The sequence below is a fragment of the Aulonocara stuartgranti genome (genome assembly GCF_965226115.1).
Source record: "Aulonocara stuartgranti genome assembly, chromosome: 11".
In the NCBI taxonomy this organism is placed as follows: Eukaryota; Metazoa; Chordata; class Actinopteri; order Cichliformes; family Cichlidae; genus Aulonocara; species Aulonocara stuartgranti.
The window spans coordinates 20,920,595-21,042,490 of record NC_138947.1 but is presented as its reverse complement, the minus strand read 5'-3'; the positions used below and the strand labels follow the sequence as shown (position 1 = coordinate 21,042,490).

Sequence of the window (121,896 nt, the reverse complement as noted above, 5' to 3'; positions counted from 1 at the left end):
TTTTATATTTGGGGTAAAATATCAAGTCTTTTCAAGTAAACCGGTTCAAGTCCAATTCAAGTCCCAAGTCATTGGTGTAAAAGTCCAAGTCAAGTCACAAGTCTTAGAACATTTTTTCAAGTCAAGTCTAAAGTCATAAAATTAATGACTCGAGTCTGACTCGAGTCCAAGTCATGTGACTCGAGTCCACACCTCTAATATAATATAATATAGCAACTATTGGACTTCAACTACCAGCATGCATCGCTATTGTTCTTCCGTCATCACTGCGCGCAGGATGTTCCGCTCTCCAGTACAGTGAACGATCCTTGTGATGATTTCAAGGGAAAATCTTTGTTCATTTTGATATAAAAACCCATCATGTCGGATTCATTACCGCCGCTAACTCTCCAGGACCGCATGGAGCGTCTTCAGGAGCTGACGGAATTTACTGAAAAGTGCAAAAAACAGATAAACGACATATTTGAAACACTGGGATGGTCGCTAGACTACAAGAACTCCAATCAGGTAGCTAGCGTTTGTTTGGCTAATGTTAGCATTTATTGTTCAGTCAAAACAGCAGAAAACCTTCTCGGAATGTTTTGTTTTCCGTAGCAGCAATAGAGCAGCATCAGATTTAAGCGTTTAACTAAGTTTGAGTCCAGAGAGATTTGCTTAAGTGACTATAATGGAGTTTTTCTCTGCTGCCTAAGCTAAGCTAAGTTTGGGGCGTTTTCGGTGAGTTTCTAATATTTTTTTTTCTGAAGTCACTCAAGCTTGGTGGTAGATTTGCTGGTTGCTCTCGCCCAATTGGCACTTTTATTTGCTGTAATGTGGTTCTATTTTGGCTTTTTTAGTGGTCTACGTCTGATGTAATAAAAAAAAACCTATAATTAATATGTCATGTGTCTTCTAATAGTGTTTTTATGCTTGCATCTTATAATATTTACCGGATTTTTTTAAGGCCGCTTTTCTTTTCCTGAGTTTTTTGTTATTTATTTCTTTAATGTGCTCTTCTCAAAAGTTTCAACGAGGATGCTTTTGAAGCTACACTTTGGTTTAAATGTCTTTGTTTACATGAAATAGTACAAGTTTTCTTTCTTTTGATTACCACATATACATTTGTATCTTCTTGGCGATCATTTTCTGGTACTGAAGATTCAAAATAGTGACATTTCAAGTCATAATTCCCGCTCTGAGCAGCATTTGTCAATGACTGAAAGGAAAAACTCCCTTTAAACTTTACATTAGGAACAGCATTCAATAGAACTTGGCAAGGAAAGAAGGACATACAAAAACAACGGCAAAACGCAAAGGGAGAGAGCAGACAAAAGTTAATGACATCTAAATCCAATTTTTACAAAGACATTTAATTCTCAGCTTGAATTAGACCTATTTTAACGAGTTTTGCTATGGGGTTAATTTGTGGTGCTAGTTGTTACATCATAGGAAAATATGCTTATTATTAGCTTTCATACATATTTACACAATTCAGATTGTATTGAATTCTGGCCATGAGGTTGTTTAGTCCTTATAAAACAGTTTTAATAAACACTGCAGAATAAAACCTTTCAGAAGGTAATTGTGTTACAGCAATGGTATATTAATAATGCTTCTGTGTAATTCATACCTGATGTTAATTTAAATTCATTATTTGCTAATGTAATATGCTTGCATTCTCAGGAACCAATGGAGCAGTGTCCCTATGACCCTCACCACAGGGTCCCGGTCAGGACCATGGAGAAGCACAAAGCCTCCTGCAAGCTAAAAAAGATGGGCTACTCTGCCGAGGAGCAGGTAACACAGTTAGTTACAGATTAATGTGTTGGTGCTGGAATCTGCTGCTGTAACCTGGCAATTGGACCAGAGACAGCAGGGCAAAAGCAGTAAAGTAGACTACAAAAGCTTCTTGTTATTGTGCAACAGACTACTGAAAACCTCCTAACCTCCAGTGTTAATGTAAAGTTGTGTTTAATAATTGAAAGAGCTGTAAAGCTTATCACTACTTTGCAGGCGGAGATGTACGACCCCTCCGTGAGCTATGAGAACACCAGCGTCAGAAGCTTTACAATGGGTAAGTCATCACAGAGGACTTTCTCTGGAAATTATCACCTTTCTTTAGTATAACCAAAGTTCACCCTAGTGAGATTAGATCTTTTTAGAAGACCACCTGTTTTCTTTTGAAGTTTTGCAACTTGTGTTGCTAAAAGAAGGAAGAGATAATTCATTTTTGAAAAAAATGAAATAAAACAATCTCAACAAGAAACACTCAATTTAGTTTTCTTCGTTCTTTTTAAATGTACTTTAAAAAGTTTGTAGTGCAGTAAAAAAGATGTATATTGTTATGTGCCCTGTTGAAAGCCATTTTTATCTAGTTAATTATATAAATCATTTTGAATATTACTGGTTTTTTTTATTTCTTGGAAAAAGAACATATGTCTCCTTCATTTCATTGTTTACTAAATGTTCTTTGAACGTTAAGTAATAATGCTTTTGTCTTGGCGCGTAGTGGAACTCATTTGTAGTAGAAAGGAAGGTAAGGATGGAATTTTTCGGTCAGGAATGTTTTAGTAATGTTTTTTCTGTTCTCATTCATCATGCAGACAAAACCACCCAGCATCAGGTGATCCTACAGGCGAGATCTGCTGCACCAATGATGAGGATGGAAGGAGTCTTCTGGCAAGGTAGCGGCTCATTTTATTCTGTGCGTTATTTTTCTAAGTACAACACACCAACGTACATTTACTAGAAGCAAAGGTACAAAGTTAACTCTGTCATCGCCAACTCATCATTGGCGATGACTCAACCCCGCCACCAGACCTACATTCAGAATCCAGACCTGTTGTTAGATGTTGGAAAAAGAAAAAAGTTAGTTTTTTTCCCCCCTTTGACATGGTCAGATAGAATGGTTAGGATTAGGGTCATGCCTCTCCAGTGATAAACATGCTTTACAGGGTTATTCTTGAATATTCAGATGTTTAATTTTATACACCAAGAAAAATGCCATTAGTTTTAAAGTCCTCACTAAACTCATTGTAAATTCATTGTTCACTTTTTTGGCTCTCACCCTCACCAAATAGTAACTAGTAATTAGTACTAGTAATTAGTAAAAGAGGAGCTTTTACAATATCAATTTAGGATCAGCACGTCTTTTCTAGTTTTGCTCCTAACATCCATGTGTTGTTTGTTCTGTTTGCAGCGATTGGGGTGAGTATTAGAGGAGATGGGCTCTAGAGAGGTCTGCCACTGGTTTCATGCCTCATATCCTTTACTGTCATATCCTTTCAAACCACAGGGGTTTGGGTGCGGGAAGCTTATCAGTCACATCTGCATCCTTGAACATACAAATACTTTTCCCTTTATGTGATGGGGAAAGTCCATACATGTAGACTCATCAGTCATATTTAGACTGAATGTTTAAAATACTTATGTAGTTTCTGCTTTCTGTCAAATCTTCATCTAAAAGTATTCCAGTAGAAGGCCACAGTTCCTTACTGATGCTAAGTTATCAGTCATTGATGTTAGGTAATAACTAGGGACTAAACTTTAAAGTAACTTCTGTCTTTGTTCCTCACCCTAACATTAGAGCTAACAGGTGAATTTCCTCTTATTAGTGCAGCTAGCAAAACAACCAATTACTGTTTATTCCTTGATTTTAACATAAAACTCATTGTTACAGCCGGGGGCAGCACAAACGTGACCCCCTTAAACCGATTTTTAGTTAAGTCCCCATGTTTTCCCCTCAGTTATTGGTCCTGTTACTAGTTAGCTAACATAAACTAATGTAAGTCTATTGACTGCAGCCAACCGACCCAATGATGTCATGCTCTGTGCTGGCACAAGATGGCGCTAAACATAAAAAAAACCCCAAAAAACTTTAAGCACTTATTTCCTGTCAGTGTTAAATCTATGTCACTTTTTGAGAACAGGGTCCATGGTGTAAATTCGCCTTTTATGATTTTCTACTTTAACACTTAAAACCAAATTACTTTTATGTAGAATCCAATTTTGGCTGAATACAGAGCTACTTTGAGAAGTGATCTTAGGAATAATTAACCATTTGACTTGCATTATGTGGACGTGCTTTTGGTTTTTTTAACCTCATTAATGTCTTAAGAGCAAACAGGTTATTGGCGACTCATCTGGGGTTAGAGTTGGGTTTCCTGCAGAGAAAATTAGAAATTTAGAGAAACCAGAAAGATTGAATTTTTTGTTTTTCAGGATTCCAAACAAGCAAAACTTTAACTTATCCCAAACCTCTGACTCTGAGTGATCAGGTGGTTGTTTTGAGGTTGAAGTCCAGGATTTGAAATTAGATAAATTAACTAAAATCTTGTCAGTTTAGTTTGTGTTTTCTCACTTAGCTTGTAAAACTTGTCTGATCCTTTATCAGGTCAGTACTCCGGTGAGCCGGTCGACGTGCCTCAGAACCACAAGCGAGCCGTGTGTGATCTCACTGTTGCCGACCGATTGGCTCTGTACAATCATGTGGTCGGCGTCATCAATGAACAGAAGGAAGCATCGTCCTCCAACGACGATCTCTACGTAGATTTGGTGTCCAAACTCCAAAAAGGTGAGATTTAACTAAGTTTAACTCTACACTTAGAGTTGCTGTAATTTTAGTGAAGGAAAACTTTTTTTGGCTTTCTCTGGTGCAGTCCACATAAAAATTGTGTGTGTTTTTGTTCAGGTGAAGAACAAAATGAACCAAAGACTAAACTGGAGCTGATGGCAGAAATGAGGGACTACAAGAGGCGGCGTCAGTCCTACAGAGCCAAAAATGTTCACATCACCAAGAAATCCTACACTGAGGTAGATGAGTTGATAAAGAACAATAAGTGTTGTCCTGATTCTAATCATTTACTTCATTTATATATAATCCATGATGAAGGTGAAATAACTTTTTCTTTAAATTATGAAGGGTGTTGTGAATCACAAGAACCGCTTTTCCCATCTTTAGTTGGAAATGTCAAAAGTAACAGTACTTTAAAATGGTGAAAACGAAAGACAGCACAGTATAAATGACCAGTGGATTTGGTGAGCCTGATTTGGAAATCCAGTTACTGGAGCTATTATTGTGCTCTTGAGTTTCAACATATAGTGTTCATGAAGCTGGACACGCTTTTTTTAAATTTATATCATTTGACTTCCACAAAGCAGCAAAAGAACGGACTGTCTGATAAATTGTTGAGTAGTTCTTTTCCTCAGAAAACTCTCAGCCTCTGCTCCACTATCAGTTTTTCTGCTACATCACCCTACCCAACTCCAATTTGGACAGTTTCTCAAAAGGCCCAGAGACAAAACAGGCTTTATCTTGATGGACAAGAGGGCGAAGAATTCAGTTTCGATTCTACTGAGCAAGATGCTGGTCATCTGACTGTTGACTGACTGCCCAGATCTCAACAATACGTGTGTCTGTTTCACACAGGCAGAGAATTTTCGGTGGGAGCAGTATAGTTTTGAAAGACATGTTAGCTTATTCTGTTGAGCAGGGTAAACATTTATGGGAAGCAAGGCAAAGTTTGTTTTATAAGTAGTTTTCTTGTCTTCCTTCTCTCACCATAACCGGTCGCGGCAGATGAGATCTTGTTTAATGTGGCATTAATAGACATGTTTATTGAAACTCGGGATTTTAACTGCTTTCAGTGTGTTTTTCAATATAATATCTGCACTGATTTTCCAGAGTCTTGGCTCTAATATATTCCCTTCACACTGTAGCAATAACAAGACTGGAAGAAATAAAACGAAACATTTTTGAACATTAAAAACTAAACTGAAATAAGAGAGTCAACTGGAAACTACAGATTTTTATTTTTTTTTTAAAGTCAAAATGAAATAAAAAAAGAAACTAATTAGAAAATGCTAAACTATGATAACTCTGACTGGAATACTAAATAAACTCTGCCTGGGAATCTCCGAACTGAAAATCTGATGCTAAGCTCAGCGTGTCGGTCCTCCTGTTTGAACCAAGGTTAGGAAACAGTAATGTGGTCTCTATGATCGCCCTGCAGGTGATCAGAGAGGTGATCAACGTCCATTCTGAGGAACTTGCCAGACAGTGGAAAGAGGAGGAAGATGAAGAGGAGTCGATGAGAGTGGAACAGTCTTCCCACGGGTACACGAAGCACTCCTCATGATCACTTTTATGCTTCATTGACGATTAAGATATTGCATCAGAGGAGTTTATAGGTTAAAGACAATTTTTTAAAATTGTTTTGTTTTTCAGGCGGCAGGTGGATGAAAGACGCTCACCATCCTCAGAGTCTCACCACTCCCACAGTAAACGTCACCGCAGCCGGGAGCGAAGCCACGAAAGGGAGAGCAAGAAGAAGAAGAGTAGGAGGGACAGGTGAGAAAGGACTTATCTAAGGGTTGTGGATGTGTATGGGAAGTTCTATCTTCTGTTCTAGCTCTTGTATACCACACACCAATTACAGAAACAACCACATAACATAATTTGCATCATCTTCACAGCTTAACCCTTTAAAGACGGTCGGAGCGGACACGCTCCATTTTGCGTAACTATTTTTAAATCCCGGTAGCACTGCAACCACGTAAGCTAGCGCAATAATTTTTTTTGCATATGAAACCGGAGGAGTTGTACTCACATCTTATGCCATCAGCTTGTCCTCGGTCACAGTTTCCTTCCACATAAAGCTTTGCAAAAACTGCATAAAAAGCACTTGCAGCAACAAAAACATAATATTCCAGAAACACGCTTTGCCGATCCGATCAGCTGTTTGTAACACTTCCTATGTCCATCAGCGTGAACTGTCACATGACCGCATGACCTGCCCGAAACCGGAAGTGACGTCATTTTGCAGAAATGTAGTTTTTACCATTGTGGCCTTATGAGCCTATACTTGTGTTTTTAAAAGTTATGTTTGACTTTATGACTTTCTGTGACGTTTCTGGGATGCTGAGGACTCATATTGCACTGCTGGAAATATTTTATTTTGATGCATATGCTGCTTTTTTGCAAATTTGCACTATAATATATTTTTTCGTTTTTCCTGCAGTATATGAAAATTGGTGTATCTCAAAAATAAAACTATGAAGACACTTAAAATAAATTTCCTTTGGTGGGAAACTAGTTTGTGCAACTTTTTTGTATTTACAGTTTTGAGGGATAAGCCTCTTAAATTTCTCTAACTAGAAATATATGTTAAAAAAATCAAAAACAATTTTCAATCTTTTTGTAGTTTATTGCACTTTTTTGCAATTTATGTAATTACTATGCACTTAATGCATACATATTATTAAAATTTGGGCTATAATGGTTGTATTGATGTATAGCAACTTGAAATGCTCCAAAAAATGGCTCCACAGCATGTAAAAATATACTATAAGCTCTGGCGGACTTGGTTCTATGGTAGGTCTTAAAGGGTTAATGATTGAAAATATCTTGTTTTGTAACACCAAAATGTATTATGCATACTGCAGAGTTAACTTGGACTTTTTGGATCTTCACAGGGATTCCCATTCCCCAGATGACCACCACCACCACCACGATAAAAAGAAGAAAAAGAAGAAGAAGAAAGATGAGAAAGACAGGGAGAAGGAGAAGTGAGAGTGCTGAATCTGCAGTGACTGAAGTCGACTCTGAAGTCGCAGTGTTCACAAGGCGAGACTAAAAATAGGTTTACACACTGACGCATTTTGTAAAGATTTAAACGCAATAAAGTCTTTAAACCGAACATTCACTGGTTGAGTTTTATTTTGCTTCACTGACACCATTTTCAATCAGCACTTTGGCGTTTTACAACACAGCCACATCTTACCTCCCTCTGCATGATTGGCTGGGTTTTTTTTTTTCTTTTTTAATGATAACTTGGAATCTCAGACAGGAGTGTCTTAACTGTCCTACTTTCACCATAAGTTCAAAGGTTATTTTTTGGCCTTTAGTCTTTGCTGTAAGTTTGGGTGTGTTTACCTGGAAAGTCATTAAGAAAATGGAGTAAAGGGGGTTTGTGCGGTCTGTTTATAAAAAAACAAAAAACACTGCAAGCAAATGTAGGGTGATCATTTTACAGATATTTAAATTAATAGTCTGATAAAGAGTTCAGACTTTCAGGAAGAACATAAAAACTAAATCTGACTGCTCACTGAAGAATAGTTGCAAAACTATGCACCTGTGATTCTTGTTCCTAGGTTGAAGAATATAAAAATGACCAATTTATACAACAAATTATTATTATTATCATTAATTGTCTCTATAGTCACACAATCTATTTGTGTTGGCATAAATGACATCATTGTTTGAAATTGCAACACAGCAAAACATTCGGTCTTTTGATTTAAGAAACCTTGTTCTGAGGGTAAAATGTGTTCCTCACTAAACTAATTTGAAAAAGTTTTACTGAAGCTTGAAAAATCGTTAAATGACACAGTTTATTTTGAATGCATTTTTTATTTAGCTCATGAGAGGAAATACAAGACATGATTATGGGTGCAAATTGTGGTCTAGATGATTACAATCCTCAAAACAGTTTTTTTTAATCAGATGTTAAAACTGTTTTGCAACTCCAGACAGCAGCACATGGAAATGTGATATAGACATTAATGAGAAGACACAAAACCCCAAAATCTATTCATCTACCTTCTGTCCTGGTTTTTCTCTGCTCATGCTGGATTCTGGATCTGGTATTTCTCACCCTTTTGAGAAGCACAGATAGAGGACGAGAAGAACAAAAAAAGTCTAACAGGATCCCGTCCGTGCCTGGGAACCTGACGGATCCTGGAGAGACGAGAGTACAGGGGGAACCGTTGGGGTGATAATAGTGTAAGGGAAACTCCTCAGGGAACGTAAAATCTGGCTGTTTTTGTTCTCATCCATATCCCCAAAGAATCCTTTAGCAGGTCTGGTCTAGAGGGAATCACTGTGCAGCACCATGGGGGCCTCCTGTGATAAGGTAAAATGAGATTATCATCATATGTGGATTTGGCCCTGCACATTTTGAGGGAACTGTTAAATGTTGTTTATGGTAAAATAATCAGGGGAAGGTTTTAGTTTGTCCTTAGTCCACTGGACAGTCTATAAAGTGCCTCTCAGGCTGTTAGCAAGACCTTAAAATGTTGATATAGGCCTTAAAAATTTCAATATAATTAATTTAACTTCCATATTAAAAATGCAGATCTTCTCTTTTTGTTTGTGTTAGCGTCTAAATCTGCAAAATCTGCAGACAGAATTTATCTAAAAAACTTTTTTGTTGTTGTTTACTGAAGTATAACTTGTGGTAATTTATTTTCATTTTTAAAGTCATTTTGGTGCAATACATCATAAACTAATTCTGTATTCAGCTGTTCAGTAAGTCATCTGTGTGGGAGTCATTTTGCTGAGCAGAAATTTCTGATGAATGTTTGTGGGTAAGTTTTAGGTTCTGGGGAAGCTTTTTAATTCACAGAGCAGGCTTTGTTTAGATTCTTTGCTGACTTTGGATTTTTCTCTAGAATTCACAACAAAGCCAAAGGGAAATTTGTACATGGTGTAATGTTTGGCCATGTGACCAAATAGATTTTGCACACATTGGGAATGTTGGAGCAGCCTTTGTTTCTTTATAGCAATCGACAAATATGAACAAAAAAGTTAAATATGAAATGTGAGAGTATTCACTACCTCACAGCCCCAGAGGTCCAACAGGGCAGAGTTAATTGGGTTTGAATTTGCTTGTATGGTCTGTTACAGCTGTTCTCTTGGGTTGTTTAAATTCATGCACAAACTAGCCTCTAATAAAGGTTAACAAGGCAACATTTGTCTAGCAGAAATGTGGCAAATGTTCTTGTTAAATTATTGGATAATGAGCTCTTTTTGCTACTTTATTCGGATCAATATTATATGAATAAATTGTTACTTGAATAAAGAAACAATATAAGAGTGAGGGATTCTTTAACACCAGAGAAGCTGAGCTCATTTGACCTTTTCAAGGTTTGAATCTTCCCAAAATTCTTTTTCAAACAGGTTTGATCTGAGGTTTCAGAAATGATTACAACAATGTGGTTGTGGTCATTTTTATCTTCCTTTTATCCAGTTCAGTGACCTTGTGTTAAAATCTAATACACAGCCTTCCAGGTACAGGGCAGGTTTTCCTGTGCTGGTCTGCAGCCTCACAGTGAGGCTTCAGGAATGTCAGATGAGTCTGAGAAGTGCTCAGCAGTCTTCCTCCTGACAAAGAAACCTCAGTCTGTTTAATTCTCAGGCAAACAGCAGCAACTCAAAACTCAGCAACCTCATTGCAAATAAAGAGTCCTTTACAGTGATTCTCCTTTGTTGGTGTAGCCCACCCAAACACTTCTCTGATCATATTTGATGCATCAAGTTCTGCTCTGAGGTCAGGAGGTTCATCAGTGAAAGCGGTTGCTTCACTTCTGATGTTTTTGATACTTGTCATTGGTTGTCCAACAAGTGGCAGTGTAAGATCTATGGCTGTGAGTTAGAACTTAAAGTAAACTTTTAAATAAAATAAAAAAAGACTTTAAATACAAGAAGGAGTATTTTAAAATCACTTGTGCAAAGATTTTCTTATGCCAGTGTAGCTCTGCTAAAACTGGTTAACATGGTTATTAGTTTTAGTTAATAACCTTTCAACATAAATTTGAATAAGCTGAAGCCAATGATGGTCCTTTTAGGAAGTCCTTCAAAAAGAGCATTTCAGGAATGCAGCCTAGAGGTGAATGAATGAAAAACCACTGTGAGTCAGGAAAGGCTTCACAGATAACCTGCCTATTACTCATTCAATCAGACTGACCGTGTGGGTTAAATCAATATTTGCACATAGCGTTTACAGTGCTGGAAAAAATAACATGGAAATAAACAAAGGCCTTTAGAATTAAGGAGTTTTGTTTTTCTATTAAAAATTTGTTTGGCTAATACAAAAACTGCCATAGGGTTGTATTCTGTCAGTATCCTACCAGTAGTTTACTATGCTAGCTCCAGAGGGCAGTATAACACCTGTCACTGGTCTAAGCAGAGCCATAAAACCTGACAGTAATCAGTCACCTGAGCTGAGGCAACAAGACTGAAGACTGGAATTAGAGCTGAATTATGCTGAATTTCTGTTGATCAATATACTTAACACTCCCTTTAGGCTGTTTATGCAGCTCATGATTACTCTAAACTTTTTCTTTTTCTGAAATAAAATAAAGTTGGTTGGATCCTATATAAAAGTTTACAATGTAAAAACACTTTACATGATGCACTGAGTAAATGGAAGAAAGAATCTGACTTATCAAGTCCCCTGGAACTAAAAAGCCCCTATAAAGCAGTCAAAATACTCCCAGTGTAAAAAAATGAGGTCAAACAAGTCTTTGCTAAGTCAAAGTGGTGCAAAACGACATCAGCATGATTGCAATCTTTTTTCTTTTCTTTTTTTTTTTTTTACCTTGTTTGTTTACAGTTTCCCTTCACAGAGAAAGAAGCACTGCTGCAGTCCCTGTAGAATAATTTGTTTGTTTTTAGCCTGTGAAATATGATGGATCACGAGATGGATGAGCTACCTCACTGACAGCTAATTGATACCCTTTTTGTGCATAACGTTAAAAAAAAAAATACCAACAAGGGACTCAAATCTAAAAACATGAGGTTCAGCATGGGCACTCTTCAAAGTAGAATAGTTTGCAACAGTCTTTGTGTAGTTAGGGCTTGTCTACGATTTAAAACGGGGACCTATCCCTCAAAGGATAGACCAAAGAGCACCTGCAATGACAGAAATGCAGAAGTCAAGCAGACGAGTGATTCTTGCAGTTGTCAGTGGGGGGGATCTGGCGCTTTCTCTGTGAATTTCACATTCCCGTGGCAGAAGGCCAGGTGCTTGCTCAGATGTTATTTACACATCTGTTGCTGCCACTGACGTCACACGCGCTTACGTCATTGTCAGCAGACACTCTCACACACAAAATCACGGTTTAGTAACGCAGTAATGCAGCGTGCTTACGGGAAAGTAAGAGTAATCTAATTACTTTTTGTAGTAATCAGATTACAATAACACGTTACTGCCCATCTCTGGTGGTCATTAAATGCACTTAACTGTTTGTGAATACAGGAGCCCCACCCACCTGCCATTCAAATTCTTAGTGTGCAAGAAGCAGCCAATCAAAAGTTAGTTGGTTTCATTATTTAATTAAACCTAATTTAATTTAATTAATAGAGTCAAATGAAGGGATTTATTTAAATACAGCTAACAGCACTTGTAGTAGGAACAGTGGGTCAGAAAATAAACTCATCCAGCAGTGACATCTTAGTTTACAGTTTAATATTCATTCAGGTTGTGTGAAATGGTGAATTGTGTTGCATGAGTCTATCTGCTGTATTTGATGTGTACCCTGCAGGCGTCGCTCCTCTCGGGGCTGCTCGTGTTCATGCTGTTTGCCGTCTCTTCTCACTGCCAGGAGGAATTTTCTGGATACCACTCAGGTCAGGGCTTCCTCATGCTGACACTGATTTAACTTTAACCTCAGGTGAAACAATAGCTGTTTAGCCTTGTTTTACTAAAGAACAACAGGTGACAGATAACGCAATTATAGAATCCAGCTGAGGAATATTGTAAACTGGTTTCTTCTAGGTAACTAATCGACAGTTAATTATGATAAACACTGCTTAATTATTTTTAAGTAGTAAAAAGTACCTTCACAACTCATTAGTAACTTTCTTGTTTAATATCGTAGTCAAGTAAAGGCTTATGTGGAGAAAAAAAGTAACAACTTTAAATGAATTGCATTGTTAGGCGAGCACAAAATTTATCACATATTCATTACAAACTCATATTTATTCAATTATTACCACAAATTATTGTTTGTTTCTTTGTTTTTTCAACAAAAAAACCCTTCCGATCTTAGCTTCACTTTATTTGTTAACTTTAATGCACTGACTTAAATCACAGTTCTGCAAGAGAGGAGAGATGTTTTTGGAAGTTGTTGATCTGTATGTACAGTATGATGCAATTTTTATTCTCCCACATTTGCTGTAAGTTAAGGGCTCATCAGGGAATTGAACCCGGGATCGTGCACACTCAAAACAGGAATCATACCCCTAAAACGAGTCACATTTTCCCATGTGTCTCATACTGAGTTCTTACCTCATGTATTTTGCATGTCTATTCAGGTGAGGAACACACCTATGAAGAGTCTTCTGCAGTTGACCACTATGACAACTTAGCTGCTCCTCAGCCAGGTGAGATCAGTAACACACTTAGTGTAAACTGTACCAGAGGACACTCTCTGACTGTTTGAAGTCCTCGGGGCTCCAGACCAGGACTGCTGACTGTAACAATGCACCACAAAGTCCAAACAAAACTAAATGTCTTAATATTTCCTTAGAATACCCACCAGAGCCGACTCATAGCTATGATGTGGACCAGATATTCGAGGAGGAGGATTATGACACTTATGGCCCAATCCCCACCCAAATCACCATGATCACTGAGGACACCTTTCCCTACATCACCACCACTGAGTCCCACTATGCCAAAGAGGACACTGAGATCGTGCAGGTGGGACAGCTGTGTGCTTGGAGTGTCAGGGATAGCTCAACAACAATATTAAACTGCAGCAGGAAGAAATGTAGAGAGAGCTTTAAAAAAACAACAATGCTCTTTGTTGCTCTCTTTGTTCCAAGCCCCTCAACAATTTCATATCTGCTAAACATAAATAGGAACTGAGTTTTAGTTTCATATAGCATTCATAAAAACCTGACCTCTCTCTTGCATAAAAATCTTCCTATTAAAGGGCATTCAGCCCATTGTTAAGGGTCATTCAGTCCCTGTACAGCCAAGTGAAAGCTTGGTCTGCATTGTTGGCAATAAGTCGGATTTATTCCTTATGGGTTTTGGACTTTGGCAAGTAGCAGAAGGTTTGTACTTTGGTGGTTTCAGGATCTTATCTATGCTTTTTTGCAGATGATGTGGTTCTGTTGGCTCCCTCAGGTGGGAGCCTCCAGCTTTAAGTGAGGTGATTGGCAGATGAATGTCCGCATTTCCAGGTCTGAGGTCATGGTTCTCAGCTAGAAAAGGGTGGAGTGTCCACTTCAGGTCACAGGCGGGTGGCTGCCCCCTGGAGGCACTTAAATATTATTACCAGCAGTCTTCTGTAATGGGCTAGATTTTCTACAATTTTTGTTTAGTGATGCTGAAAGCAAACTGCCTGCCAGAACTATCGGTCAGTAATTGCTCCAAAGTAAGGGCCAGGATTTGAACCTACAAGAATCATAACCCTATATCATCAAGCCTCTTCTGCAACTTGTGGTTCTTCATGATGAAAATGACATACTTGTTCCAAAGCATAGCTAATCTGAAGCACTGCACAAGGCCAATAAGCGATTAAAAAAAAAGAAAAGATTTTTACGAATAATATAAAATTATGATTATTGAATATTCCTCACCAATAATGAGATTTAAAATTAATTTAATGTGTCCATTTTAGTTTAAGTCAAGCAAATCTTACTATGAGGTTGATTTGGTAACTGTTCTCTTATCACACTGCAAAATTGTAGCAGCTTGATTTAAATTTCTTTAAAACAAGGAAAATGGAATCAGGAATGTCTACAAAACCATGTCTATGCAGGTGCAGGGCATTGGGTGTAGTGAAGCTAAATTTGAAGGACACCATAGGTGTGATAATATTTGTTAATGTTGTGTTTTAGGTGCCATATGAGCCTGACACTGGCTCCTCAGAAGAGTCAGGGGGCGATGCAGAGCTTGGGCAGGTGGGGCCAACAGAGTGTGACTGTGAGCCCGGAGAGCCTGGATTTGCTGGCTTCACAGGACCGAAGGTACAGCCACATTGCATCACATCACTGGCTAAATGCAGTCAATGGCCCCTTTGTTTCATTCTTACACTGCATGGCCTGATCCAAAACTAGGGTCAAATGTAGGTTTGTTCATGTTGTAGTTTTTGTTTTCCACAGTCTGATTCCTTTTCTCTTTCTCTCAGGGATCCAGAGGCCTGCAGGGTAAAACTGGTAAACCAGGGTCTCAAGGGAGAGAGGTAAAAGTCTTAAACATGAATAATGGATGTTTGTTTATGACAAGAATGCCTGATTAAAGTGATACTAAAGCAGCAGCTGCATATTCAAGTAGTTTAATTACTGGTTATTTATCCGTTTTGTGTTTTAGGGCTATAAAGGGACCAAAGGTGTTCAGGGAAGGAGAGGAGATACTGGACCAGTGGTGAGTAAATCATGCTACAGCAGTCACAGTTGATACTACCATGCAAAATAGCTTGTATTTACATTTGTAGCTCCCATAACACTGTGAAAGTAATGACAGCATTGGTGTTGTAACATAGAGTGAAAGTAAAAACTAAAGAAAAAATAAAATGAAACTGAAAATACTGAGTTTTAACGACCATAAAAGCCAGTCAGCTAAACAGAAAGTAAAAGAGGTATAAGCAGTGAAGGAAAGTTTGTTAAAAACCTGAAGCCAAACTGAAAGTGAAAGCTCTTCATTTGAAACTTAATTAAATTTAAAGTAATTTGGGTAATTTAAGTAATTAAAGACTAAAGCAGAAAAAAAATCTTGTCTATGACAGGAAAAGGGAAAAAAGGGTTTTCTGCTGTTTTAGTGTTATTTTACACAACACCTCGAGGTGCCCCAACTAAAGCAGGATTAAGATATAATCAGTCATTCCAATAATTTCATTATTTTTATTTTTTAAATTGATTTCACCATATATCAAAAATTCACTGTTTATAACTTTCAGCTGTTGCAATTTTTAAGACTATGAAACTGCTTTGTTGTGTAAGGAGAGTGAGTGTTGAGTATAAGCTTTGGAAATGTTTTTGCCCTTGTCTGTTGTAACCTTTGACCTCATTTTGCAGGGTGACCATGGTCCTGAGGGAGATGAAGGAGCTTCTGGTTTTTCTGGAGCCACAGTGAGTTAACCAGTCCATCCTGAAGTGAAAGTTAACTGGCTACGTTTACATTTTATTGTGACTATTAAAAGATATAAGTGCAGAGAGTGAGCTGTTAAGTTTCATTTAAAACCTTTTAAAGTAATAACTGAAATTTTTTTTTCACCAAAGAGTTAAGCTCCGTAAAGCTGCAGCTCCATCTGTGAGGATTTTTAAAACTTTCCTAAGCTTATTCATTGAATCTGTCAGGGAGAAACTGGACTTCCAGGAGAGCCAGGTGAGCCTGGAGATGTGGGTCTAAAGGTAAACACACACAAACACACACACACACACGCACACTCTATCCCTCCCACCCCTCTCGCCTCAGTCATGTGGTTGGAGGGATGTTGATAGATGCATCACTGTTGAGTTAATGCACTGATTACAGTATACATTTAGTATTTCCACAATGTCATACCTGACATAATGTTTTCACAGTGTCAGGTATTTATTTACAAGTTACAGCATCTCTTCCCTTTGGAGCATTATTTTTTTCTGTGCATTATTTACAATATTTTTGTTTGTTTAAATGTCTTCTATGCTCCTGTCAATAAATAAGCAAAATATTTGCATAATGATAGACAGACAATACCTAAGCAGACTGCAATACCTGCAACAGCTACATTTAGAGAACTATATGAAGTGTAATTATCAATTGCATCAACCCCATCAGTAAGTTTAAAATTCACTGAAGTGACATGTAATATAATAATAATTTAAAGAAAGCTCATTTGACCTGAAATTATGTGATTTTATGCTGAAAGAATTACAGTTCAGGGCTTCATAATATTAGTTTGTGGTAGACGTCATAATTATTAGATCTATCTATTGCTGTTTATATGATTTATTATAAATATATAATTAATTTAAAAACATTATGGTTTTAAATTACAGATTTACATTGAACCATTGTATTTTTATACTGTTTTGCATTTGTTTAGCCCAGCAGTTATTATGTGTTATTAGCAGCTCAAGTAGCCAATAATTGCAGTGCCTCTTCTTGTTGACAGGGTGACATGGGATTGGAGGGACCCCGTGGAGGAGTCGGACCTCCTGGTGAGACTGTAAGGAACACAGCTACCTCTCAGCCTCTCTGTGGTGGAAAATTTAACATCTAAGCTAAACTTCAATAAGCTGAATAAGAACAGGTTTTTAGTGAAACATTTGCTTCAGCTCAACTAAATCAGACTAATTCTGATAAAAGTGAAAGTAAGGAAGTCGTGACTCCACGATGAGTCACACTATTTTTAAACTGGCAGATGTTATTTAGTCTACACTGAATCAATGGGTTTCCGTGTTGGAAAAAAAAAACAGTGCAAAAGTTACACAGAAAAGCTTTAATAATTGGATTTCAACTGTTGTAGATGCTATGTAAGCATAGCAAGCAAATTATGCAGGCACATTTTTAAAAAAAAGATTAAATTAGATTAATTTAAGGTATTTCACTGACATGCACTGACACATTCAGGAAATGAAACTGAAACCACCTCCCACTGCAGACTGAGACAACAGAGGTTGTGTCATTATCCTGGAAATCACCCAGAGTATCAACAAACAAATGACACATTTAAATAGCAGATTGGGGTTTTGGGGATTTTTCTGGCAGTTCCTGATAATAAACTTTATGACCCCCTAACTGCAGTTACACACACACACACACACACACACACACACACACACACACACACACACACACACACACACATTTATTCATGCACAAAAACAACCCATTCAATCCACACATGCTAAGAAAACAAACCATAGATGTTCAAAGTTATCTGTAATAATGAGAAATGGCACAGGAAAATAATATTGAACACGCTGACTGAAATGTATGTAATACTTCGTAAAGAAGCCTTTGTCGGTGACAAGATGTCTCCTGTGTGGAGAAACTAGTCGCAAGCATTACTCAGGTGTGATTTTGGCCCTCTCCATTACATAGTTTTCAAATTCAGATGTTCTGTGAGTTCCTTCTATGAACTCTGAGCTTTAGTTCTTTACATAGATTTTCCATTGGGTTCAGGTCAGGTCTGAGCCATTCTAGCAGCTTTATTTTCTCTCTCTGACACCAACTGAGTTTCCTTGCCTGTGTGTTTGGGATCACTGTCTTGCTGAAACGTTCCACCCTTGTTCCATCCTGGTATATGGTTGCAGATTTGAAACCATGAAATTCCCACCTCCAAACTTTAATGTTGCTCTGGTGTTTTAGGGTGATATGCAGTGCCTTTTGACTTCCAAACATTATGTGTATTATGAGATCCGTACTGGTAATAAAATAAAATATTAAAATATTATTACTACCATAGTTAAATAATATAGTTCCCTGCTCATGTATGAAAGGAGTTATTAGCACTTTATCACAGCCCATCTCACATGATGGCCAAGATGATTACTTCATCTGTTATGATGCTTGTCGCTACCCGATCTGTACCACGCACGCGAGAATCTTTCGTCACTTCCTCTCTTTGCCAACATTGTGACAGTTAATGTATTTCAATGACATGGTTAGCGCCAAGTAAGCTCCTAGTATTTCTGGACATATTTCCTTTTCGACTGCCCGGGACATTTAAACAATGGATACCTCCGTATACAAGCCTATTGTGTCTAAAAATAAACATTTGTAATGAGTCACGTGAAGATTCATCAGCCAAATTAAGTGTTTACTGACAATTGACAGTGATAGCGGACATCATCGTCACAATTCCAATCAATCCTCTCCACATAGACAAACATAAACACACTCGACTATTACTAAATCAAATTTAACACGCATACACAACGAAACAGAAGAAGAAGAGAACATCTGCACGTAGGCGGTAAGATCGGGTAGACCGGATCTGTACGGTCTGACTTTTGAACATGTGAGTAAGGATTGGGGAGGCCTGATCCGTAACTTTTTTTTTTTGGTCTACATTGTATTGAAATGTTTCATTATTGCAAACATTTTAACAGATACTTATTATTGTTAACATCTTAACAGATACGCTGACCCGTAACTATAATAAAATGCTTCGAGTGGAAGTAGATGCCTTTCGCACATGCGTGGTACGGATCGGGTTTCCGGTACGGATCGGGTAGTGACATGGTAAATCACTGAAGAGTTTTTGCCTGCAAAAGAATCCTGCTCTTGTGAACACAACAATTTCTTTCAAACCTCTAGAGTCGTTCTTCATATTAGGCACAAAGTTTCACTTTGACTCAGGAAAGAACATAAATTTTGATGTTCAAATTAGGACAAAAAATAAATGAATAAATGACACAATTAACTAAAATTATAAAGTGATGATGCAATTTTTAACGAATGGATGAGACAGCATTTTCCAGTTAATGTTTCAGTGCCACAATTCACCATAAATCACCACATTTTACTTTTGGCTAGACCCTGGATTGGGGAGATTAATATTATAGACATGGATGTAACCCTAGAACTTGATGAGCTGATGGAGCCACACAACTGGAAAAGGTGGTAATTGAGTTTTTTGGTTATTTCAGGGTCGTCGTGGTGATGCTGGGCCTGCTGGAGGAAGAGGGACTAAAGGTATCAAGGTAAAAGAAAAAAAAAGAGTGATAAATAACTATGTCCTCATGATGATTACACGACTGGAATACAACAACGCAGCTGTGTTTTATGTTCAGTAACATTTTGATGAGGCAAATGCTGAAATTATTTTATTAATCATTTATTAGTATCAGTATTTATAAACTCAAATATTAGTGGTTCTTTTCAATTTTTATCTTTATTTATTTATTTGGCCAAGTCAATAGGCCCATAAAGACATGGAAATAAACTGATTTTTATTGTTTTGTTTTTTTCTTAATAAATTATTGAATAAAATACTGGTTTAACAAGTAATAACAGTAACAATCAGTACTTGTTACTAAAGTGTATACAGTGTGTATATGATTTTTTTTTATTTTAAGTTTCTGTATTTTATGAATTTATTTACACTGAATAATATAATAAAGTTTTTAACCATGTGTTTTGAATGCTCTGGTGGTTTATTAGTTTTTGGCACTTTGGATGGATGTGTTTCTTCTTTTTAGGGCACTCCTGGTGACAAAGGCAGACAAGGTCCTCAGGGAAGAGACGGACCAAAGGTATATAAGTATCACGTACTTAAATTCTTCAAAAAAGAAAATGTTTGGTGATTTCCCCTGGCACACAACTGAAGGTGGTTTAAAATGTCTATGATCAAAAACTGACAGTTTCTTTGCTTAAAAAAAAAATAAAATTCTTTTTATTCTTCTGCATTATGTCTAGCTGTTTATTGCACAGTTTTTTGCTAACCAGCAGTGCCGGTTAAAGTCACAGCTGTCTTGGTGTCGATCTAAACATGTTTGTTCTTCGTCAACAGGGTCAAACAGGAGCACCTGGGTTTCCAGGTGATGTTGGCGAGAGAGGCTACACTGTAAGACACATCATTACTGGTCATGGAAACTACCTAAACATCTTAACATTTACTCTATGTGTCATCATTTGATTTGAATTTTAATCTCATTTGACTTCCATAACCTTTCCTTTCTTGGCAATTTTTTTTAAAATCAAAAAACCGATTCAAAACATTGTATCAAAGGTTTTTAAGACATCTGATGATGCAGTTTCTCTGGTGTATTAATATATATCTGGGACTCTATTCAATTATGCATTAGTTATGTTATGCAATAGACAAAATATCTTCAAATATCTCGGCATGCTTGTTTTAATCAGCATAAAAGTGTATTAATAACTTCTCTGTCTGTGCAGTCCCAAGTTTGCTCAATCTGAGACGCACAGTAGTTAGTTTTACCTCTATTAGCAAATGAGCAGGAGGAAATTTCATTAGCTGTGAGCTGTGAATTTGATTAAATCTACACGAAAGGCAGAACGTACAACTTTTTTTTTCCTATGTCCTCCAAACACGCTTTTCAAACTGTCCCATTACACAGAACAGAGTCACAGATATAATTCCATAAACCTTTCCTGGGTTGAGGAGATTCACGTTTCTCTTTTCTTCGGGTTTCCATTACAACAAATACTGACGCATACTATAGCGGTACACATGTGACTCTGTCAAGGGTTGCCTTGTGGTTTAATCTTCCTTTATTTAATTGTGTTCCATCTACGTAGCAACAGATGATATCACTCAGACTCCTCCTTTTAAAGTGACACAAGCTCCTAAGCTTCAGGCTCTAGTACAAAGCGGCTTATTTAGTGTTTTCATTTCTAAAATTTCCCGAATTCACTGTTTTATATAATTTTCTTCTTCACGTCATATTTGAACTCATTTCTCTTTTTTCTCCTTTGATTTAAAAAAATCTGAGAACAATATTTCTTGTTCATCCTCCTCAGGGTTATCCTGGACAGCAAGGCCCAATCGGAAAGAGCGGTCCGAAGGTACACAAATAAACTGAGGCACTTTTATTCTGCTCAAATTTTTTTTTTCATGCCCAAGTGTCTGTATTTAAGTTCACCCAGTCATCCTTTCAGTTTCCAGATTATGGCCTTCATGATTCAGCCTGGGAAGAAAACTTTTGCATTTTATGAGTCTGAGAGTCACTCTGGCTCCTGGCCACATTTCACAGGAATCTCACATAAATATTATTACTGCCCAGAGGGTACATTTTTTTTTCCAGTTTGGATATCTCATTTCTGCCCTTTTGCGAAACCCACATCACAAACTAATGAATCAGCCATAAAAATAGCAAAACTGTCTAAAGCCAAGGCACACTGTTAAGAGCTGGTAAAACTCCCTACAAATAAGCTAAAATAAAGGGAATGATGTAAATATGGGCAATTAAAGAATTCAGTATTAATGTAACACACAAACATATGCAGTGTTAGTTGACTCTAAGTACACACTTTATTAAGCTGAATAAATGACAAAAACACTTTTGTATAACAGTATACATCACTGGCTCTCAAACTTTTTCTAACCTATTTCAGCCTAGAAGCCAAAATAAGTTATAGCAACACACAATAAAAAAACAAAAAGAATAAAAATGGTTGAAGTTGAATTTTACTTAAATGTGCCAGCACAAGCACATGTATGTTTCCTTGCCTTCCCCCCCAAATATTGTATTGTAATTTATTCATTTGTTTAACTTTATATTTTTCACCTGTTTGCTGGCACCTCACCAGTGGTCCTACTGAGACTTCAGAGTAGTAGTCAGAAAAACTTCATGTTGACTGAAGGCTTTCAAAAGCCTCCTTCAGGAAAACCTTTTAAATAAATGATTAACAAGAAACAGAAACATTTTTATCGTATTAAAAATAAAATTAAAATAAAATTAACCACAACAAGAATAAAACAAGATGATTTGTAGGAGATCTTAATAATCTTTTTGCTCAGTTTTATCAGAAAATCAAAAAAAAAACCAAGATTTCTATCTTAATGCATGCTCAATCATCCAGGTAAGTAAATCTCCAAAAAGTTGATTCTGTTCATCTGGACGTAACGTTTTCAGTGGGAGAAACGTTTCGTCATTCATGCAGGTAAACAGCATATTTGCATAATGACTGAAACCAGCCCACTGAAGGAACAATGGGCTGGGAGGTCAGTTCCTTAATCATAATTATGCAAATTCTCATGACCATTGATCAACAACCACTGATCAAAGCCCATTGATCAATGGCCATGAGTACCATTCACAGAGAGTTGGGGAATGGCTGCAATCACAGCATTGTACGATGGCGAAAGATGTACCCTTAGGCCCCCTCCTCGATTCAGAGATGGTCTTTCCCTTTTCACGTAAATGGCCTCCTTGACTCAAACCAGCATTCCTCCCTGTCCAGGATGTGCACATCCTCATCATTGAAAGAGTGTCCACTGGCCTGTAGGTGTAAATGACAAAAGTCCAGCTGGGATAACCACATTTACTCAGGGCCTTCTTGATGTGATGATGTGATGTTCTTCTGCTTCCCTGGCTGCTGTGTCTGTGGGGATGGTGTTCGCTCTGTGTTGTAGCGTCCTGATGACACCCAGTTTATACTCCAGTGGATGATGAGAGTCGAACCTTAAATACTGATCCGTATGCGTAGGTTTATGGTACACATCAGCTTTTAGCTGTCCCCCATTACAGATGGAAATCTCACAGTCTAACAAGGCTAACCTGCCACTTTTCATATCCAGATGAACAGAATCAACTTTTGGAGATTTCTATCAATGGAAATCACTGACTGAAAAATGTGTATGTATATTAAAAATTCTATCATATTGAGAAAAGTGTGGAAATATATAAGAAAATTTGGGAAAATACATAATAAAAGAAGAGGATGCACAGTTTCCAGTAACAAAATTCCAAATATTTAATGTGTGTCAGCTATTAACTAAGTGGATCATGTGACAAGTTGGGTTATTAGGCAACACGGAGCCAGAAAATGTGCTATATAAAGCAATTACACTAATTAACTAAAGATGACACACACACACACGAGATGAAAGGATGAAGATACCTAAAAATCTGTTTAACGAGTAGAAATCAGGAGTGTGCTTAGCTTATCTTAGCATACAGACTGGAAATGGAGGGAAAAGAACTTGTGTGGTTTAGACAGCAAAACCACCTACTTACTAAATAAGAAACTCTTTGGCAACCCTTAGTTTTCACAATATTTTTTTATTGCAACAAACTAAACTTATGACAGACGATCATGTTTGTCAATCAGTCACAAGCGGAAAAAGATAATTTCTTCCTGTGCTTCATATGACCTTTGTAATCTAAATGTGACACTGAAAAATGGGAAATATATTTGATCTGATATAACTGATGATAAGCAGATTCAATAAATCAACGTAGATTCTCATTGGTGGCAGGCAAAATCCCCATAAGCTGTTTTTCTCTCAGTAGGAAAGAAAGTAATTTTCTTGTGAGTCATTTCTAGCTCTTATAACTTTAGGTCTCCCTGAAACTTTAAGTTCAGAGAGGAAAAAAAATACCATATATTACACTTATTGCTATAGGGTTTTAAAAAAGTATATGTTTACCTTTACCTTTTCTGTCTATATGTAAGTGAGCTATAGAAGCCAAAAAGAAAGTAGAAAAATGAAAAGTTTCAGTGATGTAATCAAAGTAAAGTAGAAACTAGAAGCACTGGATTAAATCACTGTATTAGCTGTTTTGGCAGAGAATCAAAAACACAGAGTAGTTTCTGAACTTTCCCAAAGAGTTCTCTCTTACTTTGATCTCAGCCATCTGACTTTTTGTTGAATATTTTTACACTTACAGAGATGTTTACTGAAAAGTTTCTGTACAAAATTCTCACTAAAATACTGAGTCAAACTGAGAAATGCATGAACACTGGTGTCTAATAAGAGTGCCAGTATAACAAAACTGAGGCTAAGGTTCTTTGAAGAGCTGTAGTTGAAGGGTAGTAAGTAAAAGTGAAAGTAAAGAGTAAAAGTGAGTACAGGAGTTATCTTAATTTGACTTGGTTCCCAGAAAATCTATTTAACCTGTTTAACCAGTTCACAAACATTTAACAGTGTGCTGCTGCCAAAGTTATTTATAATGTGTAATGTAATGAACAACCCAAGTTTTTGTTTAACTAGTTTCACACACAGCAGCACGTCAGTGTGATTCACTGACAGGAACAAACAACTCAAAACTTCATTAATCAGTTTTCTCTTAGGATTTCCTGAAGCTGAAGCGGTTCTGATCATTATATGATTATCAGTTGATTCACTGAGTCGTTAAAAAGTAGTTTAGCTAGTTACATTTTCTGGAGCCCGTTATTCTTACCACTCCTTTTTATTTTACTTTTTTCCTGAGTCATTTTACCTAATTTCTTTCTGATTGCATCTTGATCCTTGAATCCTAATCCTATCCTAAGATAAAGTGTAGAAGTAGATCAAAGATACATCTTTTACTCTTTGGGAACATTTTTGTAGCGTTTTGACTCACACATAGTTTCCTTGAAGTCTGTGTGTGAACAGAATGGGAATAAAACTGTGTTCAGACTGTTCAGATTCAATTAAGTTTGTTGCTCACAAAGTTTTTAAAAGCACATTATGTAATATTATTGCTGTTCATACACTTTGTGCTTTCAGTGATTTTTTTTTATTGTGTGATACAGGGAGTGCAGAATTATTAGGAAAGTTGTATTTTTGAGGAATAATTTTATTATTGAACAACAACCATGTTCTCAATGAACCCAAAAAACTCATTAATATCAAAGCTGAATGTTTTTGGAAGTAGTTTTTAGTTTGTTTTTTGTTTTAGCTATTTTAGGGGGATATCTGTGTGTGCAGGTGACTATTACTGTGCATAATTATTAGGCAACTTAACAAAAAACAAATATATACCCATTTCAATCATTTATTTTTACCAGTGAGACCAATATAACATCTCCACATTCACAAATATACATTTCTGACATTCAAAAACAAAACAAAAATAAATCAGCGACCAATATAGCCACCTTTCTTTGCAAGGACACTCAAAAGCCTGCCATCCATGGATTCTGTCAGTGTTTTGATCTGTTCACCATCAACATTGCGTGCAGCAGCAACCACAGCCTCCCAGACACTGTTCAGAGAGGTGTACTGTTTTCCCTCCTTGTAAATCTCACATTTGATGATGGACCACAGGTTCTCAATGGGGTTCAGATCAGGTGAACAAGGAGGCCATGTCATTAGTTTTTCTTCTTTTATACCCTTTCTTGCCAGCCACGCTGTGGAGTACTTGGACGCGTGTGATGGAGCATTGTCCTGCATGAAAATCATGTTTTTCTTGAAGGATGCAGACTTCTTCCTGTACCACTGCTTGAAGAAGGTGTCTTCCAGAAACTGGCAGTAGGACTGGGAGTTGAGCTTGACTCCATCCTCAACCCGAAAAGGCCCCACAAGTTCATCTTTGATGATACCAGCCCAAACCAGTACTCCACCTCCACCTTGCTGGCGTCTGAGTCGGACTGGAGCTCTCTGCCCTTTACCAATCCAGCCACGGGCCCATCCATCTGGCCCATCAAGACTCACTCTCATTTCATCAGTCCATAAAACCTTAGAAAAATCAGTCTTGAGATATTTCTTGGCCCAGTCTTGACGTTTCAGCTTGTGTGTCTTGTTCAGTGGTGGTCGTCTTTCAGCCTTTCTTACCTTGGCCATGTCTCTGAGTATTGCACACCTTGTGCTTTTGGGCACTCCAGTGATGTTGCAGCTCTGAAATATGGCCAAACTGGTGGCAAGTGGCATCTTGGCAGCTGCACGCTTGACTTTTCTCAGTTCATGGGCAGTTATTTTGCGCCTTGGTTTTTCCACACGCTTCTTGCGACCCTGTTGACTATTTTGAATGAAACGCTTGATTGTTCGATGATCACGCTTCAGAAGCTTTGCAATTTTGTGACTGCTGCATCCCTCTGCAAGATATCTCACTATTTTTGACTTTTCTGAGCCTGTCAAGTCCTTCTTTTGACCCATTTTGCCAAAGGAAAGGAAGTTGCCTAATAATTATGCACACCTGATAGAGGGTGTTGATGTCATTAGACCACACCCCTTCTCATTACAGAGTTGCACATCACCTAATATGCTTAATTGGTAGTAGGCTTTCGAGCCTATACAGCTTGGAGTAAGACAACATGCATGAAGAGGATGATGTGGACAAAATACTCATTTGCCTAATAATTCTGCACTCCCTGTATGTGCATCTTCACCAGTAGTGTTTCTTTGTTTTTCTTCTATGTTTCTTCTTATGTATAGTATAGTAGAAAAAGTGCTATATAAGAACCAGTCCATTTCACATTTATCATCCTTTCAATATGCCTTTTGAGTTTTGTAGTTTTAGCAGTCATTAAAACTTTTCATTTTGGATGACGTTTTGCAATATATTAAAAAAATTTATAGACAATCTTTGCTTTTTGTCTGATTATATCCTTCTCTCCTTCGGTCTCTTTCAGGGGACTAAAGGTTACAGTGGCTTGCCAGGACGAGGTGGTGACCCTGGAGAAGATGTGAGTAGATTAGAAGTAAAAGAAAAACTGTGCACTTGTTTCTATGTCTACAACCATTGACTCCTACCTTTTGTTTCCACAGGGTCCTATAGGAGTCCCAGGGTTTATGGGAGAACCGGGGCCATTTGGTGCCAAGGTAACCACAGGCAGAACAAGGCTTTGTTGTAAACATCCAGTTCATGTTTCTAAGAAATTGCATGAACCTCAGTAGTCATTTCATTGGAGAACACAGAGCTACGACTTCAGAACATGTAATTCCTACATGAATAAAAACATTGCGCTCTATCTGCTCAAGTACCAAATAAGCAGAAATAATTTGGTTCAAATTGCAAACTTCTCATTTTGTCTGTGCCCCACTGTTTGGAGTAGACATCATAGTTATAAGTTAGTTTTTACTTCCTGGTATTTTCTGAGTCAGTGTCTCTTTGTTTTATACTAATTGCATAAATAGCAGAATTTTTTGTGAGTCATAAAACGAGTCTGGACTATTCAGTGTTGTCTAACTTACAAAACATGTTGCAGGGTCTCTGATTATTCCTCAAAATGACTCATGACATGACTCATTTTCCTGATGAAGTACTACGCAATTTCGTGAAAAACTAAACACATGTCAACAGATTTTAGAACTACCTTTAGCAGAAATAACCAGAATTAATGGTTTTCTGTATGACTAGAAGTCTCTCATATCGTTGTGTTCATGTACAGCATTCTTAAGGTCCACATCATTTCAGTCAGTTTCAAGTCCGGACTTTGACTGCACCATTGCAACACCTCAATTCTTTTCTTTTTCGTTCATTGTGTTGTAGAGTTACTGCTGTGCTAGGCAGCATTATCCTGTTTCATGATTGACATTTGACCAAGCTTTAGCTGCCAGACAGATGGTCTCACATGGTTGGGATTGAGGGTCGCGAATGCCAATAGGTTCAATCCGGTCTTTAAGTGATGATGTGATGAACCCTCCTTTCGGGCCCAAACTACCCTGCGTTTATTAAGGCTGTTGTGTTTTTAACATGTTTTAATGCTTTGTATCTTATCCTATCTTATCCTATTCTTATCAACAAGCCCTAAAAACTGTCAGTGATCACTGTTGGCCTCTCTCGGTTTTTATTACCGCTATTTATTTTAAAGCTCAGTTTTTAAAACCTTACGTTGTAACTACAGCCCAGCTAATAGAGCAATAAATTAATGATTAACCTCGCATTGTGGATGGATTATCTCAGTTTTTCTCTTGACTGAAGTTTGGTCCGTTTACATCATCCTGCCATGCAATTGCATTTGTCCCTAACAATCAGGATCCCTCACTATTGAGTGGAAAAAAGTTAGCGTTCATCCTCCAGCTTCACTGTGTTTATATTATGCTAACATAGCTGTGTCGCTAGTGTCGTAGCACATCATTATATACCAGCTAGCCCAACTTCAGCAACCCTACAAACATCACTGCTGTTTAGTATTTTGTCTTCATTTATGTTGGACGTGATAGCAGAGGTGTACGTCTTAATTTTTTTTCAGAAATCTCTAAGTCAGAACATGGTATATTATATTTAGACGGAAACTAGCAAGCTAACTTCTAACGCTGTTGAATTTAATAAATTCTGTTTTCATGGATGCCTGGATGTTAAACTTAATTGTTACACCTGGTAAAGCAGCCACACGGATCATATTATTACAGATGAAAGAATTTAGACAGTTTTTCAACTCTCAGTGATGCCGCAGTGATCGTTTGACTTAGGGACCTGCGGCAGAGTTTGGGCACAGACACGGCTAATGACGTCAGACTTAAAGACCGGATAAACTGGTCCACAGGGCAAGTACCGTTGTGGGGATGGACTCTCTTGAGGTGGTTTCAGAGAGGCGGCTGTACAAGACAAGGACAATGCTGGACAGTACCGCCCATACACTCCATGAAATCTTGGCCAGTAACAAGAGAGACACGGAGATTACCCCAATGCACTACTGAACGACGCAGGAAATCATTCCTGCCTGTGCATCTCTGTACAACTCATCCATGTAAAGCACAAGTACACACTGCAATAATTGTACACCCATTGTACATTCTCTACAAAAAACAAAACAAAGTACAGTGTGATAAGATGGGCACCTAAATGTCAACCATATATGTTTAATTTGTGTAATATACTGGAATATTTATAATTAGGGCTATTTATATCTATTAGAGTCATTTTGTTGTATTTTACGACTTTCATATATGGTATTATTTATTTAGTTTATTTTATAAGAACAATAACTAATGTATTCTGGTTCTGACTCTAGAATACTTTGGCATACACAGGAAATCATGTTCAATTCAATAATTTTGAAGTGCCCAGGCTCGAAAACAAGCTCAAATCATCACCCCTTTTTTTTTTTTTCTTATTGGACTGTCGTCAACTTTGACAGTTTGCTGAGGACTTTAGGATCTCAGATGTAGCTCTTGGGTTTTTTGCAGTTTCTTTGAGCACTGCATGGTATTGTGTTAATGCACACCTAAATGCTCCAGAAAAAATTTATGCTTTTTATAAATGTTCACACTTGCTGATGATCAGCTAATCAAGTGGATTTGATTTGGATTTCCGTAGTTAATTCCTATGGAAGCAGTAAATGTGTACCTTTTTTCAAAGGACTGTAAAATTCCAGTGAAAACCTTCTTTTTTTTCCTTTTTTTTTTTTACTGTAGTTCTGCAATACTGTGGCCTTAACAGCAACACACAGCTGTAGCATATACCCTGGACCACCAATGTTTCTTTCACCATATGACTCCTTTTGTAAAAGTCATTGGAAAAATAGATCCTAAAGCCACCTACTGTACCAGGAATTAGCCCCAAAGGTGGTTTCTATACACTGAATGGTGCTTAAATGTCAGGACAGGTTGTTGTTAACATGATACTGAAATGTGAACTGTGGAAGTTACAGTCATAAAACTTTATAGGTTATTGTCATCCAGACACAAACTGGGCTCTAGTGTCTATTTTGTGTTTTCTTCCTTTAACCTGTTATTACCTGCTCTTCCTTGGCAGGGGAGTAAAGGCGATGGTGGCATCAGAGGACCTCGAGGCAGAGTGGGCGCTGGGGTGAGTGAGTGGCGTCACAGTTATAATACAATGTGGGAAAGACAAATTGCAAAATTTAGATACCCATAACCACTTAAATGTCTTGAAACACCAATCATGAAAAACACATAAATTTTCAATTGATCACACTTAGGAAAGCCCAGTCAATTAACTCAAAAACTCACTTTCAGTTTTTCCTTTTTTCTCCCACAGTCCATTTCCGTGTTTGGTTCTTTTCCTTATTTACAAACATACAACAGCTCTTGTGACAATTCCCACAATAAATCACGCCCATTCCAGTTCTTCTTTTGTTCCCTTAAACTGGAGGATTTTCCCATGAGCAAAAGAGTTACTTTTGCACATGTGCACATGTGTTTTACTTACAGGCCAGTCCAGTCTTTCTAGTCCAGTGATCTCAGGTCCCTGCCTGTCACAAGTGGTTCTCAGACTTTTTCTGGAATGCCCCGCTGCAGGAGCTGAAATATAGTTTATTCCCAATGCCCCACAATTTTTTATCAATCATTAAATGTAAGAAAGGATCCAAAATGTACGCTATATGGACAAAAAAGACCACCTCTGAATTCAGGTATTTTTAGCCCCATTTCCACAAGGTGCACAAAATGTAGCACCAAGCCATGCAGTAATGGTTAAAAAAGAAGCCATTTTGCGAAAATCTTACCTTCTTGATATTCAGTGATAAATTTTAAGTGTTGTTATTGCTTAAGAACGGCAGCAATTCAGACATGGAGTGGAAGATCACTGTTCAAATTACAGAGCAGGGTTTCTGAATACTGAGGTGCATTGTGCGATAAATTAAAGTAAGAGTTCCAAACCCCCTCTGGCTTAAACAGTAGCACAAAAACTGAGCTTCATGATACGGACTTCGATGGCCAAGCAGTTCCTGTACATCTATTATGCAGCTGCCCCAGTGCTTTTGTCCATGTAATGTTAGTGAAATACAACAGGTAAGAATTATAAGAACATTGGCAACATTGTCTTAAGAACAACTTATTATTTTTAGAATGTCATGTTGCCAGTGCCAAAGTTTTCATTTGGGAAGGTGGGTGACAATCACTTAACAGAGGTGATGACTTACGACACCAGCTGTCATTCACCTACAGTCCAGTCTCGAGATCCCTCCCCAGGTGTTTCAACCGCAACTCGCACCTTGTCTGGGTGACCTCAAGAGCTCAAACTATGAGCTCTTGAGCTCGATGATGGAGTTGGGCAACATCTTACAAAGATTTCACACTTTCACACAACTCAGTGACCGAATGACCCAATGCTTTTTTCACTCCTTGACTCATGTGACATCTCAGATGATTATTAATGTGTCAACAACCCTGAAGACCACTTCCAGTTCCCACTGGAGGTTAATACTGCATACTGTGTTAATTCTAACCCGCTCCTGAATAACTTGGAAGTCGGGTTAGAATTGTGGAACAAAGTTCCCAATTGAAAAGATGGAGCATACCAACATGGCAGCACTGAATGTAAACAATAGTAAAACTGCAAACTTTTATTCTGTACTCCAACTCTTGTGTATTTTTCACTCATTAAATAAGTCCTATGCAGAGCAGTGATCAGGTTCTATCCACAAATGTGTTTTTTTAAGCATAAAGAATAAATATTATGCTTTATTTCTAGTGATACCTGAATGGCTCTAGCTTGCTGACAGTCAAAAGAAATTCTGTTTTTCTTGGAGCGCTCTAACTCTGGAGTGATGCCACTCCCGACTTCCAAGATATCTGGAATCTGGAATGCAGCATAAATCCCTGGAACTTTAAAACAGCCTCTTGGATGAGAGGAGAAACATCTTCACAAACCTAAAAAAGTCCACTTGGTTTCTTTTTAGGCACTCGAGACTACCATGTCCTGGATGACTAAGAACCTACACTGACAATCAGTAAACTAAATACATATAACCTTTCATCAAAAACAAAACACAAATCTTCATAGCCAGTTTGTAAAAGTAGTTTTCCCAATAACAGAAACAAATTACTGAGAAAGAACCCTATGACCACCTGGGTTATCTGGTCTGAGAAGCCAAAAAGTTACACATGGGTTTAAATTGAGTAATAGGGACAGACCCTTTGGTTATCGCGACATCTGCTGCTTCGTTGTTATTCATTGTCTTACCACTCTTTGGCCAGTCCCATGTAAATGTCAAACTAATGTTGTGTGAAATCTATGGTCTCTGTAGGCTTAGGGGAACTTTAGCAGTTGCATTTAGCCTTTATATGCCAGTGTTTTTTTTTTCTTTTTAATTTTCTGGGAGATACCAAAGGGAAGTGAAACATATTGCTAGACATAAACAAATTCATATCTGTTTTTATCCATGAAGATAATATGAATAATAGGGCTGCATTTTATTTAAGAAATAGAAATTGAAAGCAGAAAACGTCAAACAGTTACAGATGAATGCGGTGAGATTATTTATAATCCTGGGAAATATCAAACCTAACAAATTATTTACAAAAATATATTGAATCTGAGTACATTCAAGCTATTTACTGGATGCACAGAATAGATACTTAGCAGTGGACTGATTTTTTTTTTTTTTTTTTTTTTTAAATTCTTTCTCAGTTCAGCTGATCTAAGTTATGGAAACTGTCCATAGATCAGTGAATTGCAAGTCAGGGAAAATCCAGAAGTGGAAGTGAAGATAGCAGTTTTCATTAAAACATAACACTGTACAACTTTTAGCAGCTGTTCTACTGAATAAGTAAAGAATTTTCCCAAAGCTCAAATCAGCAGATTATTTTGGCATGAATCCAGTCAATGAAACCCATGTGACCTTAACAGTGAAACTATGAAAAGAGGATATCGCTAATAGTAAAAAAAACAAATAACAAACACACTGTTAGTTTGGATTATAGCTAATAGATCCAACAGGCAAACTTAATGTATTTTTATGTGTCTCTAATATACTTTAATCCAGAGTTACATATCTGGAACATTTGGAGAAGAGGTTGACAGAGAGATGAGAAGCTCAGTAAACTGGTGACTGACCATACAGTGCTTTTACATTTTTTCATTACAGTGGATTCTATCAGTTAAATCCTGAGTAATTATTTCAAAGTTGGTGTTCAGAGAACTTTTCAAAACCAAACATTGCTTTAAGCGCAGCATACCTGATATATACTTTGGCATATAGAAATGTAAGTGGTTGATGGATTTCCTTCAAATTCAGAGAAAACAACAAGTAACCCCAGCATAGACCCTTGTGGCACTCCACAAGATATTTATTCAGAGAAATGCAGATTTTTTCCCCCATTACTTGTTTTAGTCTTGACATGAATGTGATTTCAAAATGACTGAGTCAGTTTCAGTAAGACTGTTGATTATTCTGATGAAAGTCTTTTGACTGATTATTGTAATGTAAATAATATCGTTAAGTGACCAATTGTTTGATTTTCATATCTCATCATCGTCTATTCAAAGTTACCGTATAGGCAATAGCTTAAGATTTCTTTAGCTGTTTTTAATATAATTGTAAAAACAGCAGAAATGAAAGATAAAATATTTGCTCAGCGCAAGCCTATTTAATTTTCAGTTGCTTTTTTTATTTGTTCAACAGGGAGCCCAAGGAGAACAAGGAGATGCTGGAATACCAGGAAAACCAGGAGCAAAGGGCCTCCAAGGCCCAAAAGTGTGTGCACGCAATACTCTGTGTTCAACATCTTCAAGGATTTCTCTCTTCTATCTTTCAGTCTTTTAAGAAATATTAAACATTGCATTGTTTTTGCTGCACCAAAAACCTCCTTACACTTGATTTTGTCAGCAAATTACCACAGTTGCCAGTAGTTTGTTTTGAAGACACCAACCTGTCTGCAAACACTTGCCAACTACTCAAAAGAGCAGTAGTGAAACTTGAAAAAAGTGCCACCAAAAGTCAGCAAATAGTGAGTTTTTGCAGACAGTTCTGTGTCTTCCACGCAGTCTCCTAGTGACCAAAACAATGGGTGGTTACCAGGCGGTTTTGCAGTCAGGATTACTGTATTAGCAACTTGTAATAAACTAATAAAAACAGTTATAGTTTAAATATTAACTTAAGTATTGTGCTAATCATTCTATTTGTGTTAGTTTAGTGTTTAGTCATTCTTCCAAATGTCTTCCACACATTTTGATAATTTTCAGAACTGACCAACAGACCTTTAATATCAAGATATATTATTTAGTTGTGTGTTTAATTGATTTTTTTTTAACAGGGGCCAAAAGGTGAGACGGGACCTGATGGGGAGAAGGTGAGTTCTTTAACTATACAGTCAAACTGCATTACAAAAGTAAAATAAAATAAAGGTATAGCGACTGTAACTTGTGACCTTTTGTATGCCTAAAAGACCAGACACACTTTCACTTGTAAACAAAACAAAACATAACACATTAGCTACCAGAGAGTGCTGACTCAAAATTCAAATTCAGTTCAGGCTTTGATGAAAACTCTGAGTCAGTGAAAACAGACAAACAATCTTTTGTCAGTTGTATGGTCAGAATAAGTAGCTAGTTAAATACTTTCCTATTTACAATCGCTTTCATGTGTCTGTGTGTGGACGGAGGTGCGGTTTGAATAGCTAAGTTGGGGAGTTCCCTTGTCTGTGTTGTCAGAGTTTTGTTGTGTTTGACATGAACTTTGTTGGGTATTATTTAGTGTCAAGGCTCAGGGGCTGCTAGTGTTTGTGTGTGTGCTTAAGGCTTAAGGCTTTCTTTTATCTCATGGGTGTAGCAGTTTCTCATTTATGTTGGAGTAGAATAAACGGAGGAAAAAACTACCATAGCAGTAAAACCACATGTCTTAATATTGTTGAGATCTAATTCAAAATGAAAGTTGGAAGGTTGTCGCTCCACTCGTAAATTTGGCTGAAAGTTAAAAATACTTTTCCTTTTCAACACATCTGCAAACTACTCAGTCCCCCACCAGATTAACACCCTCTTCCTATGAGGCAGCAACTATAGCACCACCATGATGTCCTCAGAGTAGAGCTGCTGCTCCTCCAGATTAAAAGGAGCCAGTTGAGGTGGTTCGGGCATCTGACTAGGATGCCTCCTGGGTGAGGTCTTCTGGGCATGTCCCACCGGGAGGATGCCCCGAGGCAGACCAAGGACACGCTGGAGAGATTATATCTCTCGGCTGGCCTGGGAACGCCTTGGTGTTCCCTCAGATAAGCTAGAGGAGGTGGCTGGGGAGAGGGAGGTCTGGGCTTCTCTGCTTAACTGCTGACATCTTGTGATGGTTGTAGAAACATGATCAAAATTTCTTAGTTGGCACTTTTTATTTCTTTATTTAATATTTGGTATTAAGTTGGCAGCAGCATAAAGAAGGTCGGGGAAGGGGGGCACAGACGTATCAGCATGGGGCCTATCAGTCCATCTTAATCATTTTTATCCTTCATGTTACCAGCATATTAAACATAAACAGAATACAGACTAAAGAGTAATTTACTGCAAGAAGCAAAAATAATAGCAAACTAATGCTATCATTTTTCTGTAAATCAAATTTACCTACAGGTATAAATAAAGTAACCTTGAACCTTGATGTCCAAGATCTGTCCTGAGACCTCCTCCAGGACATGCCTTCGGAGACATCCAGTAGGCTTCCTGCCCTAATCACTTCAGCTGGCTCCTTTTGATGTGAAGGAATACCAGCTGTACTTTGAGTTCCTCCCGAATGGCCAAGCTCAGAACCCTCACTCTGAGCATGAGCATAAACATGCTTTGGACAAAGTTGTGCTGCAGTCTTATTCTTTCAGTTACTACACTGAGGTGGTGGCTCAGATGAGGGTGGAGATGTAGAATGAGCCATAAACTGAAAGCTTCACTTTCAACCCCAGCTCTCTCTTCACCACAGCAGAACAGTGCAGTATCTGTGTTACAGCAGATGCCTCACCAATCAGTCTCCCAGTCTCTTGCTCTTTTCTTCCCTCACTCATGAAGCAGATACATAAACTCTTTGGGCAGCAACTTATCCTTAAACCCAGACAAATTTCACTCCACACTTTTCTTGTGGAGAACCATGGCCTCAGACTTGGAGATGATAATTCTCAATGTTTTATAGTCAGATGCAAACCACCCCAGTGCAAGCTGAAGGTTACCACCTGCAGAAAGCAGAGATGATATCCTGACACCACTGAACTGGGTCTCTAAAACATTAGTATTTTTAGAAAGTACTACTCAAAATAGAAAATAATGGTGTCACATCATTTGGAACAAATTGACTGAAGTCTTAAAAAAATGGGAACAACAGGAAAAAAGTTATTCTGCAGGAGTCTGCGAGGACCCCTGTCAGTAGGATGTGGGTAAAGACATTGTTTCTGAAAATGTCTCCTGACCTGATTAAACGCAGAAGGGAATTACCCACCATTGAGTGGTGTTTTGTTATTCCTGCTTGTCCTGTTAGTTCTGTTATTGGTGACTCAAGAAATAAAGCACCTGCTGCTGGTTATATTTTATATCCTCTGCCAATCATAACAACTTCCTCTTTCATCATATTTACTTTCCCCTGCAGGGTGCAGCAGGGAAGAAGGGCACGAAAGGCGAGAAAGGACAGAAGGTGATTTTACCTGTTTACAGTTAGATAAAGAAACATCTTCCTACAAACCGTACTCTCCATTTCATTTCCCCTTTCCACCCCCGCTGGGATTTACTCACTGAGTTTGTTCCTTTTTCGTTTTACCTTTCAGGGAAGCGTAGGAGACCGTGGAGACAGAGGACAGGTGCATACTTGATTTACATTTCTTGTTTTTACTCTGTCATAGAAATACATGCACATGATGCAGCGTGAGTTTCTGAATCCATAAAAAAAACCATTTCATGCCTTTCCTTATTATACTGATTCCAAGTTGTTATCGGTTTTAGTAGAATATCCTACATATATCAGGCAAAAATCAGAACACATTACTCCATATGTAAAAGAAATATATAAATAATTTAAAACCATGAACATTAAACAGGGCTAATCGGTCTGGATAGCCTTCAGAGTTTTAAGGTCATCCTAAAGGAGTTGCATGTCATTGAACTCAGGTCAGGCCAGTCATTTCTTTCCCACACTAACATCAGAAAACCCACTTTTTAGGGAACAGGCTTTATACACAAGGGTATTGTCATGTTAAAGCTGAAAAAGGCAAAGTTATACAGGGACTGGTGTGGAGTACTGCACCAATAAGCTTAGAAGGAGATAAAGTTAATACTGAGTACAACTGAGTTAAGTTTGTTGGTTCAGTCATCCACAACAGCCCCAGTTAGTCACATAGCCCTTTGGGAAAACTGACAGTCCAGCCCTGCTCCAGTATTGTCCTTTGCTTCAGTGCAGCATGAAGTTTGTTCTAAACTATGAAACAACAACTTTCAGAATAAACATACAAACAGGCATCCAGTGTAACATTGTTTCAAAAGACATTCTGATGCTGCAGCTTTATCACTTGTCTCAAAGCAGAGGTATCTACATTAGCATCTGTTCTTCGTAGCTGGCAGAACTGTTTATGATTTCTCCACACTGTCTGCCAGGTTAACAGCTGACAGTTGACCCGAAGCTTATGTTATTATGATGGGATTTCAAGACAAAACATTCAAATTTTTTTATCATCATCACACATTTTCAAAATCCCTTCACTTCACTTCCCCGTTGCCCATGCTGTAATCTGTGTAAACATATAATTTGCAAAAACTCAGACAACTAACTAAAAATTAGTCATACTAATTACGCTTTTTGGGGTATAAACAGTAATCTGTTGTAGTGTAAAAGTACTCACATGCCTCTTTCTTCTTCATTTGAAACATCTTCTTTTGACAGCGTGGGCCTAAGGGAGCTGTTGGTCCCATTGGGGCTCCAGGCCCGGTTGGACCTCCTGGCATCCCAGGGGTCAGAGGACAACGTGGTCCAGCCGGGGACCCAGGTCTTAAGGGTCGAGCTGGACCTAAAGGAGTGCAAGGTCCATCTGTGAGTAACATCTGCATGGGAGAATGCATGGATTTTTGAATTAACCAAATTGAACATTGAAACAATATTCATTTGTAACCATTGTGAACACCAGTTCATCAGTGTTAATACTTGAAGGTTCATGTTTGCTGTTTTTCACCACTAAATAAATAAAATAAATTGTCCAAAATAAAGACAATGTTGGATAACACCTCCCACCCACTCCATGACATGCTGGTCTGTCTTGTTAATGTTGTTTATAATGGAGCACTGTAACAAAAAAATAATTTCCCCCAGGGATCAATAAAGTATTCTGATTCTGATTAAACTGAAAAATCCCTGTTTTCAACTTAAGTTAAACTTGAAACACACTCAGTGTGTTCTAAATAATATCTACTGCCTTATTTAAAAGAGGAACTAAAAGTATCGCTGAAACTTATTTCCCTGACGTCATTTCCTTCCTGGTTCCATTATTTTCACTTCAGTTAGTCATTTTGAAAAGTCCAAATGTTATATGAAAATATTATTGGCTTATATTATTTTAGCTTTTATACATCTCACAAACAGAAGGCTGATAATATCACAGAAAAAATTACTGTTGGATAAATCACAATAACGTGTCTTCTTAAGAGCTGGGCCTCAGTCTACTAAAATCATTAATAATTAGAATGAATTCCCATTATTAATTAATGTGCACAATATTTTCGTGACTAACTTATCATTCATTTTGTATCTTAGACGTCAGAGAAACTTCCAACACCTCTAGTGATCAGCATCAGATGTCTGATTTTGTCTGAACCTGACCAGTTTATTATTTCGTTCACACTTAAAGAGTAAGATGATAGCTTCTTACTGTAACGCTGGAGTTTTGCAGCATTGATGCAGAGAATTTGAATTGTTTGTTGTCCTGCAGGGTCCTGGGCTTACTGATAAGCAGGTCTTGCAGCTCTGCAGAGGTGTTGTTACAGCTCAGATCTCTCAGTATGCTTCCTCCATCAGAGCCAAGTGCTCTCAGGGCTGTCCCATCAACAACCGGACACTCATTGGGCCCCCAGGAGCTCAAGGGCCACCAGGGCCACCAGGCAAAGCTGCAAGTCCCTCTTCAGTCTTTTTATTATTTATTATTTATTTGTCATTTTAATAGCTGCTGTGAGATAAACTAGGGATGTGATATAAACTCTTGGATGTCCTGCCCTTATACCTATTAGTATATTAATATAATTTCTGCCTTCATCTACCAGGGTAAAGTAGGAAAACCCGGAGCAAAAGGAGCCAGAGGTGTTCAAGGTGACAGAGGACTGGAGGGACAAAAGGGAACACCCGGCGACAGAGGCAAGAGTTTCCTACTCCCTTGACCAATTAAATACCTATGTTATTTTTTTATATTTATGCTTTTTATTGAAGGTTTTAGAGTTTAAGAACTGTTGAAAGGTTAAGATGGACATATAAGGGCACATAGTGGGGAAAAAGTTGGATAGCTAAAGAACGGCACTAGTGTAAATTAAACAATTTAAAATCATTTAGAATAGTATTCTTGCCATGGTTTTTACTCACAGTGTCAGTATTTCATCAAAAGGAAAAAAACGTTTGAAAACATAGTTGTGCAGCTTTGTGAGTTGCATCTTTTATCTTTTTTAAAAGGTCGAAAGGGACCCAAAGGCGTTGTAGGAGATCCGGGTATAGGGCTGCCAGGACTCAACGGACCACAGGGACTCAGAGGTAGGACACTGGTCGCATCCACACTGTCAAACATCCTGTAAACATTACTTCAGGACTGGGTTTTTTTTGTTTTTTATCTTGAATTAGATAACAGTGAAAGATAACAGTGTATCTGTAATAAACAAGTAGTAAAGCCTGAATTTTTTTAAAATAAAAAATAAAAAACATACCAATTTATTTATTTAGTCCGTAATTAGCCAAAAACTCAGTACTGTCTTGATATAGCGTAATGAATGTTTGCACTATGTTTTCTTTTTTCAAATTTTGCTTTTTACAGGTTCACCAGGTAACCCGGCAGAACCAAAAGATGGCATGGAGGGTCCCCGTGGGGCTCGTGGCTTCCCTGGTCCCGTGGGTCCACCCGGCATGGTTGGATTTGCAGGTGTACCGGGATTTTGCGAGGCACGAGACTGCAGCATTTATGCACCAGTGATGCGCAAAGAGCAGGGTCTGGTGAAAGGGCCAGTGAGTTAAAAAATCTGAAACTAAACATCAGATATTATGGTGCTTATAGGAATAACTTGGTGTTAACAATGAAATATTTTACATACAATATTGTGACAATAGTCTGTCAAAAGCTGTGATATAAATGTCAGTGGATAAAGTGTAGTGTCATGATGCACTTCAAGATTGTGCAGAAATCTCATGCCTCTAGTCAACATCTGATACCACACAGGGATTATATTTCATACATGTTCAAACTCTGCAGCAGTTTTTACTGCTGTGTATGTTGTGATTTTAGAAAATGATAAATTATCCCAAGCTGATTCCTTATTTCTTCATTTTAGTTTTTTAATTTCTCTGGTACCCAAAGAATAAATAGATAAATCTATGTAAATATTTTGTAAAGGCTCTAAAGTACATGTGCTGCGCTCTGAAACAAATAAACAGATGTGTTCTTTAGTCAGTCTGAGTCTTCAGTTTTTCTGACTGGGTGCATTTTTATTTTATTTTACTTTTTGCAAAGTTTTTGCAGTCAATGACCCCAGAAATGGCCTGGTTTCAATTTCCTGGATCTTCCACGACGTCATAAACATCTTTTTTTCAGTGATTCAAATAAAAATGAAAAAGAAAAATAGCATATTACACTCTTATTATCAGGTTTTTTTCACTGGATTTCTTTCAAATATATGAAAAGTACACTTATGGTAATGTGTGGCTTAAAAATACACATTTACTATGTGACCTAAACAATGTTATAGTTTCAAACTAACATTTCAACAAAATAAAATGGCAGAATGAGTAGTACAGAACAATTTTGTGCACAACAAAAACCCAACTTTTTTTCTTTTTTTTTTCTTTTTTTTTGCCTGTCCCGTTTGGCTCTTTTGCCATCAGAATTATTGTCTAAAGGCAAAGAAAGATGCCCAACAGATTTACTTTACCAAATTGACCATCCCAGCCTTGCCATAATGGTCTATTTGATTCACCTTTTATTGTTTATTTTATTTTCACTTGCTGTATACGGGACAGACTTGACTGGAGAAAGAAGGAGAGAAAGAAAGAGGGAAAGAGAAACAGCTGAGAAGAGGGACGGGGGAGAAGGGCAAAAAACAAAAACCAACAGAATGAGCAGGAAAAAAAAAAGAAAAAAAAAATGCATATATCAATCACCTGGATCACCTGCTGAGAAAGAAAAAAGAAAACAAGCAGAAGAGAACAAGAGTAATAGAATAAACAACATCACAATGATATATGGGAATATGACAGTAAATACTAAATATTAAACATTATTGTGCAGCACATAAGATCAACAGAACACAGTGTGCTTTGAGGTAGGAGCCAAAAGGGGTGTAGTTTGTGGGTGTGATCACCCGTGTGTACACCTGTGAGCATGGACGCGCTTCCATCCATCCATCTTCATCCGCTTTATCCGGAGCCGGGTCGCGGGGGCAGCAGCCTAAGCAAAGAGGCCCAGACCTCCCTCTCCCCAGCCACCTCCTCCAGCTTATCCGGGGGAATACCAAGGCGTTCCCAGGCCAGCCGAGAGATATAATCTCTCCAGCGTGTCCTGGGTCTGCCCCGGGGCCTCCTCCCGGTGGGACATGCCTGGAACACCTCACCCAGGAGGCGCCCAGGGGGCATCCTTGTCAGATGCCCGAACCACCTCAGCTGGCTCCTTTCGATGTGGAGCAGCAGCTGCTCTACTCTGAGCCCCTCCCGGATGGCCGAACTTCTCACCCTATCTCTAAGGGAGAGGCCAGCCACCCTTCGGAGGAAGCTCATTTCCGCCGCTTGTATCCGCGATCTCGTTCTTTCGGTCACTACCCACAGCTCGTGGCCATAGGTGAGGGTAGGGACGTAGATCGACCGGTAAATTGAGAGCTTCGCTTTTACACTCAGCTCCCTCTTCACCACGACGGACCGGTGCAGCGTCCGCATTACTGCAGCCGCAGCCCCAATCCGTCTGTCGATCTCCGGCTCCCTTCTCCCATCACTCGCGAACAAGACCCCGAGATACTTGAACTCCTCCACTTGGGGCAGGAACTCATCCCCGACCCGGAGTGGGCACTCCACCCTTTTCCGGCTGAGAACCATGGCCTCAGATTTGGAGGTGCTGATCCTCATTCCCGCTGCTTCACACTCGGCTGCGAACCGTTCCAGTGCGAGCTGGAGGCCCTCACCCGATGAAGCCAACAGAACCACATCATCTGCAAAAATCAGAGATGAGATTCTGAGGCCACCGAAGCGAAAGCCCTCCGCCACTTGGCTGCGCCTAGAAATCCTGTCCATAAAAATTATGAACAGAACCGGAGACAAAGGGCAGCCCTGGCGGAGCCCATCACCCACCGGGAACGAGTCCGACTTATTGCCGGCAATGCGAACCAAGCTCTTGCAACGGTTGTATAGGGATCGAATGGCCCGTAGCAATGGGCCAGACACCCCATACTCCCGCAACACCTCCCACAGGACACCCCGAGGGACACGGTCGAATGCCTTCTCCAAGTCCACAAAACACATGTAGACTGGTTGGGCAAACTCCCATGCACCCTCAAGTATCCTGGAGAGGATAAAGAGCTGGTCCAGTGGACGCGCTTGTTTTTTTTAAAAGGTTCCTTCATGTAATGATCTGCTAGAGGGTGTGGGGGGGCCACAGCCCCGTCCTCCAGGGCATGAAGCAGGTATGGAGGAGATCAAAACTCCAGACATCCAGAGGCCCTCAGAACACAAGAGACCAAGGAAGATTAACAGAGGGGCAGCCGCGCCTCTGTCCCAGAAAGAGCTGAGGAGAGTCCCAGATGAGGGCTCACTCAGCAGCCGCGGAGCAGAAGCCAGGGGGAGTTGCAGTGACGCGCCCGTGAGCTCCGCCGGCAGCCAGCTGTGCCTGAGTGACCGAGCCCCAGGCCGAGAGGCCGGGGGCACCCCACCTCCGAAGTGGCCCGAGCGAGCCCCAGAGGCTCCAGGCCCCGATAAGCGGCCGCCAAGGAGTGAGCCGGCGTGTACCTGGACGCCCATCCCCAGACACAAAGAACCACCAACGCACCGATGTCTGAGGGAGTCCGCCACTGGCAGGGGAAGTGGTGGTGGGGGGAGATAGGCCTCCAAACCTTGGAGGGCCTGAGATGTCCCCAGAGAGGTGGCGTCTGATACCCAACCTGACATATAGACACAGACATACAGGCACACACAGATACAAACATCCATTCCCCCCCTCATGCTCTCATATGCACTTACTCCACACTCAACCAACGTGGAGACAGACATAAAGAGACGCTGTACACACGATCACACTCCCCAAGCGTACTCTACGAACCGGGTCTAGGTACCCTTGCCCCTGGAGGGGGGAACTGCACCCAGACCCAGGTGGTGTTACCCTTTTCCCTGCGGTGGGGAGAGGCAGACCGCCCCGACTCCGCAGCAGCAGGGAGGCCCCACACTCCAGACCGCAGCCGGACGGCCAACTCCTCCTCCTAGCCCCCCGCTCCAGCAGAAACCCAAAAACCCAACTTAAAAACTATGATTATCAGTGACATGGACTTTTTGTATAAAACTACATCTGTTACCTCTTCATTAAGAAAGCACTCAGCACACACAATAATTGTGTTTTGTTTTGTTTTATTTCATAGCTTTGCAATAATATACTACCAGCATGGACAGCATTGATTAACATATGATAGCAGCAACACAAGAAAGAAAGCACATAAGTACCCTACACCCTACTGCATGAAATGACACATGACTGTAAAAATATGGAATTTTACATTCTAATGTTTGGTGCTTCAATAGAACATATTACAACAGTGTGGTTAAAAAAAACAAAACAAACAAACAAATAAACACCTATTCGGCAGTAGGATTTTCAAACACAGCAATTTTTTTTTTAATTAATTCTATTTGGCTCAGTTTTTGTTTTTGATTATTTCACATTTTTTTCCAGTCTCTAATGAAGTCTCTAATAAAAACAATAATACTAAAAGTCCCCCACCCCATATCTCTCTCTCTCACACACAGACACACAAACACACACAACAAACAAACAAAAGCACCACTTAATTGGCTGCATAGTTTTTAAATACTCAGCTGTTACGTTTGATATGTCCTTTTTGTATTTCAGTGGGACAGCTTTTTAGTGCTTTTATTGGAATGTTTCTATTATTAACTTAATGCCCAATTTTAATGAAATAATCATTTTCAAAAGATAAGAGATAATTGGGAAGCAAAAAAGAGCATAATTGTTTGTTAATTAAAACAAATGTATTGATTTTATTTTATTTAATCAAAAGCTAATGATATGATTAAGAAACTGATTAAAAAAAATCACAATTAAAACATGTTGTATTGAAAGTACATGGACTGTCTTGATGATAAAAAAAAAAATTAGAGAAAATCTAAAGTTTGTATGTTTTTTCACATTTTTTAATGCATTTTTTAATGGGCAGAAAGAGTTTAAAGTTAATGCCTTATATATAATGTAGCAGATGTGTAGGACAATTTATTACATATTCATCTGGTCCAAATGAAAACACTGTTAATATTTTATTTTTTAATACTTGTAAAAATGTAAAATAGTTTCCCTAGTTGGAGTGGAAGTGTCGAACATTTGTAAAACACATGAGAGGTCAATAAAAAAAACAAAAAAGAAAATAATGTATTCCAGAAAGAAGACACATCTGGGTTTAATCTGGCTATTTTATGGCAACTGGTGCATCTGCCAAACATGGATAAAAGGCACAGAGTGGTCCTCCTTTGTCCCACACGCCATCAGACTGTTTAACTCCTCCCTGGAGGGGAGAGGGAGGGGAAACAGGAGGACAAAGGAGGGGGGAACAACTAAGCTGTAGTGCCTCTTCACCTCACTGTGCAATACCTTTTGTGCAATACTTTTGTAAATAGTCAACGGTGCAATAGACTCAATACTTGAAATGTGCAATTCACTTGTATTTTTATTTTTATTCCTATTTATTCTATTTATCCCCTTCGTATATTTTATTTATATTGTCTCTGTATTATATATATATATATATATATATATATATATATATATATATATATATATATAATATTCTGTAACTCTGTAACTTCTGTCGGTGCTGTGCTTTTTTGGAAATCGAATTTCCCAGAGGAACCCACCCGAGGGATTAATAAAGTTCTATCTAATCTAATCTAATCTAACATTGGTCACAGCTAGTGTTGGGTCAGATGTAGCCTGGTATTAAACTTACTCCACCAGTACCAGTACAGTACCATTAGTCAAGGCCAAAGTGCCTGTAGAGAAAACTGCAGATATGGGCCACATTTGGGCGAAACAGTTATTGTAGGGAGGAGAGAAATGGAGTGGAAAACATTGGTAAAGAAATACTGGCAGTTTATCTCATTTCCACTCCATCTATACAGAGAATGGCTTTGGTTCTGCTTTACTAGTTGTAGCTGTCATTTAAATGTAGTAAAACTGTTACAGTTACTATTCAAATACATGTTGTAAACATTCATAGCTGCCATTGCACTAAGAGTTCTGGAGGAAGAGCTGTACATGAGAACTGTGTGTTTAGGGAATGTTACTCCTTCCACTGCTGGTGTTGTCCTTCAGCTATTTAACTATGTGCCACATAACTGTATTTATGTCATCTTTTAATAAGATGAGCCACACATAATTTTGGCATTTTGCAGAATAAGAATGGATCACAACATAAATAAAATTCAATAATCTATGAGTATTGTCTTGAATATTGACTGATTCTTTATTAAATCTCAGCTAAAAAGAGTTTACTTTAGCCTGTCAAAAAAGCTGTAAATACCTTATTGTTAGCCACTTAAAATGAATAAAAGCAGCAGATATTTTTTGTAAAAAAGAAATGTCAATTTCCCATTATGAAATTAAAAATAAAAGTTTTTAAAAACGCCTAATCTCAGTTTCCCAAGGCACCAATCACATAGTTTAAATAGCTTATTTTGTCATAACTTGAAATGTTTATATGGAGCATATTTATTCAAAAATAAAATTGTTCAAAGAAAGTAGCTTATTTATTAGCAGCTCAGTTAATGTCAGTAAGTGGTTTCAAAACAGATATTACCTGAATATTTGCTTTGTTACTTTGGATAGTGTCAGTGGTAATTGTTTTGACCAGTTTAGATTAGTTTAGTTAGTTTTGAGCAGTTTGTTTAGAGATGCTTGAAAATGTATGAAACACTAAAACAAGCTGTGTTCTGTGCTTGGTTTAGTCCTACAGTAGTAAAATACAGCTTTGAGGTCGCTGGTGCAATTCAAGTAAACCAAACAAACATAAGATGCTCTTTTCTGCTTCGACAATCTCTGACCTTCTTTCAAGTGCATTCAGGGTATTCTTTTAAATAAATAAATAATAAATTTGTCAGCACTTCACTGTATTTTTGTTTCCTGAGATTATAACAGTAAAGTGACAAGTGGGACCTGTTTATACTTTCAGTTTGTTAAAATTAGTACCTGGATTTTTACCATCACTGGTTTGTAAACATCAAATTGGCATGTACACATTTTTTAAACCTCTTCCAGTCCTATGACACAAGAGAAACCTTCTTCCCTTCATAATACACTAGTCACAATTTCTGAAAGGTTTCTGTGAGCAGCTTTGTTCAGTGAACTCTGGGAGTTGTATTTACCAAGTGTAGCAGCTAAGTACACCTCTGTACTGTAGTTTAGTGTGTTTCAAATAAATTGAATGTTTATCTTCATCAATAAATTTGTCATTTAAATAGCAGCAGGTCATGTCCATACACATTCAGTGTCAATAAATAAATGGTAGCAGCAAATTGTCTCATTAATAAGGAAAATGTTACACTTTTTAAATATTTTGTCATCATTTAACACTAAACTTAAAAATCTTACCAAAAGGGGCAAGGAGACAAAAGCGAAAAAATTGACTGGTGATCATTATTATTTTGGCTTGTGGAAGAAATCCATGAAATTTTTAAAAGGGTCTTTCTTGGTAAATACACCCCTGAGAGAAACACGACTCAAAAAAAAAAAAAAGTGAGGTTTTTAGGTTGTAGGATATATTCCAATGCTCTCTAAATCACTTTCATTTTGTCATTTAACAGTAAAGGATGGAAACCGATGTGCCTGAAGAATGATAAAGTGTTTCAGTGCTGTAAGAAGAAGTGTAAATATAATATTTTTGAGCTTATAGCTGTATAAAGTATGAAAGTATAAAATTGCCTTCATGGTAAACACTGTCTGCACGGCACTGCATGGCGAGACAGTGCAAACTGATTCAAGCTGACAGGAAGCAAAAGCATAGCTGTTCCCTTAGCAGAAATACCTTCCACCCCTGATATTAAAAGCATCTTTTCTTTCTGGCAAAAGCAGACGACTCAGGAGATCATCTGCTTCACAATCCATCCGGCTGTCAGTAGTGCCAATCCAACGGTGCCTGCAGCAGAAAGAAAATTGGTTAGCAGGTTAGATTTTCATGCTTATAATAAACCACTATTCAGATAGGTGCTAATATAGCATTCACTAGTTTTAATGTGTGCATCCTTTGTCTCTATTGTGGAATTAAATATTTTTCAGCTTACTGAATAGATGCCATAACACAAAGTTTTGGATTCTCCATTGATTTGATTAAATGACTTGTACTGTGTGCTAATAAGCTGAGCACTGTTTGCAAGCAAACGGGAACATTTCCACCCTTATAACAAGATTGTTACCTGGGACATTCGTGTCTGGTTAGTAGCATTGCACTCCTATGTAAATATGTGTCATGTTAGACACATGATGGAGAGTTTAAAGAGTATTTTAAGACTGCCTCATTCTACTAGACCATCTACTTTAGTCCTGTATTGAACATGTGCTGTTCAACATCTTCAACAGCTGCTGATGTTTTGATATTGCTTGTGTTTTAACATCAATAACATCAAAACATTGCAGAAAACAAATAATTTTACTGTCACTCAGAAGACTGTGAGACTGTGATTCATGTCATGCACGGGAGTGGGTTTTTTTAATCCTTTTTTTGTTCACTGAAAAAAATCATGGCCTACTTTGACTACACCAATTCAAAATTGTATCATCTTCTTGAAGAGAGAAATAAAAATAAGCTTAAACATTGTTTGGAGAGTGGAATCTAGGTCTATGTTTATGTATCTCAAAAATGGAGTTTAAAAACACAGTCAAAAATTTGTCTGTCATTGTATAAAACAAGACTTACTCTGATGCCTACACGACCCATTAAAATCCTTAGGAACAGTCTGGGAGCAGGGCTGGCTCTGGTAGTGGATGCACTCCTCTTTAACAATACCAGAGCGCTGTAACAGATAAAGTGAAAATAAACCTGAAGAGTTCTTTCTTTATTGTGTTGACATGACTTTAAATGGATACTTTTGACTGCCATGCCTTTGGGTCACCACAGCACAGAGATCTATATATTTATATCTGGCACAGATTTGACACCAGATTCACCTCCTATGCTCCCATGTACCTGTGCATGGGACCAGCACTGGATATGTATCTCCTCTCAGCGTTGCTTTCCTCTAATCATTACAGGGTCAAAGTTATACATACAGCCCCACTAAAATTTGTTTAAACATCTCTAAACATCTCTCAAATGGCACCTCAAGCAGATGCTGTTGGTAGCCATCAGCAATCTGTTTATCTGGACATAGTGTTTTCAGAAGAGACCTGAGAGATGTTTCTCATCTAAGTCTCATCTAACTGCCGTTTTCCCTAACAGTACATTTGCATAATGGCCAAACCAGAGTTTCATGATTGTTAATATGTAAACTGCCATGACTACTTCTCAGTGGCCATAAGCACCAGTCATAGAGAGCTAAGGAATGGCTGCAATCACAATAATGCAAAATGGTGAAAGATGTACTATTAGGCTCCCTCCTCAGTTCATTTCCTTAAAGATTTATGGTCAGATGATGGCCACAGTGACAAAAGGTATGCTTGTAGAGGTAAAGGTGAGGCTTCCAAACCTAAGAGCTCTGTAACAACTGTAAAGCATGATGGTGGTAGCATCATGTTTTCATGGTACTGCTTTGCTGCCAGTGGTTCTTGTACACCCACAAAGTGAAGGCAGAAGTCATTTTGGTTGTCCATGTAGACAGATACAAGTTTTAGTTGAGCCTGAAGGTGCTAATTTTGGAGCACACACTTCTCTTGGTTGGCACCAAGAAAGAACCTTGAACATCTTAATCAATTTCCTCCTATTTGAGCATGACTGTTTGGGTATTCTTCCAGACCTTGGCAAAGTCATGATACATCCAATAACTTGTAATTATGTACAGTTGTCTGAATTGACTTATGGAGTCTGTACTTAGTTAGAAATGACTCCAAGAAACCATGCTTTCAAACAAACCCCTTTTTAGGGGTTTTAACTGCATCATACATGACTTTACATAATGTTTTTCCCTCTAGAAAGGGCCTAAGTTAAAACAAATATGGTAAATGGTAAATGGCCTGTATTTATATAGCGCTTTTTACTAGTCCCTAAGGACCCCAAAGCGCTTTACATATCCAGTCATCCACCCATTCACACACACATTCACACACTGGTGATGGCAAGCTACAGTGTAGCCACAGCCACCCTGGGGCGCACTGACAGAGGCGAGTGGATAACGTACCATATGACAAACTGTGGTAACATTTAGATCCACGCATTCATCCATGACAATTGTTCCACCTTCAATTTTCTGGCATGGATGTACACAGCTTTTTTTCACACGTTTGGAGTGGGCAAAGGTCTGCAGAAAGGAACAAACCCAAAAGCAGAGTTAGTAGGTTGTTTTGGGGGGTTTATACCAGTTGCTCGCTTTAGAATTGTATTCTTGGGCTCTAAAGTGGCTTTACATGGCTTAATGTTCAAAAGAGTTCTTATTTCTTTTATATTGGACTCATTGATCCTCTGAAATAAGCTTGTTGACTGTACATTCTTGTCATAGTTGAAAAACTGCTTTCAACAATTGAAGTATCTCTAACCATGCCTTTTTAATTACTAGCCGACTTCAGCTGATGTGTGAAAGAACAGAACCAGGAGTTGACACTTTATTAGATTTTTGTAACACAGATTTTTGTGTGAACTTGCAGGAATATTTATACCTTGCCATTAACACTCCAGGTGTTCTCACAGTTTTGGTCAAACTCCAGTGCTTTACTTTGGCAGCAGGAGTAAGGAATGTTTTTCTGCATCACCTCTGAGCTGCTTATGGCCGACCCCACAGCAGCAACTTAATAAAAAAAAGAAGAAAAGAAATGCATTAGACTATGAACACTTCTGTGATTCACCGGTTTTGGTTTCATCTTCTTATCATTAATCAAAGACCTGGACAGTGATTGTTAATCTCTCTCCATTTCACCCATTATTAATCTCTAGGATATACAATATGTTTGTATCTTTATTTTTATTTAAACATTCTGACAATAGTAATGAACCCCAAAGCACAAATAAAAACATTAGCTTCGCATGTACACGACATAAAATCCAGCGCACATCAAAGAACAACCTGTTATATGGGACGTGTCTCTTGTTTTGTTTCTGATACTTCCACGTGTAATAGTGGTAGTAAAAAGTAATTACGTGACTCAAAGATGGGAATTTCCTACTTCAATGACATACTCTTTATTTCGCCATACGCACTGGAAAGCACCTCAGGGGAAAGGAAGGGGAATCCCTGGATGCTTGCGCTTTCGTTACAGTGACCGAAAAATTAATCAGATGATTAAAAAAACAACATTACGTATTCAAAATGGTAAGAACTTTCTTGCAGAATACAATTACAAAAATACGTGTCAGCTATAGCCTAACGGGCTATTCTCGCAAACAAGGCATATAAACGGTAATGCATAACGTTGAATAAGCTTTCAGGGCAAGTGTTGTGCTATTTCTTCATGCAGTATTTACACTACAAAACATTTCAAACCATAAGTTATGAACAAAAAACACTTCAATTTTGCCAACTCTCAGAAAATAATACAAAACTCGATTCAAACTCCCATCGATTGATTTATCGCTGCCATTTTACACGAAAGACAAACGTGTGTTCGATCTATAGGGTCTTTAAGGTCTTTAAGTCTGCTGATGCTAAAATGACTTTCACAAACTTTCTCTACTTTTTCTCCGGTGAAGCGAAACATAAGATTTGGAGACATAGGATGTTGTTTACTTGGTTATGCTAATCGAAATCGAAGTTGTTGTTATGCCGATGTTGCAAAATCATCTGAATAAAAAGTCGCTTTATTAAAAAATGATATTACATACCGGTACCTCACCGCAACGTACTGAGAGCTTGGGTTGGCTTAAACGTACAGTAAAATGCATTACAAGACCATTTCTAATATACTTACATAGCAGGACGATAAGAACAGCGTTCATTGTTTTTAGCTTTACACTAAGTGAGAGTAGCAGTTGAATGAGACCTCGTGCTCATCCGCCCCGCCCCTTCCCTTCCCCACTTCCTTCTCACTACAACCCCATTTAAGGCTGAGGGCACAGTTCTCCTCACTCTCGATTTCTAAACATTCAGTCAACAAGATGATATCTGCAGATTTCCTTGGCTGTCTTCTGCTCTTCTCGCAGGGTGAGTGTCTTTTCAGTTTACTTTAGTCGAACGTTATATTATTAGAGTTTGTACATTCGAATAGCTGTATGGTATAGTTTGTAACCAAGAGCTGCATGTTTATATGTATTGAAAGAAAAATAAATACGTGTACTGAGAAACATCTTATTCTTGTATTCCTCAGGCGTGTGCCTCGCTGTGGGTGCAGCTGTCAAGGAGGACACACCAGAAGTCGTGGTCCTTTCGGGTGAAGACTCTATCCTTCCGTGCAAAGCGAAATTCAAGCCCGGAGTCCAGTACCTTGCAGTGAGATGGTACAAGGTAAAAATAAATTAAATAACCAAATAAATACAAATACAATTTATTTTTATTGTCATGCTGCACATTTAAGAAGAAAAAAACATGTCAGGCTCTCCTTGGCAGATTACTGCAAAGTAATATCACTTTCGTTTCTTTCGAAAGTCAAAATATTTGTAGTCAATCACATAATGAAAAGGTTATAACAATGAAAACACAAAGTACAGCACTACAACTGGGTAACATTATGAGTATGCTGCAGTAATAACAAGAGCAGCCGTACTTACAACTTAATTCTTTAGTCTATAAAGTCTAATTAGGAATGTTAAAGTAGAATTACCTGCGACTCAAAATGTACTTTTTCTTCTATTTCAGTAATGTTAAAAGTAGTAGGGGTAAAGTAAAAAGCAGCAGTGAAAGTAACAGTAAAGGTTTATTCATTTATTTCTTATACTGTCATAAAGATTATTGCTGGTCACAAGACACTGCTCAGCCGTGGTGTATAAAGGTCAGAATGGCAGTATAAACATGTCTGGTGATTATTTTAATCCTTGTTTTTATGAACTGGTTAAATATTTAGGCTTTTGCTTAAAACTACAAGGTTCAACTCAAATATGGGGTGTGCAGTAACTGTGGTTAATGGGTTAAAAGTTAAAAAGAAGAAGTGCTATTTATAGTAGTGGCATTTTTTTCCATTAACAGAAGTGATAATGACACTGACATCAGGCGTGTTTGGTTTGGCTGTCTAGTCTCAGATCCTGTTTGGTCATTCATCAGGCACATGACTCTAACACTGGACTGATGCTTTTTCAGGTTTCAGAGAGCCCATCGTCTGCTCGTAATGGCCTTTTGACCAGAGACCTCCCAGATGGTACGACGAGATGGTACGATGGCGTGGAGAGAGATGTGGCGCTGGTCAACGAGACCCACGACATCCTCCTGGCCGACACAACGTGCAGTGACGCCGGCGTGTACGTGTGTCACCTGGCAGCACCTGTGGGAGAGCAAAACCAGGACGGCTACGTTCACCTGGTGCTGGCAGGTAAACGTTTGTCCCAGTTGTCTCTGGGTTCTTTAGGTGCTCATGCAAATTCAACATACAGGTTTCCCAAACTTTCCCAAGTTCCCTGAGGCATCCATGACTGAAATTTGACTCAGGGAGAACTTCCAAACTTGAATCAACTGTTATATTTTGAGCATCAGCTTTACAAAACTATCACTCTTTGGCCCAAGGCATAGAGTGTGGGAATCATCTGTCAAGCACATGATTTGGAAAACATCAAGAGCATTAGATTTCCATCAAAAGCTGGTTTAGAAGAAGCTTATTTTGGAAAAGCTTTTAAAGGCTTTTACGGTGGCTAATGCTGATGTTCAGCTTTTACCATGTTCTATATTTTAGCAAAGAAAGACAAAGAAAAACTCATTGGTAAAGTCTGAGCAGATTTATTGGGATACCAAACAAGAGGGGATGTTTCCTTAGATATCTACAGCAAAGTGCACCTCGAGTTTTCTGATATGAAAGTTTGAAAAATGTACAAAATCCAGCCACACAGGAGTTTCCTGTATGCAGAATAGCCTGACTAGGTTCACAACCTGAGCTAGCACAGTGTGGTACAGTTCAAGTGAGTTCAAACTTGAGTAACTTTAATTTGTGTTTTCATTTTCAGATTGTCCAGCTGCTCCCACAGAAAGTCTGGAGAGAGATGATTACTTGATTCTTTTCGCCTCCGTAGTGATAATGATAGCACTTCTGCTGTCTTTCATAAGCTACGTAAGTAATGGAGGATAATTATATATAAACACACTAATATTTAAACAGATTTTCCACAAGAGATTTCTATTATGTGCATCCACTTAGAACCCAACTTACCTAATAATCATTTTGTTGTACTACCAAAAGATTGTAATGATCATCTTTAAACATACTCAAACAATATGCATATGCTGGTCATTCTTAATCTAAATGTATTTCCCATATCTCCACCACAGGTTTGTTTGACGAATGGATTGAGAGAAAGAAACAAACAACAACAGCAAGAACAAATAACAAAAGAAGATTTTTTCCTGAACAAACCAGTGGAACCAAAAGACTTGAAGTTGATCTACACTTTGGGTCCAAAACCATCCACAAAAACTATACTCTGTGTGTAAAGATGAGGACTAACGTTGGCCAATAGAATAAGTACACTCTGCCCTGACATGTGGAAACTGATGGAAATCGGAAGATTATGCGACAACCTTTCAAAAATCATCAGAAAAGTCAGATATAGAGCTGGATCTCCACAGATGCCAAGATGCTGGAGAAACTGGTGACCTGGTTCAAGGAGCAGGTCCAGTAATCAGACGTCGGTTGGTCAGTCTGTGGGTTAAATATAAAAGAGCCACTGGTTAAGACAGAAAGACAGTGAGTTTGCATGAGCAGTCAGTCAAAGATTCACATTTATTTTGTAAAAACCTGAATTTTTCAGGTGATATTACTTTAATTGCGCCCCATAGCTAAAAGTTTTATTAAGAAAATGACGTTTTTCTGCAGGCAGACAAACACAAACATATAAAAACTGTACTGTCAAGTCAGGCAAACAGTGACTGTGCAGGATGGAGCCAAGAAGGTTCACAGTTGCGTTGTTTGTGCACATGTAGTCATGTAGTGGAAGATGTGTGAGTATCAGGAGTAAAAGGCACTGATGTTATTCATGAGACTGAAATGTCCCACCGTAGTAAGAGGATCTGTACTTTTATGTGTTTGTCAAGAATTCTAATGTTTACACAGAGGATGGATGCATTCCTACAAGTTTAAAGTGTCCACACTGAAAATTACTTTAAACTACCTGCTTTAATTGAGCCATGACAGAAACTACCATTCTGGATTCTGTTAATTGTTTTATGTTCTCATATTTTCTTGTTTTTTTTCTTTAAAGCAGACCTTTTAATAAGCTATTGTTATATAAGTGATTTTCTGGATTAAATCTATATTATTGACTTATTAATGTTGTAACTTGAAAAAAAATTATGTTCAGAGAATTATTCTCAGGAAGTACCACATCTGTAAATGACCTTCAAGAACAACAACACCAAAAAAAGGAGACTTTTGTCACTTGAAATGTTAAAAAACAAAGTGACCTTCTAAAGAAGAAGTGAAACATGATGACATATAGGAACACCCGTGATCTATTTGCATTTAGCGTGACATTTGTTTTGGGGAAAGTCCTAAGAGCGGGTCAGTGTAGTCTGGATTTATTTTTATCGGTCCACTTCTTATTTTTTATGTCCGCATTTAGGTCTTCGCCTGTTCGTTCCAACGAGTTTGGTAACAGACATAAAAGTTATTTTGTTGCTGCTCCACAGCAACATGTATATTGCCTAAATCTTCAACAGAAAAAGAATATATATATGTATATATATATATATATATATACATATATATATATATACATACATATATATATATATATATATATATGTATATATATATATATATATATATATATATATATATATATATATATATATATATATATATATATATATATATATATATATATATATATATATATATATATGTATGTATATATATATACTTTCTTAAACTGAAAACAAAAGGAGACAGAAATGGGAACACTGATATTCTGCATTCAGTCAGCGTAACATGAGAAAATTATTGCTTTATTTTCTGTATCTCAATTAATGATTCATGGATACTTTTTTGATTCAATGATACACATAAGAAATACATTGGTATTTCTTATGTGTATGTGCGTCTCCTAATGTGTGTTGTTGATAGTTTAAAAATGCATAAAAAAAACACTATATGGACACATCTGCAGTACCAGTGATCTCCCAAATACTGCCTGTATATTAAATAAATACATTTTTGAGTTTGGATCTGTGTCTCTGCAGCTTTTTGGGGTCTGTTCATCAACTAAAGTGCAGCACATTAGTGTCTAACAATTTATGTCTGATGGTGCAGAAACCGACTTTGGAAGTCAGAAATTACTCAGAAGCTTCTACCTCTCCTGGACAGACTCTGGGCATTCCTTGTTGCTTTCCAAACTCTGACATAAAATATAAGAGGTCATTAATAACTTGTGGGATCAGTTGTTCGATCTCCAGTTCCTTGAGTCTCCGTGCTAAAGTGTTGTTGGGCAACATGCTTGGTTTGGGATTGGTGTATGGAGTTTGTAGTGTAAAAGTGTTCTCAGAGTAGAAAACCACTCTACCAGTCAGTGCCAGTAAATTTACTACAAACTGAACTAGGTGATAATAGGAGTAGTTAGAAAAGCTAATCTATGAGTTATTACACTAACACTTCTAAGATGACAGCTGTTAAACTGCATCTTGGGCACCTGACAAACCTTCCTAACTTGAAAGTGTAGTTAGACAAGTTACATCATCATCATCATCAACTTTATTTATAAAGCACTTTAAAACAACCACAGCTGACACAAAGTGCTGTACATTGGAACTGTAAAATAAAATTACATGAGATATAAATAAAAAACAAATAAAAGAAGAGTGAAATCATTCATTAAATAACTACGTCAATTAAAAGAGAAACTAAGTCTCACTGAGGTTAAAAGCCAAGGAATAAAAGTGGGTTTTAAGATGTGATTTAAAAGTGGACAGTGAAGGGGCCTCTCTAACATGCATGGGCAAATTATTCCATAATTTTGGAGCCACAATAGAGAAGGCCCTGTCCCCTCTGAGCTTCCTCCTGGATCTCGGTACCTCCAGGAGCAGCTGGTCAGCTGACCTGAGAGACCGACAGGGTATGTGGGGATGAAGAAGCTCAGAGAGGTAAGGCGGGGCAAGACTGTGAAGGCATTTAAAAACAAACATAAGAATTTTAAAATTACCTCTAAAAGACACAGGCAGCCAGTGCAGAGAGGCTAGCACGGGGGTTATATGCTCTCTTTTTCGAGTTCCTGTTAGGAGTCGTGCAGCCGCATTTTGAACCAGCTGCAGACGTGAGAGCAATGACTGACTGACCCCCACATTAAGTGAGTTACAGTAGTCCAGGCGGGAAGAAATAAAAGCATGGATCACTGTTTCAAGGTGCTGCCTCGAAAGAAAAGATTTTAGTCTTGCCAGTCGCCTTAAATGATAAAAACTGGACTTCACCACTGCTCCGATTTGGTTGTCCAATTTAAAATCACTGTCCAACTTAAAACCAAGGTCAGTAACAACAGATTTAAAATAGACTTCCAGGGATCCTAAAACAACAGAGGAGGACTCACAGGGACCACTGGGTCCAAACACCAACACTTCTGTTTTCTTTTCATTAAAATTTAAAAAGTTTAGAGCCAACCAAGCTTTAATGTCATCTAGACATGTCAAGAGAGGTTTTATGGTGATGCCATCCTTGTGTTTTAGTGGCAAATAAATTTGGCAGTCATCGGCATAACAATGAAATGATATCCCATGCCTTCTACGGATAGAACCCAGAGGCAGTAGATACAGTGAAAAGAGCAGTGGCCCTAAAATTGAGCCCTGTGGGACGCTGCATGACAGAGGAGCAGAAGACGCTAATAAATGAAGTGAAGAGCTGGGCAGCATGGCACTGCTTCCTCTCAACAGGACGATGCTGGAGTCCAGTCCTTTCCAGTCACCTTTCTCACTCACTATGTATTAATAGACCTCTCTGCATTGAATCATATCTGTTATTAACCTCTGTCTCTCTTCAGCATGTCTTTTATCGTGTCTTCCTTCTCTCACACCAACCGGTCGCAGCAGATGGCTGCCCCTCCCTGAGCCTGGTTCTGTCGGAGGTTTCTTCCTGTTAAAAGGGAGTTTTTCCTTCCCACTGTCGCCAAAGTGCTTGCTCATAGGGGGTCATATGATTGTTGGGTTTTTCTCTGTATCTATGAAGCGCCTTGAGGCGACTTTTGTTGTGATTTGGCGCTATATAAATAAAATTGAATTGAATTGGAGGTGAACCACCTCTGTCAGCTTGTCCTGGGAAAATGCCAAGTGTTAGCTGGAACAGGCTCATGTGAACCGGATAAGCATTTAAAAAGTGGATAGATAGATAAATGGCTGCATCTGAAGTGAAGGGAGGGCTGACACAATGGTTAAGGAAGCTTTATATAGATGAATACATACAATTCACTGTATATTATGGAATTAAGTTGCCGCTGGATGAATGCTAAGCTTCTAAATATATTTTATGTGTCATAATGGAAGCAGGGCAATCCCTCAACCTGAAGAGTATTGTATCAAGCTCTGTGAGTGTTCAGGGAGAGTAGTATTCTATTTTAGTATAATATTTGTTTTCATAAAACTGTGGAACTCCCTAAAGTCTTAATTGATTTCAGGAAATTTCGCGGAAAAGTGTTGCACCTGATGGGAAGGCACCTGAACTCATAATACGGGAATACTATGGAGTTAAATCAGGGCCATAATGTTTGTGTAGTCAAAAGAAAAATTTGAAATCGAAAATATGTAAACTGAAAGCAAAAGTCACATTTTTAGAGTGAACTTTGAAAAAGAAAGAGTTGGATTTAAAATAAAATCAAACGTTTTGAATATTTGTATTATTTCTCTGAGTAAACTTTATTTAAAAATTTTCAGTAATCTTCTTTTCATTATTATTATTTTTAAAAATTCTATTCAGTCTCAGATTACATTTTTTCAGATTCAGATCTTTTAAATTAATGTACAAAAAAAATTCTTCAGGTTCGGATTTTTCTCTCAGCTTCAATTTTTTTTTTTTCACTTTCAGATCTCTATTTTTCAGTTACAGACTTTTGGCCCTGTTTTGGCCTGGTGGGCGTGGCTACACAGAGAGGGGCGGGGAATCACGAGTGACAGCAGACCGCTGCAGGCTCAAGATGGTCCATTTTTCATGTTGCCTTCAGGAAACCTGGGAATGAACATAATTTATCAAACACCTCCTGCACTGTATTATTTGATAATGTTTAGAAAACATGTCATGCATAACTGCTAAAACTCAGTTACTAAAGCTCTTTCAAGCAGTAATGTGTACAAATTACGCCATAACTGATCAATTATGAGACGTTTTCCCAGCCACTACGTGAGAAGTGGTCATTTCCCATGCTCTCAAGGTAGCGTGCATTGTATGGGTGGGGGCTGCTGTTAACTTGTCCCTCAGTGAACGATGGACAACACTTCCAACAACACTGCTGGCGCGAACAATCAGGTGAGTGTTTAAGTTTGGAACAATTACACTGCAGTCTGTGAATACTACGAATTTAAGAAGTGGCTATTGTTACGGTTAATTTTTCGGCTATTCTGTTTTTTTATTTTATAACGTTTTTTGCTGAAATGCTAGCTCAACAGAAACGCCTCGCTATCATTTTCGGCTGAAACTTACTTCAAAAGGTAAAGTAATATTAACAATTTGATCCTTCCCCAAAAATATGGAAAACATTTTAAAAGACTCCATAACTAATCGGGCTTGGGATGCAGTCTTCATCACCTGCGCTACGGCAATGTTGCAGACTCCCATCTCTGCAGGACCTGTACACCTCCAGGACATTGCGGCGTGCAGCTCGGATCTCAGCTGACCCTTCTCACCCTGGACACAGTCTGTTTGACCTGCTCCCCTCAGGCAGGAGGCTCCGGTCCATTCGCACCAGAACCTCTCGCCATAAGAACAGTTTCTTCCCCTCTGCTGTTGGACACATGAACAATAACCATATGACTGTCCCCGCCACTAACACATGACCCTACGCTGTGTCACTGCATCATTCCATGTTTGGCACTGATCACCACCTGCACTCATGTATATATCTTTCTACGTAGCACTCTTAATTCTTATTCTCATGTATATATCTCATGTATATCTCATGCACATATCTTTCTACATAGCACTTTTAATTCTTATTCCTACTTTTATTTTTTCATGTCTATTTAAGTGCTATTTATGACACTATGTTTGCACTGAAGCACCGCAGCAATTTCCTAATGTTGTAAACCTGCTCAACATTTGGCAATAAACCCCTTTCTGATTCTGATTCTGATACTGATCCATCCATTATCTGGTTCCGGGCTCTGCTGGCGGGGCCAGCAGCTTCAGTAAATAGACCCAGACTACCCTCTCCCCAGCCACTTTAGCCTGCTGCTCAGCAGGAATCCTTGTTTCTTCAAACAGTGTGCTGGTCATTCTCAGTCTTGATGCTTAAATCTAATCAAACATTTGATTTGTTATTACTCAATAATGTACGCCTTTGCGATGCTACAAATTATCACGAGGGAAAAACGTGTCAAATTTTCACGGTTTTCCTACAATATACATATGCGTGAGTTATAGATAAAAAGCAATAATAGTATCATGTTCTAAAGCAAGAAGTAAGAGATCTTTTTCAGAAGGCCTTTTTTCCCCCAAGTAATGTGCAGCTGAATGATTCCAGTTGAAATGACACAACTGCAAAATCTTCCCTAAACTATGTGTCATGTTTAAGTAAATAACAATAAAATAATAATAATAATAATAATAAAAATAATTAAGTAATAAAGGCACTACTAAAGGAGTTTACAATTTATTACGTAACAGAGAGAGAGAGAGCAAACTGCGGTGGCAAGAAGTTTTTCTTATGTCTATGTGCTCATTATTGGCTGTTTCATATAGATCCAACCTGTACATAATGCAGATTTTGGTCCACATACAAATTCCAGGCTTCCCTCGTTCACGTATTCATATGCAGCATACTTTTGGGAATTTTAATATTTCTGTCAGTATCTGGAGCTGTACAGGCGATACATTGTAATTTGGACATCCCAGCTTTCCTTCTGACACTGACATCTGAGAGGGGGGTTTGTTCATTGACGTCCTCCATACTGAGCACAGTTGACAGCTCTATCAGAGCATTTATAATACTTTGAGGGATCTCAACCTGATGGGACAAAGATCTTAAAAGGACCATCTCATGGTAGATAACAAACTGCAAATAGTCCACATCGAGGGGTTGTCTGTGCATGACCTGGGAAACTTTATGCAGTAGTCGCTGAAGCATCTCTCTTTTTAGCTGCTCCTAAATTAAATACAAAGAATTTTACGTTACTTCACTAACTTTGTTGTTCTCCAAGCTTACAGATCGACATAAGTTTCAGCCGAAAATGATAGCGAGGCGTTTCTGTTGAGCTAGCATTTCAGCAAAAAACGTTATAAAATAAAAAAACAGAATAGCCGAAAAATTAACCGTAACAATAGCCACTTCTTAAATTCGTAGTATTCACAGACTGCAGTGTAATTGTTCCAAACTTAAACACTCACCTGATTGTTCGCGCCAGCAGTGTTGTTGTCCATCGTTCACTGAGGGACAAGTTAACAGCAGCCCCCACCCATACAATGCACGCTACCTTGAGAGCATGGGAAATGACCACTTCTCACGTAGTGGCTGGGAAAACGTCTCATAATTGATCAGTTATGGCGTAATTTGTACACATTACTGCTTGAAAGAGCTTTAGTAACTGAGTTTTAGCAGTTATGCATGACATGTTTTCTAAACATTATCAAATAATACAGTGCAGGAGGTGTTTGATAAATTATGTTCATTCCCAGGTTTCCTGAAGGCAACATGAAAAATGGACCATCTTGAGCCTGCAGCGGTCTGCTGTCACTCGTGATTCCCCGCCCCTCTCTGTGTAGCCACGCCCACCAGGCCAAAACAGGGCCAAAAGTCTGTAACTGAAAAATAGAGATCTGAAAGTGAAAAAAAAAAATTGAAGCTGAGAGAAAAATCCGAACCTGAAGAATTTTTTTTGTACATTAATTTAAAAGATCTGAATCTGAAAAAATGTAATCTGAGACTGAATAGAATTTTTAAAAATAATAATAATGAAAAGAAGATTACTGAAAATTTTTAAATAAAGTTTACTCAGAGAAATAATACAAATATTCAAAACGTTTGATTTTATTTTAAATCCAACTCTTTCTTTTTCAAAGTTCACTCTAAAAATGTGACTTTTGCTTTCAGTTTACATATTTTCGATTTCAAATTTTTCTTTTGACTACACAAACATTATGGCCCTGATTTAACTCCATACTATATCAGGTCCCTACTCTCACTATCGATAACACTGTTGTCTACAAACATCATAGTCCAGGAGATTCATGCCTGACCTACATATGTCAGGTAGACACAAACATCTGCAAACAAGCAGAGGCTCTGGGGCAAATCCCTAATGTAATACCTAATGTCAAGTATAAATTAAAACTTTCTTTGAGCATGAGTCGATTTAGACTTTTATTTTGAAGACTCCGCAGTTCGGCTTCCGCTATGTTCCGCTGTTGCTTAGCAACGATAAACGCTCTCATGGTTTCGGCCGCTAGCTTGTGCTGATTAGCTGGGGTGGGGGTACAGCATTCTGTGGGAGGAACTCTTTACGATGGATGATGAAGATTTGGACGAGTTGCTGGATGAAGTCGAGAAAAAGTTTTGTCGCAACGTTTCAATCGCGTCCTCAGCGGCTCGCACCAACTCAAATGTGGCTGGAAAAGACGAGAAAGACAAAGACGGACAGAAAAAGCACGGGTAAACAAAGCTAACTTGGCTAGCACATGTCAGGTATAAGTTAGCTGAGCATTACTTCAGCTTCCATGCATTGCTACAATTTAATAAACTTAATGATCAGTTCAGTTTATATTCAATGACTTCAGCGTTTTCAAATTATACTAGAAACTGCCGAAATATGCAGAATATGGGTTATTGTAGATACAGAGGTTTGCTCTTAAAAACAGTCATTAATATCTGTCACCAGCACCTGCTACAACCCCAAGACACTAATCCATGTATTTGTTTCTGATTTAGTGCCACAAAGCCTAAACGGTCAGTGAACAGTGTCACTGAGGATATTGACGCCCTGCTGGAGGAATTACAGGAGGAAGACTGCAGTCCTTTCCCTCAGCCAAAGGTAAGATTGACTTGAACCCGTTCTGAATTCTGGAAAGAGAACTGTGAATTACAAGAAGTGAATTACACCTTAAAACATTTTTTAAGTCTTGCATATGATTGAGGGGCACACTGCTGTCATATACTTTAAGTTTTTAACTGATGCTGAGCTGGCACTGCTTGTATCTGAAATTGTTAGGAAGACTTAATCTTGCGTTGTGGTCCCATAATCTTATTTTGCACTGCTGTATCATGTCTGAAGTGATGAAGTGGATGAATGAAATGCAGAGTTGTTCTTTCTTCTTTGTCAGGCTCAGGATCCTCATAAAATCTTACCAAGAGCTGGTGTTGGCCCTCAGGCTGGCATGCCCCAGAGATTTTATCAAGCCTTAGCAATAAGTATATTTATTCAACTAGTTTCACTTCACATGTTTGTTTTCGTGTAGGACCACAGAGTAAGTTCAAAATGTCAAGATTTATTTATCTCAATATCTGCATTCAGGTTAAGCACTTACACAAAGGTAGTTATTACCCTCATAAGTCTACCCGGCATTTGTCAGCAGTGCCTGATAGGAATATGTGTGGTTTAGTGCTTTAGTCAGTAAGCCTTGGAAGGCCCTATATACATTCACCAGCCATTTCATTAGGTATACACCAGTCAAGTGGTTGTTAATGCAAATCCAATCTAAATAGCCAATCACACGGCATACAGTCAATGCATTTAAGCATGCTGATGGTCTAGACAAGCTCCTTAAGTTCAAGCAGAGAATCAGAAGAAAGATGATTTTAGTGATTTTTGAATGTGGCATAGTCATTGGTGACATGGTCTGGGTCTAGCTGGTCTACGTATATCATAAAACGCTGATCTGCTAGGATTTTCTTACACAACCATCTTTGCAGAGAATTTTCTGGAAAAGAGAAAATATCCAGAGAGCAGCAGTTTTCGGGGTCAAAATGCCTTGACCCAGAGAGGTAAGAGGATTAAGGCTGTGGGCTGAATGGAAGGCAACAGTTACTCAAAAAACCACTTGTGTGAGACCAGGAATGCAGATGAACATCTCTAAATGCACAAAACATCAAAGTTTGAAGCAGATGAGCTACTGCTGCAGAAGAGCACACCAGGTGCCACTTTTCTGTGGTCACTGCTTTTTAGGAAACTGATTGGTCAGCAAAAAGTGATTTTTATACGTGTTGATTTGCAGCACAAGTTACCATCGCAGTGTATTCTTATAAGAAGTGAACCGCTTTTTAGGGTAAAACTTTAAGTTACTTTGATAAATATCTAATGTTGCTTGAAAGTACGGTACTCTGATTGTTCATGAGCCACAGTTTGAGAACCACAGTCTTACAGTGCCCAATGAATGAAGCAGGTAGTAGCCTTAACTTGGATAATTGAGCTGATAGACAGGTATACTGAGGGGAAAAAACAGAAAATTATTGTTTGAAACTATTCTCAAAGGAGTTGCATTAGCTAATCGTGTTAATTTTGCAGAAAGTGAGGGAAAATATATAATAAAAGTAGAGGATACACAGTTTCCAGTAACAAAATTCCAAATATTTAATGTGTGTCAGCTATTAACTAAATGGATGATGTGACAAGTTGACTTATTAGGCAAGACCAAGCCAAAAAATGTGCTATATGAAACAATTACACTAATTAAATAAATTGCTGCCACAAAGAACCCCAAACACACACACACACACACACACACACACACACACACACACACACACACACACACACACACACACACACACACACACACACACACACACACACAGGAAATATCTGTTCCTAATACACTGTAGTTCCCTGCGAATGCAATTTGTTGAATTTTTTCCTCTGTTTTGCTTTTGTGCCTTAGAAATTGTTCAGTTCAGCATCAATTTAACAGAAAAGCTATGATCAACCAATTTGACCAATAAAAAGAAAGTTAGTGACCAGCAGGTAAACACATCGGAGCATTTCAAGCTGGAGAACCAGATACTCAAAGGATTTTTTTTTTCAAGTGGGGGCAAAATTTAGGTACGGCTCAAATTCTTATGTCCAAATTATTTTTCAGATCCTCTAAATAACACATGACTCAGCCGCTCTGGTCCTCTGACAGAGGGAAACTCGGTCACTCTGACCCACAACACTAAAACTGGCTGTGACCAGCTACGTTTGGTACAAAGAGGATGCAGCTCAGGCACCAGGAGCGGGTTCTAAGAAGAGGCAGGTGGAAGAATACGATTATGTGAAACACTTAAAGTAAAGTGCCGATATCTAGGTTCAGCTTCTGCCTTCACAGTCAGACATTATTATGATGCACCTGTCTCATCTCCAAGTCTTTACCTGCATTATGAATAAACAGTAAGAGCCATAAACATACACCTGGGTTTTCAAATGTCCTCTTTGTGACAGCTCTACTTGATTATAACTACACATACACAAGAGGGATGGGGAGGAGCAGGTGGCGATAAATGTAGGTTTTATTTGGTTGAATTCTATTCACAGTTTAAGAAAGAAATAACTCTTTTTTTCTTTTCTTTTTTTAACCTTTCATTTTAGGCTGAGCAGTTTCCTAAAGGGCCACATGTGGAAAAGAGGCTTCCATCTCAGTCAGGAGGAAGAAAGTAAGTCTTTTAGTTTATTCAAAATTAAAAACAAACAAACAACAAAAACATGCAGGCATGCAATAATCACAGGATGCAAGGAAGTTAAACTGCATTTGTCTCCGAGTTAGCATTTCTACATGTGCCATAAGTTTGGATATTTACTAAATCAGTGTATGAAGGATAGTTAACCAAGATAAAAGTCAGTAACATATTATGTGGAAGCGTATCAGTGGCCAGATAAAAGTCTTTATATTAAATATAAAAGTAACAACCAGGTTGTGTGTTTGTTCAGGCTGTGTATCCTGTTTATGCAGGATTTTGATTTTCTTGCTCTTTCTGTTTGTCTGGACACAATCTGCACTGCGTGTTCTGCATCCAGGTGCTGTCCTGTTTTTATTGGCGGGAGCTCTGTCGCAAATGGTGTCGGAACAGCCGCATCCAAGAGGTGTGAAAAAGTAATTTCATACTGAGAGCGTCTGTCAGGTCTCGTCTGGTCTCGTCTGGTCCTGGTTTATAAAGATGTAGAACTCTAGGATCCACAACATACTTTTTATTAGTTTAAATAAATTATACCACGGTGCATTTTCAAATGATTATAGACCAATGAGTGATTACCTATAGTGTGTATTCATTGCCTATTGCAAATAATAACTGACTGTATACCAATAGATCATGTGACCAGCTGAGGTGTATATCCTGCGACTTTCGGGTGCTGATGTTTGATGACTGTGAGTGGGATTCAACCTGTGATTACCTGTTCCTCAGGTGAGTCTGCAGGCTCGATGCCATGTTTTTCTCATCTTGACAAGAAAATGCGTGATTAAAGAAGTTTTAAAGAGGAACACGAGTAGCAGATTTAAATTGCTCCTTATGTATGGCGCTAGTGGTCACCTTTTGTGTTTTACATATGGTGTGTCTATGGGAATGTATTTAAGGTAGACACACGAACACCTCACTGGCTTCAAGCGCAAGCTTAGCCTCTACAGACTGTATATGCAGTTTAGTGTGCTCTGCTAGTACTTGTTAAAAACTTTGGTTTTTGGTCAGCCTATAACCTTCAAGTGATTGATCGGGATAATTTACGAGCCCAGCAGTGATTATTTTTAAATATTTGAACTCTATCTGCAACTTTTCATTGAAACTTTCGTAGTTTTTTTACAGGAATTATGATGACTTAGAATAGTAGGATGTGCAGCTGCATAAGGCTTGTTGCTAAAGTTGATGATGAAAATGTTTTGATTACTTTTTACATAATTCTAGTTTTCAGTCACGTTTAAGTCTATTAGAACATTTTAGAATATCTGTCACATATAAATGAAACACTAGAGGTGAGATAAACACGAGTAAAGCCATCAGAAAAAGTATAATAAAATGACCCCACTCTGGCATTTTAGTCTCTAGAATAGCTTGGTCTCTTGAGACTCAAGCTATTCTGTTTTATCACTTTTCAGATAAAACAGATTTTTTTCTGCTTCATTTTTCCTCTTGAACACATAAAAACAAAATACAAAAACTTGCAAGGAAAAGGATATATTTGTCTATAAATTTGCCATACATATTTTTAAACCTGCTACCGGTTTTATCTTGTGACCCCCCTCCCCCAACACACACACACACACACACACACACACACACACACACACACACACACACACACACACACTTATTGTCATCCTTATTGGGGATCCTAGGTTACAAACCAGTACCAGTGGGGCTGTACAGAAGTGAATTTGCACAGCATTTCATTGTTCTTGTCACGGCGACGGATGGCCGGTACTGAATAGGACTCAGGTGCAGAAACCCAGAGCGGAGACAGTAGATGATTTAATAGTTTATTACGGTTAAGTGCAAGGGGAACAAAAAAGGGAAACGTGGCAAAGACAGAAAATGACGAGACGTGGAGCCTTGGAGTGGCGTGCCCAGGGGAACGTGGCTAGGGCGAGGGAACGAGGCCTGAGAAGTGGAACGGAGCTGAGTGGGGAACAGTCACACTGAGGGGAGAGGATATAGGAGTTAGGCAGGTAGTGCAGGCAGCTCAGAAGTGGCCAGTATAAGAGCAGCAATTCTTACTTGCAGTTAGGGACCTGGAGTGTTTGAGAGGGGGATGATGAAGATCCAGGGGAGGCTGAGTGGCGTGGAAAGGCTGACCTGAGATCCGGGGCTCCAGATGGAGTGTGATGGCAGGAGGGCAGGCAGGTGAGGCACAGAGGGATTTCCAAAATGATCACTAGGTATTCCGAGTCCGGAGGTGGAGTGAGCCAGGGTGGGTACAGCAACTGTAGCACAAAAGAGTCTTTGTTAGTAAGATGAATCACAGCGAGAATTTGAAACACAAGACCTGTTACCAACATGGGTTGATGACGAACTGGCAGTGAGTGAACATCGATGTGTGGTTTAAATCCCTCTGGCTTGATAGCCTGCAATAGGCTCCAGGTGTGCAGGAGCTGGAGTTGGCCCTGCCCAGGGGCGGATCCCAGGTCAGTTCAGGAGCCTAATGGAAACTCCAGCCACCCACCGTAGACCCTGACAGTTCTCACCACTTTTTCGACTTATGTGGCATCAATTTGATGATCCATAACACACACACACTGAGATCCCCTGTGTGAGTTTCAACTGTATTCACCCCACCTTCCCCGCAAAGCCAGGGAGCAGTGATAAAGTAGTCTGTTACACATAAGTGCAGATCAGTTGTTGTGGACTTTAGCTGTTTGATGTGCGCGTACTGAGTTGTGCGCCTTGTTCTGACAGGTAACAGTGTGAAACTGAATGAGGCCACTTTATTAATGCAGCAGAGGGACAAAAAAAAACAAACTCTGAACATGACATCATCATCTGGAATGAGGCTTTACTGGCCAATCAAGTATGAGCAAACACATTTGTACCCAAATAACATAAAAAAAAAGAATGAGTCATGAAATCCTATTTTACAGTATTAAAAGCCTCTGTGCTGCCTTTTATTATTTTATAAGGAATTTCCTGGATGTTTATCTTAATACCAACCTTGTTAAGTGTGAGACTCCAAATTATCCACAACTCTTACTCACATATAATGTCAGGAAGGCTGGATTTTTTGGGGATATTGAATGAATGTTCTAATTATTATAGTCTACTCACATTGTAAGTATGTAAGTGAATTATAAAAGTCTTTCATTGCTCTATTACAGAACCCTTTCAGTATCTCAGTATTTCAGTCTTAGTGCATGGAATGGCTACATCGACCAAAACAGTGTTTTTCACTTGTTCCCATATTTGGGACAGTGAACTTGTTGGTGTCATTACCTTTACCACATAAAGCACCTTAAGGTGACCGTTTTTGAATTGGCGCAATATAAAAACGAATCACATGGCATAAAAATTGAATTTAAATGTTTATGCGTTTTAAGAAAATTATATTATTATTTTTTCTCAAGATTTATTGGGTTTTTGTGCTTGACCAGACGGGGGCAGTAATGTTCTGTGGAGCTACTTTTAAATGTATATGTTTTTGTTTTTTTTCCTTCTAGACGAGCTGAACTCTGAGTAAAGTAGAACAGGGCACATTGTAAAACATGGTCAGCCCTCATTAATCCACCCACAGTCCTAATGACTGATAAGAGCAGTTATCTTTCCCCAATGGAAACAACTCAGCATCTGCAGATCTTTGTGACTAGAATATAAACAACCACACTATCCTACTCCCACACCCTTGTTAAGCCTCTCCAGAAAACTATAAACTAAGCAGACTGCTGGTACAAGCTTACAGACTGAGTATCACAGTTATATAAATGTGAGCATATTAGGTTTTCTTTCTGTAAACTTTCTCTTGACAGAATTCACATAATGTCTTAGTTATCTGTGAGTCGTGCTACTTGTCAGACAAGCACCAGTCTGTTTTTACTCTTGTTGCTTGTGTTTACATCCCAGTTCATAGATTTCTTTCTGTTGCTCAGAAAATATATGAAAACAAAGTTCATGAGGACATAAATAATTAGTAATATGTGATATTGTGAATGCAGTTTGAACTACACAAACAGGTTCATCCTCATGCTTTTATCTACTTATGATGATGTGATGGCAGCACGGTGGTTAGCACTGTTGCCGCACAGCAAGAAGGTCCTGAGTTCAATTCCACCATCAGTGTGGAGTTTGCATGTTCTCCCCGTGTTTGCGTGGGTTCTCTCCGGGTACTCCGGCTTCCTCCCACCGTCCAAAGACATGCAGCTTGTAGGGATAGGTTAATTGGATAATCCAAATTGTCACTAGGTGTGAATGTGCGAGTGAATGTGAGTGCGAATGGTTGTCTGTCCCTGTGTGTTAGCCCTGCGACAGACTGGCAACCTGTCCAGGGTGTACCCCGCCTCTCGCCCTATGACAGCTGGGATAGGCTCCAGCGCCCCCCGCGACCCTGAAAAGGATAAGCGGAAGCGAATGGATGGATGGATGATGATGTGAGAAATGAGCTTTCCATAATTTTAATACTAAAGCAGTAGAATACCATTCAGATAACAGCACACAGGTGACGTCCATTAATGTTACAACGGGTAATGGTGTCATTTTGTCCGCACGTGCAGCTACAGGAGGGGCAAAGGTTGACTTCTGGTGACGCTGTCACTCGTTATAGCGGCGGTTCTTAGACTATGGCGGGTCACACTAATGGGCCACGGATAATCAGGTGAAAAGTATGAAGTGAGACTAAGGTGTCTGACCATTATTTAAGTAAAGTAAGTATTTGAGTAAAAGTTTGAGAGCTACTGTAAAGGCAAATAAATAAATAAATAAAGGAACTGAGGGTTTAACTGAACACTGAGGCTGATTAACGTCTGTGTCGAATGTATGGAGAGCCTACAGTGTGGATGATGTCGTTGCCAGCATTTGTATCTGCACATGGTGTGACTGCATTGTTCTACTGTTTGCAGGTGACTTTCTCTTTTCAAGTTGATCGATTCTCTTCCATTTCAATAGCTGGAAATACGTAGGTGTAAACTGATTGATTGATAATACTTTATTCATCCCGAGGGAAATTGGGTTAGGGCTGATGGTGCTAAGACACTGATTCATGATTGTTTCTACATTTCTTTTAATATTATTGGAGATTTGATTGAAGTCAAATTTGTTAGTAGATTAGCTGATGGTGAAATTCTGGTCCAGTACCATCCTTATAAAATTGCCTTAATTCCTCAAAAACGGAATTGATTTGCATCAGTTGGCAATGTGATCTTAAAGCATTCCATCTGATCCTTTCCGAATAAGGGAAACTCAATCTAGACATATTCTCACTTTGACAATGGAAACAAAATAACCTCATTAATGAAGAAAAATTGCTCCCCCATGTACCAGATGTCTATGGACATTATTTTGTGGATTAAGTCTCTTTTAAAAATAAATCTGAATTGAGTTGAAAAGAGAAAGGTTGGCATTTCAGGCCTTTACACTAACACGAATTCAACCTAATTTCAGCCAGTCATCCATATCCCACTGAGCAATTTTCTGTTGATTATGGGTCTGAAAGGGTGTGTAAATGGTACAGAGCTGTCGAGATTAGAGATGGCACGATACCACTTTTTTATGTCCGATACCGATATCATAAATTTGGATATCTGCCGATACCGATATGAATCCGATATAGTGTTTTTTAATTAACAAAACTGTTTTTTAAATATCTTGCTGCATTTTGTATAAGTTCATACTCAAGTTTAAAACAACAACTACACTAAAGCTATTCTGTTATACCTGTATGCAAAAAAAAATATTTCATAGTTCAGCAATACTGATCAATCTAATAAACTTAAACCTACACCATCCTCCCTATTCTGGTATTTTAAAGAGTACTTAGCATAAATATTAAGCAACCTAACTAATAGGGTTCCAACTCCCAGCAACAACAAAAATAAATAAATAAAAAATAGGGAACCACCCCTCACGCTCCACCTCATGATGCTTAATCGACGTAATCAACCTTAATTTGATGCAGTGTGAAAAAAATGCACAGAAATCAATTATTTTTCAAGAAATATTAAATAGATTCAACATCTTTCTTCAACAAAATTGCAGACTGCACAGATGGTACCTTCCCAAAGGAAAAAGTACTATAGCTTACTAGGGTATATTAGACTTAACAGTTACTATATACAATAATGGACTTCTATACATTTTACATCAGATTAAAACTTTGGGTGTAAGATTCAGATAAATATTAAATAATTAAAAGCTCGACATTTTAAATGAGAATAAGAAAGAAAATTATGTCTTTGTGCCCCCTTTTCCCTGTTAATGCCCTATCGGCCCCCCTGGCTAAACTTTGCTAGATCCGCCCCTGCACAGTTACCAGCGTCAGCTACTTAGAAAAAGATCCTGGAGTAGAAAGTAATATTAAATAAATTCTAACAACAGCTGATCAAGCTTAAACGTGCTGCTGTTGTTCAGCCGCTGGTTTCCTCTTTCTGGTGCAAAGTGGGCCAAAAACAAACAAGAGACACGGACTTGCGACAGAAAAGCCGATCAGCTGATCATTAAGCAGTTTCATGATTGAAGTAGCAGCCTGAGAGCGAGAGGCAGTCGCTCCATATATCGTTTGTTAAGCTTAACACAGGAATGCTTTACAAACATTCAGAGATGGACTTACACACTTGCTTTACTTCTCTCGGGATAACTTTGTCGGAGATGAAATGCCGGGTTGCTAGCGAAGCTCCACATGCTATCCAGACCACCGACAGGTCCCGCATGCCACAGCCGCTCTATCACGTGATGCATACTGCTCCGACGTGCTAACGTTCTGAGGTGAGTTACGGCGTGTTGCAAGTTTTGTGAGGTGCTTTCGTGATATTTAATGGATCGGATTACATTTTTTATTTTTCTCCGATATCCGATCCAGTAATTTAGGTCAGTATCGGACCGATACCGATACGTAATATCGGATCGGTCCATCTCTAGTCGAGATTAAAATCATGTTCATTGTGGTTCAGAGGTGAAAGTTTAGTAGATGTCTAGATCACACATAAAGCTACTTTCAGGTGCTCCTTATTCACAATGGGTCACCACAGCAGTTATCTCCACACACTTAATCTGGCAGATTTTTGCAGCAGATGCCCTTCCTGACACAGCTGCCCAAGAGATTGGTGTTTCATATGAGGGGTCTTTCACCTGTTAGGCAAATATGTAACTACAGTTTTAAATCCAGTCTTTGTCCAAAGCAAAGCATGTTTCCCATGGGGTTACGCCTATACTGCATGGTGAGCTTATTTGCATGGAAGTCTGGGAATTAAAAACTTGTGGTTCCCACAATAGTAAGCATGATGTGGCTGTGGTTAGATCTGCTGCCTTGTAGTCTTGAAGACTGCAGAGAAAATGTTTCCTTCAATTTTTTTTTTGATAAAAAGGCTTTTGTTTAGATGCCCATCAAAGTTGTCTTCTACATCTTTTCACCTAACTTCTGCTAAGTAGAAGGGAGATATTCTCAATCTCGTGACATAAAATATAAAGTTGTAATAGAGGAGCTGTTTGGTGCTTGGGTCTATATAGTTTCCTTCTGAAAGACAACACAGATATGCATGTAGGATAGATCGATCGATAGGTAGGTGGGTAGGTGGTGATTTATGAGTAATATCGGAATTAATATATAAGTACATACACAAAAGATCTAATACATCTAAATGAGTTGTTGTTAGTGTGCGGGTAAAACACCAGAAATCCTCTGATTATGAAAGGTTTCCAGAGTATATAGAAACGGTGAAGCTGGCTCTGTGAAGCTTAAGACGGTCTTAAAGTGTTTTTCACTGGAAAGTGCAGGAAACCTAAATGTATGTGTCCAGAAGGCTTTTAGTGCTTGGAAAGACATTATGAGATGTTAAGAAGGCTGTAAATGTGTCAAGTTTTCACACCAGGATATACCCAAAGATATACGTCCACACCAATGGCATGTCAGCACTTAGCAATGTTTTTACTCCACAAGTGTGCAATTTACTTTTAGTGTGATTTTAGGTTCAGAGCACTTTGAAGCACTCAGGAGCACTCAGGATGATGAGTTTGCCCTTCATGTCATCACGTCAGTGTTATCCTCAATAAAGCTTCTTTCAGCTACAAAAGGTGAAGTTTAAAAAAAAAATTAATAGAAACATCACATCGGAGGCATGTACATATGCACTTCATAGCCTCTAAATGTAAATGTAGGGAAAACATATTCACATGCAAATTTACTTTTTTTTTTTTACAGACCTGGTGACAGATTAAAATAAAAGTTATGCTATAATCTATTCAAACACATTTTACTGGAGGGTTAAGCTACCGAGCTGTAATTTAATTTCACACTTGATCTGTGTTGAACGAATTAAATTCATTGTTTTTGTCTGAATAGTACATTAAGTAGTTTACCCATAATTTGTTAATGAGGAATATCGTGTTTTCTGTCCTCAGTGGTCTGAGTAGGTGATTTTCCTTTCACACTAATTTGACATTTGCCTGGTCATGTGTAGCTTATGCATCCATTACTACCCACACGGTTGTTGTTTCTTCTTAATTAAGAGGCTTACACCAGGACATTAACAGTGATAGAAGTGCATGTCTGCTGTGCCTATAATTTTAAAAGCAAAAGGGAGTGGCACAGTATGCAAATTTAGAATTGTTTGCATAATTTTCTACTCATAAATTATTATGGGGTGACCTGCATGACGCAGATTTTATTTCAAGCATAAAGCAGAAGTTAAAAAAACATCAACCTCAAACAGCACAAAGCTGGAGGAAAATACATGTTAAGTACACTTGAGCGTAATGTTAATGACTGTCTGTATTCATTTGTCACGCAGAAGCATGCATTTTTATTTAGCGAAGATCAGGGTACTGTTATAGATGAATCTAGGTCAGTGGGTCAGGATTATTCATATTGGACTATTACCGGTGTAAACTTTAAATATGTTTGATTTTACGTTTTCATGTCTAAATCAAATGTTTCATATTTAATTACAGTGTTTAACGCAGTGCTTAACACATATATTCGACCACCTGTCATAAAAACAAAGAAATACAAAAAATTCAGAAATCGGTCAAAGACTTGTTTAAACCTAAAAATGACATTTGCATTTATAAGCAAATAACAAACCAAATTCGTGTTTTTCTACCCAAATTAGAGCCGGCACTTTGGACCTCTCAGAAATATATCAACCCAGACATTTAACAACTAAAACTAACAAAGAACTGTAATTTAGCATCTTCATCAAAAAGTAATCATCCATCTATTCAAAAAATAATGATAATGTGCTTTACTATTTTCTTTTCAGCTTTTTTTTGAAATTCGGAAACATGAAAAGGTTTGATTAAAGAGTTTGTGGGCACTGGTGGTTGTTAATCACTGTATATTTAAAAGATAAAAAATAAGTCATTATATAGTTATTTCCGATGAATGACTTTGATTCCTTTATCTAGCCCATTCAATTTCATGATGTTATTCTATGTAAGGATATTAAAATTCACATTTTTTCTCTCCTCATGCTAAAGCCAGGACTTTAACTCAGTGTTTCCTAAGTTGCAGAGTTTCAGTACTGACGGATGTAAGATCCGCTGATGTAAAAGTGAAAAGACCTGGGGCCCGTTCTTCTTACGTCGGTTACTACATCCAAGATCAAATGACACATCCAAGACCAAATCATCGCGCTAACCGTGAGCTCGCTAATCCGGTTCTCCAAACACACCTGCTGTTGACGATTAGTACAGCTGGATGAAGTAATGTGAGATCACTGGGTGTCGTAAAAGGGGCTACGCATCGATAGTAGAAACATTGATTGGCATCCCTCTGATTGGTCGGCGAAAATGTCGAAGGAGCGCGCTCGGTATTTTTCGGCAGCAGAGCAAGAACTCTTGAGTGAGGGATTTCAGGAGTTTCAGAGTTTAATTAAAACGCAAGGGAACACTGCAAAGGCTGCAAAAGCAAGGAGAGAGGGCTGGCAGAAAGTTGCTGACAAATTAAACTCGTAAGTAATTTAATAATAACAATAATAATGGAGTGGATTGATATAGCGCTTTTCAAGGCACCCAAAGCGCTTTACAATGCCACTATTCAATCACTCTCACATTCACACACTGGTGGAGGCAGCTACGGTTGTAGCCACAGCTGCCCTGGGGCAGACTGACAGAAGCCAGGCTGCCATATTGCGCCATCGGCCCCTCTGGCCAACACCAGTAGGCGGTAGGGTAGATTTATCATATCACACCATATTATCCAATATTATATTACATTATATTATATTATAATATGTTATATTATATCCCCTTTCACATTAGAGCCACAACAGGACCCACTAGAACATGGGAACAAGTAAAAGTGAAATATAAGAATATTCTACAGAATGGTAATATTTATCACTTATATTGCTTGTCGTCTCTTGGAAAGAGACCCTGGAATAATCTGTTTGTTTGTTCATAACAGCAACCAAGAAAAGGGCAGAGCAAAAACAAAGACAGGTGGTGGTCCTGCACCCCCTCGTCAACAAGTTGGTTAGGTAAATAATACCCTCACGGGAAAATCGATATCTCTCTATGAGCACACTGTCGCGCTGAGCTAAAGGATCCTGTCTGTCCCGCAATATACGCTGAATTCTGAGGACTCTCCTTATCAATCTTGCACCTTCCGCAATGAGTTGCTCGCGTAAACGGACAGGATATGACTGCGACAGACTTCCCAAATCCACCTTCGCTTTTATAGCCGTGGTCTCTCATCTTGATTACACGAAGTAATTTACAATTACTACTCTGAAATATGAATTACATCTGTAATAATCACATACATGTAATAGAATGATTAATAGTACATTTCCCTTTTTTAGGGAATGACCTGTATGTATCTGTGTGAAATCAATAAAAGGATCAAGTGCTGCATTATCTTTAGTTACACTGATGTTATTTATTTATGGTGAAACAGTGGTGGAATATCGCTGTTGCTTTCGTATGAATGAAGCGGACATACCTGCGTGGCCGCGAGCTAATCCTGTTTACATAAAGTAAACCTGCTCCCGAGCAGGTTTACGCTTACTGTTGCTATGACAGCAAGTCCCGGATGAGCTTCGGGGAACCGAACGATCCAAGATCACGCGAAATCGTCAACAATCAAATCCAGCTAACTTACTTAGCGAGGTACGAAGAACGGGCCCCTACTTTAACCCAAACTGACACAGTATAGGTTGGTATTATTGTTTGTGTTTTTGGAAAGGTTACTATATGGATGATATTTGTCATGGAGGATACATCATTGTAACAGTGTATACATGATTGAAAACAAAGAAGTAGAAGTGTACTTTAACTTCTATCTACTTTTAATTAATTACTGGAATGCTGCAGCCTTTCTGTTTATTAATAATAATGGATTGGATTTATATAGTGCTTTTCGAGACCCTCAAAGCACTTTACAATACCACTATTCATTCACTCTCACATTCACACACTGGTGGAGGCAGCTACAGTTGTAGCCACAGCTGCCCTGGGGCAGACTGACAGAAGCGAGGCTGCCATATCGCGCCATCGGCCCTTCTGGCCAACACCAGTAGGGTAAAGTGTCTTGCCCAGGGACACAACGACCAGGACAGAGAGCCCAGGGATCGAACCGGCGACCTTCCGGTTACAGATGCGATTCCCAACCCCTTGAGCCACGGTCGCCCTATTGTCATCCATCATGTTCATTCTTATAAGGAAATAATTTTCCATGTTTAGTGGCTGCTTCCAGCATGAGCAAAAGTCATGTCAGACTGGTTTCTTGAAACATAACAAAGAGCTCTGGTGATGCATTAAAACGGACGGTTGTATCAACTCTGAAGAAATTATGTGATGGCATTGTGTCAAACTCAAAGGATTGTTTCCAACATCCTGTGGATTCCATGACTGCACAAATTGAGGTTGCTTTGTGAGCAAACTGAGGTACTGAGTGTACCCATCTACCAGTTACAGAGCAACACTGACATCAGTTTAAAGTGGTGTTTGTGTCCAAAGAACATTTTTTTTTTAATTACAAACTGTCTCTAAAGCTGCTAGATTTTCCCCTTGGTGAAGTCTGTCAGAGGCTGTGTGATGAAAACACTGCCTGAGCTGCTGGAAACACAGAAATGGAACCAGTCGGCCAGTGTGTTTCATATGATAAAGATTCCTTTATTGTCGCTATACTTTGGCATCATAGCTTAAAAGTTCCTTAAGGGCAAGAATCCTTTTTTTCTCTCACTTTCATCTGTGCATGTCAGATATTTTGTCCTTCCAGCAGACTGTCTGCAGGGCTGCAGCTGGAAGGGTAAGGTCTTATCCCTGTAACGATTAAAGTTCACTGTCTGTCTTTCTCTGCCGGCAGGAACAACATGCCGGAACGTCAGAAGCTTGGAACCAAGCTGAAGAAGAGGAGAGGCTTGCGGGCGTACGCCTGCCAGTGCAGCTGGATCTCCACGTTAGAGCCGACAGACCTCAGGGACCAACCTCAGCTCAGATGGGTCTGTGGCAAACACCAAGACTGATTTTCCCTAACCCCTAACCCTCAGTGCTAGAAAGACTGTTCAAGTAGTACAAAAAAACCCTCCAAAATTTCTGAAAATGTAGGAGTTTTTTTTTAAAAAAAATTTAAATATTGTATAAGTGGTAAATGGACTGATTCTTATATAGCGCTTTTCTACTCTCCCGGAGTACTCAAAGTGCTCTATACAACATGCCTCATTCACCCATTCTCACAAGCACTTTATCTATACATAGTGCTTTCTAAGTACATTCACACATTCATACTCCGATGGATGCATCGGAGAGCAAGTTAGGGTTAGTATCTTGCCCAAGGATACTTGACATGCAGACTGGAGGAGCCAGGGATCGAACCACCAACCTTCTGATCAGTAGGTGACCTGCTCTGCCTCCTACAGCCACCCAGGACAACAGGACAAAACTGCAAACGTGAACACATTTCTTTCTCACTCTTAACTGAAGTCTTTCATTGAACTACCTAATAAACAAATTGGTATTCTCTCTGGCCAGACACGTGGCAGCACATCTGCTATAATTTTGTTTGTATTTAACAAAATAAAAATGCAGACATAAGTGTACACATTAGTTTTTGACTGCCAGTGAAAACTGTTTTCTTTACAAATAACTTTTGCTGAGCTAACACAGCCAATCCCTCAGCATGTTTGTGCTCTCTGCTCATATTACCGTCATATTAAATCATTTTTGGGCTTTTTAAAGAAATTCTTTTAACATTGCACTCAACAACAAACAAATCCTCCCTAACAAAAAAGTAACTTCAAGGGCCAAATTGCATCATATCTCTTCACATCAATATATGAGCCACAAGTAGGGGTGACATGGGCTGCAAGTGGCCCCCCAGGCCGTGAGTTTGAGACTCCTGCTTTACACAGAGGGGCCCAGACTAGATTAGAATCCAGGTCCTTCTTTTCTCCAAATGTGTAGCTGTAAAATGATTGAAATTATCAATAAAATGAAAATTTTGATTGATAATTGATCTATGAAATGTATCTTTGTATTTAAAGAGTTTGTTAACTTCTAGTTTGACAGCTGGCATCAAAATTTACACCCAAGCGCAGAGTTTCGCTGTTTTTAAAAACAGTAATGTCAACATAATAATGTTTCTTTTTTTAAAAAATGTCAGATGGCCTTAAAAGGCTTTGACTGCCAGAAGGCAGAGGAGTTCAAAATGAAAGTTCTGCAGTAAAAGGAGGAAAAACATCTGCAGCACAACAGAGCAAATGGCACTTGTGATGTAACGGCTGTATTTATTTTTTGACCTGCTTGGTTGTTTGCTGTCCCAGTGAATTAGAAAATCTGAGATAAACTCTATAGCTCTGTTGCTCAGCTGCTGCGTTTTTTGGGGGGGATTACTTATTGGAACATTTTCAGAAAACATCTTCTTCCTTTATTTCTCCCAATTTCTGAGTTGTGCTCATCTGAATGTAAACATGTTTAGCATTAACCTCTTTTCAGAGTTATCACAACTCATTTGAGTGTGTGGATATAAAATCCAGAGGAAATTGGGATATGAAGCAAAAACAATTACAAAGAATATTAGGCATCTGAAAATTATGGTGACTAGGGACTACCAAATGAAGCGCCGAGTCAAGGTAAGTATTTACTTCCTGTCGACTCCTCTTTAGCTGCTAAATCCTCCACAGGCTGGGCTCACAGGCTTTTTTTTTCTTGCAGAGAGCTTCTGCTTGCAATCAAAGGCAACCGTAGGAGTTCTCAACAATGAGGCCAAAACCTGATAAAAGCTTGCAAAACCAGGTGATGCTGCAGATTCAGCTCATAATTCTCTGTGGTATAATTTCCAAAGTGACTTTATACATGTTGGATGTTAATATTTGATTCTGGTAGGCCACAACAGATCCTTGCATTTTAGTGTGTAATAATTATGACATTATATCTGCTGTTAATCTTTACAGTTAATTAAATTATGGCATCGCTGTTTTTTCACCAGCAGTGAATTTTGCAAACTGCAAAGACAACACTTGTCACCTCCTCCTCTCAGCTGAGAGTAGCTGCATGTAAACTGTGACTTTAGAGCTGCTCTGTTGGACAAACAGTGTAATGGCACCATTTCCAAATCACCCCATGGGTCTTTTTATGCATTATGTTGTCCATAAAAAAACTGCAAAGAAAAAAAAAAGTTTGCATGTTGATAAATGTCCGGAAACATTTCCTGATGCCCGTTTGTCTTTCTGACAGCAGCATCTGGCTCCACACCAGTGTATTTGCTGTAATAAGCAAATGCATATTACAAGCTATTCAGTAATAGCAGTGTGTAAAAAGTGGGGTTAAGTATTAAAAACTTTTTAAATGTTAAAAGAAATGCTGTGTGAATGTGTGTGCACTCAAAGCGCTTTGACTGGAAAAGTGGTAAAACTGTTAGCAAAGGTTATTTAAATCAAGAAAAGTAAGCCAGAGAAACATGTAAGAATGAAGATATTGATGAGTTAAGACTCATCAATATCTTCATTCTATCTTTAAGATCTGACTGTAATTAGTTTTGTATTGCATCAAACGTGTGTTGCTTAGATGTTTTCTTTTAACATGCTCTATTCTTTCACCTGCAACGTTGGGGGTGTTAAACCATGTGAGGGTAAGAAAGTTGATTTACCCGTTTTAACAATTGTCAATATTAAGACTTATTGGGGTTTTTTAAGTTTTACAATTGTTTCTAAGGATCTGTATTTCTTGTGGATGTTCATCAAGAAAATACAAATTTGGTAGGTCAGTGATGATTTTGTGCATGTTGATCTTGAACGTAACCTGAGGGCTGCACTGCAAAGCAAGTGCAACATAGCCAAGCTCTCTTTACTTAAGCTGACTTGACAAAACCTAAAACCTTAGTGAAGATAAAGGGGTATCACAGTGGCGGTGGTTATCGCCTTTCTCCGTTAACCCAGGCATTAAAATGTGTAACGAACCTGAAACGTCTTACAGCAAATCGCAACACTGCTGTGACAAAAAAGAGAGAAACATTCATTCATTCCCAGCATCACAACAAAGCTTTAGAGCACGGCTTCACTGAGTCGTTTTTATAAAATGTGGAAAGACATGTTGATAAATACAGAACATATTTCCTGAGCAAACAATCTGTTCAACACTTAACGCATAATGTAAATTAAATGCTGAGTGAAAATATGACACCTCGAGATGGTTTTACACTGAAACTCTGACCTTAACCACTAATCTTAAAACTCAAAGTCCAACACAAATCATACCTGAACCATCATTGCAACCCTGAAAATGCAGAGTCACACCTGAATTTACTCCTAATAAGCTCCTAATCCTGCTTTATAGTGAAGACTTCAAATCAAAATGATAAAACAAATTAAAATTCTTTAAAAAAAAACATATAACAATACAATAAGTATTTCTGTATTTTGTGCATAATATTAACCACTTAGACTTTTCTTAGTCTAAAATGAAAACCATCTCCGTCTTACAGCAGAACTTTATTTAAATGTAAATGTTCTCTGTTATATATCGTTTTTTAATCAGGACTTAAGCCAAGTCTTAGTCAATTTGGAGATTGTACACATCTTTTTTCTTCTATCAACGTGACATTAATGCTGTAACGTTTTCCACAATACTGTTTCATATTATATAAATGACTAACTGAACTAAAGCAGCAAAGAGCCCTGCTATGAAACAGCGTATTAGCTATCTCAGCTCGTCTCGTTTCGAGGAGGCTGCGTTTCCTCCATGTTGTGACTTGAAAATCTGCAGTTTTCTGCACCGTCGAGCTTCAGTAATGGCTTTTGAAGTGACGACAGTTTGATGCCTCCGAGATCATTTTTATGCAGCGCTTTAAAGTCGAGTCACAGTTTAATGAGATTAAGCTGTTTAGCTGTAAACACAGATAAACCCACATGGAGTCACATCAGTGGTGTACTTAGTGAGCAAATGGGAGCAAGGTGAGTTTTCCTGACATGCGCTGAGAGTTGCTAACACGGTCGATTAAAAATCTCATAAATCAATTACTGATGATCTAAAAAAAAATTTAGATTTTGGTTCACAAAACCTGGTGATGGTTTGAAGTAAACAGTAGATCATCGGGTTTATTTAAAAAATTGCACCCACTGCAAAAGTATATTATTCTTTATTCATAGAAACCCTAATCTTATCTCAGATTAAAGCTTTAAATCTGGACCTATTTAGCAAATTCTTACTGCCAACAAATCCAGTAAAACAAAACACATCAACATTGGTTTTTCAGCATTGTGCCTTTTGCTTCCCCCTAAAGAAGCCAGCTCATTAAAACACTAAAATAGCTACACTATAGATTACAGCCACAGCTTCTCTAAAAGAAAACAAATCGTGCATTTCTCGGGGACTGGTCTCATGCACATTGGGTGCCTTGCAGGATGGTGTGGGTGAAAATGAGCCGAAGCTACTTTGTGTATGTTTTAGTAGTAATAAAGGTTGAGTGGGTACATTCAGTGTTGGTTTGGTTAAATGCAAGAACAATTTACAGTGTTCTGAAAAAGTTTTCTGCTCTCCTTCCTAAGTTATATTTCTTTATATTTTCCTATGAGTGGGTGCATGGATTTATTGAAACTATGGAAATATAGTTTATAGGCCAAGAAAAAGATTGTATAAATTTTAATGTGCTTGAAAGGTAAGCAGAGGCTTCAGTTTTCAGACCCCTCTTCTATGGAACCAGCTTCCAGTTTGGATTCAGGAGACAGACATCATTTGTCATATAATTGTTGGGTTTTTCTCAGTATGTATTTTTGTAGGGTCTACCTTACGATATAAAGCGCCTCGAGGCGACTGTTGCTGTGATTTGGCGCTGTATAAATAAAATTGAATTGAATAGAATTTAATTTAATTGCAAGTCAGTAATTAATATCATCACCTTTATTCTTCAACACAGCCGGTCTTATGTAAACGTTCTTGTAACAGCTGTCCAGGCTTCTTGAAGAACATTGAAAACTCTTCTTTGGATGTTGACTGCTGTTTGTTGTGTTCTCTGTCAAGACAATCCCACACTGCATCAATAATATTAAGGTCGGGGCTTTGTGTGTTTTTCTATCCAGTTATGCTTTTATTGCATTGACTTTGTGTTTATTATCTCTGAAAAATTAAGCTGTTGCTTAATAAAAAAAAAAAACACCCCAAAACATTCCTCCTAAAAAGATGGAGGTACGTGGGCTGGACTGAAAATGAGTGAAAAAGCAGCCATTTCCCCCCAAAAAATTTGAAAGACCTTCACAAAAACTTGAGAATTATGTCTCAAGACCACTTTGAAAAGTATGAAAGCAAAATGTGAAGAAATGCAGGGTAACTCTAGACTTTTGCACAGTACCCTAGTTGAATACTGCATTTTATAACATGCCTTTAGTGTTACATAAAAAAAAAAAAAAAAAAGAGATAAAAGTTCATTCTTTTTCCTCCTCATATTGTTTTCCATGAAGTCCAATATACACGAAAGCTCAAATCAGCATGTACATATATATAAGGTGTTGAATAACACCATATATTATGGTGCCATCATGCCGCACAGCAAATATCAGGGTAGAGCGCATATCGGTGGTTATATAATACGAGTCATACATAAATAATCGTGGAGACTTTTGCAGGAAGATTTTGTGTTTTTCAGTAAACAACTAGACCGCATCACATCTGCCACAGGTGGATGAGTGGTGGATAAATGTTCTTCAGTCTTCTCCAGCGCTCCATAATCACACATATTGTGTTTAATACCGGCAAAATCATTGCTGAGTTGTTCATAATGACAGTTTTTGCTTTCTTCCTTTAAATAATGATTTGATCATGACTCAAACATGAGTCCTCCTGAGCAGTGATGGGTAAGACAACGCCGCGTTACCCATTGCTACACCTGCGTCCATTGTTTTCTCTTGTATGTAAGTGTTCACACCAGCAGTGTATTGATGTGCATCATCTCATCAGGAGATGTCCTATTTCCAAGCATTAACATTCATTAGTAGGGATGGGTACCGGTGTCCGGTGCCATGATGGCACCGGTTCTGACATAAACGGTAGTAACCAGACCGAAAAGCAGCGCACATTTCGGTGCTTTATTTCGGTGCTTTTTTTTCCTGAGCTGTGATACACTTTAGATTCTAGCCAATCATTTTACGTTTCCGAGGATAGTAGGCGGGGCCAGGTACGTACGTTCTTTTATGCAGAGCTACAGATTAAAAATGGCCAAGGCGAAGCGGTCAAAAGTCTGGCTGTACTTCACAGCAAAATATGCAAACTCAGCAGCAACAAGTGCTTTAAGCTGATACTGTGATACTGTCAAAGGAGGTAACACCTGAAATCCGATGAAACACCTGGCGACGCATAGAGTTTTTTTTAAAAGCCCAGAAATGCACCGTATTTGATAGCTTGCTGCGAGACCTCACACCGAGCACATCTACTGTGCGTGGGTTGCCTGTTATCGGACCCGGAGTTAGCAATATCCCCCAAAAACCCCGAAGAGGAGAGTCCTGGCCCCTAGCCCTGCCAGTGTAGCAGAAATGATGATGGCAGCAGCAGCCGTTCTTCTCTGCGTGAGTAGCTTAATGTTGTTCATGTGTAATTTACGTTGAGTAGGCTAACCACGTTATTACATTAATGCATGTGAGGTGAACTAGCAAACACCATCATAGCTACATGCGGCTGTCTTCTTGTTTGATGGCAGATGCTCCCTTCACCCTGGCCAAAAAGGCTAAAATGACCAAAGAAAAAGTGGGAAACAGTTAAACATGAGAGGTTTTTGAACAAAGTTTGTGTTTTTTCCATTGTTTAAGCACTGCTTCCAGCTAAGAGTGATACCATATATGCCCCATAGCTGCAGAAAAGGCTAACTTTGTTATCTTTTTACAAAAAACCAGCTGACCATGAGAGGTTTTAGGACCAATTTTGTGTTCTCCATTCTTTAAGCACCGGTTTGAGCACCGGCACCGTTTCAAAAGTACCGATTTGGCACCGGTATCGGATAAAACCTAAACGATACCCATCCCTATTCATTAGCATGCGCTGCAGCTTTCAGCCCATGTCGGGCACTTTGCTTTGCTGTCAGTGAATCATTTTTCCTAGCTGAGATGTCAGTGAAATAGCTGCTGTGATTGCAAAGTCATCAGACAAAATAAGAAGTGATCACAGCAAAAGCTTTCCACTCAAAAATACAAAACCAATATTTTCAGAATTATTTTCTGTGGATTATTTTAAAAGGCTTCACTTTGGAGTGTAAAAAGCTTCTTTGAGCGAATGAAGAGTGAAAGTTTACTGTGACGTGATGCAACACAGACGCAACCAAACCCTGTAATTTTTCTTGAGCATGACAAACTTCTAAAAGCAAAGCAAGGACTGACGTGAAAACTTAGGTTGTAAAGCTGCTGGATACTAAAAGACTGATAATGTACAACTGATTAGTCTGATGACTGTGATTAAATATCTTTACACGAGATCTTTGTTGTGGTTTATGCAATTAGAGCATGTTATGATCTTTCCACTCCTCAGAATAGCACTCTATCTGCCTCTTCATGCATCCAATCTGCAGTATGATCTGTTTCTTGTGAGTGAGACGATGGAACATCGGGTCCGTAGGCAGAAACAACTTGTTTGGTAGTTGAAGTTGTCACACAGTTAATCGCCAAAATGTTTCCAGTTGGTTGGTATCTTATTTTTCCATCCACACTTTGAAAAGATCACTGCATGCACTCTGAGCACAGATGTTGTGGTCCTACATTATTGCACATAGTTGGGCATTGAGGAGCTGTGGATAGAATTTGTGCCTGACAAGATCATAAGACATGTACTAGGCCATGAAATTGCAAGGTGTCTTAACTGACTGTGACACATTGGTTTGGGGCTCTGAATTTTGAAGCCTCAGCATTGCTGTTTTGGCTGCCACCAGAAATGAGTGCAAAGTTATCAGCTAAGGCCAAATCGAAACACAACACAAATCGAAATTGAAGCAATGAACCAAGGGAATTTGGTTGGTGCTAAATTTTCTCAAAGTAGGTATTTCTTTCAGAGGAGGAGATCCAGAGGGGATTCGTTCTTCAGGGAGCTGGCTGACAAATGGTTGACGCACCAAGAAGAGTCTAACAGAAGAGAGTAAGTTCACCCAGCAAAGCATGAACAAGACGCTAAACTGAAGTTGTACGAGTTGGTGAAGAGTGGGTGACTGAGACGGACCTTAAATAGACAGGTGGGTAATGAGCCGAGCGAGTGCAAAAGCCAGAGATCTAGTGGGAATCTGCAGGAAGAGCTCACGGGAGCAGTAAAACCCGCTGACTCACAACCCCACACAAACACTATCTTCTGGGAGAAAGAGAAAAATAAAAGTACAGAAAAAAATGAAGTAGGCCAACCAGTCGGCAACAAAAATAGCATTTGTCAGATTATTCCTTTTAAAAAAAACTGCTGAAGAGTTCCAATGTGATATATAACACATATAACACGCAGCTCTCTATGCTGGTATACCTGTCAGTCAAAAGGCCACACGCTTACGCGTCAGCCTTAATAGTGTCCATATGGATGGATTTAACAGAAAAACACCCACTATATAGTTGCAGTGAGGGGAGAAACTAACCATAGATACCTGGCTGTAAACATGGTTTTTAATGCTGTTAACTTGGGCTCGACTCAACCTTAAGCCATCATGGACTTGACTTGCAAACAAGAGCAATAAGACAGGATTGAGATACCTGCAACAGAGTCCTTCATGGTTTTACAAAGGCCTGTAGAAAGTAACAGAAAGGAGATCACTTTTATTTTGGAGTATTTCACAGTTCTTATATGGATCCCACCTCCACCAGACTAAAAAAGTTAAATAAGCTGGAAGAGTTCTTCACAAGCAGGAAGGGAAATGGAGCAAATCCCCCCTAAACTAAGGAATCACTGCATGTAAGATGGCATCAAATACAGAATACCATCTGAGACAGAGTTGGCTGGAAACTAAAATTGCCCCTTTTCTCATTCAAAATATTTTATCAAATAAGGACTTAAATCAATATCACAGAAGTAAATAAATAGTTTTATTTATTTGTGTAATGCATCATTCTTTTGTCAGAGGAACAATCACATCAGTAGACAACTGAAAAACACTTGTTCTTTGCTTTCTTGCACGCTGTCACTCAGTATTGCCAAACTTCTTTGTTTGTGAACCAATGTTGGTAAAGCAGTCTTCCTCACACCACAGTTTGTGAAGAAATTCTGCACACTGTTTATTGTCTTTGCTTATTGGCAGAAAGCATTAGGACCTGCTGGGATCCTTTTGACGCTCAGCCGGGGGCAGTTATCCGGCTCGTCTGATATATTGTCCAACAATTATCGTATCTGAGGAAAACCCAGGCTCTCCTGCTGCGAGTGTGAAACAACAGCTTTGGGACAGAGGCCATTCACATCTCTGTGGTGTGATAGACTCAGCAATGACAGCTAATGTGAAACAGGCTGCTCTTTGTTGAAAGCATGTGGCTGCTGGTTTTGTAATATGTTAAATGTGTTTAGCGATGTGTGACTGTTTTACTGACTCATGAAACTCAGTGTTCAGTCGCCGCTGCTGAGTAAAATTTATAAGCTTAAAAAATGAAAAGAATCTCAGCAGGTGACGTCAGATATACACCCAAGACTATTTGTTTCCCGCAGCTTCCCGCTGTCCAATCAATACATTTTATCAGATGCCCTTTTAATGATTCCTGGAGTCAGGATTTACACAACCCCATCTCCAGTAGCCTTGGGTGCCTTTCTTCTAAATAAACAATTGGATATGCAAAGGAGGATTCCTGAGTACTGCTCCACAAAATATCAACAGGGAGGTGCACAAAACCTTTAAAGCCACTCAGGCTTAAAAGAGGGAAGAAAGGAAGCCATGCAGCACATCAAAGAGATGTTGGCCAGAAAGTTCACAATGTGCAGCAGCCTGCGTGAATGTGAACTGAAAACAGAAAAACAGCGAGATGGTATCATTGTACAAAGAGGAGTGTGACGCTGACCACATTGCTGGAGGTGGATGGAAAGAAAAAAGTTGCTGGACAACCAGCAGGAGGGCCAGTTCAGAGGCTGATAATCCCATTTAGCGATTGCCAGGAGGAGGTAAAAAGTGGCAGTGAAATACTGGACATGGACACGTGGGATTATTATAAAAGTTCAAAAAAGACAAAACCTTGATCCAGCGAAATCCAGGACACCACAGAAGAGCCTGAGTGGGGGTGACAGAAAGAGAAAAGAAAAGAAATGCTCGCATAGAAACTATAAGAAACATGACCAGGATAAAGAAAGTCAGGAAAAGAAATAACCTAAAGGAAAGCAGCTGAGAAAAAGAAAGAATGGAAGAAGGTCGAGAAACAACTGACAAAAGTCAAAGTAAGCAGTAAAGGAAGGAAAAGAAACAGCTGAAAAAACAAGAAAAAGAGGCAAATAAGGCAAAAAGGGCAGGGGGAGAAAGGGAAGACAAAGAGTGGCATCTGGATTTGAAAGCATGCGACGTCTACAGAAAGCTACTGATTCAGCTCAGGCTGAACAGGGGGTTTCTCTTCCTTTTCCTTTCTCCATTCTCCCAGCTTCATCTTCACCTCTGTAACTTTAATGCACTGCCACCTCTGTCTTTCCTCACTTTCTGTCAGCAACATCTTGTTTGATAAAAAACACATTTTATCATATCTAAAGCACTGACAGACTAATATTTTAGTGGCTTACTAAATGAGGATTCAGACATGATAGCCTGAAGTATTTGAACTAACTCTCACTGATTATTTTGTTAGAGCAAACAGTTCCTGCAGCTCTGTATGCAAGCACGCACGTCTTTACTGTCCTGTACAGACTCTGGTTTGGACTCCCTTGTTTCTCAAGGAGTGACGGGAGAAATGGAAGGTCGAAATGTGACTCAGATTCTCTGCTGTGAGACAGTCGGAGGAACAGAATGACAGCACTGCTGCTGAGGAGGAGGAGGAGGAGAAACGGCAAACAACAGCCGGAGAGATGAAGCTTTGAGCATGGTGGGATTGATGAGGTTTCAGCTGCTGTCCTGGAGAAAATTGAGGACAAATATAAGCTGCACTCAGGGCTTGAATATTTGATCATTTAACTAGAAACGCCCAGCATCCCAAACAACATCTGTTTTTGGTTCGTTTTCCTTCTGGCAGCTTCATTTAATCACATTATCAAAATAAACTTTTGCTCTGTTGCTCTGATAAAGGGGGAAGTATTCCCTCAGTACACCACGCTTTATTTACAAAATTCAAAATCTGTTAATCGCTCTCAACTATTTTGCATTCGTTAGTCTGATAGAGACAACCGGAAGCACAGCTTAAAGGCTGGAGGAGGGCAAACATCCCAAAAGTTGTCTTGAAAATATTCTTCTGAGACTCTTGGTAATTTCCTGTGCTTCCTTGTTACGCACTGTTGGCATTTTTATGACTTCCAATTCTTTTATCTGTATGGTATTTTATAATAAAGGCAGCTACAACAGGGCGTCTATTGATGACAGCTGCTTTGTACTGTTTGGAAAAAATGCTGGGTCTTCAGTTCATTAAGCCTCTGTGGCCATCTGAAGGCAGCAAACAATAGATGTGCTGTCAGAGTGCCTCGATATGAAGCACGACCGTCCACTGCGTTTGTCTTCAAACACTTTTTTGGGCCTCCTTGAGATGACTGTTACCATACACGCATTAGACCAGTGGCTCGAAATCCTTTTTGTTATGCTGGAGACTTTGAGTTTTGTTAATAAATGGAAAATGGGCTGATATATATTCACCCCTTTATTACTTAAGCAAAGAACTTTTTACTGCAAGCCGCATCAGCTCATCCTCACAGCACTGTATTCTGCAGCTTTAAGCTCCTCACGGACACGTCCCCTGATTTAACCTCATCTCTCTATGCTCACCTTCTTCTTTCTTCTTTTGCCGCCCCACACAGAACCTGGTTCCTCCAAGTGCTTACCCACAGGAGATCGATTGTTGTGGTTTTCTCACTAACACTGTAGGGTCTTTACCTCACAACATCAGCCACCTTGTTGTGAACTGGCACTATACAAATACAAGTGATTTGCTGGGATGCAAAACTTACTGTACGTTCATCTTCAAATATCTAAAATTACTGTTTTCTATTGAATCAGTTTAACAAGCGAATATCAGGTGATTCAAATTTATTCCTGTGTGCTGTTTTATCTTTTAATTGTATGCATGTAGATGCCATCTGCTGTAAAGCCTGAAACCAATAAGGAGAGTCTTGATATTTAAGGATGCCTCTGGCTGCGTTGGCCTAAAATATCAAATTAAAAGTTAAAGAAGCTGGGCTGTGTTAGCTGTGCCAGGGATATCAAGAGGACCAAGAGGTTCTTCAGGCTGTAGAAAGCTGCATATGGAATCAAGCAAATTAGTGCTTTGAATATCAGCTCAGTTAGATATTTGTTTATTGCTTATTTTTGTCTGGGGATCGAGTACAAAAACAGCTCATATGGAGCCCATGCCAGCATCTGAACAGGGACTCAAACCAGCAACCTTTAGGCTACTAGTCAGCTGCACAGGCCTCTGTACTTGATTATCTGCTTCTTGCATCTGTTTGTTTAACGGATTAAGCTAGAACAGACCCTGCTGTTTTGTTTCTATCTAAACTTTAATATGTTACTTTTGATTGAGGCTCGCTTCCTCCAGACCAGCAGGTGGCGGTGTAGTTTTCATGAAGAAAAGAAGCAGTAGAATAAAAAGCAGAGGGAACTAAACAGGAAGTGGTGGATGATCAGCAGCACCCATGCCTGCAGGAGCTGTTGGGAGAGATGGAAGATGCAGAGTTTGAGGATATTTTAGATGACTGGTTTATCGAGTCACTTAAAACGTGAGTAAGCTTTTTACTTTGTTTGAAACGTCAAATTTATATTTTTATTACTACTTGCTAACCAACATTACCAGCTTTGCAAAGCAAACTCTTAATTTTAGGCATTTTACCCTCCAGCAGCTTTCGATTGTTAATAAACACCACAACAAAACATTATTTAAATATATTTATGTTTATATTTAATTTATTTAAATTCGGCTTACGGATATCTCTCCTAAAATTTAAATAAGCTCCAAATTGTCACATTGTATTAGTTCATCTCCTACACTTATTACTCGTGGTTTAAGAGGTGTTATATGTGTGATTCATTTTCAAAATAAATTTAGTGAATTCGAGTTTTATAATCTAGACGAATTATATGATATGGTGGCTCCACTGTAGGAATCAAGTTGTAGGTAAAAAGAAAAATGTTCGCGTTGATTCTGTAGACAGAAAATATTAAATATCATAAATTGTGAATGAAGTCTGGTGTCGCGGTTAAAAGGCCTATATTTTAAACAATATGATTCTGTATCCCCTGTATTGTCATTGTACATGTTCAACGACATGCTGGGTGCTCCACAGGGACTAAATAGTTAGACAACAGGAATAAATACCAAACAGCACTACATACAAAGGAGAAGGCGCACAGTAAAATGGACATTTGCAAGGAGACACCAAACAACTTGGAATAAACATCAGGAATGCAGCTGTAGGGCTGTTTTTGAAAGGTTTGCAAAACTAAGGCAGAGTGAATTTATATTTTTCTGAATTCCTTAAAAAAATTAAATTTTACAGAGTCACTATAACAAACATAAGGCGGGCTCACCTTCACTTTTGACTGTAGCGCTCAAAACCACGTCACGTCAAAATTGAGTTTCACTGTATTTTATGTTAAACTCTATACAGAAATTCACAAACCTTTTTCCTTCAGGTACAAAGACCTTCATGTGTATCAGCTTGAACATCCCACCCAGGTCCTCGAGTGGACGTCAGGGAATAGTAAGTTGATCTAATAATTTAAAATATGATGATGTGGCTTGAAGATATGGAAGCCCGTTTCCGCCACTAAAAAAAAAAAAAAGCTAGTATCCATATTATCTCGAAATTTCGAGAAATATAACTCGAAATTTCGAGTTACTTTTCTCAAAATTTCGAGTTAGCTCTGCCAATCAAAAATATACGTGAATGAGGTCGCTTTCTTGTTACCCGGAAGCATATGGCGCAGGACCGCGCACGCAAAAACGGATCCCAACAAATTAAAGTATGTTTGCTGATAGTAACACCATGTGATTCAGCTAATAACACAGGGATTTCATCATTTGTGAAGCCAGGCTGAAAACACTCAGCAATCTGTGCATTCACGACTGGATGTAATACCGGTAGCTTAGCTGTAGCATTTGTAGCTGAGGGCTTCAGCTTCCGGGTAACATGGAAATGACGTCATTCACGTAGATTACTGATTGGCAGCGCTAACTCGAAATTTCGAGTTGCTTTTCTCAAAATTTTGAGTTAATATGTCGAAATTTCGAGAAAATAACTCGAAATTTCGAGATAATAACTCGAAATTTCGAGAAAATAACTCGAAATTTTGAGTTATGGATCCTTTTTTTTTTTCTGATTTTGCTGTTATAGAAGACAGCTTTTCAGCTCTTTCTTCATTAGCCAAATCATTTGTATTAATCATTTTTTTTGGTGTTTGTAGGCGTCTGTGTCGCAGGCTATAGTCAGTCCAAAAATGAAATTTTAGAACTTCGCTTGCCGCTGAAACTTCTTGCTGATGAAAATAAGGTAAAAATCAGAACATTAGTCCAAACTTTGAGTTTATTTTTCTCTAGGAGGCGTTTCAGATGTTACTCTGAACTTTTCCTGTTTGCTTTTGTGTTCAGAGTCTCTGCGCAGAACGGGATTTTAAAGTTTCCCATGGTGGTTTCACAGATGGTCCGGTTCGCTGCCTCACACACATCCCTGGAACAAGGTGAGTTCAGACCAGTGCTGGATAAATTACCCTTATAAGTAACATGTTACATTAAAGGTACGGCCAGTCTTTTTTGAGGTTATTTAATAGAAACAACTTCCAACAGAGTGTTTTGCAGCTTGTGGAGACCGCCATGTTCCTCCCCTGTATTTGTAGTAGCAGCCACTAAGGACTTCACTTCTGACTAAAACTGCTTTATGCATGTGACAAAGGCAGAGGAGAAGAGAAGTCATAGGCATTCCTACGGTGCAGTGGAGCGACACTAAAATTCGTACCTGCACCTTCATACTCAAGATATGTTTGATCACTTGAGAAAAGGTCAACTTGACAAAAGAAATGAAAACGGGAAGGAAAGAGACACACGACTTAATTAAAAATAATCCTCTTCCTCCTCACCTCAAGCCTCATCTCCTGAACTGAAGTCTGGGCTTTAACACAACAACAACAGCTGGTTATAAGTTAATATTAGTGAAAATCTCTTTGAAGTGCATCTAACACCAGCTAACAGCGGGAAAAACAGCAGTGCAACCAACAGTTAAGTATATCCTCAACTTCTCTCCTCAGTTTAGCTGTCATCAATCAGAAGTGAGCTTCTGACTTATTGGCCTGTACTGGACTAAGAAGCATCCACATCCATTTCCTCTGGAGGAGACTGTAAAACTTGTAACTGGTGAATGTTTATCAGCCAGCATTGACAGCTGAGGTAAACAGAGGACTGACAGCCTTCCTAACAGAGGCAAAAACTCTTCTGCAGAGCCAGTCCAAACATGGCGTACAGTCTGTATCCAACGTTTTTGATCTCTCTGCTGACTAAAACATGTCTGTTCTACAGCGGCTACCATAGGTAGGATTATACACTTTTAACAACTATATAATTTGGAGGGTTAAGGAAACAACTCAGTTGACTACAGTCTACAATTTACTTCCATTATAAAGTAATCTGTGAGATTACAGCCTTATCTGCTGAGAAAATTAACTCCTTAACAATAATAAATACAACATTTCCCAAGCTCACGGCTGTATCCCAAGAAATCGGGGAGAGACAGAAACTTTGCAGATCCTTCAGGCTTTTATTCAGGAGCAGAAAAATGTAACATTTGAACAGTTGTTGATTAATTCTTTGAAAAGTACTTACCTGCTTATTTAAACTGCAAACCAGGCAGTAATTGGAGTACTGTTACTTTGTTTCATCAAACACTGGTTGTGACCCACTTCAGGGAGAGAAACTTGCTTCACTCTTTCCAAGGTTTTCTAATCCACACGATGCCTTTTCCTGCACCAAACTTTGGTTTCAAAGCTTCTTTTTGGGGAATAATGAATGAAAAGAGGTCTTCTTCAAAAAAGGCACACTGAAAAGCACCCAGCAAGGCTGGAGCACAGAAATGATTTTATTCGGGTACTCTTTATATTTTCTACAGTTCAGTTTATTATTCTTACCTATCACGTATTTAACACATTAACAGATTTATAAAAGTACAGAAGGTCAGTCAAGAGCAATTCAGAGTATTGATGAACTGTTTAAAGGTTTTAAGCCTAAATGCTAAACGTACAATTCTTCAGTTGTCTAAAAATCATCATAATTGTATTAAACTTGTTTAGACTAAGAAATTACTTACAAAAACCTTTACTAGATGAGCTGATAATGACAATAATTAACTTTTAACAAATCATTGCACCAGAAGATATATCGTGCCTCACGGTGCGATGCACAGTGTGGAGGGTCTGTGTTTTGTAGTTGTTATAGGTGGTGTGAGTCAGTGCTTGTGTAGATCTTTAGATCTGATGGTAAATGTGAGGGGACGATATAATCAGTAGCTTCGCAGCCTTTTAATTAACGTTCTGTTATTTCGGCAGGTGTGCTGTGACCAACGACGGGCTGAGCTCCGACCTGCAGGTGTGGGACCTTGGAGGAGAAGAGAGCGGTGAGTGTGATTTCCCTAAAATTTCAAAGTACAAAAGTTAGGCACTTGCCTAAAAAAATTTATATAAGAGAAAAATAATGACAAAGAGAAATTTAGTAAGACAGGTCAGATAACCAACAATAAACCAGAACAAAGCATAAAAAACATGAAATTAAAACCAAGAAAAAGAATAGGAATCTGATAAAATTAAACTTAACAGCAGTCCAGTAAAATTAATTAAGACCAAGAACTAATTATGAATAAAAGCTCACTTAAAACCTACAGAGTAGAATTTACTATCAGTCAAAAACTTGCAAATCATCGCTGTGATTAACGGTGATTTTCAGTGATATGAATTTAAAGTGACATGATCTCAGTACAAAAAGCACCAGATTTTCTGGGCATTATGAGCTGAATGTATTCATCTAAATGCAAAAAGGTTCTCACTTCTGATAGTGTTTCACAGAGTGCAATAAAAAATATTCAAGGCCTTTTTAAATGTAACTCTTATCTACAGAAGCTGTTTTGAGACGACTCACTGAATGGATGAACCTTTTTTATTCAAGGTTAATGACTTAACTAGTAAAAATCACTGAATCATAACAGACTAGATCATAAAAGAAACTTTTCCTGTTGAATTCAATATTTATTTATACAATTCTTTTTTTTTGGGGGGGGGGGGGGGGAGATTTTGCTGAAATAGATTGAAGTTAAAATTGTTTCTGTTGTAGCCCAAAGAAGACAAATATAGGAGGGAACCTAACCTGAGAGAAGAGTATTTGTATCATATTGTGCACATTTCCTGTGTTGAATTGTTCACCAATAATAATTGAGAGAAATCAGAAAGGGGGTCAGACGTTGACTGCCCAACCACTATTACAGGGTTCAAATTGATTCCTGACACCTGATACTTCACGTGTCTGACTGTCTTAATTTAAATGAAAGTGACGTTTAGACATAGACATCTCCACCAATTAATGCAAGTTAAAAAAGATTTTTGACGAGATTAGAGCAGTGAAGCCTGGTCTTGTGGGGTTTCACTTCACGTACGCTTTCAATTTCTGACCTTTTAACTGTGTTTAATATGAGAGTTTGCTATTGTAATAGCATATATAGGAAGAAAATACAGAAGGGAATAATAGGTCCCCTTTCCTGGTTTACAGCAAACAAGGTAAAGGGAATAATTATAAAATGTGGTGAGGCACTTCTGACAGTGTGACTGGTTTTCTTTTCCTTGTCATCCATGACAGATGTGATCAGGAGAACAGGAAGTATTAAAGGGAAAAGGAGTGCTTCAGAGAGAGGCAGCAGGATCGCAGCTCGACCCTCGTCAGCACCACAAGTTCTTCACGGAGCTCAGATCAGCGACGTCCAGCTGACTGAACTCGCATCAGGAGAGACTCTCTATAAACTGGGTAACCCCACATTTACAGTTATCAGTTTATGTTCACGCTCGCCTGTGAGCATGGAGACTATAAGATTGGTTTAGTTTGTGTCTTATTTAAGTAGAGGTGAAAACTTAAGTCGAAGTGGTGCTTTATGCAGTTTTGTGAGACTGTTCATCTCACTGTTGTGAGATGTCGAAATTTGAGAAATGTCATAAATGCTTAAAAAAAATTGGAACAAAAAAAATTGGGAGACATAGTCTTACTCTTTCTCAAGAAAATATAATCTAGATTCAGATTTCCATCAGCATCGAGACTAATCGTGAATGGCAGCGTGAAAGAATTAAAGTGACTTTGTGTGGTTTGTTTTATGCTCAAAATCTAACTGTATTCTTACTTTTGGTAAACTGGTTGTCTCTCCTACTAATACTATAGTAATGTAAATCATATTTGTAGTAAAGTTTTTATAATGAAAAGAAACTGTTCTTTACGTATAGTTTTTCTTAAAACAGTGTAATTATTGAGCTTACAGTTGGACTGGGATACAATCACTGTTTGTGAAGGACATCTAAGATTTAGTGTCACATGAAGATGAAAAAAAAAACTGCATGTGTTCCTGAGGAGAGCGAGGACAAAAGCTTTCTGTGCAGCCAGGAGATGTTTTCCTGCTATTCTTTTGTGGCTCGCTTAAGTAAGTTTGATCTAGAAAGAAAGGCTGAGCTGTGTTATGATGCAGTATTATGTTGTAGGCCACCCACTGTAACCCCTAGGAAGATCTGTAACTTTCCATTTCTTTTCCCTGCTTTATTTTTCCACACAAAAATAGTTTGCTGAAGCTCTGAGTGGAGGTGAGACTGTGGCTTTAAGGCCTGGAAGTAATACAAGTAAAGTGAGCAAACAATAAATATCATTGTTCCATGGTTCCCAAAAATTAAAAAAAATAGTTGGCATCAAAGAGAGCGTCCATCCATCCACCTGTCTGCTCCTGCAGTAGAGCATCAGAAGTCCATCCCAGCTTTCGGAGGGAGATAGGCAGAGTGCATGCTGGGCAGGTTGCCAGTCTATCACAGAAAGAGGACCTTTCATACTCGTCTATGGCCAATTTAGAATCACCAGTCACCCTAACATGTATGTCTTGGACTGTGGGATGAAGCTGCAGTATGTGGAGAGGCAGAGAGAACATGCAAAGGCCAGTGGATTCAAACCCAGGACCTCGTCACTGTGAGGCTACAAGGCGTGGAACAGTTCACAAAACAGACAAAACAGAAATTCTTTTTATCGTTTAAATTTGTTTCCTTAAACTTGTGCCAAGTACATAAATAGTTATTCTCCATCACATCTTAACTAAAGGAATATTTTTCTCTATGCTAAAATACAATGATTCTGGCATCTTTAAGACATGTTGTGTATGATCAGAACATAAAGACTGAAATGACTGAAGTTTATACGCTACTGAACAGGGCTGATTTCTTTTTCTTTTTTTTTCTTTCCCCATGAACCATTTGATCTATAGATGCTCCAAAGTAGTAACCACTGCTTCGCTGCACGCTGCATATTATCAAATGTTAGTAGTTTCCTCACCACAGTCCTTTCTCTGCTTGTTTCTGATCATTATGCACAGCCAGTGCACCAAAACAAGGCCAACAAACGACCAGCCTGATGTTTTTGTTTCTGAGCACTTTGCCTGTAATTGTTGCAGCAGGAGGGCCATTAAATGCTCTTTCAGCTGGGGGTTTCCTCAGCTGTTCAGTTTCAAAACACTGATGTTCTAGTCATAAAACCATCTCTGCAGCAGACTGCAGTATGTAATCTCTCTGTAATGTGTGTTTTGAGACATTTTGCGTTGTTTTGTCCCAACAGAGACCGACTCAGCAGATCCTCTGAGTTCCTTACAGTTCGTGAGTGACACGGTTTTCCTCGCCGGCTGCTGTAACGGGAGTGTTTACGTTGCCGATACTCGGACGTCTGCTCCTCCTCAGCTTTCACATTCACCATCTTCAGCCGAGTCTGTCATCTGGTGGACGGATGCTGCTGCAGGTCCACATCCGTCCAGCCGCAGGGTCATCAGAGTCTCCTCGTCTGGACAGGCGGTGGTTTCAGACTTGAGAAATCTGGGAGGGGCGGGGTGTCAGGCTCAGCTAGACGTCCAAACACCAGGCCGCTGCAGCCAGGTCAAAGTGTCGTGGGCTCCAACACTGGATGACTGTATCTCAGTGTCAGGTCAGTTTATACAAACAGTTTTTTTTTCAGATGTTGATGTTTTCTGTAAGTGATCATGCTGAAAAACCCTGTTTTATCTGCACACTGATTAACTAAATAATACTAAGTAATCTGTCACACTTGCACAGATGTATATTATATGATGTTTCTGCACCAATCTCGGAATCTGCAGAAACTTCAATCTTTAGGAAAACTACATTGGCTTAGCTCAGCTAAACAGTGATGAGCAGCATACTTGGCTCTGTTCAAACTGACAAATTTAATTAGTGAGCTTTAGATTTGATAAATTAAAAAAATGACATAACTTACAATTTAATTTCTTGACATCCTATTAATCAGGGTGTTTTTCATTGCTGTGAGAATTTGTGGTTGTTGTTGTGGTTGTTGTTGTTACCTTTTATCTCAAAAAGATTTGAAAGAGTAGTAAAACTGCTAACTTATCATCCTCAGAGGAATGGCTAATTTGAAGAGTCAGGCTTCAGAGTTCATAATAGCACAGAAAAGGTTACAAATGATCTTCTTATGGTCTCTGACAGTGGACTCATCTCTGTGCTTGCCCTGTTAGAACCTGAGTGCAGCATTTGATACTGTTGACCATAATATTTTGTTACAGCGATAGAGTTCCACAGGGTTCTGTGCTAGGACCAATTCTTTTTTTGCATTATACATGCTTCCTTTAGGCAGTGTCACTAGAAGGTATAGCATACATTTTCACTGCTATGCAGATGACACACAACATTATAGAACACACCAATTAGTTAAACTGTAGGATTGTCTTAAAGACATAAAGACCTGGATGACATCTAATTTTCTGCTCTTTAATTCAGAAAAAAACTGAGGTTATTGTAATATAGTATCTAACCTGACACTTACTCTAGATTGCATTACCTTGGCCTGCAGTAACACTGAAGAAGCTTGGAGTTGTTTTTGACCAGGCTATGTCCTTCAACACACATATTAAACAAATAAATAGAACTGCTTTCTTCTATTTGCACAATATCTCTAAAATTAGAAATATTCTGTCTCAGAGTGATGTTATGAAACTAGTTACTTATTACTTCTAGGCTGGACTACTGTAATTTGTTATCAGGATGCCTGGGCTTACTCGTGGTTCCTAGGGTAGAATGGGAGGCAGAGCCTTCAGCTTTCAGGACCCTCTTCTGTGGAACCAGCTCAGAGTTTGGATTTACTTTTAAGAGAAGGACCGATATGAAGAACTCTGGTTAGAGTAGTGGTGCTGTGACAAAGACCTGGATTAAGCTGCAGAAAATAGATAGCTGTCCAATTGTTTTGTGGAATGAGTTTAATTTGGACCTCTGGCTAGATGTAATTTGATGTTAACATTATAAAGACCCAACAGTAACCCTGCGAAGCTGTGATGTCAAATACCCATCTTACAATTCAGCTGATGTTGATATTCATTATGCGCTCTTCTTTTAGTGGGGCTAAATAGAAGAGCGTCAAGTTTGAGGAACGGGCTTAGGGCAAAGAATTCAATTAAAATGTAAATACATCTTGCAGACTGAACTGACTAACTTAAAACAAAAGATGAAGAAAACTCTAATTTTGTACTTTTTTTTTTTCCCTTTTTCTTTTGATGAACAGCTTTGGCTGATTTTTCTGCAAGTATTCGTAGAGAAGGAACCTTTTTGATATTAAAGAGACCGTGTGACCTTTACTGTAATGCCACCTTCAGGACAAACTTGACATTTTCAGCCTCACTTGTGGGGAAAATGAATCATCGTAGCCTTTCAAGGCCACTAGTTGGCCTTTGTAATATTAAAAGTACTATAGTGATGGGTGGAAATAAACCAGGCGTGTACACTGGCTCGTGCAGAAAATAATAGGGGGGAAAAAAAGTGTCATGCTTCAAAGAACAGAAAATAACCAACATGTGTCACAATGTGTTGTGTAGGATAACATAGCCTTACCTCATTTAAGAAAGAAACAGCCAAAGCAGCATCTATTTCTAGACTGTTGCTGCTAATGTAAACATTGTCTGATATGAGGAAGTTCGATTTCAATGAGATCTGCCTTGTGAATTGCTCATTTAATGTTTGGATAAAGATTTTTAAAATTGTCTGTTACGGTTCTCAGTCATCTAGGTCATCGTAGTCTAAGGAGCTTGGAAAGTGAAGCGTGTGGACTTCTTTAAGTTTTCTTGAAGACGTTTCACCTCGCATCCGAGAAGCTTCTTCAGTTCTAAGCACAAATGGTGGAGAGTCCCAGATTTTAAGCCTTATGGGAGTGTCCGCAAGAGGGTAACGGACCCCCTATTGATCCTCTATCTAATCACTTTAGCCAAGGTGTGAAAATGGGTGTGGGTCACAATCAGCCAAGGTTTCGGGTGGACCCATAGTGATACCTTGGCCATGTGAAATCATGTGATTTCAAATGGTTAAATGGCCCAGGACGTGAGTGGGCGTTAAGGCGTCTGGGCAGGGATCTCAAAACTGGATTATAGATGGAAGACTGTGTCGTAAACCCCCGCCTCTGTTCAAAGATGGTCACTCACAGAGGACATAAATGGCTTCGTTCACTCCTTTCAAACCATCGGTCTTCTCTGTCCAAAATGTGAAGATTGGCGTCCTCGAAAGAGTGACCTTTAGATGCAGATGGACCGCCGAGTCTTGCCCGTGGAGGTGGCTCTTCTATGCTGTGCCATGCGTTTATGAAGTGGCTGTTCAGTCTCTGCAATGTAGAGTTCTGAGCTTTCCTCTCTGTACAGTGCAGCGAGGAAAACTCAGACCTCATTATTTGCATCACGTCACAGTGGAGCCCCCAGCATGACTCAGGATTGAGTTATGGTTCTGTGTAGGATTATGGAGGTGCATGTGCGTACAGTCTTCCATGTGCGTAGGTTAGATGCTGACTGGTTGAAATGATTTGAACAGTCATATAAAAGAAGACACGGAAGTGAAGTGTTTTACAAACATGGCCTCTGAAATTACTAACAGAAACATCCAAAGATTGAAAGGATGTACTGGCAGATTTAATTACTCATAAATTTCAATCAGGGTAGCGTTATTGAATTCTTCCAGCAGCAAAGCGCCGTGAAATGTTTTCATCACTGAGCATCAACGAGAGAATGAGAAATCTGTCATCACTCTTTTGTAAAGGCTTCTGCTTGTGAAGGTCTTGTTTTCATACTTTTGGAGACGTTGCCACAGTGACCTCAGTCTTATAACAAATTAATTATGGGCCTTTTTAGCATTTCTGATCCTGCATGAGAGCCAGTGACATGAATATTGGTTTACAGCTCTCTTTAAAAATACAAATTAAATCTGTGAATCTGACGTGCAGCACAGTCTTGCAGACTATATGATTACCAATAGAAAAACATTTCATTAGGTAAGCGACTGCAGTAGAGGCCTTCATTTGTGTGCTAATTGTAATTATCAACTCTGTTTATAGCAATCAGATGTAAGTATAGTAATTTGTCACAAAAAGGCAAAAAGACAAGATGATCAAGGGGCTTAAAGTCTACAGTCAACATGTGGGTGTCTGCAGAAATGAAAGTTCAGTTTGTTAACAGACTAATGCTACCATTTCAAAGTAAGTGGATAAGTTAGTTATCAGTTTCTTGACTTCATAGTTGTTGAATGATTTGAAATTTTAGCACAATATTATCCTAACGAATATAAATGTGGGTCAGAAAGAAGCCTTTTAAAGTTTCTGCCTTCGTCCTCATCAGGTTTCAGTGGCGTTGTTCAGATCTACAACACCCGTCTCTGGGGGGCAGAGCCGCAGGAGGCTCGACCGCTGTTTGAGCATCGCGGTCACGCAGTTTCATCACAGCAGACTGATGACAGTGTTCCCACCTTCGTCACCTCCCACATCTGGCACCCCGAGCGGCCGCGGACGCTTCTGTCTGCAGCCTCGGATGGCTCCGTCCACGTCTGGGACTGGGTGGACCCGGATCAACAGGGTGGGAGCCCAACACCATGAACAAAGTGAAGGATCGCCTGGGACGAGTAAGATGATAGAGCCATGTTATAAATTACTGAGGCACTGCTCCACAAACTGATGTGTCTCAGTAAAAAGGATCAATCGCCTTTTTATGATCAAACTGGAATATGGTTAAAGAAACAATTTAGAAGGAAAACAAACTGATGGAAATGTGGAACTTGTTTCATGAGAATCAAACTGATCTTTGCCTTTAAATTACAGAAAAATTGCTGGAATGAATTCACAGCTGTTGGCGGTGACTGCTCTCATTTAGGAACAAATTAAAGCAGATGACTGTCGGGTTCGATTACACAACATATTTGTACTGCAGTTTTTATAAGGTGATAAATGTTTGTACCTCGGATGGCTGGGCCAGAACTACAAAACGTGAATTATGTTTTCATTAACTGTGTTGATGCTGTAAAAGTGGCATTTTGTTTACTTCTCAGTGCAAACGTGACCAACAATCTAGTGTTTAGAGTCTGTCTTTTGGCCTTGCTTTAACCCTGGTACTGAGCAGCAGGACCCCTGCTTTTAAGCACTTAGAGCCCAGCACATGAGTACCACGGGCCACCGATAGCTCTCGAGATGGACGACTGAAACAGTTGAAAGCTTTCTCCATAGATGTCTAAAGGTTGGCACTGACTCAGGACCACATCCAGATTTGGATGGCTATTTTTAAACCACTTTTTCACTTAATTAGCTCTTGCAAATAAACAAAGATCATGAAAAAAAACTGCAAACCTCGTTCCCTTTTTTCCAGTCCTCATTTTGGTTAGACGATTTTACTGAACTGACACTTGAAACGCGAGGTGGAGACCATTTCCTCTGTTCAAGTTTCACTTCTGTCTTGCATTTTGTTTAGTCTCTCTAAATGACATTTATCTCAGCTACAACTTTCTGCATTTGCTGGAAAATACTGAGACTACATGGGGGGGGGGAAATAAAAAATTAGGAAAGTGCATCTCCCTTTTTATAAAGAGTTCCAAAATCTGAAAACATCTGTGAGACGCCACATCTGCGACGCAGCGATGTAGCAATAACAGTGAGTGTGAACTGTTGAGCACAGATGAGGATCCTGAGGCCAGATTTTAGTTGAGTGAAGCAACTGCAGCTCAAGTCAGGAGAGTTTTTCAGAGTTACTCCTGACTCATGTTTGTTTTCATTTGCAGAAAAATCGCAATTTCCTGTTCAGAATCAAGGCCAACCTTTTTAATTAATACATTTTGTTAAAATTATAATATCATTACAGCAGGACAAATGCTCTTTAAACCTTTACACAGGAGGCCTTTCAGTATTTACCGAATATGAATGTGATGAAGGTAATATATAAAGGCAGAAACAACTATTTGACTAGAAGTATCAGACAAATTGAGGTTACAGTTGCTGAACTATAAATTAGTTTCTAAATTTAGATGAATTCCTAAAACCTTTTTCCTCCTGACTGCTCTAAAACCCACATACCTGCTGAGCTCTCATCATTTGTTCCCCACTGAACCGAGTCCACTGTCTTTGTCTCTTTGTCCACAGAGTCAGTGGCCAAGGTGCCAAATTACAAAAGATCTGGACTGAGAATCAGTGGCAACAGGAAGTTTTTGGTTCAAATGCTTATCAATATGTACAGAGGTGGTCAGGAGAGTAAGTGTCTGCAGCTATCTGTAAAACACAGTTAAGGCTCTGTCGTGACTCGGGTCTGCTTTTTAGCCACTGTAAATATTGATGGAATTAAAACACCAGATTCTAATGCACCATCAAATAAAATCAATTTTTTGGCATGAAAATGACCCCAAACACACTGCTAGTGCAGTAAAAGCATAACTGGATAGAGAACACAGCGGATTCACGTCCTCAGCATTATTGAAGCAGTGTGGGAAAAGAAAAAAAGGCAGCTAACATCTACAGAAGAGCTGGCCCAGGGAGATTCAGATACTATTCATTTCAAAAGCCTGCTGAGAGAAAATGCACAAATATTTTTCCAGATCGTTGGAAAACGTTTTCTCTTGCAGCGTTACAAACAGATTCATGAGAAAACCTCAGAGTAATCAACATGCCCTGAGCCAATAGTCATGGGAGTCAGTCTTTTTTAAGAACTTCTGACTTTAGAAATTTGCCTAAAGATACCTTTTGAGCATTAGATTATTTTTATGACTATAGATTATTTATCTAAGGCAACGATCCTAGAAAATGTTCCCCATCTGAGTCCTCAGAGCCCCAATTCCCTGATGCTCTCCCACAGGCAATAAAATGATTTTTCCCCTTTCCTTTTCCTTCTTTTCACCAGTGAACATCAAAGAAATGGATACAAAAGCAGGCAAAACTTAATTTCATACTTTACTGCCTTCTTTCTTGCCCGTTGAACGCATCATTAGACTCCCCTCAGACACTAACGTCACCAAATAATGAAAAATTGCAGCTCTGCCCCGAAGCGAACTCCAATTTCCTCCTAAACCTTCGTGCCTTCCATCAGTGCACTACTCGCCTCAGTCCCAGGTGAACAAAAATCCTGTTTTTAAAAACACTACCACTCTTTCTGTTCAATCTTAAGCATTAGTCAAACTATTTTTTTTGTCCAGCTAGTTTCTTTGCCCTTTACAAGAACTTAGAAACTCCCTCTTACCCAACAGATGGCTCATTCAAAGACAGCCGGCATCAAAATAAACCACGGAGCTGGCAGATGATTCATTAAGGATTCATCTCCACTTTGCTTTCTGCCTCCAAAGTTGTACCATACACTTGTCTCTTCTGGTATCTTAGTGCCCCTGCTAAAGGTTTCATTTCATGACTTTCTCTACTCGACAACGTGTGAGAGTAAAGCGTTTGTCTCTCTCTGTAAGCGGCAGATCTCAGTGTCTCTGCTGCTTGACATCCGAATTCTTGTTAATACTTTTCCCAGCAGCTCTTGAGCATATCGCAGTTTCATAACCCAGAGGCATGCTCTTTTTTTAAACTTCTATCACTCCTCTGATAATAACAGCACTACCCACCCGAGGCTTTGGAGTGTGAAGACTCACAATTAACGCTGAGGCTGTGGGACTGATAGCAACAGGCTGAAGAGAAGCTGCAATTTCATCTATTTGATATTGTTGGGACTTTTTTTTTTTTTTTTTTTTAAATTCTCCATTGATGTATCTACTGAATATATGACAGTCCTAATTGATCATTTGTCATTCATCAAGAAAAAAAACAAACAAATTCTTGTTCCAGCTTTTAAAATATGGTAATTGCTTCTGGATCAAGATGTCATCTTGAGAGCTGGGATGTGCGATTGGTGTTTTTCTGACATTTGAAGTGAGTAATTCACTTATTTGTCACAAATATGGAATAGCTTTATCAAAATCGAAGTGACTCATTTCTTGCAGCCCTAAAATTATTCTCAAATATTGCTTGAAGGATATGTCAGGAGATTTAAAGCTTTCCCTTTAACAAACTCCAAATGCCTTATAAATATAAATATAGTTGTAGATGCCTTGGCCGAACTAAATCTCTTAAAATTACAGGTATAAACAGAATAACACATAACGAAAATTTTGTCAGAAGATTTGAGAAATGCAGTTCTGAAATTCTAAGTGAATGAATCTGCATTACAGCCATGTTCATCCTTGTTTCCAAGGATACAATGAATAAATAATGCTGCACAGATGCTCTAAAAACTGTTCATTTTCATTTCTTTCATGTTTAAAAAACAAAACAAAACAAAAAAAACTAATACATTGGGCAATAATATTATACTGAGATAATAATATACTGAATAACACTGGTAGCAACAGCTACTCTGATTCTATGGCTTAGTTCACCTGCGTGTGGTATTTATGCTGGCTATTCATCATATAGCTGTTCATTATATAGCACCAAACTATACAACAACAGCTGCCTCAGGGCACTAAAAAAAACCCTGAAAATCAAACTATCCTCTTAGAGCAAGCACTTGGCAACAGTGGGAAGGAAAAACCCCGTTTAACTGGAAGAAACCTCCGGCAGAATCAGGCCCAGAGAGGAGCAGCCGTCTGCTGCAACCAGTTGAGGGTGAAGCTAGGAAGACAGGACAAGACAAAAACACAATTAAGCGCACAGTGGCGTGTGAACACACAGAGAGCAAACGAGTGCATCATGGGAAACCCTCAGCAGCCTAAGCCTATTGCAGTGGAGCTAAGGGTTGTAAACTAGATGCTTTATCAAAAAGGACATTTTTATGGCTAATCTTAAAAGCAGAGCTACAGACGGGGCCTGAAAGCTAAACATTCTGCATCCAGTTTTACTTTTTCTATGTTGGTATATTTCATGTAAATCCATCCATTTTCTTACCTGCTTATCGAATTCAAGGTCACAGGTGGCTTGAGCCAATCCCACCTGAGAACACAGGTCTACGTTAGACAGGCTGCCCACTCATCACAGAGCTAACATGATCAACATCATCCAACCCTAGTTAACCTAACATGCATGTCTTTGGACTGTGTGGAGAGCTCGATTGTCTAAAGTGATCCATGCAGCCATAGGGAGAACATGCAATTTGTAAAATGATGATAATAGTAATAATACTTTTTGCGAGCGCTCGCAATACTTTTTGCGAGCGCTCGCAATACTTTTTGCGAGCGCTCGCAATACTTTTGCGAGCGCTCGCAAAAGTCCGTCTTAATTTTTTTTTTTCTCCCTAATTTTTTTTTTTTCCTCCCTAATTTTTTTTTCTCCCATGTCCCCTGGGGGGCTCCGTACTTGTTCAATCTTTATCTAATTGTATTATCATAAAAGTCTGAGCTATAGCTCTTGGGATTTTTTTTGCAGTTCCTCAGAGCATTGCATGGTCTGACTTTGGTCCATTCCTTAACAGACACCTGAACGAAACCAGCAAACCATGAAAACTTCTGGTTTTATAGAAGTGATCACACTTGCTGATCAAGTATACTTGCTTAGCAGGTTAGCTGATACTTATCTCTTTCAAAAGGCGTTAAAAGAGTCCTATTAAAACCTTTTTTTCTCCCCTCCACCACAGGACTGTATAGCTCAGAAAGAAAGATAAAGGAGAACTACTTCAACGGTGCCACATGGTGCCAGCAAGTTTCTGTGACCGTGCCAAGTTTTACTTTTTTTCCTTTTCTTAACATGAAAGTCATGTTTAGCTAGTGTTATAATACACTGACAGAGATCAGTGTGCACTGCAGAATAATTAACAAGTGCACCGTGAACTAAAAAGTACTTCACATTCAGCTCCATATGATAATTTTTACAGAATAGTTCAACCGCTCAGCCTTACCAGGACACAGAGAAAGCCTTTAACACAGTCAAAACCATAACAAAAGAACATTTTCTGTGTCGGTGTGAATCCGGCCCGTCTGTGAATGAGCTCCTGATTGGACTCTGTTCTGCAGAGTGTGCCGTGGAGAGCTAAGCCGTGTGGGTAATAAGTGGTTATCAAACAGCCATTATACTAGAAGTAATTTCAGCCCAGCATCATCAAGCTTTAATATGAAAATGCTGCTTAAAGAAATCACAGCCAACCACCAGTAACGACTCATTAATCACCCATCAGCCTCAGTGTTCTCCAACAAGGATGATCTCCATTTAAAATAACATTCACAACGATTTTTTTTTCTTAAAAAACAAACAAACCCAAAAACGTTTGTTGGCAGGAGTGGGCGCCAATTTACATTCAAATTTTAGATGAATGTTGTGTTTTATTCAATGGAGAGTTAAATATTACTTTAAATTCCAGTTTTCTATTCATATTTATTTTTCTTGGCGAGGTAAAAGTCTTTCAGTTTTGCTTCTCCACTTGACCTTTGCAAAGTTTCAACTCATACCTCAGAAAAAAACAAAATGAAATGCAATGACCTCAGTGTGGAGTACAGAAAAAGGACAATCTTAAAACTTTTAAACAAACGCAAATCAATAGTCATCAAATAGTTAAGATCGCCAATCTATTGATGCGTGCTTCTGAATATGAAATATTCTTCACTTCTCATATCTACTGCTTCCTCCAGCCGGCACCAATAAAGGGCCAGTACGTCTTTTTCAACCACATTTGCTGAACAGTCATCACGAATGTTAAGCAGGATGGTGCACACGATAACGTTAGGCGGAGCTTCCCAGAGGACTGGAGACTGCAACGGCTTTATATTGATGTTAATGATTTCTGACAGGCCTGAATTTATTGGTTTAAAGTCTGAAGGACTTTCAAACTTCATGATAAATTACCACTTGTTCTGGTTTTATATTACATCTATAAAGAAACAGAAACTCTTCTATTTAATATTTGATTGTTATGAACTGAGCATCTCTGGTGGGACATTGTGATGATCATTTAGTTAAAGTACCAATAAAAAGAAAAAAGACGCTCAGATGAGCTTAGAGCATTTCATTTCCAATTTTCATTCGAGCTGCAGTTCTGGTTTTCAATTTCAAAAACTGTGTCAACATTTAATTAAATCATTTCCAAGCCAATTTAATTTAAGGCCTCGCACTAGAGACATCTGTACAGCTCTGGGAACATGTCTACTCTAACAGAAGGTCTTATTTATAAAACTGATGATCAATATTGACTTGAGTAGAACCCATGTACAAGTTACTTAGAAAACCTTATTTTGAAATGGAAACGATCTTATCTCCTAGAAAAGTCATCTTCGCACTCTTGCAGTTTCCACTGCGAGACTGAAAGCTTTATGAACAATGTGATAGGAATGATCAACCACATAGAAATGAGCAGAAAAAGGTCTGTCTTCCCATTTTTTTATTCATGGACTCCACTAGAGTAGTTCTGCGTGACTTACAAGTCAAAATAATCCCTGTATAGGTCAAACAAGGACTCGGTTCCCCCAGTTTGTGAAACAAGTTGCTTAACAAACTTTCTTCTGATTGGCTGTCCCTGAGAAGAGCATGTGAGCGGGGTTTGTTTTGCTCAAAACTCAAGCTGTATGCCTGAGATGGCAGCAACTCAATGCATTTATGCATGTAGACATGGTCAAAGCATCAGTCAGAGTGGGGTAAAAAAAAAGCAATTTAAATGACTGAGTGAGGCATGGTTGTTGGAGCTAGACTAGCTGATCTGAGTATATTTAGAAACTGCTCACCTACTGGAATTTTTCCCCCCATACAACCATCTCTACAGTTTTCAGGTAATGGACCAAAATGCAGAAAATATCCAGTTTTTCAAATGTGAGAGGAGAATGGTCAGACTGTTTTGAGTGGAGGAAGGAAGAAAAAAAAAAAGCTTCATCCTGTTTAAAGGGGTTTTTCCTTCCCACTGTTGCCAAGGCCTCAAAGGGTTTTAGATTGTTAGTTTTCCATTTAACTTTGTAGACTCCTCACTCTGCAGTAGGTGCCTTGAGATTACTGTTGTTGTGAATTGGCGCTACACAAATGAAACTGAAATCACCAGATTCATTTATTCAACATGTTTTGCATCAAGAGTTCAGGCTGCTGGTGTTTGTGTAGTGGTCTGGTGGACCCTTCACTATCACACTTTGAGCCCTTCAAAATAAATTTTATATATATATATATATATATATATATATATATATATATATATATATATATATATAAGGAAAAGTAGGTCTCCTTATATATATTTTTTTTTTTTTTTTTTTTTTTTTTTCTAAATGACATCAGAAACAGCAGTATGCGACATTACGTGATGGCAGAGCTTCAGTTCATCCTTTGTCATTTTTTTTTTTTTAATAAATAGGACAGGGGGAATGAATGAGAGAGAGAGGGGGAGAGAAAGAAAGAAAACCCAAGGGGAGAAGAGACGGTGAGAAGGGGGGGGAAGAGAGACAAAAAAAAAAAAAAAACTCCTGGGTCACCTGTATGGAGAAAAAACAAACAAACAAACAAACAAACAAACAGAGGAGACAGCAAACAACAAAGAGCAACATAATAATAGAGAAAACAAAGCACCATCACAATAAACTAGCTAGTCATAGATATCAGTATTTACTAAGTAATAAACGATATTGTGCAGCACGCAAGATAGACAGCGCACAGTGTGCTTTGAGGCAGCAGCCAAGAAAGCTTTAGTCCGCGTCTGTGAATACCCATGTGTGCATACCTGTGTGGATCAGCATGCTTGCATTCCAAAGGTTTCTCCATGTAATGATCTGCTAGGGAGTGTGGGGGGGCCACAGCCCCATCCTCCAGGGTGTGAAGCGGGTATGGAGGAGATCAAAACTCCAGACATCCAGAGGCCCCCAGAACACAAGAGACCATGGAAGACCAACAGAGGGGCAGCCGCGCCACTGTTCCAGTAAGAGCTGAGGAGAGTCCCAGATGAGGGCTCACTCAGCAGCCGCGGAGCAGAAGCCAGGGGGGGTTGCAGTGACGCGCCCGTGAGCTCCGCCGGCCCCCAGCTGCGCCTGAGTGACCGAGCCCTAGGCCGAGAGGCCGGGGGCACCCCACCTCCAAAGGGGCCCGAGCGAGCCCCAGGCCCCAGGCCCCGACAAGCGGCCGCCAAGGAGTGAGCCGGTGTGTACCCGGACGCCCACCCCCAGACACAAAGAACCACCAACACACCGACACCTGAGGGAGTCCGCCACCGGCAGGGGAAGTGGTGGTGGGTGGAGATAGGCCTCCAAACCTTGGAGGGCCTGAGGTGTCCCCAGAGAGGTGGCGTCTGATACCCAACCTGACATATAGACACAGACATACAGGCACACACAGACACAAACATCCATTCCCACCCTCATGCTCTCATATGCACTCACTCCACACTCAACCAACGTGGAGACAGACATAAAGAGACGCTGTACACACAATCACACTCCCCAAGCGTACTCTACAAACCGGGTCTAGGTACCCTTGCCCCTGGAGGGGGGAATTGCACCCAGACCCAGGTGGTGTTACCCTTTTCCCTGCGGTGGGGAGAGGCAGACCACCCCGACTCCGCAGCAGCAGGGAGGCCCCACACCCCAGACCGCAGTCGGACGGCCAACTCCTCCTACTAGCCCCCCCGCTCCAGCAGGCCGCAGAGAATGGGGGTGGGAGAAGACTCCAAACCTCCCTCCACCCGCTCATTGTAGTGTTGATGCATATGTGTTCTAAGGTGCAATTAAAACCCAGGAGGGCATGGAGCTACCTGCCAAGGAGCAGCAGGTAAGCGCATGGTCCCTCCTGCTAGCCCTCAATGACTAAGTGTATTTAAAATTGAGAGGTGGGCAACGACGTCAGGGGTGAGGTATACACCCTGATGGTGATTTGGACTCCGTGATTGTGCCCACCCCCAAGATCCTATATGTATGTGTAATGAGAGTGTGAATAATGTGAATGTCTAAGTTGTGGGATAAAATTGAGGCAGAGGCAGCCAGAAGGGGACAGGGGGGGGGGTAGCCTCCTCTGCACCCTGGTGACATACCCCCACTCCAAGGCCCTGCATGTGTGGGTGGTTGTGGAGGAGCGGGAAGAGGGAGGCAGCTGGAGATGGGGAGGGAAGGAAGGGAGGGGCAGGTAACCCCTCCCTGGGGCCAGCTCCCCCGCTGACCCCAGTAGGCACTCCCACCCTCCGCGACCCGCCAGGGAAGGGGGGCCCAGGCCCATCAGACCGGGGCCCAGTGCAGTAGCGCCCCCCGGCTCCACAGAGCCCTGGACAGTCCACCCAACCCCACCACAGAGAAAACTGCACCCACCCCACCAACCACACATCTTCCAGACTACATAAGACGGTAAACGCCCAGGCTGAGATCTTCCTCCACCTCTCCTGTATCTCCCCCTCCTGCAGAGAGTTCCTGAGAGAAGAAAGCTCCTGCCAGATGTGACCATCCCCCCCACCAGTTGAAGAGCCCCCCAGGCGGCTCGATGCACCGGCGGCACCCTGCTCCAGGGCCGGGCCCCCATGCACCCACCCGCCCACAACCCCGGCAACACACCAACCAGGACCCGAGCCCCCGAGGCCCGGCCCGGGCCCCCACCCAGAGACGGAGCACCCCCAGAACCTCACGCCCATCCCGGACCCACCCAGGGGCAGCCAGGTTGCCAGGTCAGTAACCCACGTCCGTCAGCACAGACCCTCCCCTAGCCCCGCTGCACGCAGCCGCGAGGAAACAGTCACCTGAGAGCCAACAGAGCCCTCAACCGGACGTGACCGCTACCCCGGGTTGAGCCCCCCAAGGAAGATGCCTCCGGGGAACCCCCCGACGCCCTAAGCCTGTCCCTACCCCCTCACCAATCACAACAGTGAAGGCGGGACCAAACTATGACCCCCCACCCCCACTAGGTGATGGAGCTGATAAAAGGGGCCCAGAGCAATTGATCTGATGTGGTGGCAGAGGCTGTGTCAAGACTAATGTAATCTAATAGATAATTTCTATATTGGTTAGAATTAAGATTATTTTTATTTTTCCAGTTCATGAGGACTGTTTTCTTGGCTATGCATAGGGCAGTGAAGATCATATGGGCTATATTCTTTTCTGAAGTGACATTATCTAAGCTGCCCAACAAACACACTAAGGGGGAAGTTGGAATGTTACATTTCAGACATTTTGATAAGTCTTCACATATCTCGCGCCAAAACTTTTGCACTGGTGGACAGAACCAAAGAGCGTGGATGTAATTGTCTGGTGTATTGCCTTGACAGTGTGAGCAGTTGTTGGAAGATGTAAAGCCCATCTTAAACATCCGATGACCTGTATAGTGCACTCTATGAAGTATTTTGTATTGTATTAATTGCAGACTGGGATTTTTAATTAATTTAAAAGTTTTTAAGCAAATCTGAGACCAGAAGTTTTGGTCTAGGTTGACTGATAAATCTGCTTCCCACTTTGCAGTAGGAAGGGATATTGATTCATCTAATTTAGAAAGTGTTCTGTATATTTTAGATAATAATTTGGGGGATTTAAGAGTAAGAAAATGTGCCGCACTTAGTGGTGTTTGTAATTCAACTTGACTGAGGTTAAATTTCTTTTTTACTATGGATTTAATTTGTTGATATTCTAAAAACCTTGTCTTGTTGATCCCATATTGTTCAACTAGTCTGTCAAATGGAATAAATTCTGTTCCCTCTAATATATGTTCTAAGTATTTAATTCCTTTACAACTCCATTCTGGGAAATTAATCATATTATTGTTTTGTAATATGTCAGGGTTATTCCAGATAGGTGTACGTTTGCATGGGATTAATGAAGACTCCGTTATTTTTAGAAACTCCCACCATGCTGTTAGAGAAAAGCTGATGTTGATACTTTTAAAGCATTCATGTCTTTTGATGTTTGAGCTAATAAATGGTAGGTCTGAAATCTCTAGATCCTTGCATAGTGCCTGTTCAACATCTAGCCAGGGCTCAACTAAGAAGGTATGTTATATATATATATTTTTAATACAAAACTTTATGAAGACTTCCACCATGAGGCGGCAGTATTTTACCAAAACGTATCCACCTCAACCAACATTAACTTCTTCGGTGTACTTGTGAAGTTTTCGTGTTGCCATCTTGAAACTAATTCCTAAACTTCTGACTAATCTGATGTTTCTGTGTTCAAGATTTTAGAAAGTGTCTCATTTGTGCTTTTCTACTTATCAAAATAGGTCAGCTAATCTTTGCTGCCATTGTATTCATGTTGAGCTAACACTAGCTTCAGTAAGGTTGCTTTGCCTCATGTTAGACTCATTGGATGCTATACTAAAAATGTACATTTAAACGTGCAAGAGGTGACTGGCAGAAAAATGAGTATTGGGGTGTGCGTGTGTCTGCGTGTGTGTGTGTCTGGGGTTGGGTCATAACTCATTATTTGTACATCAAGTTAGAGCTTGAGCTAAATAATTTGCTGCCTAGCTTCAATTACCTCGACCATCACCGTGATCTTGTCTTTCTGAATCTTTGCTTTACTGTTTTGGTCCCTAATTATGCATAAAACCTCATTTGTGCCGGGAAGGGAAACAAGAAACACAGATCACAGCTCTGTAAGATTTCTGGCCCAAGTTTGTGTTTTTTTTATTTAATGCTCAGCATCATTCCCAATAAACACAAGCATACTGTTTGGAAGGATTAATGTAGGAATATTTTTGTAAATGAGGTCTTTGAAGATTTAATTCCTCAGAGGTATTTAAATTAAATACTGTAATCATGCTGCTCATGCTGCCATTTTACCCAAAGCTTCAAATTCTCCCTTTGTGGCGCTTTGTTTAGTTAACAGTTACACAGATATTAAAGTGTAGCACCATTTTAATTCATTTGAGGAATACTGAGTAAGCAAAAAGCAGGAAAAGCAGACAAAACTACAGTGTTTCAGCGATTATTGTCAAATAACAGAAACAAAAATCCTCAAAATGGCCATAAAAAAAACAAATCACACTATCACCATGAATAAAGTCAATATGATGATTTCTTTCATCATCTCAAGCTGCGTCCATAAACAGGCAAGATACCTGCAAATTAGTGCTCAGTAACAAACTAATCAAATGCAATTATTTCCCCTCTCAAAACTGATGCACAGACTTATTGGATGGTATGGAATCACACAGCAGACCATATCATTTGTCTGACAATCCATTAAAAATGCTCCAAATGGCACAAACAGCATGAAAACAGTGTAGAGGTCCAGTTCAGTTACTCCAATTAGCAGAGGTGACGCCAGCAGTGATTGGCTACAGTCCAGAAACCTGCCAATCAAAGCAGCCACACTGCGAACTCCACTGTCCAGGTGTATGAGTAAGAAAATATCAGCTCCCTATACAGTGGTTACGAAGGGAGGAAACTATCATTACAGGCCTAATATGCATTGGACCTGGCTTTTTTTATGCCCCAAGGTTGGTCATTTTAACCAGGAAGTCTCTGGGGATGGATTTGCTTTTGGAGTCAGCCTCGAGCAGCCACTGAGTGCAGTTTTTGGCTCTTTTGCTTTTGCTCCATTTTTCAGTTTTAGGGGGTTTTCACTTGGTCAGATCAGACCCATCTCTGAAGCCTTCATTTTGATTTCAACAACATGCCTGTGAACTTATCTTCCGCAGCTGTGATGCTATCACTGTACAAGATTTTTAAGGTGCTATAATGTCTCAGAATATCATCATCTACAATGACCCTTAAGAAAGGAAAACAAATTGGATATTTGCTGCAGAGGTGCAAAAAAGGAGGGCAGATAATGATGAAGCAAATTTCCAGATGCATTATTTATTATAACCACTGTGTTCAAAAATGGCAAGGTTGAGAAATGCGTCCAGTTTCAGACTCCATCCAGTGTTAAGTGAATCGTTACTGGCAGAGCCCGGGGCCTCAGTCTGACCTGGAGTTATATCACCCAGCACCGGTGTAACACAGGATTGATATCTCTTTAAAAATAACCATCATGATTACTGCTATTACACTCCATTATCAGCTTACTAATAGCAACTGCTTGCTTTGATTACTTGTCACTCACAGGGACGCTGCAGACAGTGCAGTCTTTAAGGCAGACCTAGGCTCAGTGTAAGGTGATCAACTCTCTCATGACTTTCATCTGGAGAGAAATAAATATCACACCGCGAGGGATCATCCGAGGGTGCAGTGTTTGTCTCGTAGATGAGGTGAGAGGAAGAGAGAGAAACCAGACACTCGTGTCTGCCTTCAGTCTGATACTCATCCATCACCTCTTCTTTAAATAATCCTACTCACACAATGTTAAATTAGCTCTTTCTCTTCAGAACTTTCAAAAATAAAAAGCACCTTTATGGCCTCATGCAGCTCTCCTCACTGTTAGAGGAGTTTGTAAAACAATATTTCTATTTTGTGGAAAGTTTCTACTCCACCACATCTCTGTAGTGCATCCCAGCTGTCCGAAAGTTTTAGATACTTCATGTACAAAGACATGCTTAAAAAAAACCAAAACATAGTGTTGGTTATCATTGTATATATGGTACTAAAAACGGTGTGCTAATGCACCTGCTATCATTTGATAGCTACAGCAACCAGGAAACATGGGCAACACACGGGCACAGCCGGGCCTACTGTATTTATATGATCACTTTTAAAAGATGGCTCTGAAGCAAGAAGGTGTTTTCTTCTTTAATACCTCGACTCCTCGGTCCTCATGCCAATCAATTTCTTTACCACCACTAGCTGTCCAGTTTCCTCAGATTCTTTAAGTTCACACGACACATCATGCTGCAGCAAATTAGCCAATAATTGCCAATCAAGCCTTGTTTTCCCACTCATGCTTATGCTTTCAGAGTAATGAAATGATAAAAAAAATTACTGTTTGTATTAGGGATGTATAAATATTGGTAAGATATTAATGTTCCCTTTCTGTTCCTTATTTTATTTTATTTTAAATCAGAGTCTGGGCTCATATAGAGTTTAAAATGCTTTAGATGTGACTTGGAGAGTGTCAGGAAAAAAAGAAAGAAAAAAGTCACAACCAAAGATCTGAATAAATAATAGAGTGGACCACTTGGGCGGGGTTCTTGATTTTCATATACTTTGTACATTAATGCTGTCATTTCAGAAACCTGTTTAGTCTCTGGACACTAAATAGTTAAAAAAAAAAAAAATCAGAATCCCGTCACAAGTGCAGCTCATATGAAATCTTAGATAAATATCAAATATGCCCCTATAACCTCCTTGTGCCATTTCTTTTATGCATGGTGGACATTCTAAAATCTTCCTGTGTCTGTATTTATGGTTTTAAATCATTTTTAATGCAAAGCAGGAGTTCTGGCACAATTTTTCCAGGACTTTGTCACACTTGGATTGGTTTAGAAGAGAGACACTGCATGAAACTGTAGCTGGCACTGAAAGCTACCGGCTGTTAATCTACACAGAGATAAAATAGCAGGAAGGTAATAGGAGATAGTATTCAGATAACCTGGCTACAAACCAATTGCAAAAAAAAAAAAATCTCTGACAGCAGCAGGTTTGTTCATATCCTGTGTGAACCATAGTTCCCTACAAAACAATATATTACAGAAAATTACAATAAAATCTGTCTATAAGCCAAAATTGTTTAAAACACATGAAACGGTGTAGTAGCCACTGACAAATTCAGAGCATGAAACTGCCATTTAAAAAAATGTTGCAATGGCACATAAAAAAAAGAAGAAATGACAGGTGGCACAATGTGGCACTTAAGAAAATGTTAAACCCCATCCTGTCCATTTGAAACTTTTCTTCATCCACACAACACACAAAACAGCCACCTTACCTTAGGCCAGGTTAATGCTGCTTTCACATGAGCAAACTAATCCATGAAGGAGAATCCATGGCAGGTGTCATTTAACTGCAGTAATTGTTTACCTGGCGCCAGGCCTGGTGACGTAGAGCTTTGTTGAACAGGTGAGTGGACTGAGGCTTCTGCCAGCTCTGCTTTGCGATCACACTCCACGATGTGACCTTAAAATCCACCTTTTCAATGCTGCCGCTGTCGATTTCTGCATTTTATTGCGTTAAATCTGTCGTGTAGTATATCATATACTGTCTATAGTCAAGCCGTCTACAGCCCCCTGTGGTGGCCCGTGTAAACGCAAGTGAAACGAACGTTGCATTCAATGCAGCACGTAAATTGGGGAACGAGTAGCAGAGCGTTTTTGATCATTTACATCACAGTTTTTTTTTATGACTTTTAACTTGTAATGTAACTTTCTTCAGAGGGTGAACTGCATGAAATGAATCAAGAAAAATGTGAAATTTCAAAAATCTTTCACTTTTTCCACATCAGTGTAATCTGCTTTTGTAAATTACAGATGCACGGCAGGCTCAGCGCTTTGATTCAGACAGCTGCAAAAGTGACAGTTGTTCAAACTTCTGCCTCAGAAAAAATGAGCAGTTTGGACAACCACTCTGACATGATCCATTAATAATGACTTGCTGCAGAGTGCTCTCCAGGTGCAAAGTACAGTCCAAAATTATGCCCTCTTTCTCTGTAATTTTCACTCTTTGCAAAGGCATCCAATGGACCATAATGGACACTTTGGCAGACAGGCTCTGGCACCCCTGCTGCATGAGCATTAGATTCCTTTTGATCCTCAGTTTAATCATGTTTTAGATGAGATATGAATATGACCATGTTTGATTCTAAAAATATCTTGTGTCTCATCCTTGGCTCTACCTTTCACATAGTGCATGTCATTTCTATACAGAGGTCCAGGTGCCATTTAATATAATAATGTTGGTTCTGATAAAATAATTATTTTTTGCTACATTATATATCTTACGGTGCATAGTTTACATAAAGAATGTATTGGTGTAGTATTTTTGAGTGTGCACATCAGTAAAAATCATTGTCATGGTGATTAAAGTTGGGCAGGTTCCTTTTTCAGAAACAGTCAGAGCATTTTCTGTCACCTTTTGCTGTTTCATTTTCATTTTTGTACGTAAAGTGTGCTTTATGCACAAACATGCTTTTCATGCAGGGCTTTGTGAAAATTTAAATACTGGAATACCTTCAATTTTGTTTAGTGCAGTTCTAGCAACACTGAGTTCTTATAATTTTCACATTATGCACATTTTATTTTACTGTAGTGAGTACTTTATTCTAAGAAATCAACAACTAAATTATACTTAAATCTATTAAATGTGAATTATTAACTTTTTTATTTTTAAATAATGTAAATAGTATTACTTAAACACAGATAAGGTTTATCATTTTTAAAAACCTAAACTCTTAAGGGTATTTAATAGGAATGTAATCCAGAAAAGAGCATTATACTCATGAGTATACAAAACTGAAATCAGGGGACTAATGCTTGAAAACATGCTCACTTATTCCTGATATTGTGGCAGTTGCATATTGTCAGCAGATTAAATGTGCGACCCTTTCTTTTTTCGGACAGCAGGGAAGAGAGTATAAATTAATATTATGGGAGTTAATGTCCGGCTCATGTGTCCTAAAAACAACACCTTTGATAAACAGTTTTATTACTTTCTCACGTCATATGACACACAAATATTGTAGCCACTACAAAGAATGTTTCAGTAATGCTGTCTAACAGCAGCTAACAGAGGCTAACAGCAGCTAACAGTAGCAAAAACTGCAGCAATTAAAGACAGAAAATTTCAGAATATTCTCAACAACTCACCTCAGTATCGCTGCAATCGAGCACATGTTAGCGTCACTGACTCATTGACTCGTACTGAACTCTTTTCTCAGTTTTACAGCCTCCTTCAGAGTAAAAAGAAAAGGACACCGACTTAGGTAAACAGAGTGATAGCTTACACTCAATACAGATAAACATCAGCCAGAGTTGTGTATCCTACAGAAGCCACCATAACTAGACTTATGCTCAAATTGGGAGGAGTAAGAAAACAGTACTCAGTTGATTGTAATCTGCAACTTACTCACATCTAGTGATGATATTTTACACACTACTTTTGACTTTTTTCTGCTGATCAAACTTTTTCATATAGATAAAACATTTTTCTTTGAGTAATCTCATCCTGTGCTTTACTTTTCAGCTGTGTGCCATCTCCATTAACATATTACACATCCAGCAGTGGCAGTGCTGAAAACATCTGATAACTTTGACTGTATTTAATAAATATTAAACACCTGAACTCCTTGTTATGGTACTTCTGAGATTTGCTTTGATAAAGAAGTTGTGTTTGACAGATATTTTAACATATCATAATTTATTCATTATTCCTTCACACACTTACATCTCCTATAGCATAATGGGATTAAAGACTTTTTTAACTGTATGAAGCCTGCAAACTACGTTCCTTTAAAATTTAACATAAAGCTGCTGATTGGCTCCTGCTGTGGCTTTAGTTTATATGAAGACTGTAAAACAGACAACCCTAATAAGAAAGCTTTGAAAAGGATATTCTACATGTTCAATATTTGAAATATCATCAGTATATCCATGCCTTTTTTAATCACTTATCTAATATGGGTAACAGAGTGCTGGTGCCTATCACAGCCAATTTAGGAAGAGAGGTGAGGTACACCCTGGACAATCACAGTCACATCACTGGGCTAACACAGAGGGAGAAATAATCAGTCCCACACTAAAATAATATCAGATATATAGGTCTTTACAGTGTACAGGGAATTTAAAATGCCTGTTGTGAAATAGCATTGCATAAATAAAAATGAACTGAAACTAGCTGGCAAGACAACTCTTTAATTTACACTCAGAAGAGCAATGGAAACTGTGGAAAGCTACAGTTTTGGCTGAATAATCTGCTGACTGACTCCTGCCCCACTGTTTTCACATGATCCTTTCATAGTTTGTAAAGGCAGTCGACAGAAGCAGTGACAGCGATGGATGGCCCGTGAGGATAAATCAGATCAGTAATTTTAAATGCTTTATCTAACTGGAACCAAATTTGGACTAAGTGTACAAACTGAGGCCACAAATAAGAACTGTGCTATAATTAAACATTAAAAAACTAAAAAGTCTGCATACAAATCGCTAAAACTAAAGGACGGAAACATGTCAGGCATTGTTAGATCATTATAACTTATAAACAGCTTGTTGTTACTGTCACAATTTGTGAGAGGACTCCTGAAATCAGGAATCTCGGCAAGTTACACTTAAAAGCCACTGCCAACTGTGATTTAGACGTCGAACAATCAATCTTTACTTTTAAGCACAGGCCACCTCCAGAGCTGAGAGATGAAGTCTGTGCAAAGTGACAACAACTGCAGTTCCTCTATCGGCCACTAGAGGAAAGCCCCAAAAGGGAGTCTATCATAATAGGCTCTTATGTTAAAATGTCCAACTGTACAGCATTAAAAGGTTAAGCAAAAAGTCAAATGTGTTTTGACTTCTATGGATTACAACTCTGCCTGGGGTGATTACTTTTCACAGCTCATTCAGTGGGTAATTGCATCAGGGGTGTGGACCGACAGGCATCCAAACAGACATCTGGAGTCAATCAGCTTCTGCTAGGCTTCATCCACGACCGTCAGTCATTAAACTGTATGATGTGTGTGCTGCTGGGAGCCTTTCAGTGCAATTTTGAATGTATTATCTGACTTATACTACAGCACACTGTATAGTAAACACCATCCAGGATCTAGTGAGTTAAAAACTAGCATTTTATTAGTCTGTCAGCTACTCAGCTGATTAAACTCTGCTGCACTGATGCAATTTGTGAATGCAGCTTGTCAACCGAGGCAGTGGCCAAATATGGTGTCCAAAGCCAGTAGGTGACATCACAATGGCTGTGGCCATTTTTATGTTACCCATGCTTTTAAATTAGACTAAAAGTAACAAGAGTGTCCACACGTTACCGGTTTGTTTCCAGTACTGACCCACAGAAATATATTTATTTTTAGATTACCGCATGACATTTGTACTAAACACTATAGTTATAAGGCATTTTACATACATATTGATGTAATATTTCTACAGTATCTACTGAATAATCTATAAATTTAACGTCAAATTTCATCTGACTACGTTAAAGTATTATAGTGTAATTAAAATTTCATACCAATTTACTTAGTCTATAGTGTTTATATGTTGGTATAAGAGCTAATTTATAGGGGTTAACACAATGAAGCTACTTTGGGTGCTCCTTTATACACAAGGTGTCGCCACGGTGACTCCAGATGTTTTGTTTGGCAGATTTTTTTTAACCCCTTCCTGACAAAACCACTAATGGAAAAAGCGTGTAAAAATTAATAAATACGAGTCATAGAATATGAGATAAATGTGTCTTCAGCTCTTTTTTCTGACTTCTTTTGGGCACTTTTACTGTGCCCTTTAGTCTCCAGGAGTGTATAGGGTGTTTGATTTCTCCGTGCAGCTTTTGATCTTAATCAGGAACTCAGTTAACCACAGTACACTTAGTTCGAGCTGTTTACGTTTCTTTGGTTTTCCTGTTTGTCATGGCTGTGAAGACAAGCTTTTATTTCTTACTGCTGGGATTTTCATACCAAGTTTTCTTTAATAACTACATAACTTAAAAAAAAAAAAAAAAGGACACACTCAACAGTAACACAAGATGAAATCAACCTCAGTTGCATTTGTTAGTGCAAAAATCACGTTTAATAATCATGAAATCTATTTTCACAAGATGACCCTCTTATTTTTCCCCAGAAAGAGGTCAAATAAAGACAACACAGGACAATATTTGAATTTTAACCATTACATCATTTATATAAGAGATACTAAAGCAATTCTTAAAGAATTAGTATGAAGATGATATGCCGGGTTACA

At 39.0% G+C, this 121,896-nt stretch overlaps 7 protein-coding genes and 1 long non-coding RNA gene across 9 annotated transcripts in view; 5 read left to right on the top strand and 3 right to left on the bottom strand.

The window, feature by feature from the left end:
• The first annotated feature begins 265 nt into the window (after positions 1 to 265).
• Positions 266 to 7,676, top strand: snrnp48 (small nuclear ribonucleoprotein 48 (U11/U12)). Its single transcript, XM_082551168.1, has 9 exons — positions 266 to 507; positions 1,663 to 1,776; positions 1,993 to 2,053; positions 2,583 to 2,663; positions 4,373 to 4,552; positions 4,670 to 4,791; positions 5,991 to 6,094; positions 6,206 to 6,328; positions 7,453 to 7,676. The coding sequence occupies exons 1-9, from the start codon at positions 361 to 363 to the stop codon at positions 7,547 to 7,549; spliced, it is 1,029 nt and encodes a 342-aa protein (XP_082407294.1). The 5' UTR covers positions 266 to 360; the 3' UTR covers positions 7,550 to 7,676.
• A 1,194-nt stretch (positions 7,677 to 8,870) lies between these two features.
• Positions 8,871 to 40,323, top strand: LOC309718021 (uncharacterized protein; the record flags this gene model as incomplete). The annotated part of the gene is made up of 26 exons (XM_082552963.1): positions 8,871 to 8,891; positions 12,304 to 12,388; positions 13,076 to 13,144; positions 13,291 to 13,463; positions 14,612 to 14,740; positions 14,902 to 14,955; positions 15,084 to 15,137; positions 15,788 to 15,841; positions 16,070 to 16,123; positions 16,870 to 16,923; positions 19,352 to 19,405; positions 19,904 to 19,957; positions 20,215 to 20,268; positions 21,189 to 21,233; positions 26,727 to 26,780; positions 26,863 to 26,916; positions 29,795 to 29,848; positions 33,408 to 33,479; positions 34,039 to 34,074; positions 36,333 to 36,377; positions 36,508 to 36,540; positions 37,617 to 37,763; positions 38,656 to 38,832; positions 38,984 to 39,074; positions 39,384 to 39,461; positions 39,739 to 40,323. 26 exons carry the CDS (start codon positions 8,871 to 8,873, stop codon positions 39,933 to 39,935), a joined length of 1,992 nt encoding a protein of 663 aa, XP_082409089.1. The 3' UTR covers positions 39,936 to 40,323.
• Positions 40,324 to 44,978: 4,655 nt separating this feature from the next.
• LOC309716994 (uncharacterized protein) lies at positions 44,979 to 51,309 on the bottom strand. The gene is made up of 5 exons (XM_082551174.1): positions 51,223 to 51,309; positions 49,978 to 50,105; positions 49,503 to 49,622; positions 48,086 to 48,182; positions 44,979 to 47,308 (listed from the first exon to the last, which is right to left on the bottom strand). Exons 1-5 carry the CDS (start codon positions 51,248 to 51,250, stop codon positions 47,250 to 47,252), a joined length of 432 nt encoding a protein of 143 aa, XP_082407300.1. The 5' UTR covers positions 51,251 to 51,309; the 3' UTR covers positions 44,979 to 47,249.
• A 37-nt stretch (positions 51,310 to 51,346) lies between these two features.
• cd83 (CD83 molecule) lies at positions 51,347 to 55,109 on the top strand. The gene is made up of 5 exons (XM_082550882.1): positions 51,347 to 51,455; positions 51,619 to 51,755; positions 52,545 to 52,773; positions 53,399 to 53,502; positions 53,721 to 55,109. The coding sequence occupies exons 1-5, from the start codon at positions 51,410 to 51,412 to the stop codon at positions 53,880 to 53,882; spliced, it is 678 nt and encodes a 225-aa protein (XP_082407008.1). The 5' UTR covers positions 51,347 to 51,409; the 3' UTR covers positions 53,883 to 55,109.
• A 6,885-nt stretch (positions 55,110 to 61,994) lies between these two features.
• On the top strand, positions 61,995 to 78,619 carry cfap418 (cilia and flagella associated protein 418). The gene is made up of 6 exons (XM_082551172.1): positions 61,995 to 62,224; positions 62,501 to 62,603; positions 65,133 to 65,197; positions 65,559 to 65,624; positions 65,849 to 65,944; positions 77,475 to 78,619. The coding sequence occupies exons 1-6, from the start codon at positions 62,079 to 62,081 to the stop codon at positions 77,632 to 77,634; spliced, it is 636 nt and encodes a 211-aa protein (XP_082407298.1). The 5' UTR covers positions 61,995 to 62,078; the 3' UTR covers positions 77,635 to 78,619.
• An 11,718-nt stretch (positions 78,620 to 90,337) lies between these two features.
• Positions 90,338 to 102,580, top strand: wdr73 (WD repeat domain 73). Its single transcript, XM_082551164.1, has 8 exons — positions 90,338 to 90,433; positions 91,347 to 91,414; positions 92,118 to 92,203; positions 92,302 to 92,390; positions 94,245 to 94,312; positions 95,542 to 95,706; positions 97,537 to 97,896; positions 101,591 to 102,580. Exons 1-8 carry the CDS (start codon positions 90,375 to 90,377, stop codon positions 101,842 to 101,844), a joined length of 1,149 nt encoding a protein of 382 aa, XP_082407290.1. The 5' UTR covers positions 90,338 to 90,374; the 3' UTR covers positions 101,845 to 102,580.
• On the bottom strand, positions 101,785 to 106,352 carry LOC309716998. 2 transcript variants are annotated; one of them, XR_014279605.1, is made up of 3 exons: positions 106,147 to 106,352; positions 105,804 to 105,873; positions 101,785 to 101,861 (listed from the first exon to the last, which is right to left on the bottom strand). It is a non-coding gene; the product is annotated as an uncharacterized lncRNA (long non-coding RNA). The 2 variants fall into 2 exon arrangements; XR_014279606.1 differs by having other exon boundaries at positions 101,809 to 101,861; positions 105,770 to 105,873.
• Positions 106,353 to 121,702: 15,350 nt separating this feature from the next.
• Positions 121,703 to 121,896, bottom strand: part of plekhf2 (pleckstrin homology domain containing, family F (with FYVE domain) member 2) — a 39,390-nt gene continuing 39,196 nt past the window's right edge. The window contains exon 2 of the mRNA XM_082551435.1: positions 121,703 to 121,896. This exon is cut by the window's right edge and continues 6,933 nt beyond it. The gene's annotated coding sequence lies outside the window, so the exon portion shown is untranslated.

Coding starts and splice junctions, on each gene's coding strand:
- cfap418 (XM_082551172.1), top strand. CDS start 62,079: ATGGATGATGAAGATTTGGACGAGTTGCTGGATGAAGTCGAGAAAAAG. Junction 62,604..65,132: donor GTCCTTTCCCTCAGCCAAAG/GTAAGATTGACT, acceptor CTTTCATTTTAG/GCTGAGCAGTTTCCTAAAGG. Junction 65,198..65,558: donor TCTCAGTCAGGAGGAAGAAA/GTAAGTCTTTTA, acceptor TTCTGCATCCAG/GTGCTGTCCTGTTTTTATTG.
- LOC309716994 (XM_082551174.1), bottom strand. CDS start 51,250: ATGAACGCTGTTCTTATCGTCCTGCTAT. Junction 50,106..51,222: donor TGTTCTTATCGTCCTGCTAT/GTAAGTATATTA, acceptor TTTTTTATTAAG/TTGCTGCTGTGGGGTCGGCC. Junction 49,623..49,977: donor CCTGGAGTGTTAATGGCAAG/GTATAAATATTC, acceptor TCCTTTCTGCAG/ACCTTTGCCCACTCCAAACG.
- wdr73 (XM_082551164.1), top strand. CDS start 90,375: ATGGAAGATGCAGAGTTTGAGGATATTTTAGATGACTGGTTTATCGAG. Junction 92,204..92,301: donor TTCTTGCTGATGAAAATAAG/GTAAAAATCAGA, acceptor TTTTGTGTTCAG/AGTCTCTGCGCAGAACGGGA. Junction 97,897..101,590: donor TGACTGTATCTCAGTGTCAG/GTCAGTTTATAC, acceptor CGTCCTCATCAG/GTTTCAGTGGCGTTGTTCAG.
- cd83 (XM_082550882.1), top strand. CDS start 51,410: ATGATATCTGCAGATTTCCTTGGCTGTCTTCTGCTCTTCTCGCAGG. Junction 52,774..53,398: donor CGTTCACCTGGTGCTGGCAG/GTAAACGTTTGT, acceptor TTTCATTTTCAG/ATTGTCCAGCTGCTCCCACA. Junction 53,503..53,720: donor TGCTGTCTTTCATAAGCTAC/GTAAGTAATGGA, acceptor TCTCCACCACAG/GTTTGTTTGACGAATGGATT.
- snrnp48 (XM_082551168.1), top strand. CDS start 361: ATGTCGGATTCATTACCGCCGCTAACTCTCCAGGACCGCATGGAGCGT. Junction 508..1,662: donor ACTACAAGAACTCCAATCAG/GTAGCTAGCGTT, acceptor TTGCATTCTCAG/GAACCAATGGAGCAGTGTCC. Junction 2,664..4,372: donor GGAAGGAGTCTTCTGGCAAG/GTAGCGGCTCAT, acceptor ATCCTTTATCAG/GTCAGTACTCCGGTGAGCCG.